Here is a 140,599-nt window from a genome sequence, read left to right on the forward strand (position 1 = left end):
GAAGAAAGAGTTTATTTGGGTTACACTTCCACATTATTGTCTATCATTGTAGGGGGTCGGCACAGGGACTCAAACAGCTGGAACCTGGAGTCGGGAGTTGATGCAGAGGCCACGGAGGAGTGCTGCTTACTGGATTGCTCCTCATGCTTTCTTAATAGAACCCAGGACCAGAAGCCCAGGGATGTCACCATCTACAATGTGCTTGATCAGTCGTGAATTAAGAAAATGCTCTGTAAACCAGGCAGTGGTGGCGCACACCTTTAATCCCAGCACTCAGCAGGCAGAGGCAGGTGGATCTCTGTGAGTTCGAGGCCAACCTGGTCTACAAGAGCTAGTTCCAGGATAGGTTCCAAAGCTACAGAGAAACCCTGTCTCAGAAAACAAAACAAATAAACAAAATGCTCTGTAGGCTTGCCTACAGCCAGATCTTAGGAAGGCAGTTTCTCAGTTGAGGTTTTTCTCCTCTCAGATAACTATAGCTGGTGCCAATGTGTCATAAAACTAGCCAGCACAAGCCGGGCGGCGGTGGCTCACGCCTTTAATCCCAGCACTCGGGAGGCAGAGGCAGGCGGATCTCTGTGAGTTCGAGACCAGCCTGGTCTACAAGAGCTAGTTCCAGGACAGGCTCAAAAAAAGCTACAGAGAAACCCTGTCTCGAAAAACCAAAAAAAAAAAAAAAAAAAAAAAAAAAAAAAAAAAAAAAACTAGCCAGCACAGCTGGTAACTGCAGTTTGCTGGTACTGTTAGATTACATCACGGTCTGAGTGTTTAAATTCCGAGGAATCCAGTGGTCAGTTTACCCTGGTTCAGATGGGTAGGGGCTCTGGATGTGAGAGGTCCCACTTGCCCATGGTCAGTTTGGATTTCTGCCCAGCTCGGCCTATCCTCAGGGCACTTTGGGGGAGGCAACATTAACATAAACCTTACCCATCCCTTTTCGTCCCTAGGCAAGCTGAGAAGGCCTCCGGCACTGCCTCAGGCTACTCACCTGGTCAGAGAATGAGGGCTGAAGCTGGCTGACATCTAGGGGGCTGATCAGAGGGACACTGTCCATGATAGCCCCTTCGTGGCCTCCCATTTCCTTGCCTGACTTCCCAGAGAAGCTGCAGCCCAGCTTCACCATGGCGGGTGGCAGTCCTTGTCCCAACCTAGAAACAAGAGTTATAGTCACCACTTACCAGTCATGCAATGGACAACCATATAGCTAGTTCCGGAGCAAGGACCTGGAATGCCCCAAGGCTTCTCATGCAAAATCCAGGGATGTGCTGTAGAAGGTCCAGCTCTTGGTTTCACATCCCCTCCTGGCCCCTCAGCATTGCAGAATGGAGACCTCCGGCCAGAGAATATTTCAAAATAGAACCACGATATCGTCCTCTGGCCAGCCTGCTCAGGCATGTGCTTGAAGGATACATATTCCCCTGGGAGGAAAGGATTCAGGGAGTAGTGAGAGAACTGGACTTAGCAGGAGGCCCAGATCAATGTGAATCTGTTAACTGTTGATACTTTAAAACAAAACACACAAAGATGTTTATCCCATGCAATATGGGACATGTCACTGTTAATTGCCATTGGTTCTCTATGTGAACTTCCAAGGAAGGTGACAAACGTATACAGTTCTGGTAGTGTGGGAAGACCAGCCCTTTGGAGGGTTGAGAGCCCATCCTGCCAGTCAGGCAGCCATTGCAGTCTGGAGGAGGGTGCAAGTCCCACTGACTCTGGTAAGTCAAGAGTGAACATGTTCAAGGATGGAGAGATGGCTCAGCAATTAAGAGTGCTTAATGCTCTTGTGGAGGACTGAGGTTGGGCTTCCAGCATCCATATAAAATACCTTCACAGCCTCCTGCAACTCTGGTTCCAGGGGATCTGCTGCCCTCTTCTGGCCTCCACAGGCTTCTGCATGCGTGTGGTGCACATACATGCACAGATATATAAATGTAAACATAATAAATATATTTTTTAAAAAAGGAGTATATACTCTTGCAGTGGCATTTCATTTATACTTTAATAAATAAAGCTTGCCCGAAGATTATAAAAGTAAAACAGCCATACTGGCCAGCCTTACAGAGCAGGCAGCAATGACACACACCTTTAATCCCAGTAGGTACAGTAACTTGCCATAGAAACCAGGAAGTAGTGGTGCACACCCTTAATCCCAGAACTAGAGAGGATTATAAAATGGGAAGACTCAGTCACGATCTGAAGTTTCCTGGAGGCAGGATCACCATTTTCAGACTGAAGTTAGGTAAGAGCTAGTGGCTGGTTCTTTTGCTTTCCTGACCTTCAGGTTGAACCCCAATTTCTTTTCTGAGTTTTTATTAATCATTCTTCACACTCATCTTGCGGCTGCTCTCAGAGGGGAAGGGACCTCTAGGATGTCATATGGAAAGCAAAACATACTATTATTAAAACCGTCTCGGAGCTGTGTGTGGTGGTGCTTGCTTTTATAATCCTGGCTTTTGGAAGACAAAGGCAGGCATATCTCTGAGTTTGAGACCAGCCTGCTCTATACAGGGGTTCCAGGCCAGCTACTGATGCACAGTGAGACCCTATCTCAAAAATAAAATAAAATTAAATTAAATACTACAAACCAAAACAACTACCTCATCTCACATAGAACTTCAATCTCAGACAAAAATGGTGCCAAGATAACCATTTTAAAAAGGAAATACTGCCAATGTGTTGCAAAATTTCCAGAGAAAGAACAAAGGAGCCCTCATCAGCTCCTGAGACTACCGTCTTGCCTCCTGCCTACAGCTCTCAAGCACAGTAGGAGGAGGAGCTCCCAGATCAGTCCCACCCATGGACAGCAGAGACCTTAAGTGAAACTCGAACCAGCCGAGTTCAGCAAAGCATAGAAAGATCACCAAGGTTGTGTTTATTCTGGGTGTGAAATTTTGAAAGCAATTCCACGAGGCTGGGAGATGGCTCAGTGAGGAAAGTGCTTGCTGTGTGAGCCTGAGGACCTGGTTCAGATCCCAGCACCCACGCAGAAGCTGGGCCAGTGGCTTGCATCTGCAGCCACAGGGCTGGGAGGAAATGGGCAGAGGTGTGGAATTTGGTGGCTCAGCAGCCGATTGCCAGCATAGCTGAAACGGAGAAGCATGAAGCTCAGAGAGAGATCCTGTCTCAAAGCAAGGGGCAGACTCACAGAGGAAACGCCCAAAGTGAGCTACGTTCACACAGATGGATGTACCTGAACACACAAGCACACACACACACACGTACCACACATATACCACACACACACACACACACACACACACACACACACCACACATACATACCCCACACACACCACATACACATACACTACACACACAGACCACACACCACACCACACATACATACACACCACATACACATACCACACAGACACATACACACCACACACACACTACATGCACACACACCACATACACACATACCACACACACATACACACCACACACACATACACACCACACACACCACATACACACATACCACACACACATACACACCACACACACATACACACCACATACACACATACCACATACACACCACGCCACACACACCACGCCACACACACCACACACATACACACCACACACCCCATACCCACCCCCACACCCCCACATACACAAATATACACCACAAACACGCCACACACATACACTACATACACAACATATATACCACATATAAACACATACACATACATACACCATTTATACCACACACACATACACATCACACCGCATTACACACACATACCACATACACACACTACACACACATGCCACACAAACTACACACACACCACACACACATACCACACAAACGCATATACCACACATACATATACCACATACACGCACATATACATACACCACACACACATACACCACACGCCACACACACATACAAATACACATACTACACACACGTACACACACACACACAAACCCAACAGATTAATGAAGATAAGTTTTGATGTTATTTTGTTTATTTTTTGTTTTGTCTTTTGAGCCAGGCTGGCCTTGAATTCTTGATCCTCCTGCCTCAGATTCCCGAGTCCAGGATTACAGGTGTGCATCATCACCTAGAATCTGGATCTTCTGTTTTGGCGACCATGGAGACGTAGATGGCCTTGACTGATGTGGTGGTTTGCCCAAGAATGGCCTGCATAAACTCCTATATTTGAATGCTTAGTCCCTAAGCAGTGTCACGACATAAAGGGATTAGAAGAAGGGTTAGGAGGTGTGACCTTGTTAATGAGAAAGTGTGTCACTGGGGGTGGGCTTTGAAGTCCCAAGACAGACCTCCCCACCCCCGCCTGTGGATCAGCTACTTCTGTCTGCTGTGCTAGACTCCCCTTTATGATAACAGACTAAACCTCTTAACTGTAAGTAAGCCCGCCATTGGTTTATTTTATGAGTTGCCTTGGTCATGGTGCTGCTTCACAGCTGTAGAAGAATGGCTAACCCAGCTGATGAAGTTCCAGAAACTGCGATCCTGAGTACTCAGCCAGCACAGTTTCACCAGGTAAAGAAACCAGGACAGGGGTTCAGAGAGTAATACAGATTATTCGTGGATGAAATAGCTTTTGTATTTAAACGCAAAAACAAATCCTCCACATATAAAGTATAAATATTGAAAGCGTCCAGGGTTAGTGAGATGGTTCAGTGGGTAAGAGTACTTGCTGCCAAGCCTGAAAACCCGAGTTCAATCCCCAGGACTCACACGGTGGAAGGAGAAAACTGCTGTGACCTCCTCACCTCTACTGTGACTCAAGGGCACTCACTCACACGCAGTCAGTAGGCGTGATAAAGACTTTGAAGGGTCCAGCGGTTAAGAGCACTGGCTGCTCTTCCACAGGACCTCTGTTCAGTTCCCAGCACCCACACAGCAGCTCACAGCTGTCTGTAACTCCAGGTCCAGGGGCTCCAACGGCCTGTTCTGAACTCCAAGGGCACCAGAAATACATGTGGTACACACACACAAATATACATATAAAACACTCATATGTACTTTTTTTTTTTTTTTTTTTTTTTTTTTTTTTTTTTTTGGTTTTTCGAGACAGGGTTTCTCTGTAGCTTTGGAGCCTGTCCTGGAACTAGCTCTTGTAGACCAGGCTGGTCTCGAATGTACTTTTTTTTTAAAGTCCAGTTAAGGGGCTGGAGAGATGGCTCAGAGGTTAAGAGCATTGCCTGCTCTTCCAAAGGTCCTGAGTTCAATTCCCAGCAACCACATGGTGGCTTACAACCATCTCTAATGGGGTCTGGTGCCCTCTGCTGGCCTTCAGGCATACATGAATATTGTATACATAAGAAAATGTCCAGTTAAATTTGAGTTCTTAGAAAACAAATATATTTCTATATGTTGGTGGCAAAAATATTTTTGAGAAAGAAAAGTGTTAAAAATTTTTATTTTTAATTATGTTTCTATGTGTGTAATTTTTTCTATTATGTTTTGCCTGCACATACATCTGTACCCACTTGCAGAGGTCAGAAGAAGGTGCCACATCCCCCAGAACTGGAGTTATGTGTGTCTGTTCATGCAGCTATTCTCAAAAGTCAGAGGTATCAGTTCCTCTGAAGCTGAAGTTACAGGGAGCCGGGAGCTGCTTGGTGTGGATACTCAGAATACAGCTTAGGCCCTCTCTGCTCTCAACCCCTGAACTATCTCCCCAACCTAGTTTTTTATTTTTTTTAATAAAGTTGGGTCTCACTATATAGCCCTCTATAGTTCAAGGCTGGCCTTGAACTTAAGATCATCCTGCCTCAACCTCTCCAGGAGTTGAACCAGGTAAGGTTCTATTTAAACAGTTTCAAAGCCCAGGACAGAGATGATGGGCAGGTGCTCCATATGGAAGGTCACGAAATAGTGCCCGGGACCCAAGGAACATCTGAAATCCTTTATCAGGCAGGGAAACCTCTACAGTGCAGGTTTTTGGAGGACTTTATGCTTAAATACCCCCCTACTGTATTTGTAGAATTAACAACTTCCAATCAAAATTCTAACAGATTTATGAACTCAAAACATCAAAATTGCATGTACAAGGTAGAAAGACAGGAACACACAAGATGTCTTGACAAAGAAAGTCTGTCTGCTGGGTGTCTGCCTTGAACACAGCAGTGTACACTGGTGGTGTTGATGCCTTGTGGAGAGAAACCCATTTGACACATTCTATAATTCAGACCTAAGTTAATAGCACAGAGGCTGGTTGTGTCTTAGTAATTAAGGCTACTTGGAGTGAAGCAGATCCCATCACTACAGGCATATCTGAATACACAATATGAGCACACACGGGTGCACACACAGGTGCACACACAATGCACACATGAACACAAGAACAAAGCACTTCAGAGACAATGCAGGAGAATGTTTCCAGCCCGAGGAAGGGAAAGATTTTACCAGCAATGCTCAGATTTCCTTTTATAGAAGAAAATCTCAATAAATTACCTTCCACGATGAAATAAAAAACCCTTGCCTATCAAGACAAGACCTTCAAAGAGGAGAAACAGAAACTCTGAGAGATATTCACAACACACAAGTGACAACAGGTTGTTGTGGGTCAACTGATGACCTCACAGAAAGGACACTGAGTTTCAACTCTTAATACCTGTGAAAGAGACTTTATTTGAAACAGTCCTTATCGTTGTAATGGAGTTAAGATGAGGTCATATTAGAAGAGATAGGGGACGGGTTTATTCCACTGTGGGCATCCTTATAAGAGGGCTTGGACCTCAGAGGAATGCCTTCTGCAGATGGAGCAGGCTGTAATCTCACAGCTGCTACCCAAACACTGCTCAGGACAACAGAGACCGGAAGGAGCAAAGGAAAACCCTCTCCTTGAAGCTTCATCTAAAGCATGGCTCTGCTGAAATCCGATTATGGACTTCTTGCCTCCAGGATGGTAAAAGTTGGGGTTCGTTTGGACAGTCACCCTTGGAAGGCCAGCAGACCTCTCCAGACCTGCAGATGGCCACTGCTTCTCCCTCTCTGCTGGCTGGGCCCCATAGATGTGACAGGCCCTGAGGAACACAAAGGAGATGGTGTTTCAAAGCTGTCCAGTGTTAGGGACAGCTGGGAGCAGGACTTCCCAGGTCAGGAAATTAGAGAAGGAAGGCTGGGTAGGGGGTGAGGGAGGTACGGCTATTTGGAGGAGGACAGGAAGCAGCATCAACTCCCTCCCCCATCTCAGGCAGACCCTCTAAGACCCTGCTCTCTTTGACGTGTGTTACACCTGTGACCTTCTGCCTGGCCCAGCCTTTACAGAAAACAAGCAGTTGCCAACAAAGAGCCTCTTTAAGAGGTGGATTCGGTCCTAGGGAGGAAGCTGGCTCTACGTTAGCCCGAGAACGTGGGCAATCGGATGGCTTGGGGGCAACCTGTTAGGCATTGCGATAGAGATGGACCTGAAATTATTATGAAGAATATAAACGGCGGGCCAGGTGATACGTGGGGGTAAAACAGCCAAGAAAACGGGAATCGACAGAAGATGGCGTCCTCTCCACGCATCCAAGTCTCTATTAAGGTCCACAAGAATCCCTGCCCTCCCCACGAGCTCCGCCTTCGGTTGCCACGGTGACACAGCTGAGGGCTATTTACGTCACCGCGGGTTCCCATGGCAACGGAGGCAGCCCCCCGCCCCGAGTTCCATGTCAAGTTTCTGGTCCTCCATCGCCACAGTCAGAACATCGCAAACGAAGGGCTCTGTGCGGAAAACTCTCCCCTCCTCTCAGCACACAAGAAGAGTCCACCCTGGATCTTGGGGGCACCGCTGAGAAGATGCAGGGATCATAAAGCTTTAGAATTGAGGAGGCGTCCCAATACCATTCACCGGTCCTTCCTCCATCCTACTCTGTCATTTCGTCTCCAGAGGGTTTGCTATTCATTCGCAGTGCCCTCCTGGGGGTGGGGCTGGGCATCTCTGGTCACGATCTGGGGGTTGTGCACCGACAAGATGTTAACGGACAAATAAATAAAGGCGGATGTGGACTCTTAATTGAAAGCCCATAAAAGCTGGGCCAGAGGTCACAAGACTCGCTTGCACACGCACTCTTTCATGCTGCGTCACGAGAAGTGCACACTGGTGCGGACTCGTGCCCTCCCTCCCCCGCCTCACCACCATGGCCCTGCGGCAGAGCCCACCCTGGTCTGCTTGCATCGCAGCCCTGTAGGTAGTGGTTTGCCTCTAGTTTTAAGGGTTGTTGTTCGGCGGGGCCCAAGCAAAGGGTGACGAAGAGGAGGTGCACGGTTGATGTTGGCTTCCTACACTCACCAGCCACCTGTGGCCCAGCATCCGGAACCGAGCCGCGGCAGGTGGTTTGAGACAAGTGGCTGCCCTGTTTTCTACCCTCCTCGAACCTTCACGCAGCGACCCCCATCATGCCCTCCCATGCGCAGACAGCTAAACACTCAATACTCTGGTCAATGCCCCTTCTTCTGACCCCTCTCTCCCCATCTGGCTGTTTTCCCCTTTTCTTTACCCCACCCCCACAGACAGACCCGAACTGGAGCTAGGATTTGTGCCTCTGGGCCAGCTTGACGATGTACAGCTCCCACTGGCTCTTCCGGACCTGCAGAGGTGGAGCCAGACCACAGGGAGGGGGTCTGCAGTCACCTTGGACTCGCTGGGCTGAGGTTCAGCTGTCCCACTGCCTCTGCTACCCTATCTATGCTCACGACTGGGAATTCCAGCCTCGTATGAGGTTTGTGCAGGCTGAGCAGCCATAATTCTTTCTAATGTCCAGGTTGCCATTGGCCTGTAGGGGTTTCTCAACATACCTCGAGGTCTAGGGACCACTCCACCTCAAGGCAGCAGAGCTTCCCCCAACTGTCCTGAGAGGTCTAATGACCATCCTCCACCCGAGCCAGCAGGGCCAGCCTGACTTCTAGTGGAGACCTCAGGGAGGAGATGGTTGTGCTCCACCGCTCTGGCAACCATCAGGTTAGCCAAATTATCCTCACATAGACTCTCAACCCCTACACCTATATGCTTGCACATACATCCCACACGCGCACACTCGCACACTCTTGCACCCGTCCCCCTCCCATCCTCGCACCTCTCACATCCCTGCACCCTTGAACACCCACGCACACATTCTGGCCCCCTAGTCCCCATTCCAAAAGAAGAAACGTGGAAATGGCTCACAGGCAGTTGCTGCAGGAAGCAGTCGCGGGAGGACAGGGATGCGGTGTGGATGCGGAGGATGCAGTTCCAGACGCTTCGCCACCAGGCGGGGCTGGCAAGGGGCTGGAGCCTGAGAACGAGGCTGTGGTTGCCATGGAGATGCAGGCTGGAGGAGGGACCACGGTGGCTCAGGTGGCTTCACACCCCCTCCCACAGCAGGCCTCTGCACTGTCTCTCATCAGCCACACACCTGACACACACACTTCACATACCCCTGACATACACTTCACATACCTGATACACACTTCATCCCTCCCCATATCACATACAGCTAAGGCACACTTCACACACATTTTCACCCCTGACACGCACAGCATGTAGAGTCATACACCACGCCAGCTCACACTTCATCACTTCACTGCGGGGCACAGACACCAAACCAGAGGAGCCCTGGCTGCTCCTCCAGTTAGGATTCCCGGGTTTAAGGAGGAGCCAGATCCTTTCCCTGACATCTCACAGTAGAACCTGGGGTCAGGATAGCTGAGGTTGGCTTCACGCCTAGAGGGTACTCCTCTAGGTGTCAGTGTCTGAATTCCTGGGCTGGAAGCTTTCCCAGGTCTGGCTCTGTCTATCTTGGTCACTGTTGTTTGTGGCATGGACAGATGTTTGGTTGAGTGTATGCCATGCTTCCCACAAGCCATCTCTAGTGGACTTGCTCCTCCAGGTCTTACACTCAGCAATGGTGGTGAACAGTGGTTGAGTCATGGCATGGATAGGTGTCTGGGTTGTTCTCCTTTGTGTCTGTTGCTCGAAACATTCCTGGCCAAGTCTTTGTTAGACCTGTGCTTTGTTTGTTTGTTTGTTGTTTTTCGAGACAGGATTTCTCTGTAGCTTTGGAGCCTGCCCTGGAACTTGCTCTGTAGACCAGGCTGGCCTCGAACTCAGAGATCCGCCTGCCTCTGCCTCCCAAGTGCTGGGACTAAAGGCGTGCACCACCACTGCCCCGCTAGACCTGTGCTTTTATTGCTCTCGGGTAGATGCTGGAAAGTGCCACTGTTGTGAACCGCCAATGTGAGTGCTGGGAACTGAACCCTGGCTCTCTCCAAGAGCATCAAGTGCCATCTCTCTGGGCCCAACCCTATTTTACACTCCTGTCAGCTGCATAGAGGAGCCCTCGTTCTCCACAGTCACCAGCATTTGTTGTTATCTGGCAATAGACATTGGCATCAGCTTGCCAGATGGCCATACCAAACTACCACAGATGGTTAGTCTTGCCATTCTGGAGGCCAAAGCTCCGAGATCCAGGTGCTGGTGCAGGTCCTGCTGATATCCTGCTCCTAGACAGTGTCTCTTCCAGAGTCTTCTAATTTCTTCTAGATAGGACACCAATCAGACTGAATTAGGGCCTACCCAAATTACCCCCTTTTAAGTTAACTCCTTATTCACCTCTGTCTCCTTTTCCTCTTCATCTTCCTGTTCCTCTTTCCCTTCTTCTTGAGACAGCATCTCATGCAGCCTTGGTTGCCCTTGAATTCTCTGTATAGTCTAGAATGACAATGAATTCCTGGTGGTCTTGACTCCACTTCGTGAGTGCTGGGATTAGAGATGTGCACCATCGCGCCCATTTATGTGGTCCTCAGAAAGGGGCTCGGGGCTCTGTGCATGCTTGGCAAGCATTCTGCCAACTGAGCTACACCCTTGTACTGGTCAGCGTTCTCTGAAAGAACAGAACTGAGAGAATGAATACACACGTATATATGTGATCTCTTACACTGGCTTAGAGCATGTGATCCTGGTCATCCAACAATAACTGTCTCACACTGGAAGCTGAGAATCCAGTGATTTTTCAATCCATAAGGCTAGATGTCCCAGCAGTCCCAAGTTGGCTCCGGAAGCCTGGAAGATTCCTGAAGAGCTGCTGGTGTCCGGTCTATGTTGGAATCCGGAAGCCGATGCCAAAGCAACAGGATAAATGAACTTGCCACTGAGAGTGAGCACAAACAAGCACAAGGCAAGCTTCTCTCTTCCACGTCCTTTTATCTGGATGGCCACCAAGATTTAGGATTTTTCTTCTTGTACTCAGTAGCTTGAGTTATAATTCATCCCAGATGCAGCCAAGTTGACAACCAAGATTATTCATCATAATTCTCAACTCTTACGCTGGCTAGATTTATGTCAACTTGACACAAACTGTAGTCATCTGAGAGGAGGAAACCTCAACTGAGGAAATACCTCCATAAGATTGGGCTGTGGCCAGCATGTAGAGCATTTTCTTAATTAGTGATTGATTTGGGGGGGGGTGCCCAGCACATTGTGGGTGGAGTCACCCCTGAGCTGATGGTCCTGGCTTCTAAAAGAAAATAGACTGAGCAAGCCATGTGGAGTAAGCCAGTAAGCAGCACCCCTCCATGGCCTCTGCCTCAGTTCCTGCCTCCAGGTTCCTGTCCTGTTTGCCTGTTTGAGTTTTTTTTTTTTTTTTGGTTTTTCGAGACAGGATTTCTCTGTAGCTTTGGAGCCTGTCCTGGAACTAGCTCTTGTAGACCAGGCTGGCCTCGAACTCACAAAGATCCGCCTGCCTCTGCCTCCCGAGTGCTGGGTCCTGTTTGAGTTTCTGTCCTGGCTTCCTTCTGTGATGGAAGCATAAGTCCAATAAACCCTTTCTGTTGGAGCCTTCCGACGAGTCAGTCAATCTGGGTACCCAGAGGGGGGTGCGAGAATTGGGGAAATGGCAGGTGAAAGAAACTGAGGCAAAGGGCCTGGGGAGATGGCTCAGTTGTTAAGAGCACTGCCTGCTCATCCTAAAGGTCCTGAGTTCAATTCCCAGCAACCACATGGTGGCTCACAACCATCTGTAATGAGGTCTGATGCCTTCTTCTGGCCTGGAGGCATATATGTAGATAGAATATTGTATACATAATAAATATTAAAAAAAGAAACTGAGGCAGAGACACAGGATAGATCCGGGAGGTCTTTTGGCCAATACCAAACAGCCCAGAGTTTATTTCAGAACTTGCTTTTATGCAGATTAAGAGCAGAAAGCAGAACAAAGAGCCGTAACAAAGAGCCAGAACAAAAAGAAAGCACAAGCGGGCTCGGGTGAGTCCTGCTAGCAGCAAGCAGTTTCCTTTACTATCTGTATGTGCCTTTGGCTGGCATACAGCAGCCTGTGTCTTAGTAGATAATGTATTCCCCCCTCCCCAATGGGCTCAATCAGAACTTTCTCCCAGCCCTCAAGGAGACTGAAACAAGCAAGCTTAAACTCAAATGATTCATAAGCAGAATAGACTCCAAGTGGAAACCGAGTCCCTTGTGGGCCACCACACCTTTCCTCCCCATCTTGTTTTTTGGTCATGGTGTTTCATCACAGCAAGAGAAACCCTAACTAAGACAGCCCTTAACAGCCTTTTAAAAAGATCCTGTCTAGCCGGGCGGTGGTGGCGCACGCCTTTAATCCCAGCACTCGGGAGGCAGAGGCAGGCGGATCTCTGTGAGTTCGAGGCCAGCCTGGTCTACAAGAGCTAGTTCCAGGACAGGCTCTAAAAAAGCTGCAGAGAAACCCTGTCTCAAAAAAAAAAGAAAAAAAAAAAAGAAAAAAAAAAAAGATCCTGTCTACAACTACAGTCACGGTCTAAATGATTAGAACTTCAGTGTAGGACTTTAGGGGAGACCCAGTCCACCAGGCGCAGTGTCCCAACAGGCATGCACGGTACACTTTGCTCCTTGTACTTATTACCCTGGTGGCTGAAGCTTGGCATCTTTTCATGGGGCCATTAGTCATTTGTGTGTCTTTAGTGAAAGATCAGTTCAGATATTCTAAATGCTTTTCAATCAGGCTATTTGTCTTCTTCTTGTTGTTATTGAGTTCTTAAGAGTTTTTTAAAAAACAGTTTTATTGACCATTGTTAGGCTATGCAAAAATCTAGAAATAATTTTGGGCACAAAAAAACCCACCAAATAAATAGTAAGTAGGAATGTAGCAACAATATGTAAATTTGGTACGTTTTCCACAATATGAGATTAGTAACGTTTCAAAGGGCATGTCTGGTATCAGGGTAGGTTTTGCTCACTGGCAAAAAACCTTTTGAACCTTCAGAGTGCCTGGCAGCTCCGTAGGCTCTGGCCGAAAACCTTTGAGATTGTCAAGGAAGGTGTTCCCATAGAAGTCCGGGACTATGCTGTGCCTCATCCATTTCAGCTGGGAAAGCATCATCCAGCTCGTAGCCTGCAAGAAGGCTCAGCTGAGGGGATCTCTGTCGAGTGTGTGTATCTTAGTATCCCTCCATTCAGAGCCACCAGTGGCCTAAAAACTAACTTCTCTCATAGAGAAAATAGCACAGCTTTTGCCTACCCTCAGTCTACAAGTTCAAGACCCCAGGACATGTTTACATAACAGTTGCGGACCAATCAACCAACCTATCTTCCTTCAAACTTACCATCCCTAACTTAGGGGAGGAAACTCTCCAGAGACTTTAAAAATCCCAGCCCTAGAGAAAAGACTGATTATTTGGCTTTGCAGAGGGTCTTGTTTTCTGTGTCTGCAGCACAAGCGTGTGTCTCCTCATCCTCAAGCGTCTTTCTTCAGCTGCTGCTTCTGCCTGCTGCTATCTGTGATGTTTGAGATCGCTCAGCTGCTATCTGCTACCTGTTGTGCTCAGAGTTTTTCCTGCCTTTTTTCTTTTGGTTTTTCACGACAGGGTTTTTCTGTATGTAGCCTGGTTGTCCTAGAATTCCCTCTGTAGACTAGGCTGGCCTCCAGCTCAGAGATCTGCCTGTCTCTGTCTTCCGAGTGCTGGAACTAATGGCATACACCACCACACTCAGCTGCCTTTCAATTCTTTTTTTTTTTTTTTTTTTTTTTTTTTTTTTTTTTTTTTTTTTTTTGGTTTTTCGAGACAGGGTTTCCCTGTAGTTTCTAGAGCCTGTCCTGGAACTAGCTCTTGTAGACCAGGCTGGCCTCGAACTCAGAGATCCGCCTGCCTCTGCCTCCTGAGTGCTGGGATTAAAGGCGTGCGCCACCACCGCCCGGCTGCCTTTCAATTCTTTAACCGACAGAGAAGACCCCTAGACCTTTCAGCCGTGATGGTTTGGTACAAGGGTCTTCCTGCCCTCGTTCTTCTCTACCACAGTCCTGACATTAGGAGTTGGCCTTCGACCAGGCTCTTGGGCTTCAACCCTCTATCCTGGTGAGGGCTTCCTGATCATCAAATGTTGACGGGATACTAATGTTGTTAACTATTAATTATTACGAACAGCTATTAATGTTGAAAGCAAAGGTGACCCTTTTCACCAGCAGTTGTACTAATTTTGTTTCTGTCTTGTTTACTTCCAGCTCTCTGCTTCTAGCATCTTGGCAGGGAACTGAAGCTTCTGGATTTGATTTTCTTTGTTTCAGGGGTCAGGAGCTCATCAAAATCCTTGTCCCTCTCTTCCATTTATGGATAGATATCTATGCTTGCACAACAATTTTGAACCCTCCAAAAGTTACACTATTAGGAAACTAAGGATAAAGGTATCTTGGGGTATAATCGTATCTCCCTTTTGCCTTTATAGACCAGGTTAGCCTTATTATTCTCTTTGCCTAGGCTCCTGAATGTTGGATTTACAAGTATTCTCCACCATGCCCAGCTCTTTTCTTTCTTTTTCTTTTCTTATATTTATTTATTTTTATGTATTTGGAATTTTCTTTGGGCTGCCAACCAGCTCCCAAATAAAGACAGGGAGACTTGCTAATTATGAATGCTCAGTCTTAACTTAGGCTTGTCCCACTAGCTCTTTTAACTTAATTTAACCTATTTCTATTCATCTACATTTTGCTTTGGGACTTTTTACCTTTCTTTCATTCTGTATGTCCAACTTTCCTACTTCCTCTATGTCTGTCTGACTGGCCCTTGGTGTCTCCCTGTCATCTCCTTTTCTTTCTTCTTTTTCAAGCCTAAATTCCTCCTCCTCCTTACTCTTCCTGCCTGGAATTTCCACCTATACCTCCTCCCTCACTATTGGCCATTCTGCTTTTTATTAGAACAATCAGGTGCCGTAGGCAGACAAGGCAGAACAGCAACTCATCTTTACATAGTTAAACAAATATTCCACAACATTTATTTATTTATTTGTTCTTTTATTCCTGTGTAGCCCCAGCTGTCCTAGACCTTGTTATGTAGTGTTAATCCCACCAATCAAGAATAAGATCACCACCACAGTTTAAAGTTAGTTTGAAGCAAATTTAAGTTCAATATTGGCCAGGTGGATGGGCTCTGGCCAAGACCATACCTAGGTTTCTGGGAAATGGCCCCAAATCAACTTTTGCAGAGATTAAAGTATTTCCCATCAGACCTATTCAAGGGCAAGCATACTTCCTAAAGTATCTCCAGCCTATATCCAATCAGGGGCCAGTATACATACATCCTAACATATTTCCTGCCTATGAAACTCCCACCCACATATGATCAAGCACATTGGGTGCAGGTGGGTCAAACAAACTTCTTAGGGGAGTGAAAGCATGTGGCTTGTTATCTCCCATAAATGACAGCCTCCAGCATTTCAGGAACTATCTGTCCTTGGGCAAGGGGCTTGCAGATCAGAGGCATTTTTGTGTCATGGCTCTCGAAGGCATAGTCATTAAAACTTGAAAATGTAACTTTGGCTCTTACAGTAGGCCAGGCTGGCCTCAAACTCAGACCCACCTGTCTCTGTCTCCCTAGTGCTGGATTTAAAGGCGTGTACCACCATGCCTGGCTCTTTATTTTAAAATAACTGGTTGAAAGAGGTGAAAATGTAGCTCGGTGGTAGAAAGCTTGTCTAGAAGGTCTCCAAGACTACCATAAACAAGTTGATGAAGACTGCATGCATTCAGATACAAGCATCACATTTTATTTTTTAAAATATTTATTTATTTATTTATCATATATACAATATTCTGTCTGTGTGTGTCTGCAGGCCAGAAGAGGGCAGCAGACCTTATTACAGATGGTTGTGAGCCACCATGTGGTTGCCCGGAATTGAACTCAGGACCTTTGGAAGAGCAGGCAATGCTTTTACCCACTGAGCCATCTCTCCAGCCCCGAGCATCTCATTTTATATGTACATGCACTGTGTAATGATCACCAGAGTCATACGAACTAATGCATAATCCCTACCCACATTGTTCATTGACTCCCCCACCATAAATTGTTCATCCTTCTACTTGTGTTTAATGGCTTTGACAATACCCTCCTATCCCACAACCCTGACAAAGCACCCTTCCACTATCTGCCTGAGTTCAACATCCTCCATTCCAAATTAAATTGTGCTTTTTTCTAGGACGTGTCTTCCGGAGACTTTGTTATTTGATTTGGCATAATGTTCTTGAGATTCATCCCCTGAAGCTCCTGCACATAGAGTGGAGGGAAAGCAGGTGATGTCACCTTGCTCCCGGGCTAAGGTGAGCTCTGTCAGTCTTTCACCACGAAGTTCCATGTTTTCAGCATGTGAATATACACACCTGTAATCCCAGTACTCAGGAAGTTGATCAACGGCAATCATGAATTTAAGGCCAGTCTGGGTTACAGAGCAAGACACTGTCTCAAACAACAACAAGAAAAGCAAACACAAACAAGTACATGAGAAAGATGCTTGCTGTATGTTTCTTGGAGAAAGTTTTTTTTTTTTTTATTTTTATTAGGTTTAGAAAGTTCTATTTCTAATCCCCTCACCTTCGGCACTAATGATTGAACATATAGCCTAGTTCTAGTTAAATGTTTTTTTTTCTTTAAAAAAAATTTACTTTTAAATTTATGTGTATACGTATGTGTGCATATTTGTATTCACATGTGTAGGTAGCCATGGAGACCAAAAGAGTGTATTAGATCCCCTGAAGATGGAATTACCAGGAGTTACAGGTGAGTGTTTGCTGCCCAGGATGGATGCAGGGAACTGAATTCTGGTACTGTGCAAGAGCTGTTACCCTCTTAACTTCTGAGCCGTTTTCTCAGCCCCTCCCCCACTTTAATCACAAATGGATACTGGATTTTGTCAAGTGCTTTTTGTCTATTAAAATAAGCGCATGCTCTTTGTCCTTCATCTACAGTATAGAACATCAATTTTAATTTTTAAACACTAGGCCAACTTTAGATTCTTGGGATCAATTCGTGCGTATTTTACTTGCTAATATTTTATTTGTGAAGGATGATTGGCCTATAGTTTTCATTTTCAGAAAGCCTTTTGTTTTAGCATCAAAGTGTTTTCATTTCTTTTCTAATGCCACGACAAAACACCATGACCAAGGCCACTTAGAAAATGTCTAATCTGGAGCTTGTGGTTTTAGAGGGTCAGAGTCAATGGCCATCATTGTAGGGAGCACAGCAGAAGGCAGGCATGGTACTGGAGCCTTGCTGAGAGCTTACATCTTGATCCACAAGCGTTGAGGTGCGCACACATGCACGAGCACACACATACACACACAACACACACACAGGGTCGGGGGTGGGTGGGTGTCAGGTGTCCTGTGTTGTGTGGGTCAGTGGAAGAAAGAGGTCGCTCCAAGATGAATTCTTTAGGCCTGAGTGGCAGCAGGGAGGAACAGCCTCTGATGGACTGAACCTCAAAGGCATATTTACCGATTGTCACACAAAGGTTTCTTTTTTTTTTTTTTTTTTTTTTTTTTTGCGTAAACAAGTTCCTCATACCAAAGTCCCCGGTCTAGTCCATATGTTTTTCTGAAGGAAAGCATTGTGTACCATTTGCAGTGCCCAACCATTCAAAAGCCTCAGGTGTGCCAGAAGTGTCCTGTGACCAAAGCCATACAAAGGCTGTAAAGCTCCCTCAGAAAAAGAATTCTATAAACCATGGAAAACAATCACTGTTTTCACCATGATTCCTTCAAAGAACTTCTAGAAAACAACTGTTCGTTCTAATGCTTACCCTAGATACAGTGACTCTGCTGGATCCCTACAACATTTCTCCCATTTGTTTAAGCTATAGTTATATTGAAGATTATACAGCCACACAGAGAAGACAGCCTTTTCTCTTTCGTGTTGTCTCATGGTGTTACGTAAAGAAGCCAGAAAACATTTTAAAGCCAGTAAAGTTATCACAGCAAAAACAACTAAAAAAGTCACTAGAATTAGGAATCTATTAAAATGATTTATAGGATTAAATGAAGCTATGGTACCTGTAAGACTTTCCGTAACATTCATCCCAGATACATTGGACAATTTATTTGAAAAAGTTTCCTTAATTTCTTGTTGTAAATCAAAAAACATTTGAGAATAGGGTGACTCAACAAATGCTTTTTAATCTTTTTTTTTCTTTTTTATTTTTTTATTAAAGATTTCCATCTCCTTCCTTCCTCCTCCCCCTTCCCTCCCCTCCCTTCCACCCATACCCCCACTCCACCCCTCTCCAAGACAAAGAGCCATCAGGGTTCCCTTCACTATGTTAAGTCCAAGGTCCTCCCAGCTCCCCCTTGCAATCATATTTGCTTTCATTAAAATCTTAAAGGTGCAATACAATAAGATGTAATATTCCAAGTACATTTTAGTTTAATTTGTTCATTTAAAGTCTCTAACCAATCCCCCAAAAGTAACACAGCCTGTTTCAAGTCAGTTGTTTCATTAATTATCTTATTATCTGTTTACTAATTATCTTATTATCTGTTTATTAATTATCTTATTATCTGTTTATTAATTATCTTATTATCTGTTTTATTTTGGTGGGCCCAGTCTATTTTATTCTGATGCCAGACTCTAAAAATTCAGCAATTTGAGTTTCCTCATGAAGGGCCAATCTAGCTATTGCAACAGTAGCAGTCAGTGCAAAAATTCCCATAATTACAACAATAATAGATCCAATCATCTGACAGGTTCTTCTTAATAGTCTTTCAGCAAGTTTCTGGGTTAGAATCAGCACAGATGAGTCTTGCCATGGCCTCAACAGCTTCACCGGCATCCAGACTGCTGCCCTTGGCTATAAAAATATATAAACACCCAATAACATACTAGCATTGATACATGTATGAAGAGCACAGCATTCACAAGTGATACTATGATTATTAGGGCTCCATTGTGTAGGCCCTTTTAATAATATATAAAGTAATTGTACACATGCTACAAAGGTGTGACCTTGATTTAATAAAGGACAAAGCATACTTACCGTCATTAACGTTTATCTACCCTTCCACTCATTAAAAGGGCACTTGCTAATTTCCAATTAGTCTCAACTGAATTGCCATATTGAACATAGCACCTGACATCCCAACTCCATGTCATTGGATACGTTCATCAGTAGTAGAGCTAATTTTTCTAGTTCCATTCATTCTAACTATACCATTGCCATTTGAATTCTGAGTGAGAATATTTTCCTCGAGGGAAGCATAAAGCTCCAATCAATGACTTTTCCTTAGGAGATATTAACAAGTTCCCTAGGGCTCTCACTTTTACATTGTTGCCAATGTATCCAGTTAGAGTCCTTGTTGGTAATCCACGTCTTCCAAAATCCACGTCTTCCAAAATGTCAGATTTATAGAACTAATAGCATTAATTGTCCTCTAAAACCATGAAACAACTAAAATTTATTATGAAAATCCCAGGTAGTATAAACTATAGATAACCAACTTTGAAAAATTATATTTATACACTGAGTTTCATTACCCATGTAAATAGGAATTTCTTGCACTACAGTATGATTTATAATTTCCTTGCCCACTTCCTCAGGCATAGAAGGTCATTTGTGGTCATAAAGACCAGGTAGATGCTGGTGAACATGTCAGAAGAGCAGCAAGCAGGTGGCAATTGAAGTTCAAGGTGGCAGCCAACCAGGAGGAAAATCCCTGATGGGTAAATCTAGGATACTGCCTCTAATGAGTGTGTTTATCACATGGAAATATTCCATTCCACTGGCATTTTTACCTTGAATTATTATGAAGATGATTTCTTCCTAAGATGTACTGTCTAAATGATAATAATAATGCTAGTTTAAATAGAGTTTTGACGATTAAAAATATAAACAAGGAAGTGTCATATAGCTAGGACATTTGAGTTTCTATTGAGTTGTGTAGACCGTGGTTTAGGTTAATGATTAAGAAACATGATTGAGTCCCAATAGCCCAACAAGTTTCAATTCTTCTGATGTTAATGTTGGGAGATGTGTTCAAAGGTTTGGAGTGCATCACAGCTGAAATGAAGCTTTGACAATAACTTAAAATTAGACTAATATATTTTGTCACATATCTTTGAGGTGAAAAAACCCAAGACAATCTAAAGTTTTAGAAAGGCACATAGTTGAGTGGGAACTCTTTAAGGTCAGAGAACAAGAACAAAGCAGCCCAATTATCATTAGCTGATGTGCCTTTCTTGCTAGGATTAGTTAATGACTAAAGGTGATGATTAATTCCTTGTACCCATTTCTGCCCTCAATCTCCTGATATAAAAAAAAAACCTATTGATGAGTGGGTATGCATCCTAAAGATTTAAAGTAGAGCTGATTGTTTTTCATGTATAAAAGTTTAGGTTTGTGATTCCTTTAAGCTTCTTTATGTTCAAGATAAGTAATAAAGTGATTGGTCCTTTCTTTGTAACCATAAAACACAGTCTGCCAGGAAAAGAATATCTTGCTTGCTCACACTCTGTTAATCTATAACAAGTTGCTTGGGTATAAATGTACGTGGGTTCTTGGGATAATTTGTTTTTTACCTGTAATACGTAAAATGTTTATTCATGTTATGGGAAATGGAAAGCATGTTGTTTCTTACTTGTATTCATTGTAATCATTCACTTGAAAAATAGAATGTAACTACACTGTAATTTGTATATGGCCTGGAAGATTTTGCTGGGGTATATAAGCTGTAAGGGAAAGGATAAAGACAGAATTAGAAGGAGTTAGAAGGAAGACATCAAGAATGAGAGAATTAGGAGGAGAACATTAAGAGAAGAATACATCAAGAGAGAAATGTCAAGGGACATTTCTGGATAGAGAGAAAGGAGAAAGGAGAATAAAGAAGAACAAAGAAAGAAACCATCAAGAGCACATGTGTGTGTCTTTCTACTAAGCCCCTCACAGACTCCGTGAATTTCCTTTTGAGTCCTGCACTGCTGGAGGCTGGCCCCAGGCAGCAAAAGGTAACCAAGAGGATTCACTGACCACAACAGGAATATCTCTGTCTCCCCAACTTACTCCTTTGTTAATTGGAGGATTATGAATATAAGCCCAGGAAGCATGTTTAGTCCCTGTTACCTGGATAGTTACCACAGACAGCATAGCAAGGAACAAAATTGTCGCATTCAAAGGTTTCCTAGGCAGCCAAATTACTGCATCTCCTTTAGTCAATTTCTTTTCTTTTTCTTTTTTTTTTTTTTTTGGTTTTTCAAGACAGGGTTTCCCTGTAGTTTCTAGAGCCTGTCCTGGAACTAGCTCTTGTAGACCAGGCTGGCCTCGAACTCAGAGAACCGCCTGCCTCTGCATCCTGAGTGCTGGGATTAAAGGCGTGCACCACCACTGCCCGGCTCTTTAGTCAATTTCTTAAGCTGTCCCCATGTAGGAAAATCAGCTGTCTGCTTTAAGGACTTTCTGTATCTCTTTCTTCCACAGCTTTCCATCTCCTGCAGAAACATAAGCATACCCTTGGCCCCATCTTAACATCTTTTCTGGTTGTCATTCTGCTGTTAAAGCATCCATGTAGTATACAAGCTGACTCCATTCAGCAATTTTTTTTATGGTTCAATGCTTTTTGGTAACTGTTGTCCCTGTTTCATCAGAATTCAACAATTTAGAGTTAGTAAAGCCTTATGTAAAGTATCTCTGGGAGTCCTCATCTCCCCCTCTTGTTTTATAAGCATCTCTTTAGAGTGTGAATGAGTAGATATTTTATCAATTGCTTGTCCTGTAGGATTATATGGTATTCCTGTAATGTGCTTTATGTTATACAGGAATACCATAAAAAACTGTTTCACTTTACTGGAAATATAAGCAGGGGCATTATCAGTTTTAATTTTTATCGGTATGTCCATTATATTCGTTGTATCTAATAAGTGTATAATTATACAATCAGCCTTTTCAGAACTTAAGGGAGCTGTCCATTGAAATCCAGAGTATGCATCAATAGCATAATGCATATATTTTAATTTTAAAAATTTCATTACATGTAATACATCCATTTGTCAAGCTTTATTTTTTGAGCATCCTTAGGATTACTTCCTGTAGGTAAAGAAATTTGATTATATAAAGTACAAGTAGGAAAGTTTTAAAAATAATTTTTTTTAGCTTGTTGTCAGGTTATGAAACAATTTCTAAGTCTTTACTATTAACATGATGCTTTAAATGAAATTTTGAAGCTTTTAATACATTTTTATTAATACTTGATCAACCTCTTTATTTCCTTTTGTTAACGGCTCAGGCAATCCAGCATGGGGAGAATGGGAGTAAGATAGAGTGGGCAATCCCTTTCCCAGACTGCCTGCTGTAGTCCTATAAATAACAAAGTTAATTCTGAATTATCAGAAATAAATTCGGCAGTTTCTATATGTAATACAACTCCTTCTGCACATTGAGAATCAGTAATTATATTAAGATATCCATTTGGGCACCAAATGTCAGGTGTTCTGTGTTGTGTGGGTTGGCTGAAGAAAGGTGGCTCCAAGATGAATTCCTTAGGCCTGTGTGGTGACACGGAGGGACAGCGTCTGATGAACTGAGCCTCAAACAGCCGTTCAAAGGCATATTCTTGATTATCACACAAAGTTGCTTTTCTGGATAAACAAGTTCCTCATACCAAAGTCCCTGATCTAATCTACTCATCTTTTCTGAATGAAAACATTGCATCCCCACCACTTTAGTCCTTACTGTGTTCCATCTGCAGCGCCCAATTACCTGAGAGCCGCGGGGGTGCCAGAGTGTCTTGTGGTCAAAGCCACACAAGGGCTGTAAGGCTCCCTATCCCTATAACAGAGGAGGGGAGGGAGAAGGGGAGAGGGAGAGAGATAACTGAGAATGGCATGGGCATTATAAACCTCAAAGTCTAGCCCCAGTAACACCAGTAACAAAGCCACACCTCCTAATCCTCCCCAAACAGTTCCACCAACTGGGGCCAAAGTATTAGAATATGTAAGTCTGCGCAGGTGATATTCTCAATGAAATCCCCACACAAGGTAACCTTGGATTCACAGAGTGTTGGGTCATGGTAGAATGGTGTACGTCTTCTTTCAATGCTGCTGCCTGTCCCCATTAGTCTGAGGAGGACTGTTATAAATGTATTTCTGGTACTGTGTATTTCAGTACTTTCTCAAAATTGTCTCTTTAAATTTCAACAGTCTGGGGCTTCCTTAGTTTTTGATCTCCCGGAAGCTCTGACTATCTTCAGTGACTGCCTATCCCTGCCAGGGGGAGACCAGCTCCCTGACCTTAGTTGCCTCTCTGAAAGTGACTCATTTATCTAGGGTTTGCCTCCCCAAAGTGCAGCTGTTTCTTGGAGTGACAACTGCTCTGTCCTGAAGTCCCAAAGGAAAGGGGTGGGGCCAAGAAGCCTTGAAGAGCCTGGTGTTTTTATGATCTTTACTCTGTCCTATAGAATCCCACTTTGGGCCAGCTCTGGGGACACTCGGGTATTGTCGTTGTTGGTTTGAAGCTTAGCCCCATAGGGAGTTGGGGGGTAACAGAGCCAAGTGCCTAGGTATGCGGAAGACTTCGGCTATGGTGAGCAGAGGGAACAGGAGCTCATGATCCTGTGGCAGGTGGTCTGGTGCTAAAATGGGCAGGTCATGGTAGAACCAGTAGGTGAGAGGTCAAAAGTCTCCTGGTGGCTCAGTCTGTGCTCACTGCTCAAGTCATATGGTGGGTCAGGATCGCCTACTGCCCAGTGATTGCTGGCCCCTGACCTCTGATCAGACACACCCATGTAGGGGCAATAAAACCCTAAGCAGCCAGGGTTAGGAGAAAGAGGACCGGGCACCTGGAAACTGGGATCTGCAGCTTCTCCACTCGCCTAGAGCTCCTCGGCACCGAGAGGGAGCTCCAGTCATGAAGAGGTGATGCCGTGGCCCCCGGGCTCTAACTTTCCTACCCTTAAAAGTTGGCAGTGGGGCACTGGCCAGCGTGGGCCTGGCTCGGTGGTTAGGGTCACACTGGGTCTGAGTTCAGGAGTTCTGGCTTAGAGATAAGCCCTGAGGGTTAGTCTATCCCCGTTTGAAGCCTGATTCCAGGGGGGTATCTTAGGGGAAGAAGGGAAGGAAGGAGGGATGGGAGGGAAAGCCCCCCTTTACTGCAAAACACCCACTCTGGGTCTGCAATCCAGGGTTTATCTCTAAGAGCAGCCCAACTGGCCTCCAGATAGGCATGAGGGTGAGTTGTCCCATGGAGTCCCTGAGCCAGTAGACCATTAAATCCTAAAGGACCCCTATGAAGAGGCAACAATTCCAGGCTGTGATGGCCCAAAAGAAAGGGGACAGTGGCAGGGTAGGGGAGGCAGGGGAATATGTAGCAGGCCTTTGAGGGCTGGTGGGAGTAGAGGCAGGAATCAGACAACCTGATTGTTGGTCACCCTGGAGCTAGGGTTTCATCCCCAGGGAGACCTAGGGCCCCGGTAGGACATGAATCATTACAGAGGCAGAGGACAGAGAGGACAAAGGCTAGGGTGAGGTTCTCCATGTTCATCTCTCTGCCCAGCATAAGAATAGGCCTCTGTTTAGCAGTTCTGAGGTGAGACAGGGCTACTCAACCCTATCTGGTTAGATCCTCACCTGATGTCCTTTATCCCTATCACAAAGTGCTGAATTGCAGAGAAGAGGAAAGGCTTCTCTTCTCTTCTCTCCTCTCCTCTCCTCTCTTCTCTTCTCCCCTTCCCTCTCTCCTACCATTTCCTCCCCTCCCCTTCTCTTCCTTTCCCTTCCCTTCCCCCCTCCTTTCCCTTTCTTTCCTTATCTTTCTTTTATTTTCTCTTTAGAGACAGGGTTTCTCTGTGTAGTCCTGGCTATCCTGGAACTCACTCTGTAGACCAGGTTGGCCTTGAACTCACAGAGATCCATCTACCTCTGCCTTCCAAGTGTTGGGATTAAAGACCTGTGCTACCACTGCCTGGCTGAGAGGTTTCTTAGAGGTTTTAATACACACAGACACAGACACGCACATGCACACGCACACACACACACCATGCACACACATGTATACATATGCATACCATATAACACAAACACATGCATACTTCACATACATGGATACCTTTCTACAACTACATGTTCAGAAATACCTGCCATTCCTTCTGTTTGTATGATGAGGCTGGGGTTACTGGCCACTGAGAGCCTACTAGAAGTTACCCTATCCCCAATACCATGGGTCATGGATTCTCAGGGGTACTGTGATATGTATGGTATTGTGCTAGGGCCTCCATCCATTCTTCCAATGTTGTCATGCATACGTTTATGCAGGCCCACATGTGTGTCTGTGTATGGCCTCTGGAATCCTCAGCACTGACTGCCAGTGTCCTGTCACAGCAGGATCTGCCTAGGACATGTGGTGTCTTGGGGAGAACTTGGCATCGAGACATAGAGCAGGCTTGCCCTGAGCATCTTATTTGCTTATTCTGCCTGCCTTTCCTGTGAAATCAGAATCAAGAGCTAATGGATCAGCAGGGGCCTCCCCTTGATCTCTCTGCCCAAGACACATGCCACCAGCCCCAGCAGTTCTTGACTGGAGCATCAGGAGCTGAGGTGACTCTTCACCACCTCACATTCCCTCTCTGATCCCCCAGGTTTCTCCTGGCCACCTGTATGGTGGCTGTGTTGCTGCAGGAGGCCGGTGCAATCCCAGCACGCCAGGTATGCAGTGCTCCTCTACCTGGCTCCATCCCTGGCTGCCCACCTCTGCCCCAGTTAGCGGGGAATATTGGAAAGGACCTCTTTCCTCTACCCCACGCTGGGCAAGGAGAGGGGAGGCAGGGCAGAGGGCACGTGGTAGCTACGTCATGTGAGCACTGAGGAGGGGGCCTCAGGAAGAGAAGGGCATGGGCCCTTCTGGGATCTAGTGGGCAAATCTCCATGACACCCAGGTTACCAGGTGAGGATATGGGCTTCCATAATATCCAGGTGACCTGAAGGACATGAGTCTCCATCATACCCACATAACCACATGGGGATGTGAGCCTCCATGATACCCAGGTGACTCCAGGATGAGCGAACATGGTCCTCCATGGCACCCATGTTACCAGGAGGGGACATGAGTTCCTGTGACACTCAGGTGGCCCCAGGGTGGGAGGGTGTGGGCTTCATGACACAGATGATTACAGGTGAGGACATGGACGTCCAAACCATCTAGGGAGACCCTGTGTGAGGTGGGTCCTTCTCCACACTGACCCTGGCATACTCACCGAGGGCATGGCCTAGCCTGGTGACAGAGGGCCCAGAAGGAAATGAACTGAGCTTGCCCTGTGCCAAGTGCACTTGGCCTGCACGCACGGCAGGGGAAGAGGTTGAGGGAGGCCCACCCTTCATAGCCAACCACAGCTTCTTGGAGCTGGGCACTTCCCCAGGGTGGCCCTTTGCCTCACTTCTCTCTTGTCACTTTGTCTCATAGGTATTAAGTTCAGAGGGGCCAACTACCTCCTGGGCCACTAGCCAGGTCAGGGAGGGGCAAGCACAGCCTTAATTGGTGTAAAAGTCCCGGGTGTAGTGAGGGTGCAGAGTCCAAGGTGAGTTCCGGGTACCTGCCGAAGGATTCTCCTTTCTTCAGGCCAGGTTTTCAGGTAGACTGGCCATTTAGGGACAGGCTGGTGTTCTTAATCCCCTGCCTTCAATCCTGATAGCCACAGTGACCCTTATCCCTTAGAGTTAAACACGGGTTGAGCAGAAGCCCTGCCTGTGGGTGGGCCTCAGAGTGGCCTCTCCCTGGGTGTCCTCCCACCTTGGACTACTAACTGGAAAAATCCTCACCCATGACTTACTCTCCTAGGTCCCTGTCAAGACCAAAGGCAAACATGTGATCCTTGAACAGGAAACAGAGAAGTAAGTGCCCCAGAAGGCAAGTGTGGGCTGATGCACTGGGGGATGGAATACATGGCAGTTCAGAAGCTTCTAGAAGGAGGTGATACTCAAACCCTACAGATCCCTCCTTGGGAGTTCCCTCCCAGGGACCCCTGGCCATCTCCCAGACTCAGCTCTCCCTGAAGCCTCCGACAGACTGTTTTTAGAACAGCATAATATATTACCTCCCTTGTCCTTGAGGACCCTGCCCAGGGAAGGCTCTGACCCCCTCAGACCTCACCCCCGCACCTACTGCATTAGAGACACTGGGGGTGCAAAGCCATGTACTTGCACCAGGTCTTACAGGGCAGTTGATGGAGTGGGTGGGTATGGAGTGACTTCTAGGCCCGGCAGCTGCCCGGGGGCAGAGAACCTCTTCTAAAGTGGGGCTGGCATGTCTAACTCTTTCCACCTGTGCATGAACCTTACCCTGCTCATGCTGGCAGGGCGTTGGGTACCAAAGCCACGGAGGCCCTGGAGAAGGACAACCAGTTGGGGGCACTGCTGCTCGTGCCCAAGCAGAAGCTTGCAGCCGCTGAGGAAAAGCGTGCAGGTCAGAGTGGGACCAAGGCCACATCATGGGGTCCAACTGTACAGGAGGCTAGTGGGGAGGAACTTGTGAGGGAGACTGAGGCCACACCTACGTCTGCCTCTTCCCAGATGCCATGACCTTAGTGGAGACTGAAGAAAAAGACATCCTGAGCCGTTTTCGGAACCCTCTCCCTGGCCCAGAACCGGATCTTGACAGCCTCTTCCATCCGAAGTATGAGGAGGTCCAAGATGAAGCGGTGCCCCAGATGTTGCTCAAGATACATCGTCAGGTGCTCCAGGGGCCAGAGGAGGACCTTGACCACATCTCCCACTCTCTGGAGGACTCCAACAAACCCTAACCACTCTCCCACTCCTGTATGAGGCCCAGGCTGTTATGACCACTGACTCCCCCACAGCTAGCAAAAATAAATACCTGCAAACAGGGTGAAGCCATGAGTATCTTTAAGACCAGCAATCCCAGGGCATAGCAGCAATGTCCAGGAGGAAGAAGTATCACTGCCTACCTATGGCTCATCAAAAGCTTCCTAGGCACAAGGTCTAGCTGACCCTCAGCTCATGAATAGTTTTCCTCCTTGGGTCCATCTTTCCACAGGTAGGGATGAAGTGATAAGCATGTCAAGAGTTAAGTGTGGGGACCAGTAAGCAGCAGCAGACTCAGCAGGGAAATAAAACCTATTCTGGAATTCCCACCGAAGAGGCTGAGAAAGGACGTGTTTGATGAAAGGATGGGAGGTTGGGTGGGACTCCGGTTGGTGAGTGTTCAGGTACATAGGCACATGTGAAACATAGCTAAATGTGCAGACACATAGGTACACACATGAATAGGTATGTAGTTACAAAGATGCATACAGATGGTGCACAGGTGTATAGTTACACAGGCACATAGGTACAGTGGTGGAAAGGTACATAGGTTTGCGTATACAAAGGTATAGAGCTGTGTAGCTAGGCATGTGCTTGGGAACATAGGCAGATAGATACACGGGTAAACAGGTGGACACACATGTAGGTGCTCAGAAGAGTGAGTCAGAGCTCATACTTCCTGTCCTAGTTTTCTGGGCAGTACCTGGATCTTTCTGGGGTGCCTGTCCACATGGCCTTACTCAGGCCTAAGCACCTAAGATGAACTACCTCACACGTGGCGTATAGGTACCCTTGCAGTGGGAGGCACTAGGGGCCACAGAGCCACACATTTTTCAGCTCCAGTAGCCCAGGCAAAACAGACAGCTTAAGAGAGGTCATCAGCTCTCCATCCCAATGCACCCAAGCCCCATGCAGCTGTGTAGGTTACCTATCAACCTCACGCGCCCTAAAGCTTCATGGATGTCTCATGTCCCCAGGACATGAGTGGGAGGAGTGAGGGTTCATGTGCACCCAGGCCTCTAAGCCCCACGAAGCAGGAGCCAATGCTCCATCTCAGCGATGAATCAGGGGTCTTTGTATTACTTGAGTCTACTGCCCCCACACTGCAGAGGAGTACACACTGTAGATGAATCTAGGCCCCCACATCACAGTCGAGTCCAGGGTCCTGAAGATAAATAACATCGCTGTGACGGTGACCTCAAGGCGCAGCCCTCATCGCCAGGTGCTCCGTTTGCCATCCTAATAAGAATCTGACTTGAAATGAATCTATTTACGGTCCCTACTCAGTGGAGCAGAGGTGCCCAGATCCTATCCAGGTCCCAGGTAGAGCAAATCCCACATAAGGACACCCAAGTGCTCTCCTTTCTTTATCACTTCTGGCCCCTAGCCTAACCTAGAGATTCGGGTGCAGGTGGTCAGGAAGCAGTGCCCAGTGAGTCTCTGCCCAGTGCCCGTGAGGTCAGACCCATGGTCAAGATTTGGGCTGTCCCGCCTTCACATCCCTGAATCTAAGCAGAGGAACTGCAGATGCTGGGGTTCCAAGAGCCCGGTGTTTTATTGGGACCAAAAGTATCTACTGACCCAGGGTAGTGCTATGGCCAGGTTTCTTTCTAGCTTTGCCTGAGCCAGGAAGCTCTGTGGGCATTTCCTCCTAAAGGGGAATTGGGGCTGGAGATAGCTCAAAAGTTAGCAGCCTTGGGCATCATAGGGATTGTCTACTCACCTGCTTAACTTTTGGTTGTTTGCAGCTTTTGGCCAGTACAGATGAAGCTGCTATGAACATTCCCCAATAGTCTGCAGACATGTGGTGCAGACACATCCAGGTTTTCACAAGGGAAACTGTTTCAGGCCCTTCTAAGTTCCTCCCCTCCAACCTTGCTATTTCTGTCTGCGATTCTGAGCTCCAATTGATCCTTTACCACCCGGGACAACTGAAGAGTCAAAGTCAGGAGCAGCCAGGTTGCATCTGAGTTCCTGGACTTATGCTCAGGCATAGGTAGTGGGTGCTCAACCTGCCAAGTATAAGCATGGTGCGCTCCAGTCCACACCCAGACCTCTCTGACCTTGAACCAGGGAGGTCAGCATGACCCTCCCTAGCAGCTGAGCAGTCATCTCTGCGTGTCAGAATCCTTCCATCTAAAGTGTCTAGTCCAACTCTGCCACTTGCCCTCTGGCCTAGAGTTCAGAGATTGGCCCTAGTCACAGGTCACTGTGTGTTGCAACCCAAGTGAGGAATCCAGAAACTCCCAATTCCCACAAGCATCGTGTGCAACCACCTCCAGTCCCCTGCTGTGCAGCCCATCAACTTCCAGCTTAGCCCTTCATCTAGACCCAGGCCACAGCCACAGACCCAGTTCAGCTCTCAGGTTCCTACCCAGGCCTAGCTCCCGTCCAGCTCCCAGCCCTCAAGCAACCTCCGAGCTTCCTATCCCATATGGATTTTCTACCTGAGGACTCAACAAAGATGGGTGGGTAGTGGGTGCTTATTTGGAAGCTAATGGCCTGCCTGGAACTCACCACAAGACAAGTTCATGAGTACAAAAACCTTTAAAGATTGACAGTGACTTCTCTCCCCACCCCCTCAATTTCACACATCAGGGGAGGGGGAAAATCTCTTTCAGGGTCAACAGAGTCTCTCAAGATCTGGGGTCCAGGTCTGAGTGCTGCCAAAGGGTTCCGGGGGTCTCTATGAGGGTCCGAGGTCAAGCGTTCCCTTCTTGAGAATGATGTTTCCATAGAGTGCCGTTTCCCTGCCGGAGGGTCAGGGTGCTGAAACTCTAACTTTGCCCCTTTCTACTTCTATCCCTCCTGCTCAACAATGTTCAGGAATTCTGCAGCACAAGTCCCTCCTGTCTTCCTGGGCAAAGCCGAGGTGGAGGCAGTTCCCGGGGTCTGGATAAGGACTTGCCCAAGTCACCTGGACACGGTAGAAACTCACCCGGTTGCGACAACAGCAAAAGCTTTTTTTGCACGTTCATAAAATTCAAATCTCTCTATCTTCATCAGAGCTTTCTGGAAGACAAAATGGCAGGGTTGGAGGGACCTTGCCTGAGAGTCCTCCGGGTGGACTCCTGAGTTGAGTACCCTACCAGGAAATAGCTAGGAGATGCTAGCAGTGGAACCCTGCTCTTCTAGGTTCTATTCCTCTGGTTCTCCTGATGCTGGGGTCTCACAGAATTGGGGACAAGGGGGATCTTTCATATCCCTGTCTGAGCCTGTGATGGACAAGGTGCCTGCCGGATGTGGACTCAGCTCACCAAGCCTCTGGAAAGTGGTTCTGTCTTCCCAAGGCTGTGACTTTCAGAACAGTTCCTCATGTTGTGGTGATCCTAACCATAAAATTATTTTCGTTGCTACTTCTTAATTGTAATTTTGTTTCCATTATGAACCCTCCTGTGAATATCTGTGTTTTTCTATGGTCTTTTTGGGGTTGCAAGCCACAGGTTGAGAACTGTTACTCTAGGTCCTCTAAACTGCCCTGCAAGTTCCCTGTCCAGGACAGGAATCCTCAGGTTGGTCCTGCTCAGGCCCTGCCAACAGCTCCGTTAGAATGGGTGTGTCCTCTGCCAGGCAGGGTTGTGGGCTGTGTGATAGGCACACCTTAGCAAGAAAGAAGTGGCAAAGAGTAAGATTTGGGGTGAAGGTGCACATCCACACAAGTCCAGAGGGGGGCACCAGGCAGCCACAATCCTCTGGCTCAAATGGGACCAACTCCCAAGCAGACAGGTCAGGATTCTGGGAGGAGGAGAAAGCAGAAGAGGCTTGAGCGGAGAGGAAGGATGCTTAAGGGAGGTGGCCACAGGGCTCAGATACACCTCTGGCATCTGTACCCCCATGATTCATTCTTCCCGAGCCTCCAGGAGACAGAGGGGCCCATTCTCGGGGCTGCACTCACCTTGCAGCCAGCCGTAAGCAGAAGGGATTCATAGAGGTTCCATATTGGGGTCTGCAGGCCTCTCTCCTTGTCACTGGGCACTAGCTCCATCACAGCAGCCTGGGGAGACAGGGGTCAGCTCTGTGGCCCTAGGCACCTCCAGGGTTCCCCTTTAGGGGTGTGTGGTCATATGAAGTCTGGCAAAGAGGAAACTGAGGCCCAGCGCAGTGCAAAGCTTTTGCTCCTCACCGGGCTTTCCACATAAGTATCCAGGGGCAGCAGCTTCAGCACAGCCTCCAGGAGCTGTGGGATGGGCAGGCCTAGGAGGACAGAGCTGGGGTCAGGCCTCTGTTCTCATCATGACCTGTAACCCCGCCTGTCTCAAACTTTCATTTTGGGCTACAGTAAGCAACCAGTTAACAGGAATGAGGGGCCAGGACAGAGAGGGTACAGAACCAGGACGGGGTCTGTCTCCAGTGCTCACCATCTGCTCGGATCTCTACGGGCCCACACTGGCAGATGGAGGAAGTTGGGAAGTTTGCATCTGCAAGAACTGAAGGGAGAGGAAGGGAGAAACGGATTCTAGGTGGTGTGGTTCTCCCTCCCAGATGATCACCTCACGTATCGCAAAGCCACACAGTCCACCGTCTGGGATGTCCACATGCCCGATCAGTATATCCTTCCCACTCCAGTTAGTGGGGACAGATCATGGGTCACTCCATTAGCCCCCTTCAGAACGGCAGGAAAAAAGACACTATTTAAAGGAGGCAATGAAATCAGTGTCTGGGAGGAGATTCTCCCAATACTCTCACCACAGCCTTTGGGCGGTCCTGTCTTGCCTTAGGGAAACAGGCCAGGGCCAGAGAATCCAGCAGACCTCAGGGCAGTCTGGGAGACCACGTGGGAGGTCTGGGAACTATTTTGCTGCTGAACTTGGAACCTGGTTTGCCCTTTCCAGAATTCTGCGGCCTGAGTCAATGGTAGGCCTCAGTTCAGCTTTTTTTCTGAAGCAACCGGATGCTTTCTGTTCTGAAGAGCAAGGTGACGTAGTGTCCCAGGCATTCCTGGACCCTGCCGGTCAAGGGCTCCCCGTGCAGACCGCACCACTGCTAGAGGCCACGCTGCCGGCTTGGCTTTCTATTAGCTCACCTATCTCGTCTCCGTGACCCATCCGAGCAAGCGCGAATAGCAGCTCCGGCGACAGCACCTTCGGGATGCCCTTGAGCGCAACCATGGCCGCAGAACTGGCGGAGTTGGGGGCAGGGCGGTGCCACACGGATAGGGGCGGTGCCAAAGGAGAGGTGGATCTAACCGCTGGATAGCCTTGTCAGGCCCTGGGTAATGACGCAAAACTCTGAGGCCTGGCAGATTGTGGGAAAGTTCAGAAAGCAAATCCGTGTGGAGAGAATAAAAATGCCACAGAAGCGCCTGTGAAAACAGGTCAGGCAAGGCCTTGGCCCTAGGATCTCTGGTGCCCCACTCTGATATGGTCACTGCTGCCCAACTTGGTGGCAGTGATGGGTGAAGGGTGAGAGGTAACCTTTCTGCGTCAGTTTGGAGGCAAACCAGTATAGAGGCAAAACCAAATAAAAATCCCCAAATTGTACTGGGGCCAGAAACCAAATAGTTTAAAGAAGCTGAGAGCTTCATTAGGGTTTCGGGGAGCTCCTTTTGGGACAGTCTGCATACACCCCATTGTCTTAAACTCTCTGAAGCCAAGGGAGGGTATGATGGGTTCCTGTCTCACCAGGGTGGAACCAGTGAACTTAGCCAGCGCGCGCGCGCACACACACACACACACACACACACACACACACACACACACACACAGAGGTCTGGATGTGCTATATTAGGCCCAGAGTTGAGACAGAATCTCCCACCGAACATCTTAAACACTATTTCAGTTTTCAGAACAAATAACTGAGGTGTATGCTCAGAGCACGAACGAAAATTAAACCAAGGAGAGGTTGGAGAGATGGCTCAGTCGGTAAGAGCATGGGTTACTCTTCCATAGGACTGGGGTTTGGGGGCTCACAACTATTTGTAACTCCAATTCCAAGGGATTTATCGGCCTCTTCTGGCCTCTGAGTCGTCAGGCACACATGTGGAACACAGACATAATTGCAAGGACAACATTCATACATATTTTTAAAGTTAAAAACAAGTAACTAATGAACCAATTAACTCGGTTTTAAGGTTTCTCCTACTGAGTGGTCACCTCCTTGGCTTGTGCATTCTAGACTGTGGGCCAATCAACGGCTAACACACACTTCTCTGAGTGCCAGGTTTAATAAGTGAACATTAGGACCAGAGAGATGGTTCAATGCCTAAGAGCACCAGCTGCCCTTCCTGGACCTGGGTTTAATCCCCAACACCACAACTCTCTGAAACCCCAGTCCCAGGGAATCCAATGTCCTCTTCTTGGGGGAGAGTGGGCTTTACCAGGAGAAAGGCCCTGAGACTTGACTTGCGTTCCAGAATAGGGAGCTTTGGTTGAGAGACAGTGTGGAGTGATCACGCCAGTTACCATGGTCTGGGCTGTGTATTAACTTCATAAAACAAAACAAAACAAAACGCTGAATACTTGGATATAATGTATGTCTTAATCTAGAGTTTAGATAGGCCTCAACTCTTACCCCTCCAACCTATTGTTTGTTTGTGTCAGGATCTCACTATGTAGCCCCAGCTAGCCAGAAACGTGCTACTTAGACCAGAGTGGCCTTGAACTCGGCGATCTGCTGGCCTTGCCACCTGAGTGCTGGGACTAAAGACTTTCCCCACTAGGTGCGGGTTTTTATGCAGACGCCCCGAGGCTCAGAACTGGAGCGTGCTCCCGTGCAGATCTCCATTCTCACACTTGGAGAGCAGCCGTGATGTTTGTTATATTGCAACATCAACTAGACAGCCGTTTCCCCACACTCAAGTTCTGGGTAAAGCAAATGTTAGGGCTAGTGCGGAAGGTCACTGTCCTACTGTCTGCCCGTTTTAGCCCACACAGTGAGAACCTGGACACTGTCAATATGTATGACCTGGCTGGGGATGGTGGCATACCACTGTAGTCAGTTATCACGAAGGTTGGAGCAGGACTGTCCACAGCTCAAGACAAATATGTATTAAGTAATATATTAAGATGGCTTCAAAAAAATAACTATTACATTACTGTGAGAATGGCATATCCCCACATCAGCGTAAAACATCAGGCTTTCTCCTGATTGTTTTCAGTTTTTTTTTTTTTTTTTCCAAGACAGGGTTTCTCTGTGTAGCCCCAGTTGTCCTGGAACTCACTCAGTAGACCAGGCTGGACTCGATGGAACTCACTCTGTAGACCAGGCTGGACTCGAACTCACAGAGATACGCCTGCCTTTGCCTCCTAAGTGCTGGGATTAAAGGCGTGCGCCACCACTGCCCAGCAAACATCAGGCTTTAAACAAACGTACCAGAATGAATTCAGGCGATAGTTGTCTTAGTTTAGGCTTCAATTTAAAGGCTTGTTGTTCTGGCCTCTGTAGTTCTAGAGGCTAGAATTTGAAGCAAGGCAGATTTGCTGTCTGGTGAAGACAGACTTCCTGGCTCGTCCTTAAGCCTTCTCATTTCATCTTCACAGGGAAGGGGTGGCAGGCACTCCCTTGGGGCCTCACAGACCCTCATATGAGCCCCACTCACCTAGCATTCTAAGCCCACCTCTTTTAGGATTTTAACACAGGAGCTCGTCAGGGAATGTTCATAGCCTTGTGCAAGTGAAATAAACACAAAAGAACAAATACTCTTAATTCCACTCATGAGGAACCTGGAGTCATCATCACATTCTCATAGAAAGTAAAAATGTTGGAGTAATGGTCTGTCCTGTCCCTTTAAGAGACAAACCCCACCTCCCTCCCCCTTCCATCCGCTGAGGCAGGCAGATCTTCCTTTTACTTCCAGCCCGTGAGTCTTTCCGTCTCTCCTGAAGAGGCAGCTTCTGCCTCTCTCCCTTCTTCCCACTGTTTTTCTTTTTCTCTCTGCCTCCCCCTCTCTCCCTTTCCCCCCTTCCCTTCCATAACCCACTAAATAAATATCCAACCTCGCACTGCATGGCGTGCCTATAGGTCTGTCTCTTACCCGCCATGCAGCTCCTTGCCTGGGATCACAGCTCCTTGTGGCCCGCTGCCCACTGCAGCCACTCTGGGACCTGCGGTGTTTTATTTTTACCATAACAACTGGTGCCAGGGGCTGGGGGGTGGGGTAGGGAGTCAGTGTCTAATGGAGACAGTTTTAGCTTGGGAAGATGAAGTTCTGGAAACTAATGGTGGGATGGCTACACACGGATATGAAAGTGCTTGATGGTGTACTCAGATGTGGTTAAGGGTGAAGTTAAAACACACAAATAGCTGCCAGGTGGTGGTGGCGCACGCCTTCAATCCCAGCACTCAGGAGGCAGAGGCAGGCGGATCTCTATGAGTTCGAGGCCAGCCTGGTCTATATAGTAAGTTCCAGGCAGCCAGGGCTATATAGCGAGACGCCATCTATAAGAAAACAACAGCAATACGAATTAGAAACCCACATCCATTCTCCAGAGACAACTATAGGTGAGCTGAAACTGAACTGACGTAGTCACTTTAATTGAATTATTGTGCACTTGGAATCAGCAGACAGGGCAGGGTCACTTCTCGCTTGAAGCCACATCCTGAGCTGTGCACTGTTGACACTGTTGAGAGCGCACAGGGGTATGTATGCGTGGTCCAAGCATGCACCTGCCTCTGAAGTGAAGTGAAAAAAAAAAAAAAATAAGAAATCAAGACACCTTGAACGCTTCCTAGATTTCTGATTTAGACGGTGAGAGATTGACTTCCAACACTGGGGAAGGTTGCAGGCCACACCGTGGGTACCTGAGCTGTGGTCACAGCTCCGAAGACTTTGGTAGGAACTGTGGCCTACACTGCCCTTTAGGACAATTAATTGGCCTCTCAATTGACAGGCTGAGCTTTCCTCTCCAAGGTGGCACAAGGCTCAGCTGCCAGTTCTCAGTGGTCTTTGAAGTTGGCCTTCCTTTTCTCCACAAATGCAGCCATTCCTTCTCTCCGGTCATCCTGGATGGAAAGGGAAGAAGGGAGGTGAAGTCTGCATCTTCCTATTGGGCCCCTTGGATGACTGCCTGCATCTCCAAGGTTCTCTTATGTCCTCCTCCTTGCCGGCTTGCCAAGCTCATCGACAGGGCAGTGATTCTGCAATGGGCCCACCTGCAGCCCATGAAAGATGGTATTCTACACACAGTGCTGTGCTTGGGGACAGGGGGTGTATACCACACAGGACACAGTCCCTCAGGAGCCATGACAAGAGCACCAGTAAACTCAAGTCCATAGCACCTCTGAACTGGGCAGGGCACGAACTGGGAATCTTTTGCAGAGCTGTGGGGCAGCAACAGAACTCTGCTTTATACCTGCCTCTTCCTTAGCCTGTGGATGCACAAAATGCACACATCTTCACTTCTTCCTCAGGGGCTTGAACCATTTAAAATCTTTTTAAAAATTTTTAAGTGTGTGTGTGTGTGTCTGTGTGTGTGTGCGCGCACGTGCATGTGCATGCAGATAAGTGTAGGCGCAGCACAGAGATCAAAGGTGTGATATTCTGGAGCTGGAGTGGCAGGTGATGGTGGGCCATCTGATGTGCATGCTGGGAAGTGAACGCAAGTGTTCTGGAAGAAGAGTACATGCTCTTAAGTGCTGAGCCAACTCCCCAGCTCCTTAAATGCATGCATGCGTGTGTGTGCGTGTGCGCGTGCATGTGTGTGCGTGTGTGTGTGTTAATAAAACACTTAGCACTGGGACAGTGGTGCAGTGGATAGTGCATCTGATAATAAGAAGAGTCTTCATTCTTTCTTTTTTATTTTTGTTTTTTTGAGACAGGGTTTCTCTGTGTAACAGTCCTAGCTGTCCTAGAACTAGCTCTTATAGACCAGGCTGGCCTTGAACTCTCAGAGATCTGCGACCCCCTCCCCCCCCCAGTACTGGGATTAAAGGCGTGCGCCACCACCACCCGGTTGATCAGAAGATTCTTTAAAACACCTAGACATGACCTTCTGACAAGCGGTGAACTGTAGCCAAGCGTGGTGTCACACTCCTTTAATCTCAGCATTCAGGAGGCTGGGGCAGGCAGAGCTCTGTGAGTTCAAGACCAGTGTGGTTTATATAGTGAGCTGCAGGCAGTCAGGACTACATAATGAGACCCTGTCTCAAAGTAAGCAAACAATGAAAATAAAAAATAGGGGTTGGTGGTGGACAGCAGTTAAAAGCACTGCTGCTCTTGAAATGGGGTCTGGATTTGGTTCCCAACACTTACATGGTGGCTCACAACAGTCTCTAACGTCAGTGTAAGGTATCCACTGCCCTTTTCTGGTCTCTGCATGCACCAGACATGCATATAGTATATTTACATACATGTAGGGAAAACACTTATACATATAGGATAAGCAATATTTAGAGATGGTATCTCTGTGGCAAAGGCTGGTCTCAAACTCCTGGACTCAAGCAATTCTCCTTGTCCCCTGGCTTGGGACTACTGTGCCCAGCTATGAACTCCACTTTAATACAGAAGCTGCTGTTCAGCGGTGTAATGCAAGGGCTGCTTTGCAGAGCTACATTCTCCACCACTTCTGCAACAGAAATGAACTGGAATCCTAAGCAGAATACTTGGTACTCACAGTGGCAAAGGTTGAATAGAAGAGCTTCTTCTCCAGCTTATTCCCTTCTGTTAAGGTCATTTCGAAGGCTGAAAAAGATGTCCTGAAGTCAGAAACTGAAATGCTGAATGTGGGGGTATCCATGTCGGACTGACTATGACCCGTAGAAAGGGCTACAAGCTGTGTGGCCTCCATGCTGATTTAGCTCTCCTCACTTTTCAAGTGCACCACCCGTGTTAAGGTAGCCACAGAAACAAACTGCTCTTCTAAGCCTCCCAAAACCTTAGTGGCGTCCAGAGTCCTCAGAAGGCAGAAACCCCAGAACTTAACAAAGGACAAACAGCAGACTCTGTCCAGCTATGAGGACCTGAGGTAGCTGATAAAACTGAGCACAGAAGCCAAGTAAAGCATGAAAAGCAGAGAAAATGGCTAGGCAGCAGGGACAGCACCTGCCCGGGCCTTCTGTGCCAGCACAGGACTCAGATGCTCCCTGTGTGCTCCACACACAGCTGCCTCTTTAGACAACAGTGCATCTGATCATGGCTAGCACCAACCCTGAAGGGCTCACATCTTTTGCCCCCAAGCTGATTCTGTAGAGCAGAGATACAGTGCCATTCCAAATGCTGAGATAAACTATTACGTTAAGACTCCATTCCTGGGGCTGGAGAGCTAATGCAGTGGCTCAGAGCACTTGAACTCTTGTAGAGAGCTGGGGTTCCCTTCCTGGAACCCACAGGGAGGCAAATGCACAACTGTCTATAACTCCAGTTCCAAGAGGTCCTTTGTCCTCCACTGCACCATGCAGGCATGATGTTCATACCCATAACACAGCCAAACACTCACACACATAAAATAAAAATCAATAAAATCTTTAAAATAACCACAAAAACTCAGGTCTTTGTACCTATTTGACAAGCTGGGTATCCCACAAACCCTTGTAACCCAAGCTCTGAGAGATCCGACGCCCTCTGCTGGCCTCTGTGATGGTGAACATTATGTTTAGGGGAGAAATTTACTGTGCTAGGCTTGTAAAAACAAATTACTTTTTAACTTGTATAAGCCATGAGGAAGTTGCTCCTACCTTGAATATACCCTGTCAGGTGGCCCGAGGTGGCCACTTTCTGGTGCAGTTGGACTATTCTTAAAAACTAGCTGATTACTGCAAAAATATTTCACTGCCTCACAGGCTAACTGCTCAGTTCTGCTTTTGTAGGAAATGCTTGCTTGGAAGGCTGAGGCACCTGTCTGTTAATAAATCAGGCTTTACCTAGAGAATTCTCTCAGGTTAGGTCCTGGACAATCTCTTTTTAATACAAAGTCTCTAAATTACAAAAACCAAAACTTGAGTCAGACTGAACAACTCCAGAGCCACAAAGGCCTCCACATGTGAAAGGCACACATACCCACACACATATACACACATGTATATAAATTCACACACATCCTAATAAATAGCATAAATATACTTTTTAAAGACTTTAAGCTTGGTTTAGTGGTACATCCTAGCAATGAGGCAGGTGGATCCAGAGTCTGAGGACAGCTTCAGTTAATAGAGGGAGACCTTGCCTCAAAATCCAAACAAAGGGCTCTGCCCCAGGACTCAGTGGATAAAGGCCATCGTCGCATGTTAGTCCCTGACCTCCACATGTGCACCGTGGGATGACCTCCCTAATAAATCAAAATGTGAAATAAAGAGGTAAATAAGTGAGTACATCTAAAGAGAAAAAGAAAAGGACGGGGCAGCTCTGGGAAGGCCGTCAGGCCAGCTTCACGAGCTGAAGGAACTGATGAAGATTCTTCATGTGAGCTGTGCTACTGCAGACAGCAGCTACAGCCCCTTTGCATACAGAGCATAGGTGAGGAGGGACCCATTCAATCCAGGCTCCCAGAGACAACTTTCCCTTTAAGTGACTTCCTGTGGCTCCATTCTTGGTCTTCTCTCTGTACCTGATGCTGCACTGCCAATTAAGTCCTCTTGACAGAGATTTGAATGACCAAAACCTGGAACACTATGGCAAACTGCAATCCCGAGAACTTTCCCATTGCTGCCTGGGACAAGGTGGGGTGATTTGGGACCTCCCAGCTTCATCTGTGCCGTTCTGAGGACCCTCCCACTTGCTGCCTGGGACAAGGTGGGGTGATTTGGGACCTCCCAGCTTCATCTGTGCCGTTCTGAGGACCCTCCCACTCGCTCTTCCCAGCAGACTCCTACCTGCATTCACAGATTCTTTTGCCATGGCTACTATAATTTTGGAATTGCTGGCGATTTTTTCTGCACATTTGATTGCTTCTTCAACCAGTGTTTCAACAGGAAAAATCTTGCTTACAAGACCTAAAATAAGAAAAGTATGACTAGCACACAGAAACATCCTCCACTTCCTCTGGAGCCCAGTGACACGGAGAGGCCAGTTCTCTGAAACCTAAACAAGGGACTGCTATCCCAGCAGTGGATGACCGTGCTCTCCACTGCCAGGTTCCAGTCCCTGAACTCTTAAATTGCTCAGGTCATGTTCTCTACAAGAGAACCTGAGGTCTATGGTCACTGCCAAGGGCAGGGAAAAGACTGGCCTTTAAGGGCCTTCGAAAGGCAGTGGAAAGAGAAGTTATTATTTCTTTTTCTTCTTGGTTTTTCGAGACAGGGTTTCTCTGTAGCTTTGGAGCCTGTCCTGAAACTAGCTGTTGTAGACCAGGCTGGTCTCGAACTCACAGAGATTCAACTCCTTCTGTATCCCGAGTGCTGGGATTAAAGATGTGTGCCACCGCCGCCTGGCGAAGTTATTATTTCTAACCTGAACATATGTTGCCACTCTGTTGTGCATAACATATTTCAAGATATAAAACTCAGTGCCAGAACCTTAGGGCTCCAATGCCAGGTACCCATGGGGACACCAGATGTAGCCCGAGCCTCCCCCAGCTCACAACATCAGATAACCCACCTGCTTGCTTGGCATCCTGGGCTGAAATGCGGTCACCAGTGAGGACCATCTCCATTGCTAATGACTTGCCAACTGCACGAGTGAGTCTCTGAGTGCCCCCTGCACCTATAGGGAGAGATTTGTGGTCTCAGTTGGCTCTTTGTCACGAGCCGTTGAGAAGAAACTCAGGTCTGGGATGCAGCTCAGTGACAGAAGGTTTAGCATGCACGAGACCCTGGGTTCTTTCTCAGCATCAAAAGGAAGAAAGAAAAACCACATTGGCTCTTTTCCTACAATCCTGGACGGTTCTAGGTTTCCCTGAAAACACGTGCTGGACCAAATCCCGGTATCAGCCTCCTTCTCTGCAGACCTGAACAAATACACTGAACTCACTGCCCAGGATCTCAGAACATGCCTGGCCAAGCCCAGAGAGCAGTGGAGGCCTCCTCTGAGCGTGGCCTCTTTGAGGGTACACCTTCTACCAGGTCTACCAGGTGGCCCCTGGGGAGCAATGGGATTGTTTTCTCACACATCTCAAGGCTTTTCCAGTCAGTGTTGACTTTTCTACAGTCTTACAGGAACTCAGGAAGGCCGGCCCCCTGACCCGCTACGCCAATGACACAGGAGTAGACAGAGCCAGAGTCATGGGACAGAGTTTTTGATGTAAGCTAATCACCTCTCTTCCAAGCTTCCGGTATACAAAACTCTTAAAAGGCATATGAATCATGAGCAGAAAGAACCGCCGTGACTAAAAGCCAGTGTCAACTCTGTGTGATATTGTCAGATTTAGGATGTGTATATTCATAAGAGCTGGACACGTCTGAGGCTCGCAGGCTGTGCTGAGCTTCATGGCTCTGTCCTTCAGGTGCTGGTTGGCAGGGAGAAAACTGAGCAGACAAGAGTTGTCCATCTGAGGCCTGTGGTTGGATGTAAGCCACGGGGCTGAGTCTCAGGCTTGCCTTGTTACAGCTGACACATTCTCACCTGGGATGGTCCCCAGCAGGATTTCTGGCTGTCCAAACTGGGCTTTCTCACCAGCATAGATGATATCACACATCATGGCAAGTTCACAGCCCCCACCAAGCTGAGAAAAAAAAAGTTCATTAAAAGCAAGTAGATTTTACCAGAGGAGCCAAGGCAGGAAATCACTCTATTGGCTTGAATAACTTTTCTAAATCCATGGAATAGTCAGATAACAGCCAATGTTAATCTAGCAGAAGGAAACTAGATTAAAGTGGTAGAATAAATAGAAGAGAGATATTGCTTAGCAGGGGCTTGTAGACTTTGATGCAAAGGGCCAGGCAATAAATATTTTTGGCATTGTGGTGAATAACTCAGCATAGTTGATTCAAAAAAAATAAGCTAGAGAGGACAGGGGCATGAATGTGTGTGGTTGACCAACTCCTAGGGATGGGTTTCATTAAATAATCAGCATTTGTAATAAATCACATGGTTTTTCCATGGGCTAAACTAGCCCTGCATTTCTCAATGGCCTAGTGAAGCAGGAACCCCAGTGGGCACACAGAGTACTCACACAGGTAGTATTGCATTCTGCAGCAATTAAATAGAAACAGAAAAGCTCATTAACACATCTGGGAACTAGTCAATGAGCCTCCATCAAATAAAGCAGTTACCGAAAGACACCATGGACCTTTCAAAGATACAGATCTTTGCTATACTTTACTTGCACAAGCACAGCTCTGTCCACCCTGCACAGGAGACCTCTGGGACTAACACTTACAGCATAACCATTGACAGCTGCAATGACCGGCTTCTTGACCTGGGTGATGTGGTCCCAGTGGCTCAGGAACTTGCTGGAGTAACAGTCCTGGAGTGTCCGGTTCTGCATTTCCTTGATGTCCGCTCCAGCTAGAGGCAGAAGTGAGGTTTCAATTACCAGACATCAGAGAACTTCTCAGTCCTGTATTCTGATGCACCAGCCCTGGGGGCATTTCCCCGTAACAGTGGGAACAGCTGATACATGGACTAACAACTCACCAAGTTGTCTGTTATGGTGGGCAATGGATGCTGGATACACTCAGAGGAAAACGGGCTTATGCCAGTTATTTCACCTGACCAGTAAGGACCTGAGCATACCTGAGTGTTCAACACACAGAACTGCTCTTCCACCCAGCTTACTTCATATGTAGTATATTGTAAGCCACCCCTCCCATCACAGAGAAACTGGTCCATTTTGCTGCTTGCCACAGGCCACAGCATCCCCCTACCCTCTACCACCATGGCTGCCCAGCATACCTGCAAATGCCTTCTCCCCACCAGTGAGCACAATGGCCCCCACAGCAGGATCCTCTTCAAAGGTCTCCAGCGCTTGGTTGAGCTCCTCCATCAGGCCATTGCAAAGTGCATTGAGCGCTTTGGGGCGGTTTAACTGGATCAGCCCCACACTGCTATTCTTTCCTTTTTTTTCTGTGACGATGTACTGAAAATTAGCACCTAGGTCAAAAGGACAAAAGAGGATTGCCATCATAAAGATATTAAAGGCACTGTGGTGGCTAATCTTGGTTGTCAACTCGACCACATCTGGGATCAACTAGAACCCAAGCCGCATTGGAGGTGAGAAGACCCAACCCTAAATCTGGGCCACACCTCCTGCTGGCAGCCTACATAAAAGGACATGGAAGAGAGCTTTTGTTTTTGCCTTCTGGCCCTCACTCTCAATGACAAGCTCATCCAATCTATTCTTACACCTTTCCTTCTGCGGTGTTTGAACCTATTTCTTTGGAATTCTAATGTACACTGAAGACCCTCAGCTCTCTAGGACTTCCCTGGGCTCCAAAACCAGATTGGGATTGCTAAAATATACAGTCTCTTGGGCTGAAGGCCTGCTGAATCCTTAGTTTTTCAATCAGGAGACAGCCGTTGTTGGACTGCTCAGACTACCACCTGTAAGCCACTCGAATATCCCCCTTTAATAAATATGTATATTATATAGTAGCAAATATAATATATATTCATTCTATCAGTTCTGCTCTTTCACTGAACCCTGACGGGTATAGACAGGGAACTCTGTATCATCCTTACCATACCAGCCTCAGCTCTGGCTATGATCTACCCAGGCATGGTGGCAGTGGCACATGTCTTTAATCCTAGCACTCGGGGAGGGGGGGCAGATGCAGGGGTATCTTTCTGAGTTCCAGGCTAGCCTGATCTAGTTCCAGGCCAACCAGATAGCTACATAGCAAGATCCTGTCTCAAAGAAAAACAAACAAAAATAACATAAGAGAAATCCCTTGCACAGAACACAGTACCCCACCCCCACCCCCATATGCCAGCACTTTCCAGACCGTGACACTGGGTGAGAGCAGAACAGAGCCCAGGCCCTGCTGGAGCAGTAAGCCTGGCAGGACAGAGGTGGATGTAAAACACCATTAGGTGACCTGGAGGAACAGCCAATTCAGACTTGGGCAGGGCGTGTAGTCCCTGGACTTACAGGAAGGAAGATTAGCCTGCAGTGAGGGTCCATGTTCTGGGTGTTTTGTTCCGTAACACAAGGCTTGTCTTGCGAATTCGGGGTAACTTAAGTGTGAGGTGCACTGTTGAATGGTAGGATGCCTGCCATTCAGGGGAGCCAGGACATGTTGAGGTGCAGAAGTCAGGGCATGGCCAAGAATTTCTGGTAACACAAGGGCACTGGGTGAATGTAGTGGTGTATTATTTGTATTTTGATAAATAAAGTTTGCCTGAAGACCAGAGGCAAAGCCAAAGCCATTAGAGGTCAGGCAATGGTGACACACACTTTTAATCCCAGGATTTGGGAGAGTCAGAAGGGTCTCTGTGAGTTCACGGCCAAGATCAGTAGAGAAACAAATCCAGGTGGTGATGGCTCACACCTGTAATCCCAGCCCTAGGGAGTCACACACCTTTAATCCTAGTATTAAAGGGACTATAAAATGGGAGGAGACAGAGGCTTAGCCTGCTCTATCTACTGCTGCCCTGTCTTGGTAGAGGTAAGATTTCTCTAGAGGTTTGACTGCTTTTTCTGATTTTTGGGTTGGACCTCAATTTCTGTCTCTTGGTTTTTATTATTCATGTTACAGACGCTGCAGAAGAGTCCAGCCAAGGAGTGAGAAGGGAGGAACTACCAGCTGGCTGGGGAGGAAAGTGGGTGTGTCAGTATGGGTTGCGTTGATTGGACGGTGTGAAGGACAGACTCGGGAGAGGGCAGTGGACCGAGGAGGGACTGGACAGGAGGCATTGTAGACAAACTTTTCCCAATACTCTGGCTGTCTTGCTTAACCTACCTTCACACTGTCTTAAAGCTACCTAAACGCACATGGGGTTCATAACCAACATGCATGCTCCCAACAGGCCGCTTGTTAAAGTTCTAGGTTGAGAAGCTGCCAGTACACCCAGGGCCCTCTCATCAGGCACGGCTTCTAGGTGCCAAGCTCGGGTTGGGTTTATAAAGTGAGACTAAGGGCAGATTGGGGGGGGGGGGGGTTATGTAATTGAGTAGGGGTCAGGCGAGCAGTGGAGGTGGGGGTTCCGAAGGAGGATGGGAGGAGCTTCCAGCTAGGAATCTGGGTTTAGGTGTGGGGGATGAGTACTCGAATCAGGGGTTTAGGTATTTCAGAGTCATGCGTGCGAGTACACGCTTGTGGAAGTGGAAGTCAGACAAAAAGTCTGGAGTCAGGAGCAAAGTTCCAGGATCAAGTGAGGGTGCATGCAGGTTGGGGTTTAGAAGCCAGCCGAAGGCTGCGGGCGGAGAGTCCACCCAAAGTGGGGTGACAGACTCCGCCGGTGTCCCCACTCACCCGAGGCGAAGCGCCGAAGTTCTGGGCAGCGGACTGAGGACAACAGCGAGCTGCAGGCTCGGGGAAGCAGAACACGCAGAGCAGCCATGGCGTAGACACACTAGCTTGGCCCGCCGACTCGTCCCGCCTGCAGAATCGCTCCGCCCCAGATCCCAGGCCAGAGGAGACGGAAGCCGAAGGGAATGACGGGCGACTTGGGCGGGGTGATGCAGTGGGCGGGGCGGGGCGGGAAGGGTGGTCGCTAGTGAAGGGCTGCCATTCCTTGAGTAGGCTGCTAATTCCACCGCGTTGGTGGTGTGTCATGGCTGGTGCACAGTACCAGGAAACAGGCTGGAAGAGGCAGCTGTGCCTTTTCCCCTGCGCTGGCCAGGTGCTGTAGGTTTTGATCGCAGGAAGGCGCGATTGTAGATGTAGCCGTAGAGCGAAAAGAGGAGAGGCGTTTTGTTCAGCTTTGCGACAGGGTCTCAATACATAGCTTTGGCTGTCTCTTGCTCTCACAGAGGTACGTCTGCTTCTGTCTCTCAAGTGCTGAGATTAAGGGCATGCGCAACCACACCCCGCTCGAGAGGCATTCTTTACTTGGCAGCTAACTAGCTTCATAACATTAGGGTTTTACAAGATGAGACGATTTCCATATACTTAAAAGAAAATCGAGGTTTTTCCTCATGTAGATAATCTTGAATTATAACTTTGAAATGTTTAGCAAGCATTAATCCGGCCAATATTTGTATTCTTGCCCTGGTCCTGCAAACGCTAGGTTAGAGGTAAATGACAGTACCTTCAGATAAAAACAAAATTTATAATTTAAGTGACAGTACCTACATATAAAAACAAAATTTATAATTTAAAGAAAACAATTCCAAACCAAACTAAAGTCAGCAAGCTTTATTTCAAGACTAAGGTAGCCTATAAGTAGAAACTGATCACCAACAAGCCTTTGCTGATGAGGGGCTCTATATTATTAACATGAAATGGCTCAAACACAGGGTTTATCAACCCAGGGCTGGTGGTGAGGCCAGGTGACTACTATTCTCTGAGTTTAGGGACAAAAGAAGAAGCAACTGAAGAGTGAGAGTATTGTATTTGTCAGCGTTCTCTAGAAGAGTAGAACTGATAGGTATATATATATGTGTGTGTGTATGTATATATATGTATATACACACATATGTATGTACACACATATGCGATTAGAGCGACTTACAAGCTGTGGTCCAGTTAGTGCAACAATGGCTGTCTCCTGATGAAAAGTTCAAGAATCCAATAACTGTTCAGTCCACAAGGCTGGAGGGCTCAGCTGGTCTTCAGCACAGTCAGAATCCAGAAGAAGTAGGCTCTAATGTCAGGGAAGGAACGCCTCAGCAGCGGGATACATGAACTGGCCAGAGAGAACGAGGGTGAGCAGGCAAACAGCAGAAGTTTTCTTCTATGTCCTTTATATAGGCTGCCACGAGAGGGTGTGGCCCAGATTTGGGGTTGTCTTTCCTACTTCAAAAGATCCAATCAAGAAAAATCTCTCACAGATGTGCCCTGTGACGTAGTCACACTGGCAAACAAGAAGAGCCGCCACAGGTGTCAATTAGACTTCACAGAAAAACTTCTGTTTCAAAGAAAACCATCAAGACTGGAGACACAAGATACAAGAAGGATGAGGGAAAAATGCTCTGCAAGTCTCTCATCTGGTAAAGGTCTTGTGCCTAGAATTTATAACATCCTATGCCAACCCAATAGTAAGAGGTAACTAAGCTACGAAGAACAAAGGACGGACACGCTTTCCTTTGAAAAAGATGTACTGTCTGGGGGACATGAGAAGATACTCAACATCATTAATCTTTAGAGAAATACCAATCAAACCCACTTCTTTTTTAGAAATAAATCTTATTTATTTATTTATTAATTATTATGCAATATTCTGTCTGTGTGTATGCCTGAAGGCCAGAAGAGGGCACCAGACCTCTTTACAGATGGTTGTGAGCCACCATGTGCTTGCTGGGAATTGAATTCAGGACCTTTGGATGAGCAGGCAATGCTCTTAACCACTGAGCCATCTCTCCAGCCCCTCAAACCCACTTCTTACCTATAAGGCTGGCTGTAATAAAGGCTGTCAACAGTGAGTGTGGGAAAGCATGCTGAAGAGCTGGAGCCTCCGACACTGGTGGTGTTGGGGGAATCTTTCTGGAGTAAATACTCAGACACCCATGGAGGTGGAGGAAAGGAGATGTCGCCAGTGGACTGAAGTCAGGACAGCTTCTGGAAGGCTTCGAGCCAGGTCTAGTTGTTTGTATTCTCATTTTATACTCTAAGATCACAAGGTGGGCGGGAAAACAAGCGAGGTTTACCTGATGCCTATGTGGCGGTCAGCAGGTTGTCAAGGGGAATGAACCATTGTTACAGCTGTTTCTCTAGGTCATTCTGTTTCAGAGAGCAACTGAAGTCATGCTGTCAAATAGACAATACTGGTAATGCTTTGAGTAAATCACTAAATAAATTCACACATCTTTAATAATTGATCTTTCCTACTTTATTTGACTTCAGTGGTGGGAGTACAAATTGGTGTGGTCACTTTGCCTTTGTGAGGTGTGTGTATACATGTTGGAGATTGAACTCTGGCCTTGCACCACATAGTCACAGCCCCCAGCCCTAAGAATGGCCACTCTGGAAAACAGCTTGCCATTGTCTCAAAAGTTAAGACAGGGTTGTCTATATAACCCTTGCTGGCCTGGAGCCTGTCTATGTGATGGGGGTGGATTTTTCTCTCCCTCCTGCCAGCTCCACAGGGAGACGTTATTAATTATAAAAGCTCGGCTGATAGCTTAGGCTTCTTACTAACTAGCTCTTACAACTTAAATTAATCCATTTATTACTTTTACTCTGTACTGCCCATGTTGTTTTTTCCTCTGTCTGTCTGGCGACTGACTTCTTTTTCCCAGCTTCCTCTGTGCCTGGAAATCCTGCCTAGCCATGGGCCATTCTGCCTTCAGCTTTTTATTAAACCAATCACAGTGACATTTCTTCACACCGTGCAAAGAAATAGTTCACAGCAATTTTTGTCTCACAAATGCTGGCATTAAAAGCATATGGCACCACACTGGGCTAATGGGTGCCTTTCAGTATGTTGCAATATACGGTGGGGACTGAAGGTAAAGCTCAGTGGTATCACTCTTGCCTGGCATGCACAAAGGCTTGAATCCCACCCCCAGTATGGCATAGATACGATGAAAAGGGATAAGTACTGATACGTGATGTAATGTGGAAAAGCCTTGAAGGCATCACGATGAGCGACAGCCACACACAAAGACTTCATCCTGTCTCTTTATATGAACCGTCTGGAATAGGGCGATGGAAACATTTTGAACTTGGTGGTGGCTGCATGACTCTGCCAGTGTGCTGAAAGCCGCTGGCTCATACACGTCATGTGGGTGAAGGACGCACACATTCTATATCGATAAGGAGGCTTTCTTTACAAATTATCATCTGTGGTGCCAAGCATGGCCCTCCTGCCTTCAGACAAGAAAGTGACTGTATCTGCCTGAGCATGTGACTACCCCAGCTGCAGGACAGCCTTTTGATTCAGACTGTGGTGCTCCATCTAGTGGACAAAAAACACTACTGTCCTTGCCCTGCACCTCTGTAGGCCCAGTGTGTTACTACCAGACATTTTGTTGAACATCTCCACCTCAATTTTCCTGTATCCCAAAGAAATTAAAATAGGAATTGGTAAGTGAAAGTAGATGTATCTGCAGACTCTGTAGCAGGGTTACAATTGTACAGGAAAGGCCAGGCATGTGGGGCACACAGTAACACCACTAGGGAAGTTCAGGAAGGAGGGGTCAGGTGTTCAAAACCAGTCTTGCCTACATAGCAAGTTTTTTTTTAATTGTTTATTTATTATGTACACAGTGTTCAGCCTCCATGTATGCCAGAAGAGGGCACCAGATCTCATTACAGATGGTTGTGAGCTACCATGTGATTGCTAGGAATTGAACTCAGGACCTCCAGAAGAGCAGTCAGTGCTCTTAATCTCTGAGCCACCTCTCCAGCCCCGCTACATAGCAAGGTTGAGGCCAGCCTGGACTATATGAGCCCCTCACCCTTTAGTCCCTCCCAAACAAAAAAATAATTTAGAGAAAAGATGAAAGAGAAGCCTAAAAACATACAAACTAACTAAGACAGGTTAAGCTATTCAGTCTGTGATTGACAGGAAGGGCACCTGGGTCCCAGGTTGTTCCCTATTAACACAATTATTAAAGATCTTTTATTTTTCAACAGCTTCAAACATATAGATGATGTGTCATGATGATATCAATTCCCCTCTTTCCCACTCCTTCAAGCATTTTCAACACCCCTCCCCCCATTTCATGGCCCTGCCTCCATTTTATAATCTGCTATGTTCAATTAGTACTGCCTGTTAGAATGCTGATAGATCTTGGCTTGATCTTGTAGGGGTCATCATTGCTGCAGCATGTTCATGAATACAGAGTCCATGTCATGTCCAGAAGACAGTATTTCACCATTCTCTGGTTCTTACATTTTTTAAATTTTTTATTAGCTTTTAATTTTTGTGTGTATCTACACCATGTATGCATGGGTGCCCAGAGGCTGGAAAGGGGAGCTGCATCCCTGAATCTAGAGTTACAGGTGCTTGTGAACCACCTAATGTGGGTGCTGGGCTGGGGACTGAACTCCAGTCCTCTGCGAGTGCAATGTGTGATCTCCACCCCAGAGCTCTTATATTCTTTCCCTCCCCTTTCCTTGATGTGCCCTGAGCCTTGGGGGTGGGGTGGAGGCTACAGATGCCCCACTCACTATTGTCACTTACTCTTTGCACCTGGGCTAGCTGTGAGTCTCTATTCATTGCTGCCAACTGCAGAAGAATCTCTGGCCAAGGTTGAGAGCAGCACTAACCAGTGGGTAAAATCATAAACATAAGCCAGGTGGTGGCGGTGGCGCACACCTTTAATCCCAGCATTCAGGAGACCAAGGCAGGTGGATCTCTGATTTTGAGATCAGCCTGGTCTACAGAATGAATTTCAGGACAGTCAGGGCTGCACAGAGAAAGCCTGTCTCAAAAAACAAAAACAGAACAAAACAAAACAAAAAACCCCAAACCAACCAACCAACTAACCAAACAAACAAAACCCAAAACACCAAAACAAACAAACAAACAAAAACCCAACCAAAACCAAAAACCAAACCAAAACCAGAAAATCCCAAACATAAACCAACATTTAGAAGGTAGTTTGACAACTTGACATTATAGCAAAAGGGCAGTAGGTCCCTCCTTTCCACCAGGGCCTACGGCCTTCTAAGCTTTAGGTCTGGTTTACTGTAACAAGCATGAATTCCTTCCTCCGGAGCAGGTCTTTAATCTAAATCAGTTGGTTATCTTTATAACCTTTGTGCTCCTGCTGGGCCACTGTGCACATCTTACTTGGCAGGCCAGAACTGCAGTATGTGGGAACTGACACTGTAATGCCATTGTGACTTTTCTCCTGCAGCAGCACGCATCACCACCTTTGGCACTGTAAAAACTGGCCAGCAGGAAGGACGTTTTTGTGTCAGATCCAGCTTCGTTTTCTGTGTCCCCCGAAGCCAAGTTCTTTATTAATTATCCAATGAAATCATCAGATAGATAGAAGTTTTAAGACTGGGTGGAGGAAAACAGTGGGGCCTGCTAGAGTTTGTCTCTCGGTCCATTTCTTTGATAGATGTAGGGTAGGATGTATTTGGTATCTTTTCTTTGGAAGTCAGCTTCAGCACCCAACTCCCAAGATCCTGCTAAACACACTAACTTTGCAAGTGAACAAGGGTGATGTTCTGATAGCTGAGTGACGGGCACATGCCTTCTGCTCTTTAGACTGGTATAGGATCACGATTTCCATCCCTGTCAGAGCCATCGCCCCTTCCCCCAGCGCGTTTTATTTATCTATACCAGTGCATCTTATTTACCCATACCACATCTACTTGCTCTGAGTGGGTGGATCGAGAGAATGGGGCAAAGACATTTTTGTTCCTCAGCCTGTGAATGAAGCTCTAGCAGAGCTTGACCAAAAAGCAGTGTTCTCAGTTTACAGGATCCCTCCCTGTCTTCACGCTTTGAGGAAGCATAGGGGTCCAGGACTATACATCTCCTAAGCAGGCTCCGCTGTGAGCCTATCTTCCAGTGGAAAGGAGACTATAGCAATGGTGCACTCTCTCCTTATACAAGCCAGGACGGATGCCTCGGGAAGGATGCCTGTGGAAGACCACCTGCGTCGGTGGGGATGCTGGCTCACATTGTCCAGTGGTAGCCATACCCACACCCCACTTAAGGAGACCGTGGGCGGGCCCAAACAGGAAGGGTACGGCTCAGACCACTTGGAGCTTGAGCTCATCCGGGAGCCGGAGCCTACGTGGATGACACAGTGCTGACACAGTGCAGGCCGCGGGACATCCACCTCCCCGCCACCTCGGGTCTAGTTCCAAATGTTCGGCAGGACTGTCCAGACCTCGCCTACCTCGCGTGTGGTCCCTCGGGCTCCCCATAGGTCTCGCCCCTCGCCCCACCTCCAGTTCCACGCACACTCTTTCGCTCCTTTCCTACCTAGCTCCGCCTTCTTCCCCGCCTCTGGCCCCGCCCCGCCCGCCTCCGCTTGGGTAGCCTAAGGCCACCGGTCGGTGGAGGACCCTGAGCAAGCTATGGCGTCCGGATGTCCGCGGGTGCTGGTGGTGGGCGGCGGCATCGCGGGGCTGGGCGCTGCACAGAGACTCTGCCGCCACCCTGCTGCTCCACACCTGCGGGTCCTGGAGGCCACTGCCCGCGCCGGGGGCCGCATCCGCTCGGAACGCTGCTTCGGTAACCGCCCTTTGGGCCCCTTGACCGACCTCAGACCCCATCCGACTCATACTGATCCAGGAAGCCTTTTCGGGCTCCTCGGGGAAAGGAACACACACCCACGTTCACCGGGCCCCGAAACTCAACTGCCCAAAGTTGAGTACATTCCAGGGAAGGCAACCTAGGGCCCTGCAGTTTTCTTGCTCTGCCCTGGGGGTTCCTTTTGGTTTCTCCTTAAGTGGCCCCTGAAGCCGGTACAGGCCGGCTTGTCCGTCCCCTGGAGTTCCCCAAGCCAATTGGTCTAACCAATTGGTTCCTTTGGGAAACACTTAACCCTGAGAGACAGGTCCTGATATACAATGGGTCCGTGTGACTCTCAAGATGTTCTCAAGAGTATGTATGGGAAAGGGTGGGACTGGTTTTTATGGGGAGGGAGCTTCCAGGTAGCTTTTCCTGTGCCCTCCTAGGTGGTGTAGTGGAGTTGGGTGCACACTGGATCCATGGGCCCTCCCAGGGAAATCCTGTTTTCCAGCTGGCTGCGGAGTTCGGTCTCCTGGGGGAGAAAGAATTATCAGAGGAGAACCAGCTAGTGGAGACCGGAGGGCACGTGGCCCTGCCCTCCATGAGCTATACCAGCTCAGGAGCACCTGTGAGCCTGGAGCTGGTGACAGAGATGGCCAGTCTGTTCTATGGACTGATAGACCAAACCCGAGAGTTCCTGAATGCACCTGAGACCCCGACGGCCAGTGTTGGAGAGTTTCTCAAGAAGGAGCTAAGGGAGCAGGTGGCTAGCTGGACTGAGGATGAGGACACTAAGAAGCTCAAGCTGGCTATCCTGAACACCTTCTTCAACATAGAGTGTTGCGTGAGCGGCACCCACAGCATGGACCTGGTGGCCCTTGCACCGTTCGGGGAGTATACAGTGCTGCCGGGACTGGATTGCACCTTGGCTGGGTATGGGCCACAGCCTTGCCAGCTCTGCCCATCTTGTCTGTGCAGAGGCACTAGACTGCAGAAAGGAGGGCAAAAGGGGAGAGAGGAGGCCCGGAGTGGGCAGGTGAGGGCACTGCCCTCCCCGTTCAGAGAAATTGGTTGCTTTTTCTCCTGGTTTTGTTAGTTTAAGCAAGAATGTTTCTAGGAAATTGAGAGGGAAATGTCTCGATTGTCAATCTCTTCTGATTTCCTGGGGCCACTCATGTGCCAGGTGTTAAACAAGGGGCTTCAGGTGCAAAGGAGCCAGGCAGGTTCCTTCCCTAGGGCAGCCAGGGCTGTGCCTGTTGCTAGGCTCACAGACCATTTGGCAGGGTGGCCCTTATCACCGAATCAAGCCCAAGGCTTCTGTTCAGCTGGTAGGCATTTGTGATTCAGGAAGTGCACAAACATGGGGCTGGTGTGGTAGTGTGTGTGTGTGGGAGGAGGTCTCTAACACTCCTGTGGCCTAGTTTTGTGGCCCTCCTTAGCTAGAAGGTGAATGTTAATGGTCCTGTGTTTTAAGGGGTTGTCCACTTCCAGGCACTCTGCCCAGCCTCTTTCTGGCTTTTGAATGATGCTCCCATCGAGGGTGGGGCATCTTGGATGGCTTATTTCTGCAAGGGTTACTCTTCCAGGGCCTGGATCATCACACAACTTCTGTCTCCCTTTAGTGGTTACCAAGAACTTACCAACCGCATACTGATTTCCTTGCCCAAGGATTCGATGGTTTTTAAAAAGCCGGTGAAGACCATTCACTGGAATGGGTCCTTCCAGGAAGCTGCTTTTCCAGGGGAGATCTTCCCCGTGTTGGTGGAGTGTGAAGATGGTACCCGCCTGCCAGCCCATCATGTCATCGTCACCGTGCCCTTAGGTAGAACTCACTGTCTGTATCCCTGTCTCAGGCACCAGCGGCCTCGGGTTTTTCCCGTTCTCCTTGACTCTGGGTATTTGCTGAGCTGTGGAGTTCATGTTTTCATTCTAAGGAATTTTAGATGGATGGAAGTACTCTTAGCATCTTTTGTAGCGCTTTAGCCCTTCCGCCTCAGCCTCCTGAGTGCTGGAGTTCCAGGCATGAGCTGCCATGCCTGGCTTATCTTTTCTTGTATAAGCGATGTCATTATTAATAAATACTGGCGGAAGTTTAGTAGTTCTCACTTCCGTTTCACATGGTGTCTACATGTGAATTTCAAAGTGCTCATGTGGCTTCATTTTCATAGACTGAGGGGTGGTTTGTTCTCGAAGATCTAGACAGAATGACTCTGCTTCTCTCCCCAGGCCCACTGTGTATGGGGAAATTGTCTCTGTCATGTGCCTGGTTGTGGCCTTGTGGCTTCCTGTTGCCCTGATCTCCTTCCTTTCTTTTTTAAGTTTTAATTTTTGTTTTGAGACAGGGTCTCACCATGTAGCCCTGGATGGCCTGGAACTCCCTGTGTAAACCAGGCTGGTGTCAAACTCAGAGATCCACTGCGTATGCCTTCCAAGTGCTGCGATTAAAGACCTTGTCCTTCCTTCCTTCCTTCCTTCCTTCCTTCCTTCCTTCCTTCCTTCCTTCCTTCCTTCCTTCCTTCCTGGCTTCAAGGAAATGTTCTCTCCTCTGATTTGACTTTGTTGTTTGACTGTGCACTATTTTTTTTTTTTTTCTATTTAGACACATCTGAGGTTTTCAGTGGCAGAGTGCTTACATATGTGAGGCCCCGGGTTCAATTTATAACAGTAAATGACAAAACAAGACGTCTGGGTGAAATTTGTGTGATGACTTCTGCAGACTGACCCTGACTGTGTGACTGGCAGTTAGAAGTAGGAGGTCAGGAGTGTGATGTTCCCACAGAGTCCCATTTAACCGTTCCTCTGTGATGAGGGCGTCTGTAGTATTCCTCCAGTACAGTAGCAGTCAACCTGAGTCCTCATGGTCCAGCCTTTGGAATTTATCTCCAGGAACCTGAATCAAAGTATGAAATGTTTAAAAGCCCTTTGTACAATCAGGCCAGGTTTCTGTTGATGTAGATTCTAGCTCAAACGTAACTTTATTTTTTTGCTTTTTAAAGCAGGGTCTTACAATGTAGCTCTTGCTGTCCTGGAACTCACTATGTAAATCAGGCTGGCCTTGAACTCACAGGCATCCTCCTGCCTCTGCCTCCCGAGTACTGGATTAAATGCATATACCACAGACCTATCTTAAATCATATCCAATTCTGAATTGCAGGTTTTCTCAAAGAACATCAAGATACCTTCTTTGATCCACCACTGCCTGACAAAAAGGCAGAAGCCATCAGAAAAATAGGCTTTGGTACCAACAACAAAATCTTTTTGGAGTTTGAAAAGCCCTTCTGGGAGCCCGACTGCCAGTTCATCCAGGTGGTATGGGAAGACACATCACCCCTACAGGGCACAGCCCTCTCACTCCAAGACATCTGGTTCAAGAAGCTCATTGGCTTTTTGGTTCTGCCTCCTTTTGAGTATGTATATATCAAGGAGCTTTTGGGAAGCTCTCTCCTGCTCACTAGTAGCTTAGTCTGTTGGAGGACCCAGCTGTGTGTGGTTTATCGCCAGTGTTTCTGAGGTTTAATGGAAGGAAGGACATGAGCTCTCAAAGTGTTGGTTATGTGTCTCAGCCTGGCTCCCTGAGAGACAAATGGAGGTCCAGAATGTAATCTTGGGCTCCTGGAATGTCCACTCAAAAAAAAAGTATTGAAATTCTTTAGGAAGTTGTGATTTGTAGATACAAAGAAATTTGAAATATGGATCTGTCTATGCCTGGGGAAATAGAACTTAAATGGGAGCCAAAGACCCTTCTACATAATGGAAGCAGAGATCCACTGTGGTGGTATTTTGTTTGTGCTTTAACAAAGTGTAACTAGCTTAGCCAGTAGAGCATGAGACTTAATCTCAGGGTCATGGGTTCATGTTCCATATTGGGCACTAGATGGAGCATGAATTGAGTAAATGCTAAAAGATCAGAGAAGCAGAATAGCCAGATACTAGTTCTTACCTCTACCAAATTCTCAGACCAAATTCTTTCTAGGAATCCTCAGACTGAATGCACTGAGCTCCTGTCTCCTCCGGCCTTATATTCCTCTCTCCACCCAGCCATATCCTTTTCTGTCTCCACCTTCCTAGAGTTGGGATTAAAGGAGTGTGACTCCCAAGTACTGGGATTAAAGGTGTGAGACATCACCTTCTGGCTCTGTTTCTCTTTGAGACTGGATCAGTCTAGTGTAGACCAGGCTGGTCTTGAACTCACAGAGATCCGCCTGCCTCTGCCTCCCGAGTGCTGGGATTAAAGGCGTGCGCCACCAAGGCCTGGCCTCTGTGGCTAACTAGTATGGCTAGCTCCACACTCTGATCTACAGGCAAGCTTTATTTGTTAAAGCACAAACAAAATATCTAAAAAAAGATCAACAGACAGACAGTACCCACAGATGAAGGTCTTAACTTTGGTTCAGCCATCCTATAACGCTGTGTGCATAGATAGGTATTAATTCAGGAAGAACTACCATGCATAGTGTAGGATTGGAACTGACTTGACAGCATCAGAACACACTGAACTAATGTCACGAGGAGGAAGAAGTCCACATTCCACTTAGAGACTTGGCAGGAAGGGGCCGTGTTCTTAGCCTAAAAGACTAGGATCAGTGTCAGCAAGAGCCACAGCTGCAGAGCAGCCTTCCCCTTGGGAGGAAGGGAAGTGAGGAGGGAGGGAGGGATTCATTTCACGGAAGTGTTTGGACTGGCTGCCCACTAGTGCTGAAAAACTACATTTTCTGAAAAATTACATGAATATTATTCTCTTTTTCTGTTTTTGAGAGATTTGTTACGTGTGTGGATGTTTTCTCTGCATGCATGTTTGTATACCATACGTGTGCAGAGCTTGAGGAGGCCAATAGAGGGCACCAAAACACCTGGAGCTGGAATTAGAGACAGTTGTTAGCCACCATATGGGTGCTGGGAACCGAATTCTGGTCCTCTGGAAGAGAAGCCGGTGTTCCTTTACCATTGAGCTTTCTCTTCCATCCCATTATTCCTTTTTTAAAACCCCATATCTGTGTAGATAATGATCAATATAAGCAAATGCAGAAGCAGCAGAGACTCCTGTGTCTTCTATAGCCAAATAGCAATAAGCATTGAAGACAAGCAGAACTCTACCACCTTTACAATTCACTTTATTTGAGAAAATATGCCCCCCCCATGTATGTATGTATATATATGTGTATGCTTACTGACTGTGGAGGCCAGCGGTTGATATCAGGGATCTTTCTCTGTCACTCTCTACCCTGTTTTTCAAGACAGGATTCACTGAGCCTATAGCTCAGGCACTGGCTTTTACCTCTCCACAGTGTGTGTCATTCAGAAAATATTGGTTCATGTAATAATGCCAAAACTTAAATTTATCAATACCACCACTGATATCTGAAGACTGTCAGTAGCATGACACTCTTATACTGTTGGTGACATATACAATTTTGCTGAAATTCTGGGTTTTGCTCGAGAGCTTAAATTTCATTGTTATCAACGTATACAGTGCATGTTTTTTCTGAGAAAATATCTCCTCAGTATCATGGTTGGCTAGGTGTCCTTGTAGGTAAAGAAGTGGGTGAAGGAAGTGCTAGGTGAGTTTCCTCAGACTCATGACACCTGAAAAGTTCTTTATGCCTCTTACCATTTCTTCATACAGACAGAAAAATACACCCAAGAGCCAAAATTTAATAAAATCAGAAACTTATTACCATTTCATCAAGGACCTTTTCAAGTGAAATCAGCACTCCCCCCATGCCCCAAGATGCATGTGGTGGTAAAGAGAATGGAGCCCATTGGTGTGGCGTGTTGAGACATTCATTTTCTGAGGGACAGCTTACCTGTTCTTCTCTTGCACACTGGCACAAAGACGAAGTGGAAGCAGCACGTGCTGCCTTAGTGTTGTGAACACAGCTGAGAGCCTGGGGAGCCCTGGGGGGCTGTTCTGGGTGGTGTTGGCCCTGGCATAGTTGGGCTGTGGCCAGCAGATTCGTTTGTCTTCTTTCTGTGCACACAGGTCTTCACACGTGCTCTGTGGGTTTATTGCTGGGCGCGAGTCGGAGTTTATGGAGACTCTGTCGGATGAAGAAGTGCTTCTGTCCCTAACCCGAGTACTCCGGAGAGCGACAGGTAGGCCCCAGCCATGTGTTCTTTTTGGCCAGTCTCTGAACAGGAAGTAAACTCAGAACAGAGAAGAATGAATTCTGCTTTGTACATTCCCAAGACAGCCTGCTTCCTGGGCAGTGGGCTAGTAACGGTTTGCAAATACTTCCTAATTTTATTTTCTAAAATCTTTCTCCCAAAACACTTGCAGTTGTCCCATGTCAGGTGCCTTCAGGTAGGGAAACTGAGACTCAGTTCACTTTCAGGAGGCATCTCAGGGTGTTGCTTATGGGCACCAGCTGTCCCTGTGTGGTGCTGGCAGAATAGCCGAGATAGGATGCTTAGGAAAACACACACTGGCATAGTTTTCTTCCAGGTTAGTGAGAATTCTGGGTTAATTGCTGTATCACTGTGTTTCAGGAAACTCACAATTGCCAGCAGCCAAGAGTGTGCTAAGGTCTTGTTGGCACAGTGCTCCATACACCCGAGGTTCCTATAGCTATGTGGCCATTGGCAGCACTGGCGATGACCTAGATCTGCTGGCTCAGCCCCTCCCTGATGATGGAACTGGCACCCAGGTATAGTGGCCTGCCTTGGTGTGAGGCACCCGGAATCCTGCTGCTAACTAAGGCCTAAAGGTGATGTGGTATGAGTGATGGGTGAGGTAGGGATCTCAAAGACTCAGCCATTTCATTTTGGAAAATGGGAATAATTTCAAGTTGAATGTGCTGGCATACACTCATAATCTCAACACTCAGGAGGCAGAGGCAGGAGGATTATGTCAAGTCCACAGATAGCCCCTGGTCTATAGAACAAATCATGGGATAGCCAAAGCTAGTAAGGCTATGTCTCAACAAACTCAAACCCAAACGAAAAGCCTTGGAACATGTTATTCACATCAGAACTGGAATTTTACAGTGCTCACTACAGGAATAAAAGGAAGCAAAAGTAACTGGTACAGAAAACCACCCTCTCCCCAGACTGTGCTTCCAACAACCACCCTCTCCCCAGACCGTGCTTCCAGCTGCTTTATCTCTTTTTCTTTGTGTTGGCGAGGAAGCCCTGAGCATGCCAGGCAAGCACTCTACCCCCCACACCTCTCCATCTGATTCTCGTATTGAAAGCACATGTTCACACTGTCGCTTTAAGACGTTCAGGTGACCACGGAGGCACATGCCTCTGTAATACCAGCTAGAAAGATCACCACAGGTTCTAGGCTAGCCAGAGCCACATAGTGAGACCATGTTTCAAAACAATTTAATCATGGAAGTCATCAACTGTAGAGAAGTAGGTGGAGCAGTTGGTGCCCCCTGTCCCCGCCCCAGCAGGGTCTGGCCACTGTCCCCTTAACTTCCTGAGTATGCCTCCATGCAGAGATCTCGGTGCGTATCTCTTAGACAGCTACCCAGTACTACCGTTCAGTTGTTTTCCAGGCGTCTCATGGTCCCTGTCAGCGTGCTCACTGTCACGTCACTTTTAGTTGCAGGCAGGTGACTTCTCAGCACTGCATGGTGTATTCGGTTTAGCCCCACTCTCCCGTGGTAGTTCAGCAGCTTCAGGGCCTTACCAGCTGGGCATCATTGGTCCTCACACCTGCCTGGCATGGGCAGTTACGTCTTCGGCACGTCTGCAGATGGACGGGCAGGGGCTCTGTGCTCTGTTTTCTGTGGATGCCTTCACAGCTGCCCCACTTGCATCCCTGTTCGAGCCTGGTCTTTTTCCCGCAGCTCCAGGTACTCTTCGCTGGGGAAGCCACCCATCGGACATTTTATTCCACCACACACGGGGCCCTCCTGTCTGGCTGGAGAGAAGCCGATCGCCTCCTTGGTCTGTGGGACTCAAAGGTGCAGCAGCCCCGGCCCAGGCTGTGAGTGTCTGCTGCTCTGCTCTATCAAGCGGGCTGACCAAACTCCCGCCTGTTGGATACATGATTTTCAGTTTGGCTTTTGAAGTTTTGGGATCTTACTGGTAGCTTTAATTTTGGGAAAGTGGTCTCTTTTTTTCCTATCTGTTGTTGGAGTCTGGGTGGGTCTGATCATGGATGTCTCACTGGGTTGTTGCGCACATAAAGCAGCTAATACCGTAACCCCGTGTCAAGAGTCCTTCTCATGCTGCATCTAGTTCTCATCCTGTTCCCACCCAAGTCCAGACCCTGTCTGCCCCTTTTATCCCAGCTCATGGCTTTCCCCTTAGGCCCAAAGTACCCTCTGTACTGTTTTTGAAGGCGTTCCCACTGCTGTTGTCCAGGACCACAGTATGGCTAACGAACTTCCCTTTGATCATTAATGGATCCATGTCAGGTACCCTAGAGGGGTGGGCTGGATGAACGTGCAGAACTGAGAAGAATGGGTGGGGCAGGGCGAAGCATCTTATTCTGGCCTGGCTTGGGGATTTTTGGAGGTGAAGAAAAAAAAAAGGTTTAAATATTATTGAGGGAGCAGGTTGGCCAAACTCAGGGAGGGTACTGGGGACACAGAATATGGAGATACGGTTAGGAAGGGTCTTAGGGAGTCAGGAGTATTGGGGGTAGATATGGGGAGTGTCTTGGGGAGCTAGGCAATGTCGGGTAGGACTCTTGGACACTTTGCAGCCTGTCTCACTGCAATCTCCCAGCAGCTCCAGAGGACAGGTCCGTTGCTCCTGCTTACAGAGAAGACAGAACACTCAGACTTAGTAACTCTCATGCTGCATCTGCCCCAAGAGCTTGCACACCTCTGCATGGTGGAGTTGGAGAGGTTGGTGCAGCCACTGGGGTGGTGCTCCAGAGGGAGCATAGGAGCTTGCGGAGACTCTTGCCCCTCTCTTGCACAGTGTGACTCTGTCACTGGTCCCAGGCTCCAGAAAGGCCGAGTGCAGCCCCTTTTGGTTGCATCAGTCAAGCTTCCATTTCCAAAACAGCTCCTGGCTTGCCTGTCTGTGCACAGTCCGGTCCAGCTCTCTGCTGGGCTCCTCGGCCTTCAGATCCTCAAGGCCTGCCATTCCTCCATCGCTCCAGCCTGTCAGGAAGCATGTTACATCATCAGGAACGCTTCCTGCCTTCTGGCACCAGACTGTCCTTCATGGGCTACCACGGAAAAAAGCCAGACTCCAGTAATTTTTTTTTTCTCAAGGGCAAAGGTCTTTACTGTTGACCCTCAGGGAGGCATTTCAGTTTTCAGAGACAAACCCAGGTGACTTTGTGGGAGAAACAGGCTTGCCAAGGAGAAAGGCCAGGAGGATTCAAGCTGCAGGGGATGGGGCTCCGCCATGGTGGAGAATTGGCTTGACATGCCTAGAGCTTTAAATTTAGAATGTGGACACATTTTCCCCCACTTTTTTTTTTTTTGATACAACATTTTACTTGGTAGTCCAGGCTGGCCTTGAACTTTCTATTCTGCCTCAATCTCATAAGTGCTGGAATTACAGAGGTGTGTGTTGGGGGGGGGGGTGTGTGGAGGGTACCAGCGATTAAGCCCAGGGCCTCCTGCGTTCTCAGCAACCTTTATAACATTGTTACAAGTCAGCCCTTTTATTTTGAGATAGGGTCTCTTTTAGGGTAGCGCCCTCCATCACTAGCTGGTATCTCAGGCCTGTTCCACAGGAGCAGCTACTTTTGGAGTTAGTCTTGCATTAATGAAGAACACGTCACTTTCGTTGTATGAATGGAGTTGTAGTCAGTACTTAGAACAGTTACATTAAACTGGCTCACTTGAAAAGAAAATGAAGGCAGTGCAGACAGAAAGTAAAACAGTTGAAAGTACTAAGAAATACCCAAGAACTGATAGGGACAGCTACATTTCACTACATTGATTTATGTGAGGCAGGGTCTTGTGTAGCCCAGGCTGACCTTGAACTCGTGACCTCTGATTTCCACCTCTCCCTGCTAGGATTAAGGGTGTGTCTGTCATACCTGGCTGAGACTTTCTAATTTAAAGCTTTCTTTGTAGTTTTTATAGAACATGCTCCAAAGTGAGCTATTGTCTCAAAAGGAAAAAAGGAAAAAAATGTATCCAGATTTAAAGTTTAAATTCCTAGGCTTTTCAGGCCATTTTCCCACCGCAGAGGAACCCATCCCTACTGCCAGCAGTTCAAATCCTCCTGGCTTTTCAAAAACCTAGAGTTTTGGGCATGCTAGGCAAGCTGTCATCCTCCATGCTATATCCTCAAGCCTGAAACATTTGGAATGTAATGAAAAGTCTCCAGATTGGGGCCGAAGTGATGGCTTGGAGGTTAAAAATGCTTGCTGCTATTACAGAGGGCTGAAGTTCGGTTCCCAGCACCGAGTCAAAACCACCTGTAATTCAAGGTCCAGAGGATCCACTGTCTTCTGGCCTCTGGGGTTACCTGTGTGGTATACACAGACAGTTCAAATAAGTATAAACAAATAAAATTCAGTCTTGTTGTTTTTCCGGTCTCACGTAACTCTGGCTGACCTGGAATCCAGAGAGCCCCTTGCCTGCCTCTTCCTCTCCCGTGCTGTGTGCCACCACAACCGATATAAAAACAAATTTTACAAAAACGCAATAAGGTCTCTTTAAAAAAAAATCTTCAAATTACTCAAAAGACCCTCGTCTAACCTCAGAAATCCTGAGAATGGGGCGTCACCAGGCCGCCAAGGTCACACCGGTCCCGCCCACTCAGGCTATTATTCAAGCGCATGCGCAATCGCTCTGGGAACCCTAGAGCACCGGAACTCCTGAGTACCGATCTAGGTTCTCGCAGTGTCGGTCCGTCAGGGAGCGCTTCCGACTCCAGCGCTAGCAGCGCTATGAGGCTTTGGCCGCAGGCATGGGGTGCCGTGGGGGCCGCTTGGCGCGAGTGCTTTCCTCTGCAAGGTCACGAAGTGGCACGCTGGTTCCCCGGCCACATGGCCAAGGGTGAGACCAGCGGGAGGCGCGGGAGGCCCGGGCGCCGGCCCTGGAGGCCCCTTTGGTTGCCTTCCTGGCCTCGGGTTGGAGAGTTGTTCCACGCTTGATGCTTTCAGTCGCACTGAGTGGTGAATGCATATGCAAGCTCGTACACCGGCGTAATAGCTGAGTTTAGAGGTCACAACCTGACCCCAGACAGACACTTGGCATAGTGCGTCGCTGGGCTGCTGGTGCTGTGGTCTTGCTGCCGCTGCGAGGTGGTAGTGTGGCTGGAAGGCGCCAGGAGTGTGATCGGGAGGGCGGCAGTTGCGGGGCGGAGTCTCAATTTTTTTTCCTCTTTTGGTTAATGTGTTGAGGTCATTAACTCAGCAAAGTATCAAGGGCTTCCAGATCAATACCAAAGACACTCATATGTGAAGTGTTCTGCTCAGACCCACCCAGGGCACCCCAAAGCTCATAATGCTGCCTCCTTTAGCCCCGTGTGCCCTGATGGGTTCTTCGATGTATTTTCTTAGGATCACTTAAATCTGCCTCCTTGGGCTGTTCCCTTAGTGCCCTTCTACCTTTCAGGACTAAAGAAGATGCAGAGCAGTCTGAAGCAGGTGGATTGTGTTATCGAGGTTCATGACGCCCGTATATCCTTTCATGCTGTAGGAGGGCACCTCTGCTAGGCTGTAGAGGCAGCAGGAAGATTTCCTGCTCTCGCTCGGTCTCCTTTGGACAATCTAGTCTGTTCTGCCTGTGGTCCAGTCATATGTCTCCAACTGCCGACAGCTTCTTTTGTAATCACTGGCACCTAAAACAGTGTTTTCCAACTCATTACACATCAGGATTCCTGGGAAGCTTTTGCACTAATCTCTAGCTCTCCTGTTTAGACCAGAATCTCTGGGGTGGGGGGTCCAGGCTCTGTGCTTTTATTTTTAAGTTTCCGCTTGATACATTATTTGTCTCAGCTTCTGGCTGGTTCACTTTGATATTTTTAGGAGTAAGTTATGAAACCTGAGATTAAATGGTCTTGCCAACCTGGGCGTTCTTCCTGTCCTTAAGTGAGGATTGATTGGCAAGTCGTTGTCATGTCCATTGACACTTGCGTCTCAGACCATTTTGTTGCATTTAAGCTGTGTTTAGTTTCTGTGATGCAGTTATTGGCATGTGGGTTCTTCCTCATCCTCCTTATTCGGCCTGAGAAGAGCCTGGGGATGCCAGACCAATAGGCCCAGGCCCTCGGAACAGCTGGTGGTGGGTGTGGGGACCTGCTGCTACTGGTGGGAGTCTCTGGAAACAGTAATGGAGAATGAGGGACTGTTTCAGCTTTCAGAATTGGAACTTTAGCAATAGTACATCTGGTGTATTTGTTTTAGGCTATAAATCCTATTAATTCACTTAATGTCACATACTGCCAGGTGTGATTTATTATTATTATTATTATTATTATTATTATCATCATCATTTTGAGACAGGGTCTTACATTATAGCCTTTACTGGCCTGGACCCACTATGTAGACCAGGATGGCTTGGAACTCACATAGATCTGCTTGCTGGGATTAAAGGTGTACACTTCCAATCCTGGCTATGTTTGATTATTAAAAAGGTAAAACATTGTTTTTTTTCAGCATATATGATGAGAGGACTGATCTCTTTTAGTCTCTGGAACATTCAGCTGCATCTAGGATGTGACAGCAGGTCTGTGCTGGATAGTGGTTTCTGTAGCATTTTAGGAGAGGAGCCTGGAGACTTGGGTTTGTGAATGGACTAATCAGCTGTGAGAGGAGGACCATTTGGGTGGAGATAGCAGCTTCTCTGGGTGTCCAGATGGGGCAGGTAGAGGCCTTGGAACACTTGTACTAGACCCTCCCAGGAAGGCCGAAGGGGCAGAGTGTAAAGGTAAGAAGCCCCATCTTGCCTATGTTAATGTTACATGTTGTAGCCCCATTCAGTCTGGGGTAGCCGAGGATAGCTGGAAGTAGCATCTTCAGGAGCCAGAATGGGTGGTGCGCATGGTAGTTTAGTTAGCACTTCTTAGGAATCACATTTTCTTAAATGTCCAGGTCATTTCATTTTAAACTTAAAGTCCTTGGCATCTAATCAGTGAATTTTCTTAGAGTTTTGATTTTATTCTTCCCACCATCTGTTTGGGAAGTCAGGTGACAATGGCCTGCCTGATCAGCTTCTGACACTCTTCATAAGCCACAAGGGCAGCATCAGGTTGGCCCCCCTACGTCTGGGGGCAGGAAGATGGATTGTATGGCTGTATTTGCTCTGAGATGGGACTTCTTTGGCTTTAGCTCCTGGCCGAAGTCACTGGTAAAGCTCTGTAGGGATTTTGCCTTAACATCAGCACATCCCACTTTCAGGTCGAAACCCTCTGTTCCAAGAGCTACTTGGTCTGAAGCCTCATTTGCTTGTCCTTAACAAAATGGACTTGGCGGATCTTACTGAGCAGCAGGTGAGTGCCTTCGCACAGATGCCAGCAGCAGTGTGACAGAGCCACCGACACAGCACTCCTGGTGTGCCCCTGGGTAGGCTTTGCAGGAGACATCATCCGGCCTGGCTTCTCGGCAACAGCTGTTCCCCTCAAACATGAACTTATGGCCCAAATGCTCAAGATGGACACACCTCCTGTGGGGACTGGGCTGGTGTGCTGCGGGAGCCCTGGTGACCACTATAGCTGCTTTGTGCCCCGAGTCTTTCTGATGCTCTGCCTCCTATATCCCACACGGTAACCTTTGGCCACATGTGACTGCCGAAGCAAAGAGACTGATTACATTTTACTTAGCTTTAATGAGTTGGGAGATCCACAAGGCTAACGCTTGTAGCTCTGGCCATCTGTGCTGTAGCCCAGACTTCACTTGTGGTGGCTGCAGTACCCCCAACTGACTGTACTCAGCATGACCCCAGGTTTTCTGTTGCTAGTTGCTTTCTGCATACCCTGTGATTCAGAAACTGGAAGGGCTCAGTGTGGGACTGGGATATGAAAATTCCAAAGTACCTAACAGTCTTTCTAAAGCAGTGGTTCTCAAACCTTCCTGATGCTGGGACCTTTCAATATAATTCCTCATGTTGTGACCCCCCAACCATAACATTTTTTAAATATTTATTTAACTTTATTTTATGTGTATTTGGTATCAGAATTGGAGTTATAATTGTGGGCTGCCATGTGGGTGCTGGGAATTGAACCTGGGTCCTCTGGGAAAACAGCCAGTGCTCTTAACTGCTGAGCCATCACTCCAGCCCCCCATAACATTTTTCGTTGCTACTTTGTAACTGTAATTTTGCTACTGTTATGAATCATAATGTAAATATCTGTTTTCCCATGATCTTCGGTGTTCCCTATGAAAGGGTTGATCAACTTCTGAAGGGATTGTGGCTCATAGGTTAAGAACCACTGCTCAAAAACCAGACAGATTTGGGTCCCAGGGCAGTTTATTTTCTACGTGGCCTAGAAGTAGGCAGTGATGGGAGGAAATATTACTTGAGGTCTTGACTCTATTTTATTGGCCATGTTGTCAAATTCTTTGCAAAGAGGGATGTCAGGATCTTGAATTCAAACCGGTGTTTTAAAAGTTGTTAATGATACAGACATTTTTCCTTTACTGAAGAGCAACAGAACTTACATGGAAGGTCAGGATGTCTAAGGTGGTGGATGTCTATTGGCAGCACCTGCCGCGAGCCTGGAGAACTGACCCGCGCTCCACCTGTTGAACAAGCATCTGGGCTTTTGGTTGTTTATCTTCAAGTGCCTTCCCCTGGTTTTATTAGTTGAGACTTGATCTGTTAGAGAGCGTCTGTGCTGCAAATGCTAACCTTTACCGACTCGTGGTGGACACTGCCCTCTACTGGGCAGGCGTAGGAAGTGAGATGAGTGCCAGGCTTCCGAAGGACCTGGGATTCCCCCTCCCCCATGCTCCCCTCACCCAACTCCTCCCCATCCCCCAGCCTATACCGGGGGACATCTAAGTGACTCTTCCCAGAGACCAGAGATCAGTATGTGTCTGTCTTGACTAGTAGCTTTTTTTCCCCCTCAAAGATTTATTTTCTGTGTATAAGTATTTTGCCTGTATGTATGTATGTGAAACACATGTGTACCTAGTGTGCACAGGGGCCAAAAGAGGGTGTTGGATCCCCTGGAATTGGAGTTGTGAGTTGTGTGGGTGCTGGAAACCAAACTTGCAAGAGCAGCAAATGCCCTTAACCTTTCCACCATCTTTCCAGCCCCAGGCAAGTATCTTAATTATATGATACATAGTATGGTAACAACTGAAAATAACAAAAGCTGACTGCATCCATGAATTACTTTTTGTTTATTTAAGCATTAATTATATTTTGTATATATATTGATTATATATAATAACTAAGCACAATGCTGATTTTCAACATGTATTGATAAATGTGAATATAAATAAAATATGTATACTGATTATACTAAATATTAAGTCTAATGACTTTGTCAGCTTTAGTTTACTTTTGGGCTTATGGTCCTACTTATTCTCTATAATCAGATTGGGTTCAATACTATTTCAGTTTAAAACAAACTCTCATGCTTGGAGTGGTGGCATACCTTTTATCCTAAAATGTGGGAGACAGAAGTAGGCAAGTCTCTATGAGTTCCAGGACAGCTTGGTCTACATAGTAAATTTCAGGCCAGCCAAGGCTACATAGTGAAAGTGTGTCTCAATTTCCCCTCCTCCCCGGAAGGGGAGATATGATAGAGCCCATGAAAGTGGTGGGGTTCCTCAGAGAAGCTCAGTGCTGCGGCTTCAGAGCGCCTTGGTTCAGTCCCATCTTATCTTCAGAAGCACTGAAGTCCCTGTGAGCAGGTTGTGTCCCCCATCTGCACCCTGGCAGAGCCTGAGGTGCACAAACATCACAGCTATGTCTGCCCTAGGGCTCGCCCCTCTTGCTCTGCAAGGGTCTTTTTAGAGCCCCTTGTGCCTTGTGTTTGCTGCCACCCCCTTGTTGCCCAGCTCCTAGAGCTGAAGCCGTCTCTGAGCAGACAAAAGCACCTGCACTGTCCTTTCAAGCTTGGGTTCGTCCTTAAGTTTTTATTTATTTTTGAGGCAGTCTCTTGTAGTCCTTGCTGGTCTAGAACTTGCTGTATTGAGACAAGGGTGGCCTCAAACTCACAGAGATCCACTCGTGTCTGTCTGCTGAGTGCCGAAATTAAAGGAAAGTGGCACCAGGGTCAGATTCCTTTTTAAAAACTTTTTTCCTTTACATTTATTACTTATTAACTCTCTGTGTGTATATGTATGTTCCATGGCATGCGTTTGGGGGTCCAAGGACAACTTGGGGTTGTCGGTTCTTTTTTTCTATTGTATAGGTTTCTGGGATGGAACTCAGGTTGTTAGGCTTGGCATCCAGTACCTTACCATCTGAACTGTTTCACTGTTCCCAAGCTCAGATTCTTGAGTTTTAGCATTATACCATCTTTCTATCTTTTTCTATCTCCCCTCCCTCCTTCTCCTCCTCCTCTCACTCTCTCTCTCTCTCTCTCTCTCTCTCTCTCTCCTCTCTCTCTCTCTCTCTCCTCTGTGTGTGTGTGTGTGTGTGTGTGTGTGTGTGTATGTGGGTATGTATGTTTGTATGTATGTATTTGTTGTTTGTTTGTTAATCTTTATTTTTATTTTTATTTATGTGGGCATTTTGCCTGCATCTGTGTCTGTGCCTGTGGAAGCCAGAAGATGATACTTAATCACCTGAGACTGGAGTATGCCATGTAGGTGCTGGGAATCAAACCTGGTCCTTTGGAAGAGCTGTCAGTGCTCTTAACTGAGCTGTCTCTCTAGTGATATGTACACACACAAGCATACACATATACCTACCTACCTGTCTGCATGTACTTGCAAGTGCACATGTGTACGTATGTGTGTGTACACACACACATACGTACACATTTAAAAAATCTTATTTTAGGTAGGGTCTTTCTGTGTAGTATTGAGTTTAAAGGTTTGTACCACCATGCCTGGCATATGATTCATAATTTAGTATTTAAGATAGAAATGTCTCTTTCAGAGAATTGCCCAACACTTAGAAGGAAAAGGTCTGAAGAATGTCATTTTTACAAACTGTATCAAGGATGAAAACATCAAGCTGGTGAGCCTCTATACATGATGGTTGATAAATAATGGGGATAAAATCCTGGAATTGGCTTTAGCTGCCTGGGGGTGCACGGTCTCCTGGGCCGCCTTTCTCCTGTGTGGATACATGCCTGTGTGAGTTCTGAGGGAGTATTCTGGGCTTATAAGTCATAAGAGCCTCTTGCAGTACCCAGCAGCTTATTTTCCCAGTTGTTTTGATGGAACCCCATGAGTCGGTGTGTGCACCGTCTAGTTAGTAGTTACAGTTGCTGTAGAGGCCCCCCCTGAGGTAGCTGCCCTGCTATTTCATGGTTGGGAGTGGGTGGGTGAACCCAGTTAGCTGTGGCTCAGGTGGACAGTTGGATACCTGTGATCTGGATGCCCAAGTTTTCATTTCAGTGAGGTATATATGGGATCTTGACCCTCCTAATCAAGGGCTAAAGACAGGACCCTGTTAGTTGGAAGTGGGTCAATGAGGGATGTATGACCAGAAGATATGGCTTGTTTGTTGCAGATTATCCCCAAAGTCACGGAACTGATCAAGTGCAGCTACCGCTACAATCGAGCAGAGGTTGGTTGGATGTAGTGCTGGGGGTGGGTATGTGGAGTTACCTAGTCCCTTCCTGCCTGTCCATTCTGAGCCTTCTTTAGTACAGAGGACTGGGCTGTGTCCCAGCCAGGACCCAGGCTTTGTTTTTACTTTCTTTTAATGCAAAAGAATGGGCCAACCCTGTTGGTCAGCATGGGGCCTTTGTGTTGATGTCCCCTTCCCCTGGGCTGTGGGTTTCACAGCCTAGGTGGGATGAAGTTGAAACTCTTCTGCCTTCCCAGAATCTGGAGTACTGCATCATGGTGGTCGGTGTCCCTAATGTAGGCAAATCATCTCTCATCAACTCCCTGAGACGACAGCACCTCAGGACAGGTAAGCAGTCACTGGTTGCCGACTTCCACTCCTAGAAGGCAGTGTGGGAGAGCATGGCCAGCGCTCTGTTGCTTGGAGGCATTCCTTCCGTGGCTCGTGCCGTTTGCTGAAAGGACAGTTAGTGGTCTGAAGGAGGTCTGTGTAGTGAACAGCCATTTATTACACAGTGTGTTCTTACCAAGCTTTCATGCGCTCTTGGCTTTTATGCATTTTGGACTTTGGGATAAATTTATATCCACTTCATTTCTCACACCAACAGTACAGTGTTTATTTAAAAATGTTTACAAATCCAGATGTGTTGGCACATGCCTTTAATCCCAGCACTTGGGAGGCAGAGGCAGGCGGATTTCTGTGAATTCAAGGCTGGGATGGTCTATATAGCAAGTTTGAGACTAACCAAGGCCACAATAGTGATTCTGTCTCCGAAAGACAAAACAAAACTGAAACAGCAACACCACCATTTGTACTGTAAAGGTTGAGAGTTTGAAATCATGTTGTACTTTTATTGTAGGAAGGGGGTATTTGGGACATTAACTGGGGGAGGGGTGTCACAATCATCTAATTTTTTAACTTTATTTTCCTTTCAAGTGTCTCTCTTCTTTGTTTAGGGGTGTTAAGTTGTTTATAGGGTCGAACAGGCATCCCTATTATCCAAACTTTAAATTACCTGAGATCGAAGCTTCAAACATATCATCCTGTTCTTTGCCCCAGTGCCTGTCAGCCCTCTTCTATTTCTGTGTCAGCAAGGAATGCTGGAGCCAGGCAGTGGTGGTACACACATTTAATCTCAGCACTTGGGAGGCAGAGGCAGGCAGATCTTTGTGAGTTTGAGGCCAGCCTGGTCTACAAAGTGGGTTCTAGGACAGCCAGAGCTGTAACACAGAGAAACCCTGTCTTGAAAAACAAGCAAATCGAAATAAAACCAAAAGCCCCCCAAATTCTGGACCTGACTGTCTCACTTAATCTGCTGTCCCAGGTCTGTCCACGCTGGAGCTTTGCTAGCAGCTCCCTCCTCCTTAGGTCCAAGTTTTCCGCTGTCTGCGTCTCATCCCTCTGGTCATCTGTGATGGACACTTTGATCCTTTTGCCTCTGTGGTGGTTGGCAGTGAATAGGTAGCCTCTCTGGGGTGCCCGGGGCAGGGTCCCATGCCAGGCAGCCACAGTGCCAGAATCAAGGGTGGCACTGCCCTGCCTGCTCTGGAGTAGGTGAGTCCAGGAGAGGTTTTGAGGTGGAGGAGCAGGTCTGGTGTGATCTTTGTATCAGGGGGAACCTTTCTACCCTGGGAAGTGAGCTCTGGGCTTTTGTTGACCCTTGGTCACTGTGCCTAGCTTTAAAAACCCTTGCCATGTGTTCTTTGGTACTCAGGAAGGAACAGATTATAAATTGGCAACTTATTGACCTCTGGTTTCCGTTCTGCTTGCTGGATATGTTGGCTAAATACATTTTATTACTTGCTCTATTGCTGTGTATAAATATTTGATGGCCTGCCTCTTGTCTTTTCAGGAAAAGCTGCCAGAGTGGGCGGTGAGCCAGGAATCACCAGAGCTGTGACGTCCAGAATCCAGGTAGGGCCCTTGATTGCTAAGCCCAGAGCTGTGCCCAGAGCTGTGCTGGCTCTACTGAGCCTGGCACCCCTGAGTGCAGCATTGGCGCTGCTTCTGACCCCCATCCTTTCCCTCCTCTCCTGTTAGGGCCGGTGCTGCTATATTCTGTGTAGATCTGTCAGGGAGGCAGCCTTTTACCTCACCTGCCAGAGCCACACTCACGTATTCCCTTGTACTTTCCATGGACCTTGGGCTTTTATTTGTTCTTCAACTTAAGCAGAAATTATACCCAATGGGGACCCTAAACCTTGGTGCAGAAGACAGCGTATGTGGTGGGTTTATCCAGAGGCCTGCTGCAGAGTCTCTGGCAGTGGTTTGACTGCCGGGCAGAGCTGCCTGCTTTATCCACCTTTTGCCTCACAGGTATGTGAGCGTCCACTGATGTTCTTGCTGGATACTCCTGGGGTGCTGGCTCCTCGGATTGAAAGTGTGGAGACAGGCCTGAAGCTGGCCCTGTGTGGTGAGCCCCTGCTAGGGATGGGTGTGCCTCTGCTCCACTGCTGACTTTGACTGTCCTCTAGGCAGGTGGAGTCATTACTTCCTCCACCCTTCCTGCTACCAGATGCTTTTCACGGCTTTGAGAGGGAGACTAGCCCACAGCATACATGTGCTGGCCGCCATTCTGCTCTATAACGGGGGTGGCAACAAGTCACATGCCCAAAGCAAGAAGGCCACAACTGTGAGCCATCTTGCAGGGAGGTTCCTTAGTAGCTTGAGCTGGGAAACATTTGGGCTTGGTGGAGCACAGATGTCCGCTGTTCCATGGGCTTGCCTTAGCTGCTTGTCTTCCAGGAACTGTGTTGGACCATCTTGTTGGGGAAGAGACTATGGCTGATTACCTCCTTTACACCCTCAACAGGCATGGGCTATTTGGGTGAGTAGCAGTGGGTTGTGGGGGCTGCAGCTCATCTTATCTAGGTATGATTTTAAAAGTAAGTCATTAAAGTATTATATAATCTTATGTTATTACAAGTATGTGATTTGGTAAGCTTTGAAATAATGACCATATCATATTGTCATACAAGATGGTAGACATTCTGCTGGGTGTGGTGATACATGTCCCCAATCCCAGTACTTGTGAGGCTGAGATAGGATCATAAGTTTGAGACCAGCCTTGGCTACATAGTAAGACCCGGTTCACTTTGTCTCTTCCTTAATCCCTTGTGGGTGGGTGGCTGGGGAGAAGTAGATAAACATTCTGTCAATGAAATTGTGCAGAATATATATCCTCTTGCCTGGCTTCCTCTACTGGGCTTGGTTGTTCTGAGTTATCCACGCTCTGCATTCCTTTTGGTGCTTGAACTCATTGTGTATCACCCAGACATCCTGCCCTTGGTTTATCTGTTCACCCTTGTGGACATGGAGTGCGTGTAGTTCTTGGCTGTCACAATCAAAGCTTCTGGAAACATTCATGCACATTTTTAAAAATGATTTATTTATCATGTATACAATATTCCTTCCATGTATGCTTGCATGCCAGGAGAGGGCACCAGATCTCATTATAGATGTTTGTGAGCCACCATGTGGTTGCTGGGAAATGAACTCAGGACCTCTGGAAGAGCAGTCAGTGCTCTTAACCTCTGAGCCATCTCTCCAGCCCCATGCACAGTCTTTATGTGATGTAAGTTTCTACTTCTCTTGGGTAACACCCAGGAGAATGTCTGGGCCACTTTTTAGAGGTGAGCTTTAGCTTCCCACAGAACTGCCGAGCTGGTTTTCAGGGCAGTTTTACTGTGCCATACACCACCTAGTAAAGAACGGGGGTCCAGGCTGTTCTGAGTCCTCTTTACACAAGTGGCCAGTCTTTTATTTTATTATGGTTGGAGTTAATATTTTATTTAATGTTTATGAATTTTGCCTGCATGCATGTTTGCGCACCACATGCATGCGGTGCCCCTGGAGGAAGGCATCAGGTTTCCTAGAACTGGCATTAAAGATAGTTGTGAGCAGTCATATGCATGCTGCGATTCTAACCCAGGTCCTCTGCAAGAGCTGTAAGTGCTCATAGCCATTGGACCATTTCTCAGCCCTGGCCAGTTTTAATTTTAACCTCACAGGTTGCAGCGTTTGATGTATATTCCTACTAGGTGATGTTGACCGTCTTTTCCTGTGTCCATTGGCCATCAGTTTGTCTTCTCTGGGAAATGTCTGTTCAAATCTTTTTCTCACTTAAAAATTTTATTTTAGGTGTATGGGTGTTTTGCCTGCATATATCTCTGTACACTATTGTATGAATGGTGTCCATGGAAGCCAGAAGGGGTGTCCACTCCCCTGAAACTGGTGTTTCTGATGGCTGTGAGCCGTCATGTGGACACTGGGAATTGAACACTGGTCCTCTGGAAAAACAATAAGTGCTCATAACCACTCAACCATTGCCCCAGAACCCCTTCCCTTTTTGGTTTTGTTTTTTTGAGACAGGGTCTCTCTACATAGTCCTGGCTGTCCTGAAACTCACTACATACACCAGACTGGCCTCAAGCACACAAAGATCTGCTTGCCTCTACCTCCTGCATGCTGAGATTAAAGGCGTGCTCCACCATCTTCATCCTCTTTCTTTTGTTCTTTTTGTGCTGGGATTGAACCTGGGATTGAATACAATAAGCACCTGCTCTACTGCTGAGCTACGTCCCAGTCCATTTTCTTATTTTTATTTTATTTTTGGTTTTTCGAGACAAGGTTTCTCTGTAGCTTTGGAGCCTGTCCTGGAACTAGCTCTTGTAGACCAGGCTGGCCTTGAACTCACAGAGATCCACCTGCCTCTGTCCCCACCCCCCTCCAGTGCTGGGATTAAAGGCGTGCGCCACCACTGCCCAGCCCCTTTTCTTGTTTTTAAGTTGCACTTCTTTACCTATTCTGAGGGACAAGTGTAGGCCTTGTCTTTTTCTGTTAACACCGTGTTTTAGGGGGTAGTTTTGGAAGTCTGATTTAGTACCTAGATACTTTATAATAGTGGTGCTTCATATCTAGAAAAATGCATAGCCTGAAGTCATAGAAGTTTGCTTTCTTCTTGCGGAGTGACCTTAGATTTTACTCTTAGCTATATGGCCCTCTTCTGATGTGTATTAGCATTTGCTTTGGGTATGGCACAACTGTGAAGTTCTTATTTTGCGCATGGATGACCAGTTGTCCAGGAACATTTGTTGAAGCCTTTTCCCCACTAATTGTTCTGCCTTTGCTGAGAAACCATGTCATCTGTCTGTCTGTCTGTCTGTCTGTCTGTGGACTGTTCTGTCCTGTTCTGTCTTGGTGATGGTACCTTTGATGGACCTCAGCTTCACTCTTGTTTGGTCTGTTTTATTTCTTCCATGTTCACATAGGAACTTTACAAATTTCTCAGCTTCTACAAAGACCTGTTTTTACAGGTGAAGTACTCAGCAGTAAAACACTGGCCTGGCAGTTGCAAGGCCATAGGTTCAATCCTTAACACTACCAAAAAAATCAAAACCAACCAAAGCTGAACATTGCTTTCCTTGGGAAGGCCAATTCCATTAAATTTATTTGTCAGTTTGGAGAAAACGTGACAATATCATAACACTATTAGGCACTGATTGCATCTCATGAAGATAGTGACTACATCTGTCTATTTAGCTCATTTTTAGTTTTCAGCAGACAGATCTTTTACATCTCTCATATACTTAATGCTTTCATGCTCTCATATATGGCATTGTTATTAATTTTAATATTGTAATTGGTATTGATAGTTTATGAAAATAGTTGAATATTGTGGTTGTGTCCTAGAATTCATTTGATTTTTTTTTTAACCTAGATAATCATGTTATTTATAAATAAGGATTTTTTTTTCGGGTTCTTTTCCTTTGTCTTGCCTCTTCATTTTGGTGTTGAGTGGAGTGATGAACACGGGCTTCCTCTTGTCTCTGTATTAGCAGAAGAGTGTAGACACCTACTCTCAGGTAGGATGCTAGCTGGGGCGTTTCACAGATGTCTTCCCAGGGTGAGGATGTCAGTCTGACTGGAGGCATATTGCTTTTATTTCTGAAAGGGTCAACTTAGTTGGTGTTCTCTATTTTCTTTTTTTTTTTTTTTTTTTTTTTTTTTTTTTTTTTTTTTTTGGTTTTTTGAGACAGGGTTTCCCTGTAGTTTCTAGAGCCTGTCCTGGAACTAGCTCTTGTAGACCAGGCTGGCCTCGAACTCAGAGATCCGCCTGCCTCTTCCTCCCGAGTGCTGGGATTAAATCTCTATTTTCTTTATTTTGCCAAGCCCTGATCTCTTGGCTCTGCTGCCTTAGTGCTGGGAGCACAGCAGGCCTCACCACACCTGGCTTGGCTTCCTTGCTTCTTCCCTCCCTGGCATCTTTCACACGCAGAGCAAGAACTCTGGTATTGGACTGTGCTCCAGGCTTTAGTTCTCTTGAGACGGTCTCACCATGTAACACAGGCTGTTCTCAAACTTGTGCTCCTCCTGCCTCAGTCCTAGGAATGACTGCACGTGTTCACCATGCCCAGCTACAACTTCACTGGTTTCTGATTCGTCTTCACGCTGTCCTTATCTCTGTGTTGCCAGTTACCTGTGCGTCTATGTTGTGAATCACTAAGCAGAGCCATTACTGGACCCGCTACTTCCTGTTGGTGTTTGCAGCTCCAGTTTTCTGTACTTGGAGGATGTTGCTAGGACACTACCACTATGGAGTCCTTTTCTAGCTTGTTACCTGTGATTTTCTGTGAATGGGTTCCCAGAGCATCTCAGCTGTCCCCCTGCAGCAGCCAGGTCCCATCTCTCTCACTCTCCCGTGTCCACCATCATCATACGCTGCCTTTGCGTGTTCCATGAACCCCAGAGACACTGCTGCAACCTCTTGCTATGTAGATAGTTGTCATTATAAGAAGAGAGCCTTGCACACTGAGCTAGCATGTTACATACACAGTGTTGGCTGTCTTTGTGGGAACCCAATGACGTTTCTATTTGTGTTTCCTGAACATGAGATTTTTTTAAATATTTACTGTAGTGCAGGTCAGCATCAAATTTCCACGTGACTGAATTTCACCTGTGCTATGGTGCACAGAGGCCAATGTGACCTCTCACCTCTGTGAGGGGGGCAGGTGTCTATGATCTCTCACCTCTGTGGTGGGGCAGGTGTCTGTGACCTCTCACCCCTGTGATGAGGCAGGTGTCTGTGACCTCTCACCTCTGTGGTGGGGCAGGTATCTATGACCTCTTACCTCTGTGGTGGGGCAGGTGTCTGTGACCTCTCACCTCTGTGGTGGTGCAGGTGTCTGTGACCTCTCACCTGTGTGGTGGGGCAGGTGTCTGTGACCTCTCACCTCTGCGATGAGGCAGGTGTCTGTGACCTCTCACCTCTGTGATGAGGCAGGTGTCTGTGACCTCTCACCTCTGTGAGGGGGTCAGGTGTCTGTGACCTCTCACCTCTGTGGTGGTGCAGGTGTCTGTGACCTCTCACCTCTGTGGTGGTGCAGGTGTCTGTGACCTCTCACCTCTGTGGTGGGGCAGGTGTCTGTGACCTCTCACCTCTGTGGTGGGGCAGGTGTCTGTGACCTCTCACCTCTGTGGTGGTGCAGGTGTCTGTGACCTCTCACCTGTGTGCTGGTGTAGGTGTCTGTGACCTCTCACCTCTGTGGTGGGGCAGGTGTCTGTGACCTCTTACCTCTGTGATGAGGCAGGTGTCTGTGACCTCTCACCTCTGTGATGAGGCAGGTGTCTGTGACCTCTCACCTCTGTGCTGGTGCAGGTGTCTGTGACCTCTCACCTCTGTGAGGGGGTCAGGTGTCTGTGACCTCTCACCTCTGTGGTGGTGCAGATGTCTGTGACCTCTCACCTCTGTGCTGGTGCAGGTGTCTGTGACCTCTCACCTCTGGTGGGGCAGGTGTCTGTGACCTCTCACCTGTGTGCTGGTGTAGGTGTCTGTGACCTCTCACCTCTGTGGTGGTGCAGGTGTCTGTGACCTCTTACCTCTGTGCTGGTGCAGGTGTCTGTGACCTCTCACCTCTGTGCTGGTGTAGGTGTCTGTGACCTCTCACCTCTGTGGTGGGGCAGGTGTCTGTGACCTCTCACCTCTGTGGTGGGGCAGGTGTCTATGACCTCTCACCTCTGTGGTGGTGCAGGTGTCTGTGACCTCTCACCTGTGTGGTGGTGCAGGTGTCTGTGACCTCTCACCTCTGTGGTGGGGCAGGTATCTGATTCACTAGTGACTAGTCCCCTGTGCACTGCTCAAGATACTTTATTTCTGGTTTGCATTTGTAGTGTCCGTCAGCCTCTTCTCTGACTGATGTCTGTCTGTTTCTCATCCATTGTTCCTCGGAGCTTTCCCCTAGTGAAGTGCACTTCAGGCCTTTCTCACAGGGGCTTTGTCACAGCTTTGTGACGTTCAGTTCGCAGTTATACGGACTGACGTGCTATTGTGCTTACTGTTTACATCCGGTCATTGACGGGTCAGTGCAAGCTGGCTGACTGACCCCAGTTTTGGTCTGTTCTGCTTTGAAGGCCTGGTCACTTTTGACTGGTGCCAGTCAAAAATTTGAATTTGACCTTGCTGGGCGATAAGCCTTTACTTTTCTGTAAGAATTCCCAAGCCTTATTCTGGAGCAGTAAGTTGCCTGGAAGCAGTCTGGTCCTCTCAAGAGCCCCGGAGCTGGCTCCTCTCAGGCGTGGGTGGGTGGGAATCTTCCTCAGGCGTGGAGCCTCACGGAAGCCTGACCTGCGCCGTGGGCTTGCAGGTACGTGCAGCACTATGGCCTGGCCAGTGCCTGTGACCGCATAGAGCCGGTGCTGAAGAGTGTGGCTGTGAAGCTGGGGAAGACGCGGAAGGTGAAAGTACTCACCGGCACAGGTGAGAGGCTGCGCGGATGGCGGCCCCTTCCTCTGTCACCTTTCTGCAGGGCAGGAGGGAGACACAGGAGACCTGTAGGCAGCTGTCCTGCTATCAGAGCATGGGAAGGGGAACTGTGGGAATTTCTAGGGAGGTAGGACTCTGTGGTATTGGCTTCCGAGGGTGGTCCTAACTCCGGACAGTGCTGGGTGGATGTGGTGCCTGTGTTCTTTCTGAACATGCCCTGTTCCTCAGGTTCCACGGATGGTGCCTCTAGTGGTCTCTTAGGGCTGGGCTGCCCATAGAGGCCCCTTTCTCATCTGACCCTCTGTCCTTAGGTAATGTCAATGTTATCCAGCCTGATTACGCCATGGCAGCCCGAGACTTCCTCCGGACCTTCCGCAAAGGGCTACTGGGCCAAGTGATGCTGGACCGTGATCTTTTGCCTGCTTGTTGATGATGCGGAGCCCTGAACTGGCTGGCTGGAGTATAGCCTCCTGCATGGAACTGCAGCTGGAGCGTTTAGCTCTCGGAACTATTCCCCATCCACAGGCTCTATGTGTTGGTACCCAGGACTCAGCCCCTAACTCCAAAGGGCACTCTGTTCTCTTATCAGCCTGGTTAGTCCTGGTTACAGCCATGGGGTCCCAGGGGTCCTAAATATGTGGTTTAGTCAGGAGGTTTCCTCTCAGTATCAAGGAGAGGTCAATGCTATCTCAGAGGAGTCAAAACTATAATCTGTAATTTAAAAATTGGGTTAAAAAGACCACTTAAAAAAATCTTTCTCTGGCTGTCTCTCATTTAATTTAATTTTTATTTTTTGTTATTTTGAGACAATGTTTCATTATGTGATTTGGGCTGGTCTCAAATACACATTTCTCCTGCCCCAACCTCTGGAGTGCTGGAATTATACAGGTGTGTGTCATGACACCAGGTGAAAGGCCCATTTTCTGATAGCTTTTTTTTATTGTGCACTTAGTACTTTAAGCCCATTAGTTAAATCCCCTCCCACCAATGAATGCTGGGGATTGGTAGATTAGGGACCGGGGCTCCTAATTCAGAATCTCAAGTGTCTTGAAGTCCTGCAACGAGGAAAAACCTTGCTACCAGCAGAGGCCTTTTATTTCACAATTAACTCTTCACTGATACATGTGTGCACAGATAGCAACAGGAGGTTTGGAATAGAAAATCCCAGGAATGTCCTCTCCCCTTGTACTTCCAAGCCTGTACCTCAGGAGACCATCTGCTGTAGCTCACCTTTGCACAGGCCAGAGGAGCACTGGAAGGGGATCACATCTAGCCATTGGAACCGTGGTGCCTGCCGGATATGGTACAGAAGAGGTCCCAGCATGGTTGACCTCCGAATACCCATAGGCATCTAAAGGACGTTGCTGCCGGCAGCTTACTGTCAAGAAAGGAAAAGGGAAGGGCTGGTTAATACAGACAGGAGGTGCTGTTGGACCAGCTGGGCTACACCTGCTCAGTACTTCTAGTTTCTTCTGTCCAGTATTGACCCGGCCTTCTTGTAGTTGCCTGAACAAGTGCTTGCACGCTCAGCTGGCTCTCTGCTTCTTGTGGATAGCTGATAACAGGGGCTAGCCTTCCACTGTTGCCCCTTATTGTGGCTGCAGTATGGTAAGCGTCCTGAGATTCTCCCTCAGCATCTTATGGTTCCCGCTGGCGGAGAAGTTATTCAAAGATTTGTGGCTGTGCCAGGTACTAAACACCCTGGAGAAGTCAGGTTGGGGGTGTGCGAAATAATAATTCAAAGGAGATGTTTCCATGATGTCCAGAACCAACACATGGTACCCTGGTACGTGAAGGTCGGATCCACATAGCCCATCCTCATAAGTATTTGACAAGCCGAAGGGGCTCTAGTGGGTCTTTCTATATTAGACTCGGTGGTACCTGCCTTTGAGGCCCTGAGTGGGCTTGGCCCTTAGCTTGCTGGTCTTAGACTTGAGCTTGGTCTGTAAGAGACAGGCTGGCTGTGCCTAAGAGCACCAGCAGTGTAGAGTATGCAGGGAGCTGCATCCTGCAACTTGTTGGTCAAGAAAATGCCTGGCTAGGGTCCTGCCAATAGCCTTGAAACCTGTACATGAACCAGAAATTTGCCAGGCTAGCATTGTGCATACTGACTGAGCCCAGAGACCCGTCACTCCATGGAGCAAGGATGTGCTGGTGGGCAGCAGGGAGCCAGGCTGCCCAAAGGTAGATCCAGGTGAGGACTGCAGCGCATATCTCTGAGACCACCCTGAGATATCAGCTCTGTCCTCAGGATGGATATGAATAGTCAGAAAACTTTCAGTAGTGTTAGCCCAAACTCAACCTACTGAGTCTGGTTTTAGCTTTCCTCTGGCAGCAGTGGGCCTGAAGAACTGTTGCCTTCTCCAATGTGCAGGCTGCCAGCTGCCAGTTGTGCCATATTCCCTTACCTTCCTGCTCCATCTGTTTCCAAAGGAGGAGGTCTCCCAACACAAGATGCTGCTGTCCACTAGCATTATGTGAATCTTGCAGTTTGGGTCAGGTACAAAGACGGCTCCAGCAGGATTGATATTGTGTCCAAGTGACCCTCGCTGTGAACCTTAAAGTTCACAGGAAATGGAATGTGTCCGAATTGGAACCCCTACGCTCAGTGAATCTTAGGGACAGTTAAGTGGTCTTTATGGCCAAGTGGTTCCAAGTGGGGAACGCTTTTGACAGGTCTCTTAGGCAGCCTGTGGGGAAGACACTATCTTGGCCTTGGCAGCATGTTCAAGGAGGACCACAGTGGCTGTCCTGGGATGGGTATTTTCTGCTCTGGATGTTCCTGAGCTGTGACATCATTAGGACCTGCTCTGGGCAGGTGGTTAGCACCTGACATTTCTCACACTGCAGTCCAAGTGAATATTCTCTTCATCAAATTTGTGAAGCCCAGAGGCACATGGTCCATTTCTTCTGCTTCCATGGGTGGCCCAAGGTCTTTTGGGCTTTAGTGGCAGAATCAGACAGGCCCACCTGAGGATGGCCTCTTCCTGGTGGTCAGCATTATTCATACTCTTGCATCCAGGGCAAGCAGACAGGCATAGCCCAGTACTTCCACGGGGGCAGCTCTGGAGAGTGGAGGGCAGCCTGCCTCTCTGGCGGTGGAAGATTGGGAGACCGGGATGGGCAAGAGAGTTGACAGGGACCACAAATTGCAAGAGAGCTTGTGGGTTCAGAATGCTCAGGCCGTCACCTGGGCTGGGGAACCATAGTCATCAAAAGGAAGTGACCCTTTGAGATAGAAAACACTAGGATGATCCCTCGGGCCCCCGCTGACCAGGCAAGAAACCAGATCTGGGATGGAGCTCAGCCCGATCTAGGGCCAAAGCAATTCTAAGGCACCAAGGGTGCCACCTAAAAGCAGGCAGATACGTGGGCTGGGAGTGGACCCAGAGCCCGAAGTCCAGGCCCAGTAGCTGTAGACTCCTCGATCAGTTCCGTTGCCTCCAGTTGCCCCGTTCTCATCGTCCTCCAGGCCTAACTCTCCAGGTCCCGAGGTCCTCCTCCAGCCAGAGCCGGTGGCAAGGCCCGCAGCCACACCTGCTGCAGCCCCTGCAGCTGCCCCTGCAGCCGCCACACGCAGAGAGGAGCCGTAGCGGGGTGCCGGCCGTATGCGCACTCTCGATGCCCCACGCGCGCCTCCGCGTACCCCGCGGGCGCTGCCTCGAGCTCCTCCGCGGCCGCCTTTGGCCGAACAGCTGTCACAGAGGAAGGCGGCGGCCAGCAGCAGAGCCCAGCACGTGGCAGCAGTCCAGTTCATCCTACTGGGCAGAATCTACAAGAAGAGGATGGAAGGGGCTTCAGCTTCTGATAAGGGGTGGCACTTGGTTTAGAACCTGGGCAAGGGGGTATCATGGCCCCGGAATAGGCCCATCTGGTCCTGAGAACACCAACATCAGCCTGAAGGCAGAACGAGCCTCTGATTTGGGGGTAATTTGACAGAGGGCTCCAGGCATTTTGGAGGACAGTGGGCTCAGAGCTGGGGAAGGGACTCTTTTAATCTCCAGCATCAGGACTTTGGTTTGGGGTTCTTGCTATGTAACCAGGTAGAGATGGGGTGGGGTGAAGGGGCTCAACAGCAGGGCGACCGTTTTACTGTTGTGGTAGGGTGGAGATGGGGGTTTGCTGAGCTCCCTCGGTGGGGCTCAGGCCTTGGGGGCGGGGGCACAAATTTCTCCCCACCCCCCGCCCTGCACACCCGTCTCTGGAAGGGCTGGGGATGGATTAGTGTATGGAGGACGCTAGTTTGGAATCGAGAGATCTCAACACACTCATTTTAGGGTTAGAATGGACGGCCTTGTCACTTGCTCTGGTATCCTAGATCTCCTGACGAGTCTTTCAGCCAGAGGCTGCGGCTGCACGCACTGCTGCTGCTGGTGCGGGAGCAGAAGCAAGACCCGCGATTCCTTGCAGCGCAAACAACCAGTGCTGGGCGAAACGCCCGGTAGGCCCGGACTCTAAGTCTTTCCCTTCCCCGCCCCAGCTCCACCCTTCCCAGGTTTGCTCAGGTCAGCTGTCCGGGCAGGTCACTGATCAGGATGGGTTCGGACTGGCTGTGGACCAGCAATCTGAGTGGTGGCTCCATCCTTCTCAGGTCCTCTCTCCCCGCCCCCAACTTCCTCCCTCCCAGCCTCACTGGGTGACTTACTGGTCACAGGCCAAGGTCGGAACAGCGGAACAGCACATAGGGGCCGTGGCCCCAAGCGGAAAGGTGAGGCGGCGAGGACCCTCTTCCTGAAGCAGTGATCACGACTGGATTTTGCTGAAGCCTCCGCCCGAACATTAGGGGCGGGCTGCCGCGGAAGCTCAGCCCCGGGAGACGCTAAGGGAGGAGGTGCGGCAGGCTCAGAAAGGCACAGCCCCAGCCCTTCTGTTGCCCGGCCCCCATCCTAGCTGCGCTGCGTATTGCTTCCTCACACCTCATCTCCCCCATCTTCCAGCCCTGCCCAATCTCTCATTTCCGTATGTCCACTAGCCCCACGACCCAAGACATCCAGTGCGTTCTTGTCCCTGTCGGTCCAGCATCTTTGCTCATGGCCTCTCCTCTGGTTTTCTCTACCTGCCCATCGCATGAATTTCCTACCACCTTTCCCATTCTTCTGATGTAATCCCAGCCCCACCTATTCCTCTTCTCCAGCCGAAAGGACCACTGCGATGTCTTTCTAGTGTGTAGGGTTCACAGTAAACTTTGGAATGTGCCCAGCACCCTGCCAGATGGCCTTCCAGGCAGGAACACACAGTTATGAGTATCCCAACACTGCTGATCTGAACCTTTCCTGACCCTTCTGGAAATAGGCCCCTGGAGAGCCAGCCCTCCTGTGTTTTCAAGCTGACTTTTGCTGTGCCCTCCCTGCCATTGTGGGGTAAGTGTAATCTCAGCTCCAGACAGCCATGAGAGTTTTCATGCGCCCTGGACTTGCTTTCCAAGGCCCAAGATTACAGTCTGAGCTGCTGGGTCAGCCCTGTCCTGGCTGAGGCTTAGTATGGAGCCTCCTGGGAATCTGAGATGGACCCAGTGGGTAGGGGCAGGACCTGGAGAGGAAGGGAAGTGGTCCTTGTAATCTGGGCTCAGCAATACCTGGTTAGTGTATGGAGCGCCTCCCATTGAAGCTAGTGTGCAGTTGAAAGGCCGTTAGCCCAGAGGCTGGCCGATGCCCCCTTTTTTAGCCCAGGCAGGGAGAGCTTCCAGGTGCTCCTTCCTTCCCCACTACATGTTAAAATGTGAAGGACAAATACTATTTGTTAGACAATCAAGGCTGTCTGCAGCACACGAGAATAAAGCCAAGGTATAAAAATAGAACAAAACGGTTTGGGGACCCAGAAGCCCAGAAGAAAACTTAAAACACACACACACACACACACACACACACACACACACGCACACGCACACGCACACGCACACACACACACACGCTCATAATGACCAGAGCAGACGATGTTGATAACTAAGAAAAGGATGCTGTAAAACAGGAACAAAATAGAATAAGACAGGAATAAAATGAAAGAAAATTTCAGATCAAAACATTTTGCTCCCCCCCAAAAGAAGAGAGGGGTTGAGTTTACAAAGGTATCCTATAAAAGATGAAAATGTGAGAGGAAAGGTCACCAGCCCAGGGGTATGGTTTTGGGTTCTGAAACTTGAGGGTTGTTCCAAAAATCAGAGTAGAGAAGAAAGAGGATCAGAGGCACAGTAGGAAACACAGAGGAGAGGCAGCTTCCTACTGGACTAGGCTGCAAGATGTGCACAGAGGCAAGAATAGCATTTAGGACTTGATATTTGAATAGACATGGAAGCTCTTAAAATATTAGCAAAAAATCCTACTGGGCATAGAAAGTGTTATCATAGTCAGAATCTGCCAACACATGCTCCTACTTGTGGACTAAGGAAGAAAATGACCTTCCAGAAGAGGAAGACAAAGCATTTGATTTCGGTCAACACTCCTCTACATTGGTGGGGGAGCCCAGAAAACTAGTCACGCAAGTGAATTATTTACCAGAGAAAGGCTGTCTTAAGCCCTGCAGCAAATATGTATCACCTAGAGCCTTCAGGCATGAACTACCATGTTTGTACTGGGCATAGAATCCAGAGCCTCAGTCATGAACCACCATGTGTGGTTTTGTGATACTGGGGGTAGAATCCAGAGTCTCAGGCATGAACCACCATGTGTGGTTATGTGGTACTGGGGGTAGAATCCAGAACTTTGTGCATGTGAAATGAGCGCTTTACAAAAAGAGCTGCATCCCTTGCCCTAAACTAGTTGTGCTGATTGAAAAAGTATAGAAGAGTTAAACAAACAAACAATACATCAGGGGCTGGAGAGATGGCTCAGTGATTAAAAATGTTTTCCTACTCTCAAAGACTACCAGGCTTGGTTTCTAGCACCCACAGTAGGCGGCTCACAACTACCTGTGAATCTAGTTTCAGGGTGATTGGTGCGCATAAACTTACACAGGCATATACACATCACAAGAAATCTTAAAAATTCACTATAGGAACTGGAGAGATTGCTCAGTGGTTAAGAACATTTGCTGCTCAACCATGAGGACCAGAGCTTAGACCCCAGAACCCACATCAGGCAGCTTACAATTTGTAACTCCGGCTCTGAGAGATCTAACACTTTCTCTTGGCCTCCTTGTACATGTGCACACACATGCATGCACACACATGCATGCACACACACACACCACAAACAAGTCATCATAAGGAAAGTGGGAAAATGTACTGATTTTAAAATAGAGGACAGGAATCTGTCCTTTCAGGGGTCAGTCATATGGAGATCTGAGAAAGATGTTGATCTAAGCTGACCTGCTGCTTTTCTGTGGCAATCTGGGCTCATATCACCCAGCGGGAATGGTGGCTGTGTCCTGTTATGTCTTCATTTTATTATCTTGGTGGTGTTTGCTCAGTAAGCAGAGCTTTTCTCAGTTGCCCTGTGCAGGCTGCAAACTTTCTGCCAGCTGGTCCTAGTTTTCTGTATCTTCAATGCCTGGTAGTGGGGTATGGAAGTCCTTTGGGGATGCAGCCTTTTGAACAGGTTCTACCCTCCAATGCCTGTGATTTCCCATAACTCAGTTCCCTATATAATGATATGCAAGTGCTCCTACCTCGTCTGGGAAGTCTTGCTGCAGCTTCCTTGACTGAAGGCTCTACCCCATAAGTAACTGCCACTTCTCCTTTTGACTTAAAGTGACTCTCTACCACGTAGAACTCTAATCAGCCTTTCCTCTGTGGCTAGACCAGCTCTCCAGGCTGACATTCCATGGTCCAGGCCAACCTTCCTTGGAATTCTTGGAGATGGGATAATGCCAACCCCTTGACTCCTACCGCTGCATCACCTTGCACACGCTGCTTGGGCCCTGTAGTTCCCGATCTGAATTAGACTACAGTTCTGCTTAGTCCTGACAGTGTTCATCAGTGCTGGACTCTTTCTTTCTCCATTCCCCTACGTCTGCTTTTGGGAGTATTCCCAGCGTGGAGATGGTCTTTCTCCATGAGTTGGTGCCTAAGTTATTGCTCTTAGACAACTCCATACTGAAACTCCAGTGCCTGCCTGCTGACCTCTACCAAGGGTGACTATTTTCCAGCTGTTCTTTCCTATCCCTAGAGGCGCCAATTACAGAGTGCTGTCTGTCCATCTTCTCTGGACACTGCTGAGAACATCATTCATTTTTGACTCACATGCTCTTGGAAGATTCCATTTCTTGCCTGGAACTCACTATTTAGATCAGAATAACCTCAAATTCATAGAGACCCACTTGCTTCTGTCTCTCAGGTTCTGGGATTAAAGATGTGCCACCATGTCCAGCTTGGCCTATGAATTTTAATGCCATCACAAGAGTCAGATCTGTTCAGTACTTGTCAGCCCTCTCCAGGATGTCTTTTAGAGGTACTTGTTAGAAGTTGAGTTGTCCCATTTGTATGTTGAATCCTAATTCCAAGCACCTCAGAATGTGGTTGTATTTTATAATAGGATCTTTATGGGAATAACAGGTGCACAATCCAAGGATATTAGGTCATTGTACAGAGACAGGAGGACCACTGTATAAGGGCATGGGAGATAGGGGGCATCCTTACAGCAAGAAAAGGGGCCTCAGAAGACCCCAGTTATTAAGATAAAATGGAAAATAATTTCTGTTGTTTAAACCACTTTGTCTATGGTATTTTAAAAATTTGTGCTAGCAAGTTAATAAAGAATCCAAGAGATTCTAAAGATGACAAGGAAAGACCTGGAACACCCAAGATAACTTCTAGAAGACCAAGGAAGAGGGGCTCATGCAAGATACTAAAGCTTGGGCTGGAGAGCTGGCTCAGCAGTTAGCAGCATTTGCTGCTCTTGCAGAGGACCTTGCTTCAGTTCCCAGCACCCATGTGCTGGCTCACAACCATCTCTATCCCCAGTTCCAGGGGATCTATTGCCCTCTTCTGGTCTCTATGGGCACCAAGCACTCACATGGTGCATATTAACACATGCAGGCAAAGCACTCATACACATGAAATAAAAGTAAATAGATCTTAAAGGTATTAATACATGCAGGCAAAACATTCATAAACATAAAATAAAAGTAAATAAATCTTAAAGGTATTAGGGATCTGCATATGGCAGTAGAAAGGAGCAGTTCAATCTGAGTAAGGGACAGATAGACCAGTGCAGGAGACCCAGGCACCACTCATAGACAGACAGACAGACAGTTCAGGAGACTCAGGTAACTACTTATGGCCAGACAGACAGTTCAGTGCAGGAGACCCAGGGTACCACTCATGGACAAACAGACAGACAGTGCAGGAGACTCAGGGCACTCATGGACAGACAGACCAGTGCAGGAAACCCACAATCATGGACCCCTTGCCCATTGTGTCTCTTCATCTGTATCCCTTGTGATTCTTCTTTTTTGCCGTCTCTGTGTGTGTGTTCATGAGCGTGCAGGTACACACGCATATGCAAGTGCACATGTGTGTGGGTGCATGTGGAGGCCAAAAAAAAAAAACAAAAACAAAAAAAAAAACCTCAGGCTTTTGTTCTTCAGGGACAATCATCTTGTGTTTTTGGGACAGGGTCTCACTGTCCCGGAGCTTGCCAAATAGGCTGAGCTGGCTGACTAGTGAGGCCCAGTCATGTGCCTGTCCCTGCTCCCCCAGCAGCAAGACTACAGGCACGTAGTACCATGCCCGGCCCTGCCTTTTCAATGTGGGTTTTGGGGATTAAATTTATGTGTTTATGTCCGCAAGGCAAGCGCCTTACTAAGCACCCTCATCAGTCCTGGTGTGGTTCTTTTAATAAGCTGGCACACGTAAGCAAATGTTCCCCAGAGTTTAGTGAGCTCCTCTAGGAAATTAGAAGATCCCACGTATAGGATTATGCAAAGCTCCATTGATAACTGTTTCGTGAGAAATAAAGGTAAACCCCTTGGGTTCGGAGCTGGCTTCTGAATTAGGCCGGACTGTCTGGGCATGAAGCTAATGTCTGTGGGAACTGAGAAACCTCCAAGCAGTCAGTGTCAGAGTTGAACTGAATCAGAAGACCCTACCTTGTATTAGCTGCAGAAATGCTTGATTTACGGTAAATGGGGACACTACCCGACACATTTGGTCCCAATGTGCTTTGTGATGATTGATGACTGTGAAAATGAGTTTTTCCCCCCACACAGACAAAGAGCAAAATGAAAATTCTAGAATGGACAAAATGAAAACCAAGCATCCAGAATATTAGACATAGTTGGAGAGAAACTTGGGAACCCGGAAGGCTGGAAGAAAAATGTCCAGAAAAGGGAGTATATAGCTCAGAATGTGAGGAGACAGAGGGGCTATAGTAAGAAAATCTGACACACATGCAGTTTTGGAGCAAATAAAGAGGAGAATAAAGCAGTTGCAACATTTGAGGAAGTTATGCCTGATATGTTTTAAAAAACTGTTGGCAATACAAGCCATGAGTTCTGGAAGCATTACAGACTCAAAGGTGCAAATACAAAGAGAGATACACACTGAAGACAGTTGCAAATCAAACAAGAAAAGCTCAACAATTATAGAACAAGTTATCTATAAAGTATAAACATGGTTGGTGGTGGAGTTCTCGATAGAGAGCAGTTGTTGTAGCAAAAGCATGGTCTGTGTAGTCTCTGCCTGGATCCCAGGCAGAAGGGTGGTCAGGAGTAGAGAGTAGACTAAAATCAGCACCAAAAGTGTGCCTCACACGGATTCCAAAAAGAAGATGATGCAACTGTATTAAAGCAGAAATCAAGCTTTAAGTGTTGAGGCAGACAGATGTGCAGGAGACAGAGGGGTGCTCCCTCATGAAGAAAGGCTACATTTGTGAAACTGACAATATAATCCTAAATATGATGTGACTTCAGAAGTACAAGGTAAAACAGTAAGACACAGCCATAAATGCAACACAGAATATTTACACAGACTTGAAGGATCTGTTAAATTCTCCCAAAGATACACATGAAGCTCATCATTCTAGGTGGCTGTCATGAAGGAAAAGGACAACCACAAAGCCAAGAAAGAACTTGGCCTGGCTAACAATGACAGCCTCCAGGAAGGGAAATGCTTGCATTACTGTGTCTGCCTCATGCCCCCCAAAAGAAAGAAAAGGCAGGCACATGCATGCCATTTACCCACCAGACATACCGAGCTTTGTGCAGAAAGATGTAATAAGCCGTCCTTGTTTCTGAGAAAAGGGAGCATCGGCATGTTCAATAATGCTGTCTGGACTTGCTGGAACCCTTCCACCTGACTAGGAGCTGGGACCTTATGTGATGAAGACCAATCCCAGAGCCCCAGAAGTGGGGTGCTCAAGGCTGGTCAAGGAAAGGACATAAAGTCCAGATCCTAGGTGATCAGGGAAGTGACAGCAGTCAGGGAGCTTTCCTTGGGTTTTGCACTGAGGTTTTTCAGAACAAAGGACTTGCTTGCCTGGGCTGCTAACAAGAACAGCTGACCATGGGTCAGGGCTGAGTTTTCTAGATGAGTCTGTAGGTCTTAGTTACCTCTTTTTATTGTTTGTTGCTGGATAAAGGTCACATTGTGTCCTTGGGTACTCTGAACTGTGGGAAAGGACGGACTTGTGCTCATTGACGAGGAAGAGCCCAGCAGGACCCAGCTACTGGCATTCAGGAGAACCCGGGGGTCTGGAGGAGCTTGGAAAGTGCCTTCCTGATGTCACGGTTCCTCAGACAGTAGATTATAGGGTTCAGCAGGGGAGTCACTACCGAGTAGATCACAGATACCAGCTTGTTGAGGTCGAAGGAGCTTATGGCGTGAGGCCGGGCATACATGAAGGTGGTGGTTGTGTAGAAGATTAAGACCACCACCAAGTGGGAGGCACATGTGGAGAAAGCCTTCCTGCGGCCCGCTCCTCCTGGAATCCTCAGCACAGTGGCAAGGATGCGGGCGTAGGAGATGGAAGTCACTGTCAGAGAGGTTGCGAGGACTGCTAGGGCTGCCACAAAGTCCAACATTTCGATGGCAGTAGTGTCTGAGCAGGAAAGTCGCAGCAGAGGGGAGACATCGCAGAAGAAGTGGTTGAGGGCATTGGGGCCACAGAACCTGAGGCGGGAGATGAGAGCCGTGGACACAAAGGAGGCCAGGAAGCCCCCAAGCCAGGCACTGAGAGCCAGATGCAGGCACAGCCTCGAATCCATAATGACTGGGTAGTGCAGCGGGCGGCAGATGGCCACGTACCGGTCACAGGCCATGGTAGTCAGTAAGAAGCATTCGGAGGAGCCCAGTGAGAGAAAAAGGAACAATTGGGTGAGGCACCCGGAGAAGGAGATGGCTTTTGCCCCTGCCAGGAGGCCAGCCAGCAGCTTGGGCACTGTGACTGTGGTGTAGAGCGTTTCCAGCACAGACAGATTGGCCAGGAAGAAGTACATGGGGATGTGTAGCTGCCAGCTAGCACTTATGGTGCCCACAATGACCACATTCTCTAGGACAGTCACCACATAGATGGTCAGGAACAACCCAAAGAGCAGCCCTTGTAGGTGGCACAGCTCTGGGAAACCCAGAAGAACGAACTCTGTCACCAACGTGTTGCTATGGTTCCTCATGGCCCTTTCTGGCTGGGAGACCACTTCTGAGCACCTTGGAACAGTGGGGACTCAAGTGCCCTGTGTGATGGCCCGGGCCACTGTTCCATTGATCAAAGCTGTTGGAGGCTCTGCAACCCCTGCTAGGGTCTCAAAGGCAAGGGCTGCCACACTGTCCCAGGACCAAGGGACGGCTCTGTGGAGGCTCCCAGGGCTGATCAGCCTTGTTGGCAGGGAGAGGTCAGACAAGTAGAGAGGACTCTCACTGCGTACGCTCAGGATCTGCTGCGGTACTTACCTGTCATATTCAGCGTGAAGCTCACTTTCACGTTTACCAAGAACTAACAGCTGAGCGATGGCTTGGGGTCCGTGAACATCAGCGTGAGCGGGAACACCCCTCTTGCATTTTTGTGAATATGTGCTGCCCTCCTTGACCTGATACACAAGTACACACTTTCCAGGTGTGCACACACACTCCCTTCAGCGATGTGCATGCATACACATGCACACATGTACACACATGCTTATACTATGTAACATGCACACTTTGCCTTAAATGCTGCTCAGAGGTGACAGGGCCTGGATTCTGTCAGAAGACTCAGGTACCTTGCCGAGTTGATGCTGTTTTCTGGGGCCAGGGGATCCCTTAGGCCCTGGGAAGGTCAGACTGAAAGGCTACAGTATCTTCCTGCACCAGCCTCCTGAGTACTGGGGCTACAGGTGTGTGAGTCCGTCTGACTTCACCCCCACATTTGATGCTCTAACACGGCCCAGACTCTGCTTAGCCAGAGTTCATTTTTTTTTTCTCCCAAGGAGCAAACTTACTGTTGAGATTGAGTGGACGGTGCTGTCACCAATCTTCAAGGGAAATAAGCCGTTTGGGACTTTGTGGGGACAGCTCTTCAGCTAGGTGTCTGAGAGCAGATGGGGTGACCTGGAGCAGAAGCCAGGCTGGGGTCCCCTTGTAGTAGTACTTCATGGTTTTCTTGGCCCATCTTGGAAGTGGTGCAGCCCCGGTCCCTGGGTCACATCTGGCACCAGGTTGTCTGGTTCTGGACAGGCAGCGGAGGTTGGTGGACGAGCACAGCCCTAGGCACACTGCACAAGCAGCGCTCGCCGCAGCTGGTTCTTACCTCCCGGGTTGAGCAGATGGCTCTTCTGGTGAGGTGAACTCCCTGGCACCAGGCGGTGGTCCCAGGTGAGTGCCCGAAGCTGTTAGTCTGCACTGGAGCCTGGAGTCTGAGGGAGGCTCCGAAGCTCAAGGTCTGAGAGACTCCTGATTGGTGGGATGAGCCGAGTAGGGAAGGAGCCCAAGGTGGGTCTCCAGTCTCGGAAAGGGAGTGGGCCAGCCAAACAAGAAGGGGTACTGCTGTCAAGCAGATGGTGGAAACCTGTTAGCCTGATTCCATACATGCTGGTGACGGGGTACCTGAGTACTGTCTAAGCCAGGCTGCCTGGGACAGGGTGGTGCCACCCCTGCCTCTGGGGCCTTTCCAGTTACCAGATCTGGCGTAGTGTACTGGCCGGGCTTGTGGCAGCAGTTGAGGGGTTCCTGGAAGAAGGTGTTTTCCCTGAGCCCTTTGTCTTAAGATCTCATAGAGCCAGGCAGGGGCCCTGCAGCGTTTCTGCCTCCTTGGTCATTATGCACTCCTCAGTGGCCTTGCTCTCGGCAGTCTTGAGGACTGTAATTGTTCTCAGGACAATTTGTTGAGCTCTGTGGAGATTCCTGTGGGCCCAAGGGGGACTGTGCTCAGCTGGGAAGCCTTCCTTCTCCTCAGCACCAGGCTTCCCACAGGTAGTCTACCTAACCCAGAGAAGTCTGAGAATCAAGGCCCTTTCCTGTCAGATTTCGGAGTGCCCCTTTCATTGTATTCGGCCCACTCCTTCTTTTTAAGAAGCAATAGGAAGAACACTCAACACAAGAGGAGAAAAGTACAAAGTGACCCAAGCTCCCAGCCCCAGGCCCCCTCCCCTCAGAGGGGAGCTCACTGCTTAGCATAGCTGACCTGTTGACAGCACACACTTTGCTTTGCTTGAGTGCCACTGGGTGCTACTTGGTGTTGTCTTCCAGTTCCTGCTTTTCATTACCAAGATTTCTGTCCTTTTGTGAGCGCCAATCACTTCACTTTACCTAGTGTGCTGTCCGAGGTCTGTCCGTCATAAGTTCGGGTTGTTTCCAGACTGTAACTGTTGGGGACAGCACTAGCTGGCATCCCAGCGCATAGATCCTGTTTGCTGTCTGGATGTTGCTCTTGGATCCAATCTGAGTTGAACTTTGTCTGAAATTTTGCAAGAAAATAATGCCAGAGTCTTTTCTCAAAGTGACCACATTTGTAGTAGTGACCACATTAGACCACACATATACAGTTGGTCCTTGTCCTGGTAGCATGGCCAAATTCTGAATCTTTGCCCAGTGTGTGGGTATGAAGTATCTCATTGTTTTGGGACTGGAGAGCTGGCCCAATGGTTAAGGGCACTTGTAGCTCCTGCAGAGGACCTGGGTTCGGTCCCCAGCACCGACATAGTGGCTCACAACAGTAACTCCAGTTCCAGGGAATCAAATGCCCACAACTGACCTCCCTGGGAACCAGGCACACACGCTGAAGGAAAGAAACTCTTACATGTAAAATAAAGCTAAGAAAGCTGGGTGCCTCAATAGTCTCTCTCTCTCTCTCTCTCTCTCTCTCTCTCTCTCTCTCTCTCTCTCTCTCTCTGTGTGTGTAAACCGGTAGTTAATCTACAAAGTTAATCTACAAAGCAGGATGCCTTAGTAGTTCCAATTTGGTCCTGAAAGCTCAAAAGGTTCCTGAAGAGCTGCTAGTTCCTATGTCACAATAACAGTTTGGATGATACTGGTTCTGCTGTCAGTGAAGGAATCAGCAGTAGCAGCAACAGGGCAAACCAACTTGTGCCAAGAGAGAAGATCAAGCAAGTGAAAAGCAAGATGCTCTTCTTCTGCCCCACCCTTTTAATCTGTAGCTCCCAAAATAGAAGTGGGCCTTCCCATATCAATCAAGGCTATCAGGACAGTTCTTGAGGCAACTCTCCTACTCAGGTGATTCTAATTTGTGACAAACTGACATTTAAAACAGCCATAGTATTGCCATGAAGGTCAATATTGCCTTGGAATTGAGTATTTAGCATTGTTTGGGAAGGGGCTGTTGGTAGCAGCTTTTTCCTGGGTTAAAACATTCTATCCTGCAATCAAGCTCATTAAGACAGGAAAGAACTCATACTAGCTTCAGGAAGTCCCTGAAACTGAGCAGATTTACTAGGCCCCTCTCTCCCCAAGAGTATGAGAAAAGTAAAGACTGCTGAGAGACTCGGACAAACCAAACTGTTAAGAGGACTCTTAGGCAAGCCGGGAAGCCTAGAAGTGTAGACCAGCAGAGCAACCTGAAAGCATCAGAGAGCGGCTAAATGGCTTAGGTCTGTCTATGTGGAAGAGGTTCAGACCAATTGTGCTACCTGGAAAGGAGTCTGCAGCCTGCTGAGCTGTTGCAGGCTGTACAGTGTGCTCCATGTTCCCAGCTTTTATGAGCTGTCATTCACGCTGTAATGGGCCTTAGTGATGAAGCTGTCTTTGAGTAATTTCTGTTTTTCTAAGTGACCATTCCCCCATATTCCTGTAAGTAATTCCAATAAAATCCGTTGTTTTCTCAAGTTGGACTTTGGCCTGTTATGGGCTCCCTTTCTCAAGTAAGCAGACATATGCGTTGCATCTCCCCAGGAAAAGTCTGTCACAACAAGATCTGCACAAAATCCCAGCATAGATGGGGGAGGGGCTCATGAAGTTCATCTGTAGCCCAGGAACTAATGACAGTTGATTGCTTCTGGGGATAGGAGAGTCAGTTTTCTTCAGGGATGCAGGCTCTGAGGGACTGACTACTCATGCTCTAGTGATTATTCTACACCCATGTACACACAGACAACATTAAACAGATTCAGTGGGTATTACAAAAGTACACAAAGTTGCAAGGGAAGAATGGTAGGGGGAGGATAGGAGAGGAAGTCAAAGGGAGGAAATGGGGGGTGGATTTCATTCTCACTGGCAAAGATCACGAAGACTGAATGTGAAAGGATGGAAAATTATATGCAGTACAATTAAGAGTCCAAAATAAGCAGAAGCAACTGTACTCAAGCCTGCAAAAATAGAATTCAGGGAAAACTCAGCCAGAAGAGTTAAAGAACACAACTACATATTAGTAAGTGGAGAAATCCTTCAAGAAGATAAAGCAAATATTTCCCCCTGAACATTGGAACACCAAATGTTTATCAAGTTTCATAAAGTGAATATTATTGGACCTAAGGGACAAATAATCCAAGATTCAATAATGGTAGGTGGCTTCGATACACTAATGTCATCAGTAGATAGATTTCGTGGGCAAAAATGTCAATAAAGAAACCACATAATTGAACTGTACCACCCACCAAGAGGATGTAAGAGGCGCCTAGAGAATGTTCCTCCCAACAGCTGTGAATATTCATTCTTCTTAGCAGCCCATTGGTCATGATTGCTTTAGTTTGTGCCTTTATTAGAAAGTATTTATTCCTATATTTATTAAAAAGATAACTTGTCTGGATAGCATAATTGCGTTTGCAGGCGCTCACACTCAGGACTGGAGCTATAGCCACTCACTCTTTTCCGATTTTTAGAATTTCTGCTGAGGGGTCTGGCAGCGTTCTGATGGGCTTGCCTTTGTGAGCTGTCATTATTTTGAGGCTTTTCATACTATTTCGTTGTTTTGTAGTCTTAGCATTTTAACTATGATGTAGAGAGTTCTTTTTTTTGTCGTATCTATTCATGATTTGAAATGTCTCCTATACTTGAATGTCTGTATCTTACTCTAAATTTTGAACAATTTATTTTATCATTTTACTGAATAAGTTTCTATGCCAATTATGATGATGATGATGATGATGATGATGATGTTTCTTTTTCAAGGCAAGTTTTTTTGGTGTAACTGCCCTCGCACTCACAAAGATCTGCCTATCTTTGTTTCCCAAGTGCTGGGATTAAAGGCATGCACCACCATGCCTGCTTATAGTTGTTGTTGTCGTCATTATTACTAATAATAAAAATACTCATTTCATCCCCCAAGCTTGGGGTTATAGGCAAAGGTCCCTATATCTAGCTTATGTGGGCCCCGGGGATTGAGCCTGGCCTTTATACATGCTAGGGAAGCACTTTGATCCTGGAGCTACATTCTCAGTTCCTATTTCAGCAGCCGGTAGATTTTTAGGTTTGGTCTCTTGAGCATGTCTTAGAGTTCCTGAAAGTTATGTTAAAATTTTAAATTTAAATTTTTAGTGTGTGTGGGCTCATGGGCGTGCGTGCCCACAGAACTTGTGGAGATCAGAGGAAACCTTGTGGGAGTCAGTTCTCTCCTTTCAACATATGGACTTCTGGAATTGAGCTCAGATAATCAGGCTCGGTGGCAGGTACCTTTACCTTCTGAGCAATTTCACAGGCGCTATTTTTCCCTTGTCATTATCTTTTTTTTCCTTTTGTCATTCATTTGAATATTGGCTTTAACCTCAGTCCTTGTCTTAGTTACCATTTCTATTGCTGTTAAGAGACACTATGACTATTATGACTTCTTTTACTGCTTTATTAAAAAATAAAACTCAACTCAGGAGTTAAATATTAGAGAAATAAACCCGAGAGACCTACAGGGCATTGAGGAAGAATCACCCACTCTCTTATCCACCTTCCCTGTATATCTTCTTAGGCCCCTCCTTCTTCCTCCTGTGTGTCTAACTTCTCAGTCTGCCAGAAAACTCAATGGTTTACTCCATCCAGGTTAGTGTGAACTCCACTCTTCGAACCAAGGTCCAACTCCATTGGCAGTCTTGGAGTGGCAACACAAGCAAATCTCCCTCAACATTCCCTCTTTTTGTCTAAATAAAAAGGAAGGGCTTTAACTTTAACACAGTAAAACTATATGCAATAAGAAATACCTTTACAGGGCTGGAGAGATGGCTCAGTGGTTAAGAGCACTGACTGCTTTTCCAGAGGTCGTGAGTTCAATTCCCAGCAACCACATGATGGCTCACAACCATCTGTGATGAGATCTGATGCCCTCTTCTGATGTGTGGATATACATGGAAGCAGAATGTTGTATATATAATAATAAATAAATCTTTTTAAAAAAAGAAATACCTTTACAATGTCTGGTCCATTAGTATTTTGCAAATTCAAAGAAAATACTACATTATCTATGCTATCTTGGTGAGTCCAAAGTTTTGTACCTAATTTACCTTCTATCATAACTTTGGAAAACCTTAATTATATCTAATCTTCAACCCCATCAGAGACCCAAGAATGATATAGTATTACCTGAGTAAACAGAAAGTGCAGAGCAAGCAACTTCCAAAATTCAGAAACAACAGAGCTATCTGGCTGCCTGGACAATCACCCCAAGGTTTCTCTGCAACATTGGTGCATCTACCTTTGGCCTATGGGCATAGAATATCTGACAGACTTTTCTGTGAAGCAAGTGTTCTGAAGGACTGTCCTACCTTGTCTTGGCAAAGTTTAGCAGTTGTCTTCTTTTGTGTCCTATTTGTCCAATTTGAACAACATTCTTTCCACAATAGAGGCAAAAACAGTTTCTTTGTCCCATGGGTAACTTTGTGACAAATGAAAGCGAATTTCATATGGAGGTTCTTTGATAACCATCATCTTGTTTTGAAGTAAATTGATGCTGCCAGGAGTAGATGTGTCTCACTATCATGAAAAGCCTTGTTATTAAATTTTTTTTTGTTTGTTTTCTGAGACAGAAGTTCTCTCTGAAACAGTCCTGGCTGTCCTGGAACTCACTCTGTAGACCAAGCTGGCCTCAAGCTCATGGGGATTCACCTGCCTCTGCCTCCTGAGTGCTGGGATTAAAAGAATGCACCACCCCTGCCTGACTTTATTAAAAATTTTAAAATGTCATATTCTGTAGGTCTCTGAAGTGCTTAAAGACTATATATCTACTTAAAATATGTCTGTTTGACTTTGAAAACATACCTAATGTGACTAAAAGTTTGATTGTTGTAGATGACTATTAACCTATCTTTCTTTATTATCCTTAATAGCTTTCAAGAACTAAAAATTTATATTACAATTTTAAATGGGAAGTATAGGCACAATGTCATAAGCAAGAATAGAAACATATATATTATAACAAAATAACCTTAAATTTGTATCAATATACAAAAATATCTCAAAGAGTAGAAACACACACACATACATACACACACACACGTATATAGATATATAGAATAACAAAAACAACCTTAAATCTGTATCAATATAAAAAAGCTAAACCAGTATAAACTATTTGAGATGGGTAGTTGCTTTTTTAGTTTGAAAGTAGATCCAATATTCTACCCTTTTATCCTATCATTTTTTTTGTATTTATCTCTTTTCTTTTTAGAATGAGATCCCTAAATTTAATCTCCTTTGTTTAGTTTCTTACCTGACTAACACCAATAACAACTTGTAATCAGCCCCCCCAAATGATGACAAATATTCACCAAACAACCAAAAGCCACACACCCCATCTCTTAAGAATGTGTGCATTATGTTTCTAAAATGACTTCCTGTTGTCTTTAGGGGACCTTGAAAGATTTAAGATAAAGATCAAGTCTTGGGAAAGCTAGCTGTGGTCCAGCCTTGGTGTGATAGGAAAGTGCGAGGCTTATCTGAAGTACTGGCAGGAGTAGTCTACGATCCTGGTCCATCTTAGGTAACCACCTTGAAATTGTCTTGAGCGGTTTGTAGTCCAAAGCTGATCTTTGGGTGGTATTTGTTAGCTTAGGGACATTACCACAATCTAGGTGGAATTATCATTGTGGGACCCCATCATCCATTTGGAGATTTCAGAGATCACTATTAGAAATGGTCACAGTTCCCTGCAGAAAACTTAGAATTTTAAATGTCATATGCAGCAGATCTTGGAGAGGTTAAAGGACCACAATCTGTTAAATACACCTGGGATACACAAGTTTAATTCCTAATTACCTGCTTCAGACTTAATCCTGAAATCATATAAAGGAAGCTAGATGAAGCCTAGTTCTAGAATTAGTTAGTATTCTTATATGACCAACAATATCATGACATAAAGTTTAATTAGATATATGTACATATAAATTTCATAAATTGTGAGATAATATTTATACCTTAAAAAAATTTTAAGGAGTCAAAGTAAAACCAAAGAATTATGAGATTAGTGACAATAGAATAGTTCCTTAATTTTGGTTTTCATTTGTTTCATACCAGGTGACTTTTCTGACATGAGACAGAGACTTTGGATTTTCCTTTAACAAACATGAGTTTAGAGAAGGAGAGAGAGAGAGAGCCATGCTCTAACTCCAAATGCAGCTTTAAATTTTAATTGAGTTGGGGGCTACAAAAAGACCATTTATCTTATATGTCTGTAGAGAACAGCAGAAACAAACATTTGGGAAGATTCATGATTTTTTTTCTATTGGAAATACATTATACCATTAAGTCAATTTACTCTTTTTCTTTATTTTTTTAAATATTTATTTGTTATGTATACAATATTCTGTCTGTGTGTATGTCTGCAGGCCAGAAGAGGGCACCAGACCTCATTACAGATGGGTGTGAGCCACCATGTGGAATTGAACTCAGGACCTTTGGAAGAGCAGGCAATGCTCTTAACCACTGAGCTATCTCTCCAGCCCTCTTTTTCTTTATTTTATCTGGATGATTTGTTTTCTTCTTCAGATGTCTTATTTGTCCAGTGGTCTTTAAATTCTTTAGTTGGATGCTTTTATTCTCCTGGAAAGACAAAAACAAAACTCTGTCCCAGTGCTAACTTTGGATAATTTCCCTTTTTGGCAAGTTATATGGGATCCAATGAAAGACATTTGTTAGTCTTATAAATTAATTTAGATGGAAAGGCCATGCAGTTTGATGAAGTATTGCCTTTCCTAATTAAGAAGTCTCTCCTGGTTTGAATCTAATCTTTATCACTCTTGATAATTGTTATGCCCAAATCTACAAAGTCCCCGCAAAAGCCAACAAGGAGACTGAGTCCCATATGTAAAAGCAAATAGCCTTTATTTTAATCAAGTTTGCAAACTTGGTCTCTCCACATGTTCAATGTATTGGAATAACTGGAGAGCCCTGAGCTAAATTAGAATTGGGTTTTTATAATAGGAAAGGTGGGGGTGAGGGGTTTCTGAGGTTCAGGACCCCTGATTGGCTGACATTTGTTTAGGGGTGTCCTGGTGAATGAGCACTGGCAGGTGATCCTATCTACAACAGTTGGAATGTTAGGCATTTCCTTTGGATGGTCTGTTCTTGGGTGGTGGTCCGGTAATCTCAGCTTGTGGTTCCTCCTGCAACCAGGTATTGCCTCAGGTCAAACTACTGAGACTCAGGCCTCTAATTAAATTTATGGATGGCTGAGTTCTACTCTGGTGGGTGATAATAGTTGGAAATAAAGGACTTCCTTTGGGTGACCTGCCCATACTTAGCTTATCATGGCTGGCTCTCACTTTTCTCCCTTTGTGAGCAACGACAGGACCTAATCTTGGGTTCTGCTTGCCCCTGGTTTTAAGGAGGCATGGAACTACTTAAATTAATAAATCTATTAATTGACAGGTCTGAACCTAGTATATTAACAAGTGTTATAGGTAGTTGTCCTGTTACCCCATGCCAGGATGTTTTCCCTTGTCTCAGCTTTTCAACCTATTTTGGGCAGGGGGCATGGGATGAAGTGTTCTTTCCACAACTACTTCAAGCTGACAATGGGGCATTGTTATCCAGGCCCAAGTAGGTTGAAAGGCTAGCCAAAGGTAGGGAGGAAATTCAGGCAATTGGGCACTCATCAGACTCCCTTGAAGGGACAGGGAGTTTTCATGTCAGCTAGACTGGTCCACATCAGCTTTCAGGATGTCCAGGGCTCACCACCATTCAGAGCAGGTTGCAGTCAGCAACTCGTGCTTAGATGCATCTGCCAGCCAAGCAGAAACCTATTGAGATAAGTTTAAACTAGAAACAGAGGTTAAAATTTATTTACTTAAAGAAAAACACATATTGTAGAAAAAGAGCAGATAACAGGTATCTGTAACACAAAAAATAGACTTATACCTTTGAGTCCCAGCAAAAACTACAGATTTGTTAGAAGCATGTATATTTTTCTGCTGTTCAGAGACCAATGTATGGTTTGGACAGAGATGTCTTTGGCCCAATGAGGAACACCTTTAAGTTCATATTTAAATGGCACCCAGAATAGATCTTTCTTTTGCTTAATGTAGTCTATTGCTGATCTTTCCACTCTGACTTGCTGGGTTTTTCATCATTCCAACATTTTTGTTTGATTTTTTTATTTTAAAAAATTATCTCTATCTATCTATCTATCTATCTATCTATCTATCTATCTATCTATCTATCATCTATCCTTATCCTATCTATCTATTATCTATCTATCTATCTATCTATCTATCTATCTATCTATTATCTATCTATCTATCTATCTATCTATCTATCTATCTATCTATCTATCTATCATCTATCTATCTTTCTATCTATCATCTATCCTTATCCTATCTATCTATCTATCATCTATCCTCATCCTATCTATCTATCTATCTATCTATCTATCTATCTATCTATCTATCTATCTATCTATCTATCTTTTTGAGATAGGATCTCTCTACAGAGCCCTGTTTGTCCTGGAACTTGCTATGTAGACCAGGCTTGCCTATACTCACAGAGATTTACCTGCCTCTGTCTTCAAAGTGCTGGGATTAAAAGTGTATAACACCATGCCCAGTTTGATTTTTTTCTCCTTCATCTGTTTGTTTGAAATCTTCTTATAGATCATTGAACTAACCAGGGCCAGGGGTCGATCAAGCCCAACTTCCATTTTAGCTCCTTATGTAGTAGTTATGGGAACACCTGCCAGACACAGGGGTCAGAAACAAGTGTCCGTCAAAAGGTACAAAGGATGACCCAGTGCCACCTTGGTTTTTTGACCTTGGCATCACATCTGTCTACAAGGTTAGTGGAATTCAAACTATCTGCTTTATATGCAAACACTCTGATTTGGAGAACTTTGGCTCACAAGGTGTAATAGCTCGAGTTGTCACCTTGACAACCTGGGAAGAGAGAACCTCAGCTGAAATGTTGCATTGCAGACATGCCTTGAGGTTGTCTGCGCAGCCCAGCCTAGGCTAGTGCTCCGCTAGGGCCTTTCCCTGGTCTTTGTAGGATTTCAAGGCCTCCATAGGGTTGTGGGGTCCATTCTGTTGCAGCCATCTCCCAGGTAGAAGTCATGGCTCTGTGGAGCTGTCGCTAATCTTTCTGAGTAAATTTGGGGTGTCAGGACCTGTTCATCCAAAGATACCATCTTTTCCAGCTCTGACCCTGTCTACAGACTCACAGGAATTGCGCCCCACTCCAGGTTCTCACAAAGCCTATTGGCTTGAGGGAAAGCAAGCTGACTCCTCTTCTGAGGCTTGCTGTCAGCCTTGAGGCACCCTGAGCTAGGCGGGAGGCCTAAGGCTCACAGACATTCTTCTTCACTCTAAAATGGATTGATTTTGACCATCTTATCATAGAACTTGGCATGGGTTCAGGACAAGCCTTGTTCTAATGCCTTGTGGCAGATGTTTTTATTCTCTCTCTCTCTCTCTCTCTCTCTCTCTCTCTCTCTCTCTCTCTCTCTCTCTCCTCTTTCACATACACACACACATCACTAAAGGGTGTTTATTTGTACTTTTTTTTTAAAATGAAGACAGCACAGGGTAGATTCCTTGGTATTTTGTTCCTGATCCCTGGGGTTGAGATTTGGGGAGGACTTCTACCTCATTTTATTAAGAATGGGATTCAAAGAGTAGGGTGTCCTGTGAGTGCCAGTCTCATTGTCCCCCAGCTTTCCCTAACATGAGCATGGTTATGTTAGTGGAGAGCTGTGGACTTAATTCTAAACTAAATGATTCAACTGTCACGAGGGAATGTGTAAGAGCACCAATCATAGTTCAGAAATTAAGAGTTTCCCACTGCCAGTGTGTCCTTAAGCCATTGAGGTGCCTGCAGCTTGGTCCCTGGAACTTCCTGTGAAAGGCTGGGTAAGTCATGAGGAAAGAACTTAGGGTATGTGTGTGGCATGAATCCTGAAAGTTGACAGGGGAAAAATAAACCAATGCCACACGGAAGCAACGCCCAAAGTTCTGAGCTGTCTGTGCTGAGAAACCTTCCTTCTGCTTCTTCATCCTTGAGATGCCAGTGATGTCATCATGGTGGGAGATAGCATATGCAGCCTAACAGAAGGCAGTCCTGTGTTTCCCCAGACCAGCAGCTCCTGTTGTAGGTGCCAATTGATGGGGCCTTGGAGAGATTTTGCAACTATTTTTTTAATGAGCTACCAATTAGGGCGTCCAGGGTCCTATGTAGAGGTTGCATCCCCAGGGCAGTGAGACTTTTGATTGTGATCCATTGAGGTCTACATATCTACTGAACAGCTGCCAAGCACTCGATGTCCTGGGATCTCAAAGCTGTAGGGAAGAAATGGACTGCGGGTGGCAAGGGCATTCACACTACCTCCAAGGTCTAACTGCATGCAGCAGTCCCTGCCACTGAGATCCAGAGACCATGTGATCAAACCTATACAACTCTGTGGCTGTAAGCCTCATGCTGGTTCCGGGCACCCTAAGGGAGTTCCAGAGGCATGGGCCTTGCGGGAGGGGGGCTCAATGTTGATGCTCCCAGAGCTCAGAGCTGGGCCGTGTCCCATGCCACATGGTCATTATGGGCAGCTCCTCAGAGGAGTAGCCCCGTGTGGACGAGGAAAACCAATCTGGATTGCTGTGTGCTGCAACAGCCTTTCTAGAAGGTTGTAGGGGTGCTAGAAGAGGGACAACTCACAAACTGTTTCCCAGCCTGCATGGGTATGCAGGATGTCACTGCCCTACTTACACAGAGGGAGACTGAGGCACAGAAAATCTTCCAGTGGCACCCAGAATCTGGTGGGTAGATAAACTGCACCCTATGTGCATAGATCTGGCCACTGCCCCACGGATGTGTGGGCGCCTGGCCTGGATTTCAGTACCATCAGAGAGCCAATGTGGGCGAGAAGTGTGGTATGGCCCAAGGGCAGGAGGTCCACCCTCGGGGCTCCTTTAAGCCTCCAGGGCCTGGCTGCTGCCAGCTACGTAATTGGCAAATGTGCCCTCACAGGTCTGGATTGGGGGAGATGCAGAAATAGCCAAGCTCAGGAAACTGTTTCTGCCAGGGCCAGGGCTGGCCTGGCTCTTACAGGCAGGTAGAAGTACCTGCCACCTCATCAAATACTTTTGTTGGCTGGGCTGGAGAGGATCACAGTTGCCTCTGCATGGGATCTGGTCACTACCTGGCTGACTGCTAGAAGAGCTTGGTACAGACAGTACCTGCTCAGGCCTGGTCCCTGGAAGAGCTATGTGGCTGCTGTTTGAAGTGAGTCTGGAGCCCACGGAGCAGAGCATCCGAGGTTTAGCTGCTCCCTCTCATGGTCCTTCATGCACCAGGTGTGACCTGAGTGGAGCTAGGAGTGGTCACTCTCCGGTGACCATAGCCAAGGCTGCTTGAGCAGGGTAGTCTTGTGACCCTGGGGCTAGGCAGTCTGACAAAGGGTTATATTCAAATGACAAGTGGGGAGCACATCCCAGTATCTTCATTGGATGCCAAATCTGCTGTTGGCCACAGCAATGGGTGCCCAAGGCAGAAGGAGGGATTTAACTGCTCCTTAAATGTCCAGGCTGGCTTGTGACAACAGCAGGTGAGCAGCAGTGTTGAGCTTACAGGAAACCCAGTACAAGTCAGAGGTCAGGTAGGCTGGAACTGCTCTCTGTGCGCTTGGCCCCGGGGGGAGCTGTGCCCAGAGTGTTTGGCGTTGCTAATGCTGACCTTTCTATATGCCAGGATGCTTAGGGGGGCATGCTGAAGACCTGGCTGGGTAATCCTGGATCTCTTACTTCCATAGGGGCTGAGGCCATCCTTGAGCTAACTTGGATAAAGGAGTTACTATGCTCGCAGGCCCATCCCTGACCCCCCAGGAATCAAGCCTCTTTAGTGTATATGGGTAGTCATATTACCTCTGGACCCACATGCACCATGCATTAGGAGATGGCCCCCACTCTGGCTTGGGACCAAGATCTGCAACTTCAAACTTGTCTTCTGAGCCTCAGGGAACACCTACCAGCTGCAGCTGTGGGGATGATGACTGGGGTGACTCTAAAGTCTGGGTGTCCTTCTGGCACAGGTAAGTAACCCTCCCTCACTCACATGTGGCTCTAGGGTTGGGAGGGAAAGGAGAAGACCTGAGACCTATCGTTACCTGAAGGATATAGGAAGAAGCAGGAGGCTGTAGTGCAAATGTCACGTGTCACCTTCCAGGTGGAGCAGGGATTGTCAATGCCCTTATTTTTGCCTTTTCATTATGATTGGTAACTGTGAAAAACATTTTTCTAAATGAAAAGCTTGTCTGAGTTTGGACTAAGAGAGGATGACGGTGTCGTGGAGGTCAAGGCTGCCTCCCTGAGCAGGTCAGATGCCACTGGCAGGATGGAGGTACCCGTGGGCTTGCTGGAGTCTTGTTCAGGGAGTCAACTTGGAATTCTCTCAAATAAACATCTGGAACAGGCCTAAGATGGTGTTTTGGTTGCAGACTTGGGCTGATTAAGGACATCTGTGTAGGGCTGCTGTGAATCTGGGGACAGGGCTGCAAGCAAGGCACCCAAGGCGCCTTCAGGTCTTCTGGGTGAGGGACTTCTGGTTTGTGATCAGTGAGAGGTTAAGTACTGGGATGTAGAGCACGGTGGTCCAGGAGGTGGGGCATGGGTCAGAAGAGCAGCTTAGGTAAATGCATGTGACTGTGCATGTCTGTATAGTGTGCATTTGTGCATGACTAGGACGAGGAAGAAATGCCAGGAAGATGCCTCTGGGCTCTGTGCCAGAAGATCAGTCAGCCCTGGAGCAACTGGCTCTGGGAAGGAGTTAGGGGAATGTGCTGATATCCTGGGCTTTTTTGGCTGCAGGACCCATTAAACACCCACCCATTTTACCCGCCAACACGCATCCACACTGGGTGCACACTGTAGCACCCAGGCCCTATCCATCAGCTTCTGGCTAGGAGAAGTGAGAGTGACAGCTCAAAAATGATTTATTTATGTTATTTATTTAATTGTGTGTGTGTGTGTGTGTGTGTGTGTGTGTGTGTGTTCATGAGTCAGTTTTCTCTTTCCACCACGTGGGTCCTGGTGATTGAAATCAGGTAGTCAGGCTTGGCTTTGCCCACTGAGCCATTTCACAGGCTGAGTGACAGCTTTTTAAATACAAATTTTGAGAAAGCTGGTTCATTCCTTTGTCAGCTAACAGTTTGAGGGTAGAGCCTGAGGCAAGGAGGAGCTAGAGGAGAAGGAGGAAAAGAAGAGGAGAAGGTTGTTTATGGGCTCTACTAGTGAAGGTGTTGTTCTCTGTGGGCAGCATTTCCACCTTGCTGCAGGAGCATTCTCCAGGGGCTTTGTCTGTTGGATGGAAACGCTTTAGATCCAGGTAGTCATGACTTCACTTGTGGAAACACAATAGTTCTTGTCTTTTTTAGGTTCCTTGACTCTGGATTTAAGACTTCTCTTCCCCAGGTGACAAACACTGTAGGGTAAGGACACGGGGTCCCCTTCTCCCCTAGGGGACAGACAATGGGAAAATGGCATGCACACCTGATGGAATGGCTTCCTGCTGCATGGACATGGCTTCTGCTGCCTACTCAGTTACTCCTAAGGTGGAACTGGGCTTGTCGGGGTCTTGGGAGTGTAGGACAAGGTAAGTAGACTCCACAGAGAACAGAAAAGAGCCAGTCCCCTCACTTCCTGAGCCCCCTTCTTGTCAGCTTTGTAGTTCATGTCCCCCAAATACTTAATGGCTTGGGGCACTGGCCAGAACCTGTCCATACCGGGACCATTCATCTTGCTGGGCTTCCCAGGGCCATGGAGCCTGCGTGCTGGACTCTTCCTCCTTTTCCTGGTCATGTATCTGCTCACAGTAGCTGGAAACCTAGCCATCATGTGCCTGATAGGGGCCCACAGATGCCTGCAGACACCCATGTACTTCTTCCTTTGCAACCTCTCCTTCCTGGAGATCTGGTTCACCACAGCCTGTGTGCCCAAGACCCTGGCCACCTTTGCTCCCCTGGGTGGAGCCATCTCTTTGGCTGGTTGTGCCACACAGATGTACTTTGTCTTTTCTCTGGGCTGCACTGAGTATTTCCTGCTGGCTGTGATGGCTTATGATCGCTATTTGGCCATCTGCCTGCCACTACGTTATGGTGGCATCATGACACCCGGGCTGGCGACACGATTGGCCCTTGGGTCCTGGCTGTGTGGCTTTTCTGCCATCACGGTGCCAGCTGCCCTCATCTCCCGCCTCTCCTTCTGTGGCTCACGGGTCATCAACCATTTCTTCTGTGACATCTCACCCTGGATAGTGCTGTCCTGCACTGACACGCAGGTGGTGGAGCTGGTGTCCTTCGGTATTGCCTTCTGTGTCATTCTGGGCTCGTGTGGTATCACACTGGTCTCCTATGCCTACATCATCACCACCATCATCAAGATTCCCTCTGCTCAGGGCCGGCGCCGTGCCTTCTACACCTGCTCCTCCCACCTTACAGTGGTCCTGATTTGGTATGGCTCCACTATCTTCTTGCACGTGAGGACCTCGGTAGAGAGCTCCTTGGACCTCACCAAGGCTATCACCGTGCTCAACACCATTGTCACACCAGTGTTGAACCCTTTCATATATACCCTGAGGAACAAGGATGTGAAGGAGGCTCTGCGCAGGACAGTGCAGGGAAAGTAAGCCCCCACCTACATGCATCTCCTCCAGAGGCTGCTCTGCAGGACTGGCCTTGGATGCCCTGTGGGCCAGTGCCAGCGTTCAGCACTTCTCTCTGTATGGCTCATGACGTTTTCTTGTAATGTTTACTGTCCCCCCCGCCCCATTGGTTTTTAGGAAGATTCTGGAAAGGAAACAGGGTGCTGGGTCCCTAGGAATTCCCTTCCAAGGGATATAATATTGGATGCTATGCACCAGTTCTGGCTAGATCCTCTACTAGGTCTGCATCTTGGTCCAATAGACTCTTCACCACCCTATAGATGTCACCCAGACATACCTGGAGTCTCCAAGAAGGATATGATAGGCTATCAGGAGTCCATGAAGACAGAGGTTAACTATGGTGGCAAAGCACACAAAACCAAAAAAACAAGCACAGATGACTCAGAGGAAGCTGGCATCCTGCAAGGGCTCTGTGGGGTCACACTAGGGCACCAGAGCACATCCACCACACTTCATACCTTTCTGGGTCTTTAGCTGTTGAAAGTGGAGGGACAGGAAGGGGCCAGAGGGGTCATGGGGCCCTGGATACCCTTGTGGTTTCAGGTTCTTGTTGGAATTGGGAAAGGAACTGGGGTAATTTTCTAGTACGTTCGTACTTACTCTTGGAGCAGCATGGAAGGGATCTGTCACGTCACTATTCTGAACCTGTGTCTCCATTCATTGATGGGACCATTACAGTACTGTCTCAAGGAGGCCTTATGAGTATGAATGACTTAGTGTGTCCAGAGTGCTTAGAGTAGGGGCCAGAAAATGCCATTAATATTGTTTCATAATTTATTAGATAAAGCAATATAGACTGTTCTGTCTGCTTGTTTGGAGACATTGATTCATGTGTCTCAGGCTTTCTTCAAACTAGCTGTGTAATATAGCAGGAGACTGCTCATTCATTCCTGGCTGCCCAGACTCGAATAACCACACAGAAACTATATTAATTACAACACTGCTTAGCCTATTAGCTCAGGCTTCTTATTAACTAACTCCTAGATCTTAAATTAACCCATTTCTATTAATCTATGTATTGGTACAAGGCTGTGGTTTACTGGTAAGGATCCAGCATCTGTCTCTTTCTGTAGCTACATGGTGTCTCCTTGATTCTGCCTACTCTATCTACCTACCTAACTATCTCTATCTATCTATCTATCTATCTATCTATCTATCTATCTATCTATCTATCTATCTATCTATCTATCTCTTCCAGCCTGGCTATATTTCACCCTGCTATAGGCTGAAGCAGCTTCCTTATTAACCAATGGTAATAAAACGTTAATATCATACAGAGGGGAATCCCACATCAGTGTAACTGAGGATGACCTTGAACTTCTGATCCTCCTGCCTCCACCTCCCAAATGCTATGATTACAGGCGTGTACCACCAACCCTCAGTTTTCTGGGGATGGGACTTGAACTAGAGCTTCATGAAAGCTAGACAAGCACTCTCCTGACCAAGTTATCCCCCAGCTCTCACACTGTCTTCTTAGCTTTCTCCCTTTAACTTAGACAACCAACGGTACCTGTGATCTCTACCTCATCCACCTTGATCTCTCAGGCCCTAGGGACACCAGAGAGAACAGGACTCCTTAGGTGGCCTGTATTGAAAAATAAGTGGTTGGTCATTTGGATTTGGAGAGGCCCCAGTGGCTCTGAGAGAGTCTGTACTTTGGTTACTTCAGATCTTGGTCAGATCATCTCTTGCTCGGGTTGAGACATCAGTTACCTGAGCCTGCCTGGCTTGGCTACAGTCTGAATCAGGGCTGCTGTGTGGTAGGTCCAAGCTCAGCACACAACTTACTCTAGCTGTCCAGGAGGAATTGTTGGGTAACAAGGTGATGCCCCCTTGTAGGCCCTTCCTATCCTCTCCAGTATCACTGGGGCTAATCACAGGCTGCCTCATTTGACATCCCTCTGGCCCCATGTCCTAACCCTTATGACTTCCTTATCCTGTCCAACCCAAGGCCAAGGCCTATATGATCCACTTTTTGACTTTTGTCTTCACTGTCTTCCAGAAGAGAAGCTCAAGTAGGGCATAGAATCTCTTCTCTGCAGTGACCCCTGCCAAAGATGGGGCTTGGATGCAGGCACCACCAGCCGAGAATCCCCTACCATCTAAGGACTGGAGCCAGAGGATATGCTGACCCTCAGGCTTGCACACTCAACTGGACTTGAACACTCCGCTATCTCTGTTGTTGACAATTGAATATTCCATGTTTGTGGTTACTTTCCAAATAATGAATTAAAGAGCACCAGGTTCAGTCATTCATGTTTGATGGAGAAGTCAGTATCACACTACACGGTGTGGTTTCATGACCTCCAGCCGCTCCTGAGGGATACTGGTGGTGGCAAGCATAGAGGGGTTATGCTCAGTATCTGTGCTCTGCTGTGCAACGGCCTCTTTGCTGCTGGCTAACCAGACACTCTGAGATCCATAGTGATGTGTCTGAGGTCAGGGACAGCACTCAGGGACCCCTTAGTCCCCTCCTCTGTCATTCTGACATGTGACTGCTTTCACGGATGTCCTTACCAATTCCTCTCCTCCACTGAGACCACTAAGAAGGAGACAGAGTAGGTGACTGAGAAGAGCGGAGGTGACCAGTGCCTTCCCGGTCATTTTATTTTGGGTCAAGATGACAGATGTAGCCTTGGGTGGAAGAGCCCACTCTTGGGCTTAACCTGGCAGGCATCATCTAGTCCCTCTCATTTTTGTGAACGGCCCAGATTCTTATGAACCATGACAGGAGGTGATGCCGTGCAGAGTTCAGGGTTTTGAATGGGCCCTGCAGTATGTGCAGAATGATAAATTCTTGGGACCCCAGATCCCCCTGGGACCTGCAGGCCTGTGCTTTCTGGGTTTCACCTTTCCCAAGAAAGCTAGCGTCTCCTGGAAATTCAACATTCGACCCAGAATTTACTTCCTAGGCTGAGAAACTAGACAATTTTTGAATTCTGAAAGGGAAGACCTAATATTTTCTTGTGACTGATTTTCTCCATATGATGAGTGTATTAGTTGGGGGAGGGGAGAGTCTCTAAAGCAGATGTTCTCAACCTGTGGGTCATGACCCCTTTGGCAGTCAAATGATCCTTTCATAGGGTCACATATCAGATATCCTACATATCAGATATTTAAGTTACAATTCATAACAGTAGCAAAATTACAGTTATGAAGCAGCAGTGAAAATTTATGGTTGGGGTCACCACAGCATGAGGAACTGTATTAAAGGGTTACAGCATTAGGAAGGTTGAGAACCACTGCTCTAAAGGAACAGAGTTGACAGAATGAACACACACATGCACACACACATACACACACACACACACACACAGAGGCACACACACAGACACGCCAACCCCCCCCCCCCACAAGGGATGTAGGGAGTGGCTTGAAGTTCCACATTACAGTCCTTCATCAAATGAGTCCAGGGCAGGAACTCAGCACAGGAAACTGGAGGCAGGAACTATAGTAGAAGCCACGGAGAAGTGTCATTTACTGGATTGCTCTTCCTCACTTGCTCCGTTTGTTTTCTTAGTCACCCTAGGTTGACTTGCCCAGTGGTGACATCACCCATAGTGAACTGGAATCTCCCACATCAATCCTTAATCAAGAAAATGTCTTACAGACTTTCTTATAGGCAGTCTGGACGAAGGCATTGCTTCAGTTTGAGTTTCTCTTTCCAGATAACTTTATCTTATGTTAGGCTGGAAAAAAAATCCAACCAGTACAAAGAAGAAATCTGATAGCTGTGGATAGTCAGAGACTGCTTGTTCATTTTCCAGCTGCCCAGACCCGAAATAACCAAACAGAAATTGTATTAATTAAAACACTGCTTGGTCTATTAGCTTATGCACATTTCTAGCTAACTATTTCATCTTAAATTAACCAATTTCTATTAATTTGTGTATTTCCACATGGTTATATCCTACTGGTAAGGTTCTGTCTGGTGTCCGGTGTCTATCTCCTGCAGTGGCTACATGGCTTCTCTCTAACTTCACCTACTCTCTCTCTATCTTTTCAATCCTGGTTATATTCTATTAAGCCATTGGCCAAAAGCAGCTTCTTTATTAACCAATGGCAATAAAACATATTCACAGCATATAAAAGGGAACCCCACATCAGCTGTTCTGTTAAGGCCAGTGGGTAGGAGCCATAGTTCCATAACAACAGGAAGGCTGCATAATGATTGACAGTTTGCATTTACTGATCTCCCTTGGTTGTTCATTCGTTTGTTCATTCATTTGTTCATTCATTCATTCATACATACATACTTACTTATACTTTTTGGTTTAATTATTTTGAGAAAGGGTCTCATTATGTAGCCCTGGCTACCCCACAGACTAATAGAGGTTCATTAGCCCATGATTCCCATGTGCTGGGATCAAAGATGTACACCACCACACCTAGCAACAACTTTGAAGCACTTGTTTATTTACTGGTATGCATTTTTTATTTCTGATTAATAATAATTGTGTGTACTGTTGAAGCTCAGTCTAATACTTCCATGACATGTTTACATTTGAAAATGAGCAAGATATGCCAACAGTCTGTTGGGAATTTATGTGTCTATGCCCGTGGGAAATACTTATCTGTAGGACCCTCTCGCAAAGTCCTAGTCAGGCTGAGTGCTCAGGTGATACTGGTCTGGCAGAGTGAGTTGGGAAATGTCTCTCTGCCAGCATTAGATTTCGAGGAACTGTATAACTTTAACATATTTGGCAGAATTCACTAAGGAACCTGGCTGGGTCTGGAGCTTTCTCTTTTGAAAGATTGTTATTTGATTCAATTTTTCCATATGAAACTTTTAAAGAATTTGAGAAACCCTAATTGATTTGCCTCATTACTGAGGCATGCATGTCCATGCATGTCAGTGGCTTAGTATGTGTTTAGATGGTTTCTAGGCATTTCCTTAGTCATTCATAAAAATGCAGTCACAATGCTAGAATGTTGTACCTTTTTGGAAAATATTTTTTTTCCAGTATAGATACTTCCTAGACCAAGAATCCTGAGAACAGGTCAGTCAACCATTATCACTGTCATCCAACCATCCTCCAGCTTAATAAGTCAACTACCCATCCATCCACCTACCTAGTTACCTATTTCTCTGTTTACCCCAACACCCATCTATTCACTCACAAACCCACCCATCCACCCACCCACCCTCCCTCCCGCCCTCCCTCCCAGGTGTCCATTCATCTGTCCACCATCCATACCTCTTTCCACCAATCCAACAATCTATAAACTCACCCATTTACCATTAACATATCCATCCATCCACTTGCCTCCTCATCCACTATACATCCATTAATCCATCCACTTACCCATCCTTCCACACACCCACTCATTCATCTGTCATCTAGCTATCTCTTCATCTGTCTATTCTTCATCCATCCACAAATCTACCCACTCATTGAAGGATAAATCTTTGAGGCTCTAGGACAGGGCTGTAGTAAAGAAAGTTTCTTCCTGCTGGACCTATAGTGTCTGGATGCTGTTCATCTGCATCTTTTAGTCTAGCATCATTTCCTTTAAGAGTGCCATAGTCTTCATCTTGATATCATGTGTTTTTTTTTTGTCAGTTCTTAGTCTAAAAGGGTATTGTTAGTAGACTACCTTTCCTCCTAAGGTTAATGTGAGATTAGTTTGAACAAGCAGTAATTTTGAGATCTGAGGAAGCTGGGTGCTCTAGTCCAATTTTATTTTGGGTTGGGTCTCTGTCCTTACTTTAATTATTGGTTATGAAAAGTTTCAGTCAATTAGTCAATTAGTCAGTCAATAACTCTGTATGTTCCAGGGACTGGGTTAAGGGAATCGGTTATTATTGCTCCAATTCCATGGTTCTGGCTCTGGGTTCTTGTCATGGATGTGTGGGATAAAAGCTCATGAATCAGTTGAGAATGTACCTTTGTTCCCACTGAGATACAGAAATACTTATATTTAAGATAAGAACTCATAGAGTCAGGTGTATTGGCACATGTCTGTAATTCCAACCCTTAGGGGCTGAAGCAAGAAGATTGTCATAAGTTCCAGGCCAGCCTGGGCTACTTTATGAAGACTGTGTCTCAAAACAAAGCTAAACAATAGGGGGGAGTGGAGAGATGGCTCAGTGGTTAAGAGCATTGCCTGCTCTTCCGAAGGTCCTGAGTTCAATTCCCAGCAACCACATGGTGGCTCACAACCATCTGTGATGAGGTCTGGTGCCCTCTTCTAGCCTGCTGGCATACACACAGACAGAATATTGTATACATAATAAATAAATAAATATTTAAAAAAACAAAGCTAAACAATGAAACAGGTCAGGATTCATATTAAATGTTAGGTTTTCCATATTTATTCATTGTTTTCTTTATTTCTAGTTATAGGAATGTTCCTTTAGGTTAGTGCTCACCTTGCTTTGGGACATTGTTCCTCCCTGGGATAAGGTGGCCTTGGGTTGTTCAGGACTGTGGTTCCTGCTTAGGCCTGTCCAGGTAATCTGCCTGGCTGTGGACATGACCCAGATCTCAGCCCAACAGAAGGCAACATTTTTCACTTCTGTGATACAGATTCAGAAGTAGAGTGCAGAATTCACATGCAGCTCAGGCCAGGCTCAGGTCAGGCTCTCCATAGGGCATTAAAGGCCCAGCTCACCTCCTGCGGGGTTTTGTGGGCAAAGGGTGGCAATTCCAAAGCCATTCTGTGGACAGGATCTCTAGGTGACCCCTGGCTTGGAGAAGCAGGTGGGAGGTTGGCATCAGTTTGGCATTTTCTCAGAGGTGTTCATACAGTAGGAGGATGCCAAGGATGCCCATTTCCTTCTTGACATGCTGATTTACCTGGATTGCTCACAGAGTTAAATAAGTAAACCTGTGTTCAGTTTATTAGAATCAATAATTGTCAACAACATTTCTTTCCAAGCCTTATCCCCAATGAAACAGAAAATGAACAAAAGAATTATGAATGTTTGCCTGCCGGGTCTGTCTCTTCCATTTGGGAACAGTAATGATCTGGCCATGGCGACCCCACACTACTACAAAAGTCACTGTAGGACCTGGAGAGATGGCTCAGCAGTCATGATCACTGATTGCTCTTCCAGAGGATCAAGGTTTGATACCCAGAACTCACATTACAGCATACAACTATCTCTAAGCCCATTTCCAGGGGATCTGGTACCCTCTTCTGGCCTCCATGGGCACCAGATATGCAAGTGGCACACAGATATTTATGCAGACAAAACACCTATACAAACTGAAAAATAAATAAATAAAAGCACCACTGAAAGGCTGCACTTGCATTGTTGGGGACACAAGATAATATTCTAGGTCCCCAAATCACAATTCATCCCATGGCTATTTGAGTAGTTTGTCATGGAGCACTTGGCGTGGAAACAGCATTGACTTTCCTTGTTTGGCCACTGCTTGATTCAGAGTTTGAGAGGTTTGACTTTAGAAGCTGGTTTTCTCTGGTTTATACCTTCCATTGCGCACGGACTTAGTCATTCATGTGCATGATGGGACCAGGGCTGCGCTATCCATTACAGGTAGAAGATCAGGCCAGGTACTCACTCCCAGGCCAACTAAGACATAGGGCCAAACACACAGGATCACCCTGGGAGAAAGTGAACCTATTAGGTCTTACAGGGAGCAATGAAGGTTTAAATAAAGTGAGTTAGGCATGCTACATCCATTCCAGTGTGGCACGATGCTGGGGATGTGAGGCAATTCCATGCTAAGTAGAATCTGCACACGGTTATGTCAGGAGCAGAATAGTGTTGACCGCACCTTCCAGGGAGGCTGCAGGAAGCCACCGTGCAGGGTCTGGTTGTGGCTCCCCTTTGCTCTGCTGGGGATACCTTCAGGATTTTAGCGTTGGCCTGGTGTTGAACACTTGAACTGGACTGAGCCCATAACCTTCCACAGGCTAAACTAGTGCTGCACTACACGGTGCATACCCATCCTCCACCCCTTCTTTCTAGATTAAAATTAAGTCGTCTCACAAAGCACTGGGTTTCTTTGTGGTGTTTGTCATATGCACATGCCTTGCTACCTTGTTCTGCTTTGTATCCTGATTCTCTCCTCTGTCACCTCTGTTCCTCTCTTGTTGGTCCATTTTCTCTCTGCAAAGAGTGGATGCTTTCATGTGACAGGTGTCCAGTTGCTTAACCTCTGCTTAAGAGCTGTCTTAAAATCATGACTTCAGCTCCTTATTTATTTATTTATTTATTTATTTATTTAATTTTTTTATTTTAATTTATTTTTAAAAACACATTTTTGTAATTTTACTTATTGGAATTTTGTACATTTTATAGAATTAAGTAGTATGTATTTAGAAGAACCAAGTAGAAATAGGGCTCAGAGGAATATTTTTCCAGCAGATGCTCTCAAGTACTAGATATGCACAACATTTATAAAACCAGAGGAATAGATGGCTAAACATAATTTTCTGACTTACAAACAGGCATCATATGGAATTTCAGCATGTAAAGAGGACTCTGGTAACAGCAGGTCAATAAAAGTCACATCACTAACCATTTACAAGGTCTAGTTTTCCAGCAGTGGTTTTTTTTCCTCATTTTTTTTATTAAAAATTTCCATCTCCTCCCCTCCTCCTCTCCCCTCCCTCCCCTCCCCTCCACCCATACTCCCACTCCCTCCCTCTCCAGGCCAAAGAGCCATCAGGGTTCCCTTCACTATGTTAAGTCCAAGGTCCTCCAAACTCCCCCCAGGTCCAGGAAGGTGAGCAACCAAACTGACAAGGCTCACACAGAGCCCGTCCATGCCGTAGAGTCCAAGCCCATCGCCATTGTCCTTGGTTTCTCAGTCCTCCTCCACCATCAGTCACATTCAGAGAGTCCAGTTTGGTCGCGTGTTCCGTCAGTCCCATTCAAACTGGAGTTGGTGATCTCCCGTTAGTTCTGTCCCACCGTCTCAGTGGGTGAACGCACCCCTCACAGTCCTGCCTTTCTTTCTCATGTTCTCCCTCCTTCTGCTCCTCATCAGGACCTTGGGAGCTCAGTTCGGTGCTCCAATGTGGGGCTCTGTCTCTATCTCCATCCATCGCCAGGTGAAGGTTCTCCCGGATGTATCTTCTGGTGCTGAGATCAGGTGTCCTTGCTTGTCAAGGAGCTCAGAGACCTCCAGCAGTGGTTTTAAGAGAGGGGAAGCCATATGCTAAAATTTTTATTTTATTTTTTATTTATGTGTCTGTAGGTATTCCCAAACTGTGTGTGTGTGTGCGAGAGAGAGTGAATGTCCATGCATATATGTGTGAGTTTGAGTGTGTGTGTGTGTGAGCGAATGTCTGTGTGTGTGCATATGTGTATGCACACATGTGTATGTGTATGAATGTCCATGCATGTGTAGGTCCTAGAGGAGGCCAGAAGAAAGTTGGATTTCCTGGAGCTGGAGTTACATACAGCTGCTCACTGCTCACTGTGGGTGCTGGGTACAAAATTCGCATCCTTTGGAAGAGCAACAAATACTCTTAGTGTTACTAAGCACTTTTCAGTATCTCTGGCCTTTTAAATTTATTTTAATTATTACAATGATTTTTTTTTGCTGACTTGCCCATTCTGGCTTTGAACTTTCTCAGTAAACAAGACAGGCATTACACAAATGCCCTTGCTACCTCGGTCTCTGCAGTGGCCAGGATTTTAGGTCTGTATCACTATGCTTGGTCAGAACACTCACTTTGTGGCAGAGATTTGAAGTGTTAGTTTGAGGGAACAAAAACAGGGCCAGGTGTTCCTTGGGAAATAATCCAGGCTGGCAGAGGAAGGCATGGATCTGCTGACTCCTGGATCCTGAGGAGATGAGGGGTCCAGGGGAGGATATTCTCAACACAGGCTCTGCTAAATATATCCTTCTGGATGGCATCAGTCATGGTAGAGAAAGCGGCATCACAAACCCCTTGACTATACGCTTCAGAAACTGTGGACAGTAGCTGTGACCTCTGCCTCCCTCTGTCTAAGCAGCACTGATATCTGATAAAGCTGATCCACCCAGGGACCTCTGAGACAAGGGCTTGTTTTGAAAAGACAACAATATTATTATTACTCCTGAAGTAATTGCGGGGATTGAATGGGTTGCTGCTCTTCATAGTTCTGCAGCACTGAGACTGCTCTTCATGGTGGAACCTTCTCAATCAGGATCAAAGCACAAGAACCTTCAAGGCCCTGAGCCCCTGGGATGTATGGCGTGTCACTTAGGACATGGACAGAGGCTGGGGGACCCAGCTGGGAGGCCATGGGTGCTTCACACTTTGCAGATGGCAAGGACCCCTGTAGACTTCAGGGGCCTGCTGGCCACTTCCAGAGTTTCCCCATGCAGCTGGAAATGTGAGCTGCTGAAGCCCCATGTGAGGTGACTGGGCAGTGGGATACCTTTGGCCACCTGCTGGCTGACCCTGGCTCCTGGCCCCTTTTATGTACTTTATTCCTTTACTAATTTCTCTGCTGCCCAGCAAGTGGGTGCTCTTTAGCCCACAAGGCCAGTCAGAGGCTACAGTTTCTTCCCCAAGTGGTTTACGGGACAAAAGGCACATTAGAAGAGGCACCCGTTGAAGGGACACCTGCTCAGGGCCAACCCTCAAGGGGATGCTTGCCGAGGTTTTCATACCAAAAGACATCTGCTGAGCACACGCCCACTGAAGGAACACTTGCTCAGGGTCACTCTTTGGGGAGACTTTGGCTGAAGGACATTTGCTGAGTAGGCATTTGTTGAGGGGAGAATTTTCTCATGAGATGGCCTCTAAGGGGATGCTGGCTGAAAAGGCACAAAGGGGCCCCTGGTCAAGTGCCTATCTTCTCTAATCGAGGGGCTTCTGCTGAGACACCTGCCCCTGACTGCTAGAGAGCCCTAGCCACACCTAAATCTACCTGACTTTTGTGCCAGGAACCTCGACTTTCTTGCCGCTGTGACTAACAGGCCCATGTAGGCAGCAGGTGGCAGTAGTTCACCTCTAGGGAGCTGGTGCGGGTAGCTTTGCTTTCTGAACGTGGCCACAGTCACTCAGCCCACAGGGGAACCTGCACTCTTGTCTCTTTCTTAACCTGCTCCACCCAAGGGGCTGGTAGTCCTGCGTGACGAATGCTGTTTTTATTGTTACTATTTTATTTTGAACTTTGTTTCTGATAAAAAGTTCACGGGCTTTAGCCAGCGGGGGAATAGCGTGCAAACCTCTGGGTGCCCAATCAGATTTACAGTGTGCAAAGATTCCAGCCAACTTCTGTGAGAAGTTTTAAGAGCCAGGGGACTACCTGTTGCTCTCCCTGGGGTCCCATTAAAAAGAAGGGAGGAAGGGCCGTGGGATGCTGAACAGCCATGGGGGCCGTCCACCTTGCAAGACTCTGGGTCCATCAGGAAATTGATTGTTCTGGCTCATTAGCCAAAAAGAATCCTAGGTATTATCAATGGATGACGAAAACTATTCCAACTAATAACGCTTCAAATTCATCTAGGAATTAATTATTTCAGAGCATTTAATTAATTTAAACAAGTAATTGTGTGTTAGGTAACAAGCCCTCCTGAAGGGAAATGGCAGATTGAGATGAACTCATTAATGTAGAGGTTGCTCCTCTCAAAATGCCTCCCAGGGGAGGGGCAGGGAGAAGATGGTGAGCCTCGGGTGTCCTGGCTTGGCAGCCATCTTGTTTCCTGTCCTTGTGGAATTTGCCTTCTGCGGCTGGATACACTGTAGCTCACCTGGACTCTCTGGTCTGCCACAGAGTAAAATGCCTTCATGTGCCCAGAAGCTGGTCTTTCCTGGATGCGACCAAGCCGTGGAAAAGGCTTTCCATGCTGCTCTTTGGGATGTCGGGGATTTCCAGTCAGTTCTTTCACAGTCCGTATTTTAAAGGAATCACATACTTTTTTCTAGGTGTGTAAACTATTTATGGAAAATAAATAGAAATTTGTAGAACAGAGCCTGAGCTGTAAAGGTAGGATTGGATAAGTATCATAAGCTGAGCAAGTGCACAGCACCCTACTGAGACCCGGCAGAGCAAGACTCCCAGTCTTCCGTACCTCCGTCTGCATGATCTGCAGGTTCTCCGTGGTGTTCTGTGGGATGGTTCACCACCCCTTACTGCTGGCTGCTTCTGTTGCATAGACAGCTCACACCAATCCACTCGGCTGGGAGCAGTGGCACTGCCTCCCTTATTTGATTATTATAAATAATATTTGGATATTCTCATATGACTGGGGGAGATGTGCATGTTGGCTGTGCCTGAGAGGACAGATATGTGACCATTGGGACCTGTGCGTTCAGCTGCGGCTGATAATGTAGATCGTTAGCAAAGTGCTATTCTGTTGTCCAGGCCTTTCTGAGTGCACAAGTTTCTTATCCTCTCACTGATGGGGAACTTGCAAGTGGTAAGCCATGCAGTCATCATTTCTTGCCTCCCTCTTACTGTCCATTTGAAATGAATGTGACTATCTGACAAGCTCCACTGAGGTCTTCAGACCTGCTATGTGGGGCCAGAGCCACTCAGGAGTGCCATGAGCCTTACTGTGAGCATCTCCTCAGAGGCAGTGACTGTGAGAACTTTTAAAAAAAAATTTACTTATTATACATACAATATTCTGTCTGTGTATGCCTGCAGGCAAGAAGAGGGCACCAGCCCCCATTACAGATGGTTGTGAGCCACGATGTGGTTGCTGGGAATTGAATTCAGGACCTTTGGAAGGGCAGGCAATGCTCTTAACCTCTGAGCCATCTCTCCTGTATGGATGGCTTGGGTAGAATCTAGCTTCTGCAGCCCTGAGCAGACCAACAGGACTCCAGTGTGGCTATCATACTGCAGTCTTTGTATTGACCCAGCGAGACAGGGATGGAATCCCCTTGCAGTGGAATCTCAGGGTTTGGGGTCCAAGCATCTGTCCACACATCTCTTTGCACCTACACAGAACATTACTTTTAGAGCTGGGTTTGGCTGAGAGGAGGAAGGATGGAGACACATTGCTGTGTGGTCCCAGCTTGGTGACAGAAGGGTCATGGTGAATTTTCTTCATTCTGGGGGAAATTCATGACCCTGGCTACTTAGTTGTTTGAGAGCTTATTCTAGGGATAGCATCCACTGGATTTGATGCTGGGCTGCTCTGCAACAATCTTCTATATAAAAATATTCCTTTTGGCAGTAGCCTCCCTTTAATCTGTGCTTACTCATTAGCCACTGTGATCACTGTTGCTATGATTCACGCCTACATTAACCATTTTTTATGTTGCTGTGCATGGGAGTCTCTGTGGGGAGTAGGGCAAGTGAGTCTAGCTCTGGGCTGAGGCCTTCGATATTAAGGGGTCCTAGGCCACAGGTACCAGAGTCCTGGGTCAGACAAGTACCAGAGCCTCTTCCAGGCAGTGTGAGAAACCCCTGCTTATCTCTGTTGCTCAGATATCAGCTTACATACAAAATTTTGTGATGGATAGATAAGTTCTCTAGTCCTTAAGCGATCTGGAAGTAAACCAGCTCCTACCTGTAGTGGCTTGCTTTGGAAGTACGGCATGAAAATGTCTCACATAAGCATTTAAACCCAAGCTTAATGTGACCTAGCAACTCCACAGCCCGGTATTTATTTACTCAGGAAAAATGAAGCTCCGATCTTCTTGTGCAAAGACATTGAGTATGTTTTAAAATGTATATGTATATATGTGTATATATATGTATATATATGTATATATATTCATTCTCACACATCTTTATAAATTTTTTATTGCTTTTTAATTGAGCTCTACTAAAATTATAGTTTAACTAACAATAACAAACATGTGTGTTTATGGAGGTCAGTGTGTTTATCACAGAGTGACAGATCAGGTTGATTAAGATGTTAGTCATCACGACCGGAAGGCAAACGTAAGTCTACAGCACTTAACCTGTGGGAGTGTCAGTCACAACACAGGTGAAAGGCGACAGCCTGCCAAGTGAAACATGAAGGGACACTGTGTCAGTCTCTTTGTGTGTGAAGAGGAAGGTGGAGGGGAGAGGCAGGACAGAGCTTGTGCCAGAGGAAACTGTGCCTAGCTAGAGGTAGCCGTAGGATCAAGGGCCATCCTGATCTGACTATAGTGCCTACACGTTTCATGCAGTGACCAGAGTTCATGACACCGTACGCTTCACAGGGTGACTCTTATCATATGCCAGTAATGCCTTAATAAGGACTGGGATGGCTTAAAGATGTAGCTGCAGCTTCCCAGCTTCCCGCACATCCATTGGCCACCACACAGCAGATTGGCCACATCCTGGCAGCTCTAGTCTCATTGAGCACCAGCAGGGCAGAGTTGGCTGCTATCAACTGTGGTCTTTCTTTGTCCTGCCTACAGGTTATTTGTGAACCTGTATCTATCCAGTTAGCCCATCTCTTCTCCTGGTGAAGTTGGAGTATAAGCAAATGACAAGAGAACAACGTTGTAAAGAGCAAGTGGAAAAGTTCTCAACTCTGATCTTCTCCCTAAGGCAATCTGTGGACTTCCTGTTGGTCAGGAACATGCTGCGCCTGAACACAGAAGCTGGGGTAAGGGACTCAAAGTTTAGAGACCCAAGGAAGCAGGTCTTGGGTCATGTCATGGATCATGACCTGAGGCTGACAAGAGCACTTGGAAGCAGACGTGGAGTTGTGACACCTTCATTGCCACATCAAGGACTGAGGAGCTGGAACCAATTGCCTGTAACTGCTATAGCCATCTCAGAAACACTCAGTCTTCATCAACTCATGTTGATCCACGTCAGACTCACAACCAAAAGGTCCTGTGGGTGGCAGGATATGAGTCCTCCTTTTAGACAAGCAGATCCAATCACCCTGTGTTGATCTCCTCATTCCCGTTCACTCGATTTCTTGGGATGATAAACTTGTAAGAGATACATGTTCTCTCCAAACCTAGCATGCTTTCAAATAACAGAAAAGGCAAGTTTCACATTAGTGCCCTAAGTCATCTGCAGATGGATTTAACACAGAATATGCTTGGAAGGTTGGAGTGGTGGCTGCCACATCCAGACTTTTTTTTGAGCTTTGTCTGTGGCGTTTGCCTATTATATCCCCGTGGTTCCTCCGTGTTGATGCTGTCATCATCCTTGTTTACGAGTGAAAAACGGAAGCCACGCTAAGGGCATCAACATAAAACAAAGATGAAGCTGCTGCAGCTGAATGACAACGGGTGTGATCCAGGCAGGCTGTCTTCCACAGTGCCCTTACACTGTGCTGGGAACAACCGAAGTGTTAGAAGTTTATCAGTAGGCATGTTGGGGCCCTTTTTTTTGAATAATCATATGAATTGATCCTCCCATGCAGAGAAATCTGGAAGATATAAGAGCAACCCTAAAGGCCCAAATTCTCGAAGGCCCCAGAAGCTTGCAGTTATTTTGTTCTAAGAGCAAGAATACAAGAGGGATGCCTAACTGGGAACCCTAAAACCTGGGGCCACTTTCCCCTGGAGGGGACTTCTGACTGCCTGAGACAAGTGGGAAGGGCGGAGACTGGGACTCAGAGCTGGTGATTATCTAGAGTTTGGTCTTGACAATGAGGGACATGTACCTAGAAGGAGAGTAAACTGTAATTAGGTCAGTCTTTCAGCTAGGGCTAGCTTTGGGTCACCCGACCTGCTGAAAGTCCCTGGGGACTTGGACCTGTCAGGGATCCGTCATAGTCACTGTCTAGGAACCAGGAGGGACCTTCTCTAGAGGATGATAATCAGTTCGGAGTCTCAAATAATCTCTACAATTGAAAATGCATGCTGTCTGTTATATTAGTGGGAGCATGGAGATTGATGAGAGTGGATTGTGTGACTCCCGTGGTGTTAAAGTGTATGTCTCTGTTTAAATAAGCCAGCTCTTGAGTTGCTGTTCACAAAGGGTTTGCTGGGGACCAAGAAACATTTTCTGATATTTGTTAAGATTGGCAAGCATTTATGGAGACACTGCCAGCTAAATCTGTGATGTGTCACTTTAATCAAGAATGTCCTAAATAAATGCATCACACAATTGAAATGAGCAAGTGTGTCACTTTTCCATCTGGAAGATTCTTGTATTTGGAAAACTTCTGTCTCCTTAAATAAATGTTATTAAATGAGCCATATCATGGTTTAAGAAATTGCATACAATTTCCTGTGTGCCCTTTCAGAAACTAAATATTTTGATTATTATTGATTTGTAGAAGATTTTGAAGCTAGGGTTTGTTTATATTATTAGGATCAAAGTATATGCATACGTGTATTTGTATGTGCATGACATGTATATGTGCTTATATGTGTATATGTACTGTATTTTCAATTTTTGAATGGAAATTTCCTAAGTGTTTATTAAAGAAAATGTTGTTTTTCCATGTGGTTTATCATAAATGCTCATGCTATGCCAAACCCCATCAGAATATCCAAAGTGATGAGCAAGGAAGCCACATTGAAAATTAAGAAAGCAGCTGGTGACTGGAACAGTCTCCCACAACGGAGCTAATCAGAGGGTATCTGATACACATGTGTATAACACATGTAGAGGATTGAATGGACATGTGTAAAACCCGTGTGGAGGGTTGAATAGGGAATTGATGAAGAAGTTGGCAGAACATTGGAAACAAAACCAGAAGTTAAACAAAGTACTTCACACCTTTGGAAATCACAGGACTGAAAACCATAGAAGCTGAAATAAGGAGTAAAATGGATAGATTTGACAGAGGGTATATCTAAGCAGTGAATTCGGGAGGAGGAAGATGGATGGAAATGGAGCATCCTGGTGGAAGCACAGACACCATGACAAGAGTCCTGAAGAGGGTCCCTTGTAGATGGAGTGGCGGGGCTGCGTCCTGCCACCCGGCTAGCTTTCCACCCAAAATAATTACACGGAAACTGCATTCATTTAAACACTGCCTGGCCCATTAGTTCTAGCCTCTTACTGACTAATTCTCACATCTTGTTTTAACCCATATTTAATAATCTATGTAGCACCACGAGGGGTGGCTTACCAAGAGAGATCTTAACCTGCGTCCATCACGGAGAGGAGAGGCATGGCGACTGCCTATGGCGACTGCCTAAAGCGTCTGCCTTCTCTCTCCCAGAATTCTGTTCTGTCTACTCCGCCTACCTAATTTTCTGTCCTATTAAAGGGCCAAAGCAGTTTCTTTATTAACCAATGGAAGTAACACATAGACAGATGACTCTCCTCCGTCAGTCCCTGAGATAGCTCAGCAGCTAAGGCACTTGCTGCCAAGGTTGATGACCTGAGTTTGATCCCTGAAGACCATGGTAGAAGGGAGAACCTGTTTCTCTAGGTTGTCCTCTGACTTCAGTATGTACATGGTGGCACGTGTATCTCCCTCAAATAAATAAGTGTAATAAACAGGTAAGAAAAAACACAGGAGGTGTCTCCATCACCCCTGTGAGCCTCAGAACACATGTTCTTTTCCTCTTTCATATTTGCCCATCCATCCATCTAGCTTCTACAGTTAACCTCTGCCTTGCTTCTGCTTTGTACATCTGTATCCTCTCATGCTGCATGTACAACTCCAAGTGCATAGACCTACAGTGAGAACATCTGAGGATTTCTCAGGATTCTGTAGACTGATGGGCATTTCCTAGGTTGTCCATGCCTGGCTTCTTCTCTGAAATGGCCTCTGGATATAGGCTGAGGTGGAGGCAGCCGAGCTGCTCTCTCTCACAGTTTCTCACCTGGACACTTTTGTGGCATGGTAGCCTCAGATCTTCCTAGAGCAACAGCTCCTAAGAGAATGTCACCAGTGCCATGTCACAACATGTCTAAGTCCAGCCCAGAATCTAGTGTGAAGAAGCAGTTTTCACCTCTGGATGTAGGAGTGCCCATGTTATTCCATGGAGGAGTATTGTGTGCGGACAGAGCTCAGGGCCATGTCTATAACAGCACAGCACTTCCATTTAGGTAATCCTGCCTCTGTGGTCAGAGTTGCTTGCTTCCCAGGTTCTTGTGAGTCAAAGCATACCCATGCTTTGCTTGTAGCTTCTTTCCCTCAGTGCTACCCCTATGGAGTTGGAGTCTGATGTGGGATTCCCCTCTGTATGCTGTGAATACCATTGGGTAATAAAGAATCTGTCTTGGGCCTGTGCAGGGAATAGAGGTAGGTGGGGAAAACTAAACTGAATTCTGGGAGAAAGGAGGCAGAGTCAGAGAGAAGCCATGTAGCCCCGCTGGAGACAGATGTGGAACTTTAGCTGGTAAGCCACAACCACGTGGTGATACACAGATTAATGGAGGTGGGTTAAATTAAGATGTAAGAGTTAGCAAATAAGAAGCTAGAGCTAATGGGCCAAGCAGTGATGTAATTAATATAGTTTTTGTGTGATTATTTTGGGGCTGAGCTACTGGGAGGCTGGGAAACCAACACACAACCTCACTACAACAAATTGGCATGCCAACGTGGTGGACTAAATCCTTGTAAAACCCGAGAAGACTTGGAAAGGAATTCTAGGCAAAAAACTAAACAAATAAACAAACAAAAAATAAAAAACAAACAAACAAATAAAAAACAAAAAAAATCACAGAGTTAAGCACAGCTTAATGCCGTGGCTCCTTTAAGAGAGGTTTTCCTGATTTGGCAGTAGTGATAAAAAAGCTGTTTTGAAATGGCTGCGGCTTCCTGGGCTGTACTTCCAGTATGGGCTCTAATGATGTCCGGCTATGGAGCATTTAAATGGAATTTCTGAACAGAGTGTGACAGCTTGCTTAGTGGGAACATAGACTGTTCTAATAATGGGGCAATGTATATGGCTTTCAGAGGCAGGGAACAGCTCCACCATGTCAGACTGGGCGGGGCAAGCAGGCGGTGCCGTATTTCCTCTAGCAATGGCGCTGCTTAAGTTCATAAGAAGGGTTTAGCATTTAAGAAGTACTTTTGGTCAGAAAATAATTACAGATACACAATAAAGACAGATTCAGATAAAAAAGACCTTGAAATGGGTCACAGTGTTGGATAAATGTACATAGGCTTGGGAGAGAGAAGATAAAGAGCATAGAAAGTCATAAAAAGAAGTAAATGGTTTAGAAAAAAATAAAACAAAGTCTTTAAGGAGACAGAGTACAGACAGTCATAGATTAAAGGAATAAAGATAATAAAATAAATATTAAAAAGTAATAGAGTAAAAAAATAATAAGCCACATAAAGATGAAATATACACAGAGTCTGGATTATGTATATTATTGTATTTTCTTTGAATTTTTTGACTGCAGAGAGACATTTGATTTTGGGGATTGCTAAGCTAAACCAATATATATACTTTAAAGGTATCTTGGTTTCAAAATATGGATCTAAAAATAGGCTGCTTTGGAAACATGTTTTTCTGTTTCCACAGAAGAGGAGAACCTGTAGATTAATTCTAGACTAATATGGTTTGATACAACAAGAGCCTTTGAAAGGTCATCATGAATACCTCCAAAAATTACTTTGCCCAACAAAAAGCAGAAAGCAGTATGGAGAGAACTATGCCCAAATTCCCAAATATTGTCTATAAATGTCTATTTGCATATAAAGCAGGATATGCTATAGAGATTTGCATTGGTATGGATCTTGGCTTATTGATACAAAGTTAAGGTCAATTTTGTTATACTGTGTATATGTTTTTCTGATCTTGATTAAGGTATTGTGTTTGTCCAGCTCCTTTAAAAATGTAAGGTATAATTAAGAAATATAGGTTAATAGATAATCATCTATAATAGTCAAACTTGTAGTCATGTTAGTTAGATTTTCCAGATTTATAGAGAGGTATTTCAAATGGATAGGCATTCTTCAAACCTTTCAAAGACTACAGAATATGGCATTCAAAATGTTTAAGAATTTAGGACTTATCATGACAATGAGACACATCAGATTCTGGAAGCACCAACCTACTTCAAGAGAAAGATGGGCATTGAAGAGGCTCCTTATGGTGTTTGCTATCCATTTGGGTAAACTGCTCTTGCCTGGACTGCTTGATAAACTGGACATGCAGGACCCACAGAAAAATGACTGCTGAACTTGCCTAAAGGTGAGATGATCCTTCAGGGTTCCTGCTTCCTGAAAGAGTCTGCCAGACATTTTGCAGGACACAGAAAAAAGTGACTGACAAACTGCTAATATAGGTGGAACTGTCTTTCAAATTTCCTGCTTCATGCGAAAGTCTGCTGGATACTATGGGCCAATAGGTTGAAGATGGATGTCCCAATGTTACAGAAGAACTTTGGGTGACTGTCAAGGCAGTGAGATGTCTCTGTCAATTCTAGGGTTTTGGAAGTTGCTTACAACGAACTTATTGTTTACTTAGGTAATATTATATTCTTCTGGAGTCTTTGATGGAATCCAAGAATAAATAATAATAATATAGTTTCCTTAGTTATGATAAAAGATAAAATAGATATAAATATTGTAACTGTAATTCTTGCTTGATAGCTGTTTTGTTACATGTAATTTTATTATGTTAAAGTTAAAACCTTCCTTTTTTTTCTTTTTCTTTTTTTGGTTTTTCAAGACAGGGTTTCTCTGTAGCTTTGGAGCCTGTCCTGGAACTAGCTCTTGTAGACCAGGCTGGTCTCGAACTCACAGAGATCTGCCTGCCTCTGCCTCCCGAGTGCTGGGATTAAAGGCGTGCGCCACCACCACCCGGCAAAACCTTCCTTTTTATTTAAACAAAAAAGAGGAGGTGATGTGGGATTCCCCTCTGTATGCTGTGAATACCACTGGGTCTTGGGCCTGCACAGGGAATAGAGGTAGATGAGTAAAGCTAAACTGAATGCTGGAAGAAAGGAGGCGGAGTCAGAGAGAAGCCCTGTAGCCCCACTGAAGACAGATGCTGATACTTTAGCCGGGAAGCCACAGCCATGTGGCAATACACAGATTAATAGAAATGGATTAAATTAACATGTAAGAGTTAGCAAATAAGAAGCTAGAGCTAATGGGCCAAGCAGTATTTAATTAATACAGTTTCTGTGTGGTTATTTTGGGGCTGAGCTGCCAGGAGGCCGGCAAACCAACACGCAGCCTCATTACAACATTCTGTCTCTCAGATGTGACCATCCTTGACTCAGTTTCCTAGCACTTCATCAACACAATGTGTATCCTACTGATATAGCTCCAGCTTGATAGGCACTGGCCTGTTCTAGGTTTGGCTGTTCAGATGTTGGTGACCAAGTGTTCTTGTGTTTGGTTCCTGAGGCTGTATAGGCTGAATGGCCTCTTCCTTGGGAGTCCAGCAGAACAAGGGTCTTGCCTGTCTACTTTTGCAGAGCCTGATCACCTTCTGAAGAGCACTAGCTACATGTGTATGGCAGAGGGAGTGTCCTTGTTACTCTGTAGATTTGCCCCTGCTTAGCATTTCTGGTCTTTTTGCCTTTGTTGGTCAGTTTTTTTCATAGTTTCTTGAGTTATCTCCTTGATGCTCAGTGATGCTTGTGAGTTTATCGACGTTTAGCTACCCTCTTTTGTAACTTGCCATTTTTCTAACAGATCACCTCTGTTAGAGATAATTCTATCTTCATTCATCCTAGATTTTCTTCAGTTCACATGTAGTTTCTTTTCCAGCTTTGTGCTTGCTCTTCGACTTTAATGGTGTTTGCAGAAGTAGAGATGTTTATAGTTCTATTTTTGTTGATCTAATTTCCTTTAAGGTCAGTGCAGTTTTTTTTTCTTTTCAAGATGTTCTTATATCTTGTTTATGCAGCAAACCTCGCTGTGTGCATGAGTGCAGCTAATGTACCACTAGGCTAAACTCTGGCATTTGTAATAGAGCTTGTTTTCCCTCTGCTCTCACACCCGACCTTCTCTGAGCATGGGGTTCACAATGTCAGGTTTCTGCACCATAGCAGCACCACCTCACTAGTTTCTGACTTCCCAGGGTGATTTCTTTCTCTCTCCAGAGCTTCTCCTTGTATGTAATCATCTGCATTCCAAATGTGAGACTGTTAATTCTACTAAGTATCAAGTGCCTCCAGGAATCTATGAATTTGTCTTGGGTCAGTTCTGGAATCCACTGTCAAATATTTCTACATTCCAAAAAATCTGTTCTGGAGAAGAGTGGTCAGATAATGTCTATTTTCCACTCATTTTTCAAAGGGTTTGTTTTGTTTGTATTCTTACAGACATCCTGTGAGGTTCAGGTCTCCAAGAGCCTCACTCATACTTGAGAGGTCAGCCTGTAATCTAAGCCACTGTGGTTTCTCATTGTGGTTTTAACTTGTGGTTCTCTGACAACTAGAGATGTTCATCGTATTATCATGTGCTTATCCCTCATGTCTCTATGCTCTTTGTAAAATGCTCATTCAAATTGTCCATTTAAAAAATGCTTGGATTATTTGTATATAATTGAATTTTGCTAATTTTCTATTGGAAGTTTAGATTTTACACTTAGGTCTATGATCATATTTTTAAAAAAATAAAAAACATTTTAAAATATAAGTGCATATGCATGAATCTTTGTCTGTGTTTGTGTGTGTGTGTGTTTGCATATCAGTACAGTGCTCACAGGGGCCAGAAGGTAGAATTAGAAGTGGTGGTGGTAAGTCACCTGACATGGGTGCTGGGAACTGAATGTGGGTCCCGCTGAGCCATTTCTTCAATTTCCTTCCCTAGTCTAATTTTTTTGAGATAGGGTCTTACGATGTAACCCAGACTGGCCTGGAACTCACTACGTAGCCCAAGCTGACCTTAAACTAATAGCCTTCCTCCTACCTCAGCCTCCCAAGTGCTAGGGTGAAAGGCATGAGCCATCATGAGCTACCATACCTTGTCAGCTGCTGACTGTTTTGGGTGCTTTACTACAGAGATGCACCCCCAACCCTGTGATCTATTTTGAATTTTCTTCCATAGGTGATGCGAGGTATCAAAGCCCATTTTTTGAAATCTGAGTGTTGATTTTTCCAGCATAATTTGTTAGAAAAAGAAGTTTCTTTCTATGCCAAATGCCTTTGAACCTCTGTCCAAGCTAATTGGCTTTGTCACTGTGGTCTGTTTGTGAAGTCTCTGCATCGCTGTGGTTCATTTGTCTTTCTTGAGACCTCACTGCCTGGGCCATTAGCTTCCCAAAAAGTCTTAGAATGGTTGTAAAAGTCATCTGACTTTGTTGTTGCTTTTCAGGTTGTTTTCAGCATCCCAGGTCCTCTGCTTTCCATAAGACCTTTAGGGGACAGACTGAGGGGCCACTGGTGGTGGCACCAGGATTTATCCCTACTGCATATAATGGCTTTTTGGGATTCTATTCTCTTTATATGTATACCTTGCTCAGCCCAGGTATAGTTGGGAGGGCCTTGGACCTTCCACAAAGCAATGTGCCTTACCCTCTCTGAGGATAGGATGGAGGTGGGGTGGAGTGTGTGTGGAGGAAATGGGAGGAGGAGAGGAAGTAGGAAGTTGAATTGGTATTTCTTAAAAATCTAAAAAAAAATCTTTAGGGGGTTTCTGAGAGAAGTCTGATGAGATTTTGATTGACATTGTGATTATGCCAGATACTAAGGTAGTATCGTGATAATATGAGAATTTGGATCATGAACATGACTTATTGCTCCATTCCTGCAGGTCATTTTTTTAAGCTTTGCTGAGAAAGTAAAAGAATCACATGAAATTAAATTTAATAAAGAAATTGAAAATAAATTATATACAAATTAATCTATGAAATAGGTTTCATTATAGTTTTTGAATGTCTTTTGTGAGATTTATGCTTAACTACTCAATGATTTTGATTTAAAAATTTCATATTGCTTGTTCATGATATGTGGACATATTTGGGTTTTGAGCATCTGCCTTGTATCTTGAACAGTCTGTTGTCACTATGAGCTTATTTTAAATTCTGTTAGAGTGTCTGCATGGCTGATTATGTCAGCTATGACAAGGGATTGTACCTCTTTATTTTTTATCAGAATTCCTTTCCTTGCCTTACTGGACTGTTGCAGCCTTTGGTGTAGTATTGAAGTGGTGGGGTACACAGCTATGCTTTGGTTGTGACATTGAGTGAAAGTGTCTGGATTCGACTCTTAAGTGTGGAGTCAACAGGGCTTTCAATAGGAAGAGCATCTTGTGAGGTCTTACTTTGCAGAGCTATTTTTTTCAGGGACAGAGTTTACATTTTTTTCTGTTTTTATGCATCTAATGAAACAGTCAAAGTATTTGTCTTTTAAAATTTGCTGCTTTGGTGATTTGCACTGATTACATCTGAGATTTAAATGATTTTAAACTATGTGTCTGTGTGTAGGTATGTAGACAGAAGTTTCTGTCCTGCTTGTTCCTGCAGCTGTTCAATCCCAAAGAAAAACACAGAAGCTTATATTAATTATAAACTGTTTGGCCTATTAGCTCAGGCTTATTATTACTAGCTCTTAAAACTTAAATTGACCCATATTCTTATCTATGTATCGCCACATGGCTTGGCACCTTTTCTTAGTAAGACATTCTCATTTTGTTTCCTCTGTATCTGGCTGTTAGCTGACTCTCTGCCTTTCCTCTTCCCAGAATTCTCCCAGTCTGGTTGCCCTGCCTATACTTCCTGCCTGGTTACTGGCCAATCAGCATTTTATTAAACCAATATGAGTAACAAATCTTTACAGTGTACAAGAGCATTATTCCCTAGCATGTGTATGTGTGAATACAGATACCTTTGGAAGCTAAAGAAGGATGCTGATTCTGGAATCCCTGGAGTTTTTGCTATGGGCAATTGTGAGCCACCCATTGTGAGTGAGGAGAGCTGAACTTCGGTCTTCTGCAAGAACAGTAAGTGCTCTTAACCAATGAGCCACCTCTCTAATCCCCAAGCCATGATTCCTTTCTCTCTCTCTCTTCTCTTCCCTCCCTCCCTCCCTCCCTCCCTCCTTCCCTCCCTCCCTCCTGCCTTTCCTCCCCCCCCCCTCCCTTCTTCCTCCCTCCCTCCCTCCCTCCTTCCCTCCCTTCTTCCTTCCTTCCTTTCCTTTCTTTCTTTCTTTCTTTCTTTCTTTCTTTCTTTCTTTCTTTCTTTCTCCTTACCTCCCCCTCCTCTTTCCCTCCTTCCTTCTTTCTTTTCTTCTTTTTTTTCTTTTTGAGACAGGAAGTCACAATTTAGCCAAAGTTGGCCTGGAACTCACCAGGTAGAATTCACAGAGATCTGCCTGCCTCTGCCTCCTAAGTGCTGGGATCAAAGATACACAGCACCATGTGTATTCAGTGATTGACCTTTAAATGTTAATTCGACCTTGCATTCCCAGTGAAAATTTCACTTGGTCAGGGTGTATTATGCTTTGTTTCTACCTATGGATTTTACAGACTAAAATTTATCTAGAAATCCATAGCTATGAGAAATATGGTTTACTTTGCAATTCTTTTGCTTTTGAATCAAAGCAATGCTTCCTCAGGATGACTGGGGAAGTATTTCATTAAATTATCTTAAAAGATTGGTGTGTTATTATTTCTTGGATGCTTTGTAGGATTAACCAGCAAAGCTGCCTCTCCTGAAGTATTTTCTCAGGGGTAAGTTAATTTGCTTACAAATTTAAGAGATTTAAATTTTGTATTTGTGTCTTCAAGCAGTTTGCCTACTTAATCTAAGTTGCCAGTTTATTGGCATAAAGTCCTTTATAATATTTCCTTAGGATTCCTCTAAAGCCCATGAAGTCTGTGGTGATGTCACTATAACAACCTTATCCCCAGTCATTCGTGTGTGATCTCATTTTTTTCCCTGATCATTCTGGCTAGAGATTTATTGGTGTCTCTGACATTATCAATGAACATGTTATTGGTCCTAACTAATTTGGTATAATGCCATTTCTATTTTATATTTAACTTTTTTCTGCTCTGTTAGTACTTTATTTTTCTCATCATTTGTTTATTGTTAGATTTTTTAGAGTTGAGACTATGCTCACTGATTTAAGGTTTTTGCTTTCTATAGGTTGCATTCTATAGGTCTGTAGTGTTATGACTCTTCGTTTAGGCACTGCTTTTGTAACATCTCATTAAAAATTTTGAAAAGACTTAATGCTTTTTCCTTTATGTGTATGGTTGCTTTCGCCTGCCTGCATGTCTGCACCATGTGCATGCAGTATCTTGCATTCTGCACCATTACCCATTGATGCCAGAAGAGGGCATCAGATCCCCTGGAACTGGAGTTACAGATGGTCGTAAGCTGCCATGTGTGTGCTAGGAATTGAACCAGAGTCCTCTGGAAGAGCAGACAGTGCTCTTAACTGCTGAGCCTTCTCTCTAGCCTCACATCTCATAATATTTATGTATTTATTTTAACTTTCCTTGATTATTTGTGGATTTCACATCATGCATTCTGATCCCACTTATCTCTTCTGTCCCCTCACATCTGCCCTCTGCCATTGCATCTTTCCCCAACAAATCAAACAAATTTAAAAGAAAACCAAATAAAATAATGAAACAAACAAAAAAGAAGAATCTTGTCATGGAAGCTGTAGTGTGGGCCATTGAGTCACAAACAGGGTCCCCTTTAGTCCATTCATCCTACTTGCAAGTGTTCATTGCCATGAGTCATTGATCTGACTTGAGGCCTCTGGTTTTTGCTACACCATGAGTAATGGGCTCTCACCTGGGCTCCTTTTGGATACCCTGTTGATGTTCTGTGTCATGGAGATCCTGTTGTTTTTAGATCTGTAGGCTCATCCTCTTCACATGCTCCATTTTTAAAATGGTACTCTCAAATATTGTCCTAATTTTTCTTTTTAATTTTTTTGCTTAAAATATATTGTTTCTGAGTACTTAAAAAATTTTAGAAAGAGTTAGTTCACTTTCAATGATTTTTTTTTAAGTTTGATTTCTGTGGTGGTCAGAAAACACACCATGGACTACTTCTAATTATTTTAGATTTGGAATTTATTTCACAGCTTAGAATATGAATTTATTTTGGTAAATGCCCCATGTACATCACAGAAGAATATGTAGCTATCATTAGGATGGAAGATGAACAGCTCAGGATCCAACTCTTGTAGACCCTGCCGGCCAGAGACCCTAGACATCTACCCTGAATGTGGCAAAAGGCTAGTTATGTGACTTAATATTCTAACTAGTGATCCTAAGTTTTCCTGGATCCTGGTTCTCTGCTTTTGGGGTTTACTTGGGTCAGGGTTTGGCTTTGCTAGGTTCTAGGGTGAAGAAGGAGCTGATTAGATATGTCCAGGTAGCAGCCTGGCTCCTCCATGCTCTAAGAAGCTTCCAGGATAGTCAGCTACTCTTACCATTCACCTCCATGCTCTAAGAAGATTCCAGGATAGCCAGCTATCATTTCTCAGTCCCTCTTCTCCTTCTATCCCATGGGCTCCCACTACCCATTTCCCCACCCTCATAGGGCTATGCTTTCTGTAGGGCATAACCATCTTGGAGAGCACATAAACAGAATGTGTGCTGTCAGGGCTCAGAAGCTCTGACAGTTTGAGAGACCTGATACTCACTGGAATCAGGCTGATTTATGGGATACATCTTGTCATGCCATTTGGAGACAAGTTGGTGGGAGGGGATGCTCAGGTTTGGGTAACTGGTGTCAACAGAAACAGATGGACCAGACTGATACCCAGTGAGTGCTCTATGCCCTGTGGGGAACCCAAGGGGAGGGCTGGGGTAACTAGTCTTGGTAAGAATTGTAGGGTTCATCCTATGAACAATCAGAGGCCTAATAGTACATGGTAGGTTATGTTGTGGGGGTGACTAAGCTGCTGAGGAGCAGGACTTTCAACCCAGTGGTGGTTTGGGTTGAGAAGAGGGTGGCAGAGAAGTGGGTCTCTCAGAGGGGCCCAGGCTATGGAGTATCATTAATTGAGGAAGATCAGAATCTGTAAGCACAAGGTAGGGTTTCAGTGTTCTTGAGATCAGTAGTGGTTGGTGATCTTTGTTTGGGGTTCTGTAGCTGAAGAACTGTAGGTCGGGACAGAGTCAGAGAAACTCCAGAGTCTGGTTCCAGGGTGGGTCTGAGTTATGATTGACAGGTTGTTTTCAGGAGCCCTTAGCTTTCCAGGGTCTGCCATGACCCTTTCCTTACATCTTCAGTTGCTCCCTGAACCACCAGGGAATGAACTAGCATCGTCATCTCCCTAACCAGGGCTCCCTACCACCCCTTGCTGAGTTGATTCTTTTATTTTTTAAAATTGTTTTTATTGAGCTATATATTTTCCTCCTCTCCCCTCCCTTTCTACCTGTCCCATGATCCCCATGCTCCCAATTTACTCAAGAGATCTTGTCTAATTCTTGGTGTATTATTGCTATAACTCAATTCCATTTTCTTTTTATGTTGAGACAAGGTCTCATTGTGTAACCCTAATAGCCTGGAACTCACTTTGCAGATCAGGCTAGCCTTGAACTTACAGTGATCCACCTGCCTCTGCCTGCTGGGTGTTGGGATTAAAGGTGTTCATTACCATGTCTGGCTCATACTTTTTAACTTTTTCTCCCTTTCAACAGTCAACCACTGACGCCTCTGCATCTTTCTCTTTGACTGTCTCCAGTTCTGTCTTCCTTTGGCACTCTCTCTTTATCTTATCTCTTGCTTCCTCTCCTCTCCTCTCCTCTCCTCTCCTCTCCTCTCCTCTCCTCTCCTCTCCTCTCCTCTCCTCTCTTGTCTTCTCCTCTCCTCTTCTCTCTTCCCCTCTCCTCCCCTCTTCTTACAGGTGTTTTTTCTATAATAAAAAGTTGACCATGTCCCTGCTCTGCTCAGAGTGATTTGGTGACTCTGTATTCAGTGAGAGATTAGGTCAGCCCTAGGGAATCCAAAGACTTTGGTCAGCCTAAGCCTTGGGCCTGAGCTTGAGCCTTTTGCCTCTGAGATTGGCATTGTCCCCTCTATGGGCCTGTAGGCCTCCATATTCAGTTATACTGCTTCACAAATACCTGTCCATCCTCAAGAACACATGTCCCAACCATGGTCCTGGCACCCAGAAGAGCCTACTGGAGACAGGTATTAGACTCTGGCTTTCAGTGTTGGACCAGGCTATGGGTTGCCTGATTCTCTGGTCTCCATGGCGTTGGGCAGCACCTAGATAGGGCAGATACTGAATATACTTTATTAATGCAATGGTGACTCAGAAAGCTGTTTTCCACTCTGCATGTTTTAAAGATGAGTTTATAGGAATTTGAAAGAGGGTGTGCTTGTCAGTTTTGATCTAGAGGCATTCATATTTCAGTCTGTAGGGCAAGACGCTTGTGCATGGATATGTAAGACAGGGCCCTGGCCTCCCTATTGCAAATACAGACCTGGATCTTTCACTAGCCAGGTAGTGACCAGCAACAGACCTTGGGTTAGCATCTGCATAGAGCTCCTAATTTACCTGGCTTTGATCCTCCCTTCTTCTTCTCTTGTTCAAATTTCCCTCATAGACAAGTGACACCCCAGATCCTCAGGCCATGTATCACCTCCAGAACCACTGAGACCACCTCCCCAGGACTTGGAAGACTCTGTTGTCATATACCTACACTCTATGTTTCTGTGACCCTGTGATTCCCCTGCTCCAGGACTTGGCCATCATTTAACATACCTGTTCTACGTAGCTTAGCGCAGTACCTAGGTGTCAACTGAAGCTTTGATATGCCTTGTGTGCTTTAATGGTCTTAAGAATGATACACAGGGCTTTTACACTTCTGTAGTACAGGTTTCTGTGGCTTTGCAAATGCTGCTGGGAATCATCATCAGATAAAAACCCACAGAATGTCACACAGCTCCTGACCCACATACGACTTGAGTTGAGGACTGGGGTAGGGTGACATGAGTCCTCAGAACCCTTTGTCCCCTTAGAAACAAGGTAGCATTGAAAGGTCCACACTGCCTGGAGTCCTTTGCACATTTGGTGGGAATCTGGAGCAGTATGGCAGATGTGATCTGGGGTCCTCGCTGTCTGTCACCCACAAGAGGAGCAGACCAAGGTCTCCTCCAACAGAGAATGAGGTCCTGGGATCCCTGATCTGTAACTGTCGTGGACACCAATGGCTGAACCCTGGCTGGAGTCAGGGTCTTCTGAAGACACCTGCTCTGTAGCAGGCAGCCCGGCTCTTTCAGGACAGAAGGTGCCTGTGGTCTGTTGGGTGGTGGGCTTCAGGAATGGTCTGAAGGTCAGGATACTGAGTTCAGATCTCCGTGAGAAGGTCCTTGCCCAACTCCTGCCTTTTGTCAGTGTCCAGAGGTGTCCTGGGTCCCCTTCCCGCCTTTGTTCTCACTCTGCAGGCGACTGGTGGAGCTGGAGGGTGGCTAGCGCTCATCCGGTGGCTGACAGGCCGCCTCTGCTTAGCGGTATTCTCAGTCTCTCGGGGTCTACCTGCTTTATCTTCTTTCCCAAGCTGTTTGTTCCCCTCTCTTATTACCCTCTACAACCTTGAGGCCTCTTCTTCTGGAAGACAAGCCTCCCAGCCGAAGCCACTGGTATTGGGTTATATATGTGGGTGTCAAGGCTGCTGTTGCTGTTGCATCCCTTGTATGGGATGCAGAGCTAGAAGTTCTGTGTGTGCTGACGTCTTCCTCTGGAATCTGCTGCGTCATGGTCTGCTCTGATCTCCTCAGGTGATAGAGGCTGCAGCTATAGGTTGACCACGGTTGGTTGGTTGGAAAGAGCCTCACATGGGGGCAGACTTTGAATGGGTCCAGGCAAGGGCTCCTGAGAGAGTCCTGGCCTGGGACCTGGAGCCAGGGTGTGGCAGCTGGCTGTGTAGTCCTAAGCAGGATTCAGGGACTGGTGGGAGGGCGTGCCAACCTGTCTGCTCATCCAACTCGGTTCTGGTGAGCTGGTTAGCAGGCTCGTGTCTGGAGAAGCACGGTTCCTCCTAGGCGGAGGCTCCCAGAGCCTGGGCTAGTCTCTGCAGCACCTTGCGCAATGCCTGCTTGACTTCCTGGTTCCGCAGGCAGTAGATGATCGGGTTGATGAGGGGTGTGAGCACTGTGTAGACAACTGACACGAGCTTGTTGCAGTCAAAGGAGTAAATGGCCCGTGGCCGGGCATAGATGAAGAGAGAGGCGGAGTAGAAGATGACCACCACCGCCAGGTGCGAGGCGCAGGTGGAGAAGGCCTTCTGCCTGCCCCCAGCGGAGGGCATGCGCAGCACGGTGCTGAGGATGGCCGTGTAGGAGAAGACAGTTAACACCAGGGGCCCCAGGAGGATGAGCAGTGCCAGGAGGAAGTCAACGAGCTCTGCCACGGACATGTCAGAGCAGGCGAGGTTCAGTAGCGGGGACACGTCGCAGAAGAAGTGGTTCATGATATTGGGGCCACAGTAACCCAGGCGGGAAATGAAGAAGACCTTCCCTAGGGAGATGGTGAAGCCAGAGAACCAGGAACCACCAGCCAGGAGGCTGCAGAGACCAGGGCTCATGATGGCTGGGTAGCGAAGGGGGTTGCAGACGGCCACATAGCGGTCGTAGGCCATGACCCCCAAGAGCGCACACTCGGTGCAGGCCAGCGCCAAGAAGAAGTACAGTTGCGCCATGCAGCCGGTGAAGGAGATGCGCTGGAACTTGGGTGAGAGCAGACTGAGCAGCATTTTGGGCACGGTGACGGAGATGTACCAAACCTCTAGGAAGGACAGGTTGCTGAGGAAGAGGTACATAGGTTTGTGCAGCGAGGGACTGGCGTAGATTACTGTGATGATGACCAAGTTCTCTGTCACGGTCAGCATGTAAGCCAGCAGGAAGAGCCATAGAAGGCTTAAGTGGAGCCCCAGGGAGCCTGGAAATCCTACCAGGATGAACTCAGTCACATCTGAGCTGTTGTTTCTGGCAGACATGGTGGCCACGACGCCACCTGAGGGAACAGAGGGAGAAGAATGAGGTATGGGAGAGGCCAGCAACCTCCTGAGTTGAGTTCCCTTGGGTACAGAAGAGACCGCATCCTCCTATGCCACGGTCCCCCACCATTACTGCCTACAGCTTGGCTCACACAGGTTGTAGCAACCAGGCTTGCTTCTTAGGACTGACAA

At 46.7% G+C, this 140,599-nt stretch overlaps 10 protein-coding genes across 13 annotated transcripts in view; 4 read left to right on the forward strand and 6 right to left on the reverse strand.

The window, feature by feature from the left end:
- The window catches only part of Caly (calcyon neuron specific vesicular protein), a 5,140-nt gene extending 4,017 nt beyond the window's left edge, over positions 1-1,123 (reverse strand). The window contains exon 1 of the mRNA XM_038316588.1: positions 989-1,123. Coding sequence (XP_038172516.1) covers positions 989-1,123 — 135 coding nt within the window. The remainder of the gene's footprint in view (positions 1-988) is intronic.
- Positions 1,124-24,672: 23,549 nt separating this feature from the next.
- On the forward strand, positions 24,673-27,986 carry Prap1 (proline rich acidic protein 1). The gene is made up of 5 exons (XM_042054303.1): positions 24,673-24,716; positions 25,830-25,896; positions 27,026-27,078; positions 27,543-27,649; positions 27,757-27,986. Exons 1-5 carry the CDS (start codon positions 24,673-24,675, stop codon positions 27,984-27,986), a joined length of 501 nt encoding a protein of 166 aa, XP_041910237.1.
- Positions 27,987-30,536: 2,550 nt separating this feature from the next.
- Fuom (fucose mutarotase) lies at positions 30,537-33,177 on the reverse strand. Its single transcript, XM_038329742.1, has 6 exons — positions 33,032-33,177; positions 32,367-32,435; positions 32,132-32,202; positions 31,904-32,002; positions 30,947-31,020; positions 30,537-30,758 (listed from the first exon to the last, which is right to left on the reverse strand). Exons 1-6 carry the CDS (start codon positions 33,114-33,116, stop codon positions 30,695-30,697), a joined length of 462 nt encoding a protein of 153 aa, XP_038185670.1. The 5' UTR covers positions 33,117-33,177; the 3' UTR covers positions 30,537-30,694.
- A 3,271-nt stretch (positions 33,178-36,448) lies between these two features.
- On the reverse strand, positions 36,449-46,390 carry Echs1 (enoyl-CoA hydratase, short chain 1). Its single transcript, XM_038329729.2, has 8 exons — positions 46,228-46,390; positions 43,709-43,906; positions 43,194-43,321; positions 42,437-42,536; positions 41,474-41,578; positions 40,750-40,869; positions 38,559-38,626; positions 36,449-36,948 (listed from the first exon to the last, which is right to left on the reverse strand). The coding sequence occupies exons 1-8, from the start codon at positions 46,313-46,315 to the stop codon at positions 36,883-36,885; spliced, it is 873 nt and encodes a 290-aa protein (XP_038185657.1). The 5' UTR covers positions 46,316-46,390; the 3' UTR covers positions 36,449-36,882.
- A 6,455-nt stretch (positions 46,391-52,845) lies between these two features.
- On the forward strand, positions 52,846-61,211 carry Paox (polyamine oxidase). Of its 2 annotated transcripts, XM_038323641.2 has the most exons (7): positions 52,846-53,059; positions 53,506-53,992; positions 54,682-54,881; positions 56,214-56,466; positions 59,040-59,152; positions 59,546-59,703; positions 60,853-61,211. In XM_038323641.2, the coding sequence occupies exons 1-7, from the start codon at positions 52,903-52,905 to the stop codon at positions 60,994-60,996; spliced, it is 1,512 nt and encodes a 503-aa protein (XP_038179569.1). In that variant the 5' UTR covers positions 52,846-52,902; the 3' UTR covers positions 60,997-61,211. The 2 variants fall into 2 exon arrangements, with proteins under 2 accessions (XP_038179569.1, XP_038179577.1); XM_038323649.1 differs by lacking the exon at positions 59,546-59,703.
- Positions 61,212-63,779: 2,568 nt separating this feature from the next.
- On the forward strand, positions 63,780-80,140 carry Mtg1 (mitochondrial ribosome associated GTPase 1). 3 transcript variants are annotated; one of them, XM_038323660.2, is made up of 11 exons: positions 63,780-63,981; positions 64,543-64,607; positions 66,314-66,418; positions 69,985-70,065; positions 70,564-70,620; positions 70,881-70,971; positions 72,476-72,537; positions 72,940-73,036; positions 73,369-73,450; positions 79,266-79,378; positions 79,696-80,140. In XM_038323660.2, exons 1-11 carry the CDS (start codon positions 63,873-63,875, stop codon positions 79,812-79,814), a joined length of 981 nt encoding a protein of 326 aa, XP_038179588.1. In that variant the 5' UTR covers positions 63,780-63,872; the 3' UTR covers positions 79,815-80,140. The 3 variants fall into 3 exon arrangements, with proteins under 3 accessions (XP_038179588.1, XP_038179595.1, XP_038179605.1); XM_038323677.2 differs by having other exon boundaries at positions 63,791-63,981; positions 64,543-64,592; positions 66,327-66,418; XM_038323667.2 differs by lacking the exon at positions 64,543-64,607 and having other exon boundaries at positions 66,327-66,418.
- A 2,557-nt stretch (positions 80,141-82,697) lies between these two features.
- On the reverse strand, positions 82,698-83,141 carry Sprn (shadow of prion protein). Its single transcript, XM_038319230.1, has one exon. It carries the CDS (start codon positions 83,139-83,141, stop codon positions 82,698-82,700), a length of 444 nt encoding a protein of 147 aa, XP_038175158.1.
- Positions 83,142-90,991: 7,850 nt separating this feature from the next.
- On the reverse strand, positions 90,992-91,927 carry LOC119799541 (olfactory receptor 226-like). Its single transcript, XM_038309523.1, has one exon. It carries the CDS (start codon positions 91,925-91,927, stop codon positions 90,992-90,994), a length of 936 nt encoding a protein of 311 aa, XP_038165451.1.
- A 15,877-nt stretch (positions 91,928-107,804) lies between these two features.
- LOC119812892 (olfactory receptor 287) lies at positions 107,805-108,758 on the forward strand. Its single transcript, XM_038327944.1, has one exon. The coding sequence runs from the start codon at positions 107,805-107,807 to the stop codon at positions 108,756-108,758; it is 954 nt and encodes a 317-aa protein (XP_038183872.1).
- A 30,692-nt stretch (positions 108,759-139,450) lies between these two features.
- On the reverse strand, positions 139,451-140,407 carry LOC119827689 (olfactory receptor 226-like). The gene has a single exon (XM_038349521.1). It carries the CDS (start codon positions 140,405-140,407, stop codon positions 139,451-139,453), a length of 957 nt encoding a protein of 318 aa, XP_038205449.1.
- Positions 140,408-140,599: the final 192 nt, after the last annotated feature.

Source organism: Arvicola amphibius, chromosome 1, assembly GCF_903992535.2.
Source record: "Arvicola amphibius chromosome 1, mArvAmp1.2, whole genome shotgun sequence".
Lineage (NCBI taxonomy): Eukaryota > Metazoa > Chordata > Mammalia > Rodentia > Cricetidae > Arvicola > Arvicola amphibius.

Coding starts and splice junctions, on each gene's coding strand:
- Prap1 (XM_042054303.1), top strand. CDS start 24,673: ATGAATCATTACAGAGGCAGAGGACAGAGAGGACAAAGGCTAGG. Junction 27,079..27,542: donor CTTGAACAGGAAACAGAGAA/GTAAGTGCCCCA, acceptor TCATGCTGGCAG/GGCGTTGGGTACCAAAGCCA. Junction 27,650..27,756: donor CGCTGAGGAAAAGCGTGCAG/GTCAGAGTGGGA, acceptor GCCTCTTCCCAG/ATGCCATGACCTTAGTGGAG.
- Fuom (XM_038329742.1), bottom strand. CDS start 33,116: ATGGTTGCGCTCAAGGGCATCCCGAAGGTGCTGTCGCCGGAGCTGCTA. Junction 31,021..31,903: donor TGCTTACGGCTGGCTGCAAG/GTGAGTGCAGCC, acceptor TTTGTCTTCCAG/AAAGCTCTGATGAAGATAGA. Junction 30,759..30,946: donor TTTGCTGTTGTCGCAACCGG/GTGAGTTTCTAC, acceptor ACCCTCCGGCAG/GGAAACGGCACTCTATGGAA.
- Echs1 (XM_038329729.2), bottom strand. CDS start 46,315: ATGGCTGCTCTGCGTGTTCTGCTTCCCCGAGCCTGCAGCTCGCTGTTG. Junction 41,579..42,436: donor CCTGCTGGGGACCATCCCAG/GTGAGAATGTGT, acceptor CTCTCCCTATAG/GTGCAGGGGGCACTCAGAGA. Junction 38,627..40,749: donor AAAAGAATCTGTGAATGCAG/GTAGGAGTCTGC, acceptor CATCTTTTTCAG/CCTTCGAAATGACCTTAACA.
- Paox (XM_038323641.2), top strand. CDS start 52,903: ATGGCGTCCGGATGTCCGCGGGTGCTGGTGGTGGGCGGCGGCATCGCG. Junction 53,993..54,681: donor CTGGATTGCACCTTGGCTGG/GTATGGGCCACA, acceptor GTCTCCCTTTAG/TGGTTACCAAGAACTTACCA. Junction 59,704..60,852: donor ATGATGGAACTGGCACCCAG/GTATAGTGGCCT, acceptor TTTTTCCCGCAG/CTCCAGGTACTCTTCGCTGG.
- Mtg1 (XM_038323660.2), top strand. CDS start 63,873: ATGAGGCTTTGGCCGCAGGCATGGGGTGCCGTGGGGGCCGCTTGGCGC. Junction 64,608..66,313: donor TCGAGGTTCATGACGCCCGT/ATATCCTTTCAT, acceptor TAACATCAGCAC/ATCCCACTTTCAGGTCGAAA. Junction 70,066..70,563: donor AGGATGAAAACATCAAGCTG/GTGAGCCTCTAT, acceptor TGTTTGTTGCAG/ATTATCCCCAAAGTCACGGA.
- Sprn (XM_038319230.1), bottom strand. CDS start 83,141: ATGAACTGGACTGCTGCCACGTGCTGGGCTCTGCTGCTGGCCGCCGCC.
- LOC119799541 (XM_038309523.1), bottom strand. CDS start 91,927: ATGAGGAACCATAGCAACACGTTGGTGACAGAGTTCGTTCTTCTGGGT.
- LOC119812892 (XM_038327944.1), top strand. CDS start 107,805: ATGTCCCCCAAATACTTAATGGCTTGGGGCACTGGCCAGAACCTGTCC.
- LOC119827689 (XM_038349521.1), bottom strand. CDS start 140,407: ATGTCTGCCAGAAACAACAGCTCAGATGTGACTGAGTTCATCCTGGTA.